We start from the raw sequence: 144,179 nt of genomic DNA, 5'->3' as shown, positions 1-144,179 counted from the left end.
AAGAGTGGTTACTTCTGGGGAGGAGACCTGTGTCCTGAGGGATAGAGGTGGGAGTGAGATTTTTCTCCGTTCATTGTATTTCTACTTTTTAATCATGTGTATGATTACCTAATTGCCTACTTTATTGAGTGCTCACTAAGTGCTTATCTCACTCTATGAGGTGGGAAATATTATTATTCTCATTTTACAAGGAAGAAACTGAGGTGTAAGAGATAAAATGACTTGCCCAGTGTCACACAGCTATAGCAGCTGAGCCAGGATTCAAAACCAAATCTAACTCCAAAACCTAGGGGGCACAACTCATCCTGATTTGCTTAGAATTTTCCCAGTTTGAGGAGTGATTATCCCCCATCCTGGAAAACTCTTAAAAACTATCCTGGTTTTAAAACTAAAAGCCCAAATTTTGGGGAAACCGGGAGAGGTGGTCCCCCTACCAGAATCCCAGATCTTGGCTACTTCGCTCTGCTATCTCCCTGATGAACTAACATGTTCTATCAGATCCAGCATTTATAGGGCCTGTAAACGTGTAACTTGCAGCTGCAACTGTGGAGGCTTTTTGAGGCCCCTCCCCAGGTCACACCCTCCATCTCTGAGACACGTCCTCCCTGCTGCGGTGGGGCCCGGGAGCCAGTTATGCACCAGGGGATCGCATTTTTCCCTTGACAGGTGGTTGAACGGGGAGAGGATATTTGGTCCAGCTCAAGAACTCACTGGCCACAGTCGAATTCTCTCTCCCAGAAATACCACTTACCAGACTCCTACTCGAGGGTGCAAGAGGCCACAGAAACCCCAGGCGTGAGCTGCAGAAGCAGGCTTACCAAGGAGAAGAATGAATCAAGTGTCAGAAAGCAGCAGATTCAGGAGGCCAAGGAGGCTGGCTCTGGGGCCAGGCCACATGGCTTTTAGCATTTACTTCTAGTCCCCTGTGGGCCTGGTTTCATTGCTGCCGCGGGATGCTACCAGATTGCTCCTTCCTACCAAATCCTCCTTTGGTCTAGAGCTGTTTTTTTGTTTGTTTGCTCTTGGTCACCCGGCATGTGGGATCTTAGTTCCCCGACCAGGGTTGGAACCGCACCCCACCGCATTGGAAGCGCAGAGTCTTAACCACTGGACCGCAGGGAAGTCCCGGTCCAGAACTATTTTGAGTGGGTTTATATTGCTTGAAAACAAACATTCTCTAAATAAGTAAAACAATGGTAACTTAAAAAGCAAGTTAGAGGCACTTCCCTGGCGGTCCACTGGTTAAGACTCTGGCTTCCAGTGCGCGGTTGGGGTGGGGGGGGGAGTGCAGGTCCCATCCCTGGTTGGGGAACTACATGCCACATGCCATGTGGCACAGCCAGAAACTGAAGAAAAAAAAAAAAAAGGGAAGTTAGAAATACAGATACAATCTTTGCAATCTAAGGCAGAGGGCACTAATACTGCCCAACCTCAGGGGCCACAGGAATAATACTCAGCCCTTTAATTCATAGGGCTTTTTTCCCTTTTAAAGTAGATAATATATAACTATACTTTCATGGCCAAGGTCTCAAACAATACAGAAAAGATGAAAACCCACCCCCTGCCTTCAACAACGCTATTCTTTTCCTCTACCCCGAGGTAACCACTGTGAATGGTCTGGTGGATGTGTATCTTTTCAGACATTTTTTCTGTTTATATCTGTACTTTTCTCATACATACTACCCCACACTGGGGAATACAATCTGGCAGCTTGTAGGCCAAATGTAGCCTATAATGGGTTTTGTTTGACTCACATAGAATTTTTTTAAATTTGAAATAAGTTGTCAACATTTTAAATTGGGATATTTCATGAAAATCCTTTCTTTTTTTTTTTTTAAGATTTATTTCTATTTATTTGTTTAGGCTGGGCCAAGTCTTACTTGTGGCATGCAGCCTTCTTAGTTGCAGCATGTGAACTCTTGGTTGTGGCATGTATGCGGGATCTAGTTCCATGACCAGGGATTGAACCCAAGCCCCCTGCATTGGGAGCAAGGAGTCCTACTCACTGGACCACCAGGGAAGTCCCATGAACATCTTGAAAACCTGGAAGATAAGGCATCACACTTCTTCTACCGGGAAAAAATTGACTATCAGTGAGCAGTGGGCTGCCTCCTGCAGGTGGGATGAGCTCTCCTCTTCCCCAGTCTCCACTCTTCCCAGATGTCTTCCCCGCGCCCACCTCACCATTTTACATTACCTGCATGGCTCTTTTAAGCATTTGCTTTTTTCACCTTTATACATGTTGTTCTGAAACTCTTTTTTCACTTAAAAACATACCATGGGCATCCTGCTAAGCAAATACAAACTGATCTATCTTATTCTTTTTTCAAAAAAAAATTTTTTTGGCTGAGCCAGTGCAGCATGCAGGATCTTAGTTCCCCCACCAAGGATGGAACCTGCACCCCCTTCAGTGGAAGGACTGCCAGGGAAGTCCCTATCTTATACTTTTTAATAGGTACAGTTCATCCTCATTATCTACAGATTCCATATTTGTAAATTTGCCAACTCTTGAAAATTTATTTGTGACTCCAAAATCAATACTCATAGCACTTATGGGGTCATTTGCAGACACGTGCAGAGCTGCAAAAAATTTGAGTTGTTTGATGAGCGTATTCCCAGCTAAGGTTGAACAAGGCCATGCTCTGCCTTCCAGCTTCAGCTCCAGCTCTCGTACTGCAAATGAGTGTCCTTTGTGTGGTCTATTTAATGCCAGGTTTGTGTGTGTGTGTGTGTGTGTGTGTGTGTGTGTGTGTGTGTGTGTGTGTGCTTTTTGTTGTTGATTTCACTTTTTAAATGGCCCCCAAGCATAGTGCTATAGTGCTATGTAGTGTTCCTAGGATCAAGAAGGCTGGGATGTGCCTTATGGAGAAAACATGTGGGTTAGATAAGCTCCCTTCAGGCATGAGTCATAGTGTCCTTGGCTGTGAGGTCTGTGTTAATGAATCAACAATACCTTACACCTAGAAAAAGGAAGCGGAATTTGGCCAATCTGTACATGAGTCTGCTCCAAAAAGTGCTAAAGTATCATTTATACTGTGTGATGAAGCTATGGAAAAGATAGACAAGTAGTTAAATTTATAGATTCATGAGATGACAAGCAATAAAATAGCATAATTGACAGCATTGTTGTGAGGCTTGAAAGACAAAGCAATTTATAGTCACGTTGAATCAGGAAAATGTTAAATCCTTTCAGCAAATGATGGCTGGTTGAAACATTTCAAAGGCAATAGGGCATGTTGCCTATTGCCTAAATGTTAAATTCACAGGCAAGGCTAGTTCTGCAGATCAGGAGGCTACGGAAGAATTTTTTAAAAACCTGCTAAATGTTATACAGCAAAAAGGTTATGTGGAAGAGCAGGTTTACAATGCTGATGAAAATGGCTTGTTTTACAAGGACGTTGGCAAATGAGCCCGTATAACTCAAATAGCCTCAAAAGCTCTGCCTCTAAATCATTGAAAGACTATGCAACCAATTATTTGTAAGAAATATATATTTAATAAGGTGTCTTTAAATAGAAACACACATAAAACAAGGTTATATGTTGATTAGTTGATGAAAATGTTGTGACTAGAGGCTCCAAGGAACCTAACCCTGTATTTCCGGTAGGAGAGATGGTTCTATATTTGCTAATTCAGTGTTTGCAGTGGCTTTTTAGAACATAATGACTGTTGTTAAGAAACAAAATTTGACTGAGTAAATCTTTTTTTTTTTTTAATTTATTTATTTTTGGCTGCATTAGGTCTTCCTTGCTGCGCACAGGCTTTCTCCAGTTGCGGCGAGCGGGGCTACTCTTCGTTGCGGTGCGCAGGCTTCTCACTGCGGTGGCTTCTCTTGTTGCGGAGCACGGGCTCTAGGCACGCAGGCTTCGACTCCGTAGTTGTGACTCGCGGGCTCTAGATTGCAGGCTCAGTAGTTGTGGCGCATGGGCTTCCTTGCTCTGCGGCGTGTGGGAACTTTCCGGACCAGGGCTTGAACCCTTGTCCCCTGCATTGGCAGGCAGATTCTTAACCACTGCGCCACCAGGGAAGCCCTGATTGAGTAAATTTAAAAATCAAATTGGCTTTATTCAATGATGGATGAATCAAGCAGCATCCCATCTAGCAAACAGAAAGGAGCTCCAAAGAGCTGCTGAAAAAGAAAGGTTGTTATAGACAAAAGGGGGTAGTGACAAGGAAAAAAGTGGATGACCTTATCTTTCTCGGGGATGGAAGGGGTCTACCAGGAGATTACCACACTACTGTTGACCAGGAAATTCCAAGAATTAATTAAATTCTTAAGACTGACCAGTTAAGATGACATTTCCGTGGGAGACTGAAATTGCAGTTAGGTTTGGTACTAAGTTTTGGCTTGGTGACTTGGGCTTAGCACAAGTAACTCCATTTTGGGTCTCTTTTTTAATACTGTAAATAGTGAGAATCGACTGTACTTAGAATCAAACAATATGCCTCTATCATAATCAAAGTAATCACTCCACTATTGAACAATATTTAGGTGGATTCCAGTTTTTTTTATATTACATCCAGTTTGTACATGTCTTTATATGCATGAATATTTTCCTATGATACCGAGAAGTCCAAAGCTGATTGAAGGGTTCTGCCCATTTAAAATATTGATAGATACTGCTAAATCATGTTCCAAAGGCTCGCTCAATTTATACTTCTACCAACTGTCTATGAAAGTGCTTGTTGGGAGTTCCTTGGTGGCCCAGTGGTTAGGGCTTGGTGCTTTCATTGCTGTGTCCCGGGGTTCAATCCCTGGTTGGGAACTAAGATCCCGCAAGCCGTGTGGTGTGGCCAAAAAAAAAGTGCTTGTTTTTCTGAATCTTCATCAGACTGGGTATTACCAACATTTTTTTTTTGTCCAATATTATTGTCACATAATGATATTTCGTTTTAATGTGTATATTTGGATTATTGGTGAATTTGCATATCTTTTCATATGCTTAGTGACAAATTCATAAGGTTTTACTTGAAAAATGTAATAGCTGGATTCTCATATAATATCCTGACATTACAGACATTATAATAAACCTACATATTTATTGAACCATACACCTCACCTTACCCAGGGCTGACATGATCTTGCATTGGTCTTAAGGAAGCTCCAAGTTTGGCACAAGCAGTGGCTTACTGATGTCATCAAAGACCTAGGTTCTTTCTATTTTTCTGCTCTGTCATCTCAGGCTGGCTTCCCCTTTTGCCACAACATGGCTGCAACAGTTTCATACATCACATCAGCTATAGAAAAGTCCATAGATAGAACGGGACCATCTCTCCAGAGTATGGAAACCGTTCCCAGGAGCCCCCATGCCGATTACATTTCTCATCTCACAGGTCAGAATTGCGTCACTGTTCACCCCTTAAACCAGTCGCTAGAAAGGAAAATAGGACCACCACGATTAGCTTAGAGTCTTCAAATAGGCCAGGCCCTTGCACTTACAGTCTTCTGCCTGGAATGCTCTTCCTTCAGATATCAGCAAGGCATGGTCCCTTTCCTCCTTCCAGTCTTTTCCCACTTCTCACCTTATCAGCAAGGCCTTTCTTGACCATCTTGTTCACAATTACACCTCCAGCACCCTCCATTTCTCTCCTCTGTTTTAGTTTATTCTAACATACCACGTGCTTTACTTATTTTTTAAAATTTATTGTCCATCTCTTTCAACCAGAATGTAAGCTCGATGAGGGTAGGGGTTTTGCTATTTTATTCATTGCTGAATCATTGGCACATCCTGGCACATATAAATAATACTCAATAAATATTTGTTTTGCAAATAGGTTCATCTGTACCATTTTTCTATATGCGTTAATATGAAATATTGTTTTTCTCTTTCTGACTTACTTCACTCTGTATGACAGTCTCTAGATCCAACCACGTCTCTACAAATGACCCAACTTTGTTCCTTTTTATGGCTGAGTAATATTTCATTGTATATATGTACCACATCTTCTTTATCCATTCACCTGTCAATGGGCATTTAGGTTGCTTTCGTGACCTGGTTATTGTAAGTAGTGCTGCTATGACTATTAGGGTGCGTGTGTCTTTTTTTTTTTTTTTTTTGCTGCATGTGTCTTTTTGAATTATGGTTTTCTCAGGGTATATACCCAGTAGTGGGATTGCTGGGTCCACAGACACAGAAAACAAATGTATGGACACCAAGGGGGGAAAGAGGGAGTGGGATGAATTGGGAGACTGGGATTGATATATATACACTAATATGTATAAAATAGATAACTAATGAGAACCTACTGTATAGCACAGGGAACTCTACTCAATGCTCTGTGGTGACCTAAATGGGAAGGAAATCCAAAAAAGAGGGGATATATGTATACATAGAGCTGATTCACTTCACTGTACAGCAGAAACTAACACAACATTGTAAAGCAACTATACCCAATTTAAAAAAAAAAGGAAAAGAAAAGAAGCCTAGAAAAAGATAACTAAAAAATATTTGTTGAATGGGAGTAATCCATCTGAATGAATTCCTCCTGAATCCATCTCTCAATGAATGCTAAACTCAGGTGAGGGAAAGAGGGGAGTCGTTTACTGACCTCCCCCAAACTCCAGCAATAGTTACATATCAGCAGGATGGCTACACGGCCTCTCCATTGTCACCCACCAATCTTTGCGCCCCCCCCCAGCACTGCCATCTAGATTTGGGGTTGCAGCTGCTCCATGGATGGTGGCACAAGTCGGCTGAAGCACAGCTCCTGATGCGGGTTGTGCTGCCCCAACATTCCCCTCAAACTGATCTCAGGCGGCCTCGTCCTGCAGCGGCTTGAAGCAGAATTTTGGTTCCCAGCCAGAGATTGAAGTCAGGCCACGGCAGTGAGAGCGCTAAATCCTAGCCGCTAGACCACCAGGGCCCAGTGGCCAGTGACAAAGCCCTGGCCCATCAGCTGTGTAGAAATGAATTTCCACGTAGAGACAGAAAGTAGTGAAACAAGTAAAGTGTTTATTAGAAGGAAAAAGAGTATATGTGGATAGACACATGGGTGGGCTCTGAGAGAGAGGCGTGCCCTCATGGTAGTTTGAATCACTTATAGGGGGCATTTCTTCCAGGTTTCCTTTGGCCAATCATCTTGCTTTGCCTGATTCTGAGTCCATATTTGATTTATGTCAGGGTCCTCCCATGTGTGCATGCATCTCTTAGCCAAGATGGATTCTAGCGAAGAGGCCTAGGGTAGGTTGACATCACTTACTATGGGGTGCTGCCACCTCCCTTTTGACCTCCAAGGAACCTTTCTGTGCATGTGTAGTCGGGAATGTCTCCCTGACCTCAAGAATGAAAAATATGTGCTCTTTTATCTCTTATCTGGGCAGGGGTCATCTCCTCTCTCGCTCCTCTTTTTTTTGAGTATCTGTCCACAGGGGAGAAACTCCAGCTGCTCAGCATGGGGCCCATCTATCTCCTGCCTCAAAATGACCACACCATGCCTGGGCGCCACACCTTAGCTGAGAACCTCTGCTCCTGGCCTCTCTGCGGCCTTCGCTGATGGCTTTGGGACCTGGCTAGCCGGCTCCTCTCATCCCAGTGTCTTGTTCTCATCCTCAGTGACCTCAGATGCATGTTGATGACATTTCCACCACCTGTGCTCATGGTCCCTTGGCCTCCACTGCTCCAGTGACTTCCACCTCCTTCTACTCAACCTCCAAAGGCCTGGCCGCATCGCACCCTGCTTCCAGTTCAGGACCTCACCTCCGTTCTCCTTATTCCATCTCTCCCCCACCCTTATGATAACTGGGACGTCTTTTGCTTCCTTGCTTATTGTTCCCTTGCTGCCTCTTACTCAGTCTAGACTCTGGTCGGCTTTTTAATCATGTTCTTGCTAGTGCCCTGGAATTCCTGTTTTTCAACTTTCTAATTCACCCACATGCAGGGGGTTTCCTGCCTTTACTTGTGCAGCTCTCAGTCTGGCAGAAGTGGCCTCCACACTGCCTAGCCAGAGGGGCTTGTCTTCCCACCCCGGTTCCATCTGTCACTCTTTTTCCTCCTGTTGTGCTGGGTTCTACCATCTGACTTGCCTGGGGAGTGGGACAGAGATGGGGAAGACAAGGGAGGGACAAACATCTGGGCCTAGTGCCCTGGGCTGTCCGCCTGGGGGGTGTGGGGGGAGAATCTCCTTCCTCCTTGAGGCCCATCTGATTCCGTTACATAAAAACTTTCACATCATTAGGGAAATTGCTTAATTTCACAAATGTTTTGAGTCAACTGGGAGCTCATTACTAGATATGAATGAAAATAGTGCTTGCCTTCCAGGAACTCCCCAATGGCTCACTAGAGTTTTAAGCCCTTGAGAAGAGGCTGGGGTGAGAAACAAAAAACAAACAAACAAACAAAAAAGACTACAGTGTATGGACTTCACCTTGTTTTATTGGAAATTTGGAAATGTACATGAATACATTTCTTTATGTTTTCTAAGCACAAGAAGGAATTCTAGCTTTTGGTGATGATTCATAGTTATGAACTGTTAAGTCTTGTCCTAGCCTTTTTATTTTATTTTATTTTATTTATTTATTTTTTGGCTGCGCAGCACGTGGGATCCTAGTTCCCTGACCAGGGGTGGAACCCACACCCCCTCCAGTGGAAGTGTGAAGTCTTAACCACTGGACCACCGAAGAAGTACCTGTCCTAGCCTTTTTAAGACTCAGTTTGACCTTGAAAATAAACTGTCTCCAGAATGAATCCAGGCCATAACCTATTAACCCATGCCTTGAATATGGGTGATGTTTAAAGATAATTTTTTAAAGAGGATGGGCTTCCCTGGTGGTGCAGTGGTTGAGAGTCCACCTGCCGATGCAGGGGACACGGGATCGTGCCCCGGTCCGGGAAGATCCCACATGCCATGGAGCGGCTGGGCCCGTGAGCCATGGCCGCTGAGCCTGCGCGTCCGGAGACTGTGCTCCGCAACGGGAGAGGCCACAACAGTGAGAGGCCCGCGTACCCCAAAAAAAAAAAAAAAAAAAAAAAAAAAAAATCAAAGACATGTACATCAAGGCATATATACTTGTTGAAACTCTTTGTCAAGCAGCATCTTTATTTTTTTTTATTAGATATCGGATCTGTGCCTTTCATTGTATATAAATTTTATCTCAGTTGAAAATATTTTTTTAATCTTAAAAAATTACAAATTGAGAAAACTTGTGGACATTAAAAATATTGTTAATAAAATTAAAAATTAAGCAATACACTGAGACTGGTGGGGCCTGAAAGGGCTGGAACTAAGAATGAAGGCTTGGGAGCTGGTAAAAAACTCCTGAGGGAGTGGAATCCCCTAACAGGCCTGTCTGAAGGACTGGCCTGCAGGGTCACCTTGGTGGGAACCTGCACGGGCATCGGAGAGCGACACCTTGTGGTGGTGAGGAGCAATTGCAGAAACAGCCACCATCCAGAGCTTGGGACGTCTGGGCTTTTATCCCACTGGTGTTAGCTTCCACAGGACTCCTTTGTCAGTTACATAAACCCCAAGGCCCTGGGCAGTCCAAGAGAACGGGAAGCTCCAAGAAAGAGGTAATGGGCTAATTCAGTAGTTAAAGGCTAGAGCTAGTTTTAGTTTCATTTACTTTGGAAAATGTTTAAAGACATCCTGATTGGCCACATTCATATGTATAGAAAAAAGAATGAAAGGAAATCCACTACAACGGTAACAGGTTATATTTGGGTTGAGATTATATATCATTTTTATTACCTTTTTAAAGGTTTCTGTATCTTCCAAAATTTCAACAATAATTATATATCACTTTGCTTTTTTGTTTTGACAGAAATATTTATTTTTCTCATAGAGGGTGAACAATGGTATGCTACTATAATTTTTAAATTTTTTTAAAAAGTATTTATTTATTTATTTGGCTGCACTGGGCCTTAGTTGCGGCATGCTAGGGATCTTTTAGTTGTGGCATGTGGGATCTAATTCCCCGACCAGGGATCAAACCCAGGCCCCCTGCATTCGGATTGCGGGGCCTTAACCACTGGACCACCAAGGAAGTCCCTAAATTTTAATTTTTTTTTGAAGACTTAATTTTCTAGAACAGTTTTAAGTTCACAGCAAAATTAAAAGGTAAGTGCAAAGATTTCCTGTATATGCCCTGCCCTCACACATGCATAGCCTCCCCCGTTATCAACATCCCCCAACAAAGTGGTACATTTGCTACACTTGATGAACCTACACTGACATACCATAATCACCCAAAGTCCATAATTTACCTTAAGTTTCACTCATGATGTTGTACATCCTATGAGTTTGGATGTGTCCATCATTATAGTATCACACAGAGTATTTTATTTATTTCTTTTTTTTTCTTTTCTTTTTTGTTTTCAACACAAACTTTCTTTATTTAGGAAATAGATGGAATTGTTAAATTGCTGCTAGGATAGAATAAGATGCTTTTGGCCTCAAGTCGCAGAAAATATAACTAGCAGTGACTTTACAAAATAGATGTTTATCTTATATAACAGAATTCTAGAGGTAGTAAGTTTCCAGATGAGTCCAGCGACTCTGTGATGTCAAGTTCTTTCTCTCCTAATCCACCATCTGTGTTGACTTCTCACCTTCAAGCTTTTCTCCTTCACATGCCAAATGGCTACTGTAGCCTTGGGCATCCTATGACCTCACAGGACCACTTTCAAAGCAGGAAGCCGTGAGGACAAGCAACAAGAGAGCTTTCCTTCTTTGTCTCTCTCTTTACCGTTTGTCAGGCAGCATCTTTATTCTTTTTATTAGTTATCTATTTTATACATATAAGTGTATATATGTCTATCCCAATCTCCCAATTCATCCCACCACCACTTCCCCACTCCTCGATTTCCCCCGCTTGGTGTCCATACGTTTGTTCTCTACATCTCACACAGAGTATTTTTACAGCCCTAAAAATCTTCTGTGCCCCATCTATTCATTCCTCCCTGCCCTAACTCCTGTCAACCACTGATCTGTTTATTGTCTCCATAGTTTTGCCTTTCCCAGAGTGCCATATAGTTGGAATAATACAGCATGGAGCCTTTTCACTTAGTAATATGCATTTAAGGTTCCTCCACTGTCAACACTGCTGTGTATTATCACACATTTTCATGACTTGATAGCTCATTTCTTTTTAGCACTGAATGATATCCCATTGTCTGGATGTGCCACAGTTTATCCATTCACCTACTGAAAGACATTTCGGTTGCTTCCAAGTTTGGGCAATTATGAATAAAGTTACTTAAACATCTGTGTGCAGGTTTTTATGTGGACCTAAATTTTCAACTCCTTCGGGTAAATACCAAGGAGTGTGATCGCTGGATCATATGGTAAGACTATGTTTAGTTTTATAAGAAACCACCCAACTATCTTCCAAAGTAGCTGTACTATTTTGTATTCCCACCAGCAATGAATGAGAGTTCCTGTTGCTCCACATCCTCATCATTACTTTTATTTTAATACAAAAAGTTTTAAGAAGAAATAACACAAAATTCCTCAACATTTTTAGTGAAAAAAAAAATAAATGCACACACATGGTAAAATGTCAAACATTAGGAAACTATAAAATTAAAAGTAATAAAGTCTCCCTCCTGTTTTCTAGTAAATCTTGATAGAGCTACTCACCATTCACACTTCCTTGTATATGCAACAAGAAAAATTTCTGCATGTATAGTAAATGTTTCTTTCCTTTACATTTTTTTTCACAAAATGTATCATATTATGTGCACAGCATTTTGCACCTTGCTTTTTTCACCCACCTGGAGATCTTTCTATGTTAGCATATAGAGATAAATCTCATTTTTTAAAAGGCAATAGAATTCCAAGGAAAGATATTCCAAACATTATTTATCTAGGCCTCTGTCTAAAAACATTAAAATTATTTCAAACTTTGTTATATTCAGTAATAAACATTCTTGTATATACCTTGACATATTTTTATTATTATATCAATGGGATATATTCCTAGCAATAGAATTGTTGGTTCTCCTTCCAAAATGACTGTACCAATTTATACTACCACCAACAGTAGGAGAGTGAATTATTTTCCTCGCTGTCAACACTACTGTGTATTATCACACTTAAAATTTTTGCCAATACCATAGGAGAAAAATGGCATCTATATTTGTTTTGATTTGCATTTAAAAAATTATTAGTGGGGTTGAGCGTGCTCTCTCCCTCTCTCTCTCTCTCCCTCTTTCTCTGTGACCTGCTTATTCTTATCCTTATCCTTTACCCATTTTCCTATTGAGTTCTTGGTCTTTTTCATACTCATTTGTATAAACTCATAGTAAATTAGAAATTAACCCTTGGTTTGTCACATGCGTTACAAATATTTCCCCCACTTTTTCATTTCTTTCTGACTTCATTTACGGCCTACTATGCCTTGCAGATGTTTTTATTTATTTTTTAATAAATTTATTTATTTATTTTATTTTTGACTGCACTGGGTCTTCGTTGCTGCGCGCGGGGGCTACTCTTCATTGCGGTGCATAGGCTTCTCATTGCCGTGGCTTCTCTTGTTGTGGAGCACAGGCTCTAGGCACGTGGGCTTCAGTAGTTGTGGCACGTGGGCTCAGTAGTTGTGGCTTGTGGGTTCTAGAGCACAGGCTCAGTAGTTGTGGTGCACAGGCTTAGTTGCTCCACAGCATGTGGGATCTTCCCGGACCAGGGCTCGAACCCATATCCCCTGCATTGGCAGGAGGATTCTTAACCACTGTGCCACCAGGGAAGTCCTTCGCAGGTGTTTTTAATTTTGTGTTTTCAAATTTATTTTTCTTCCTGATTCTGAGTGCATTAGTTTTATAATTTACAAAAATTCAAGTTGGTTTTGTGTGTGTGTGTGTGGTGTGTGTGTGTGTGTAAAGCATATCAAACACACAGTAGTAAAAGTCCATTAGGGGAAAGTCTATGGCACCAAACCATTCTCTGGGGATTTCTCTACCTCCCAGGCCATGTGGCTCAGTAGGTATCATAGTCGGTGGCTAAATAATTTTGTAAAGAAGTATCTAGGAGCAGCAATCTGATTTGACAAGCCAGTTAGACTCTGAATCTTCTTTTAGGTTCCAAGTGCATTGGAAGCTTTTACTAAAGGTCTCCAAAAAAAATTTTTTTTTCTCTTTCCAATGGTCAAGTAAGTATTTTAGTGATAATTTTCTTCCTATGAACTAGCCTAGGGATACACTAGTGTGTGTAGTGTGTGATGTGTGTATAGTATGTGGCGTGGTATGTGTGGGCACGAACACGCAGGTATTTAATTTTTTTCCTTTTTTCTTCCTGTTTTTTGTAATTAGTCTTTACTTGTAATAGCTTGGGGGACACTGAAGATTACGGAGCTAGATTTCCTCTAAAACACCTCTCAAGCCACCCCTGATGCCACCCGGGCCTCTGTGTCCTGGCAAGCACCACCCCACACTGAGGCCACCTCCCGAGTCATTATGTCCAGCCCAGAGCACACTTGTGTCTCCCCAGAAATATCCTTGAATAGAGCAGTTCAGAATAGGGCATGGGAACGGGCCGGAGGTTGTAAATCCATTTTCCTTCTTGGCACCAGCGGGCTAGAGGAGCCCAGGCCAGCACAAGACAGCTGAGAAAGAGAAAAGTCGGCATCCGCCGAGGGGCAACACAAGGTCCAGAGGGCCTCCCTCTGCCACACTAAATACAAACCATTCATAAAAAACAGGAAAAGATACTGGTCTTGGGGGTAAAAAAATTCCATTCTAAAAAAGAAAAAATCCTGCTCTAGCTCTTCTTTTTACACAGGTATGTGTCATGTGATACTTAATTTCACAATTGTTCAGTAACACTTCCTTGGACCGAATTTCACCTTTCTCTCTTTAAAATAAACATTTCCCTGATCCCCTTCTCTAGTTTCTCTTCCTGTCTGGGCATTCCTACGATGGAGCCCCTCTTTAGTCCTTTCTTTTTCTTTAGGCTGGTCTTACAGCATCCTACAACATTGTTCCTTTAAATGATCTTTTCCCAATCACACTCAGTGGCCGGGCTCTGTGGCCACTAAGTAACAATGAGACAACTAGCAAAAATGAGACACACCTTTCGCACAACCAGAGCAGTCTCCCTTCTTACTCTGTCACAGAGGACAGATTAAGCAATGATGGGGGTCTTGGGTAGGGGGAGTTACTTCCTGCATCCTCAAGGCCCAAAGGCCCCTCTGCCTCATCTGCTCAGGTGTCATTGGCCCTGCTTTTTTTATTATTATTATAAATTTATTTATTTATTTATCTTTGGTTGCATTGGGTCTTCGTTACTGTGTGGGCTTTCTCTAGTTGCGGTGGGTTTTCTCTAGTTGCAGTAGGCGTGGGCTACTCTGTTGTGGTGCACGGGCTTCTCACTGCAGTGGCTTCTCTTTGTTGCGGAGCACGGGCTCTAGGCACGCGGGCTTCAGTAGTTGTGGCTCCCGGGCTCTAGAGCGTAGGCTGAGCCATTGTGGCGCATGGGCTTAGTTGCTCGGCGGCATGTGGGATCTTCCCGGACCAGGGATCGAACCCGTGTCCCTTGCAATGGCAGGCTGATTCTTAACCGCTGCGCCACCAGGGAAGTCCCCACTGGCCCTGATTTTAACTAGGTGTTACAGAAAGCAGGATCTGCCCATCCCCATCTTTTTCACCTCCATCAACTTGAGATGAGCTGGGAGCTCCCAAAAGGCCTTAGGCCGAGCATTCCTTGGGGTGAGTTTCCTTCTCGCTCAACATCTAAAGACAAGTAGTGACACATGTAGTTTCTGCCTGTACAGTTTTTCCTAGAGGCCTTCAATCTCCAGATTGGAGAACTCACCTTTGTGTGGGAGTAACAGTAAGGAAATCTAGGAGCCAGACCCAATCCTCTCTCCCCTGGTGGGTCCAGGGAGTGAGCATGTGACTTAGACTCAACCAACCAAATACTCTTTCCCTGGTCTGGAACCTTGAGAAGAAGGCAGGCAAACAGAGATGGCTGTAGCATCACTAGGGCTCATGGGGTGGGCAGACTGGGCTGTTTGTGCTAAGAGGTTGTTGCTGTGGTTTTGGGGGCCTTACTCTCCTTTTCTTGGCCCCTAACTATTTTCAAGCCTGATACTTTACGTCCCATTTACTCTGTAAGTTCCCTGATATTCTTTCAATAAGTCCCTTTTAAGTTAGCCAGAGCTGTCCTTTGAAGCTTTTAGTCAAGAGTGCTCACTAGTAGAACGGAGCCTCTGTCATCCTTGTGGTTTGGTGGATGGAGAAAGGAATCACTTGGAGGACCAACCCTACTCACTGAACTGGGCTGTTTCCGGGCTTGCTTGCTGCCCCAGGCTGGTCTTAGGGCACTGGCTTGGGTACCAGAACCATTATGCCAGGAATTTGGTCTTAAATGTGACTTGCTCTCTATCTAAATGTAGGGAAGTTCACACTGGCCAGGACCAACTTCTCAGAGAATCAGGCACAGGACAGAGATGGCTGGGTCCAGGATTCTCCTGTGACAAGATGGTGCCAGTTTCTTGTGGTCATGAGTTGGCTTGGGATAGAAGCAGAGAAAAATGAACCCTTAGGCTGCTGGGAAGTTTCAGCTGTATCCCACCCTCTAACCCCCCACCCCAAGCAAACAAATATTTTCCCTTTTGTGTAAATTTCCATTCCTCATGAGGATGAAAAAGTGGAGAAACAAACTTTGTTAATATAAGATCATGTCCAAGAATTATCATCCTCAATCATTTTGGAGATCTTGCTTTCTAGGAATGCTGACCACTGGAGAGGTGGTGGCTGGAAATTCTGCATCCGGGCACTCAGTGCAGACTTCTTAGGCCAGCCTGGAGGTCGGGCTGTCTGCATGTGGTCACTTTGGGCTAATAAATTAAGATGCTACCCTACCAGGGATGTAGCATTCAACAGCTGAACCTCACTTTGCATTTTTATGCTTAAAGAGGTTAATTACTGAAAAATGGGTAAAATTCAAATAATCTTTAGAGTGGTGGACAGAACTTTCTAAGAGTGACACAAAACTCAGAAGCTATAAAGAGACAAGACTGACAAATCTGATGCCATAAACATGTCAAATTTCTATATTAAAAAAAACAGCAAAAAGCGAACAGCAAAGAGAGAAAACTAGCAGCAACTTCTATGACAAACAAAGGAATCATTTTCTTAATATACTAAGAGCTTTTACGAGTAAATGCAATTTAAAAAAAGGGAAGGAGATAGGAACAGTCAGTTCATAGAAAATGAGATTAAAATCACCAATAATCATGAAACATGTCTCAAACATTCATGAAATGAAATTTTCATGAAAATGAAATTTAAATGAAAATTAAAACAAATGTAGTCATTTAATTGTGCATGCCCCCAGTAATTGCTCTGTACAAAAATACACCACTGTTCTATCACAGGCCGTTAAAAGTATCTTTCTCTCTTTTCTTATATTTCTCCCTTGGCTTTCCAGGCAGTTACTCACCTGCTGTCATGGGACAGCCATTTCTTTAAAAGCGCCAACCGTGGGAACCCCACAGTAGAAGCCAATTTCCCACTCTCACCTCCCTGTGCTGACACTGACAATAAGTAACACTGGGTAAGTATTGATACTAAAATGGAGACTTCGAGCATGTGTGCTAGGGGCGGTGTCCCTGCGAGGGAGGTGATGATGGGGCGGGTTCCATGCAAGAGGAGATACACGAAAGAATGGGAGTTCTGCTGCAGAAGAGGCGGGACAGGGCTTTCCTCCAGACCCTGAAACACCACGTGTGAAAACAAAGGGGTGTGCAAAAGCCAGGTGCAAGTGTGGATCTGCAAGCTGTGGGAGGGGCGCCGAGCTCGGCGGGAAGGGACTTCTCCCGAGCGGATTCCTTTCCTGCTCAAGGACTACTTTCGGCCGTCGAGGGGCCTGACAAAATTACTTGCCTCACAGTTCACGGCTGAAAGGGAGCGTCCATTCAACTTTCCCTTTTCATAGAGAACTATATGGAGGACTTAAAGAAGTGAAATGACCCATCCCAGGTCACAGCTCTGGCCCACACTGGGGTCCTGACTGCCAGTCGGCAGATTTTCCTTCCTCTGGCCCTACCGCACTGCACAGGGTATCAATCCCAAACTCTGCTCCGTGTCCCGCGGTCGGAGTCTGCTCGATGGACTACACCTCCCACAATGCCTTTGGCCCAGGCTCCCTCCCTCCGCCCGGCTGGGTCCGTATCCGCCAATAGCAAAGCAGAGTTTCCAGGTGCAGTTCTCGGTGGCCAATGAGCGCGGCGGAGGGCGGGCCTCTCCCGTCCATTGTTCTCGGTGCCCCTCGGGCTTGAGCCACCTTGACTCCGGAGGTGCCGGGCAGTGCCCGGGGGCGCTTTTGCGCGCGGAACGACAGCGGGATTGGCATCTGGTCTCTGGAGAGGTGAGCCCGGAGAGCCAGAGCTGGAGCCGCGCGGGCCGGGAGAGCAGCCCGAGGCAAGGAGATAACGGGCCTGGAGCCAGTGCGGGCAGCCCTGTTGGGGGAGGGGCGTCGGGGGCTCTGTCCCCGTCCCGCGGGCCCCCGCTACCCCGGTTTAGGCGCCCGGTTGGCTCAGCGACCGGACATGGACTTTTCTCCCTAGCGGTGAGCTCCGTGTACATCCAACCAGGGGCGCAGAGTTTAGACTGGAAGGCACAGTGGACGACATCCCGAGCAGCTCATTTTACAGATGGGGAAACTGAGCTTCAGAGGGGGCGTGGCTTGCCCCAGGTGAGACAGCAAGTTAACTGATTAGGAACGGTTTTCCCGGGCTCCCAGTTAAGAGTTGTGTTATACCTGTGTTTCTTTGAGCCATTTGGTGAATACATATTGAGAGCTTCGGTGTTTCCACTAGCTTTTCTTTTTTGTTCTTTTTTTAAAAAGTTTTTCCTTCCCTATTTTTTTTTGTGTGTGGGGGGGTTATCTGAGTCTACGATGTAGTGACGATTTTTAAAAATAACTTTTCATTGCCTTTTAGTCTTTATTTTAAATAATTTGTCATTTCATTGCTCAACATTTTGTAGAATTTCTGTCCAGGTTTTTTCTTTTCCTTGTGTATGTGTTCATTTTTAAAAGGAATTGGGGTCATACTGTGTCTATGGTTTTTTTGCCTTGCTGGTTTTGTTTTTATCCATTAATTTTCATATTATGAGGATTATTTTAAATAATTAATGATTAATAATTATTCTCAGCATAATTTTAAAATTTTAAAAAATACATAGAGCAGAGTGCACAAATCTTAAATTTCATATGTATGCTCTTATGCAACCATTGTTAAATCAAGATATAGAACATTTCCAGCTCCACTGAGCCCCTTCTCAGTAACGGTCCCTCAAAAGGTAGCCATTATTACATTAGCACAGTTTATTTAATTTTATTTATTTGTTTATTTATTTTCGGCTGCGTTGGGTCTTTGTTGCTGTGCGCGGGCTTTCTCCAGTTGCTGCGAGCGGGGGCTACTTTTCGTTGCAGTGAGCGGGCTTCTCTTTGCGGTGGCATCTCTTGTTGGGGAGCATGGGCTCTAGGCGCGCGGGCTTAAGTAGTTGTGGCACACGGGCTCAGTAGTTGTGGCTCTCAGGCTCTAGACCGCAGGCTCAGTAGCTGTGGCGCACGGGCTTAGTTGCTCCGTGGCATGTGGGCTCTTCCCGGACCACGGCTCGAACCCGTGTCTCCTGCATTGGCAGGAGGATTCTCAACCAGGGAAGTCCCACATTAGCATAGTTTTTAATATATTTTACTGTATGAATGTGCCATAATTAACCATTCTCCTGCTGCTGGAATTTTAAGGTGTCAAGTTTTCTTTTTGCAATTAGAAACAATGTTATAGTTGTGTGTCCTTGCAAATAAATTTCTCTTTACAAAGATGGTTATTTTAAAAAATAAATTCCTGAGGGGCCAAGGCTGGATCTAAGAGTACAAACATTTTAAAACTTCATATTTTAGAATATGGTAATAATGCAGTTGAGGTATTTCCTTCCTTCCAGTGAGCGTCAAAGTGTCTTGACATCTGATCCTTTGCAAATCCTTGAGAGGTCCCCTTCAGATAAGAAGGATAGGTGTTATTATCTCTACTTATTAGGTGGTCAGTGAGGTTGTGTGATTGAGTTGTATGTTAGGTCAAGGTCACTCTGCAGCAAGTCTGAACTGACTTAGGGCAGGATAACTCAGTCCTGGGTTCTTGCGAGGACTTTGAATTTCTGTTACTCATGCTTTGGTCTTTTGGAAAGAAAAATACTCTATTTTTCGTGCTTGTGATTCTTCTTAACTTCTCTTGCCATAGAGATGTTTTCAGGAATAAGCCATTTTTCCTTTAAGAGGGACAGGAAACTTCTGTTGATTTGCGGATGTAAGAATCATTTGGTGGCCTGACCTGGGCTGCTGTGAGTTAGATTGTTTTAGGACAGTTTACTTATTGATTCTAGTTCTCTTTCTCATTCTTAGCCAGACTCCTTGTTGAAATTTGAGGAGGGTGCTGTCTTCTCAGAGAGCCTGGCTGGAGAAGACTGAAGGTCAAGGTTAGAAGCCTGAGTGATACCCCCAGAACGTGGATCATGGCCTCGGAGGTGCCGAGAGTAACCACTCCCCTGAGCCCCTTAGTCCGTGTCCCTCAAGAGGAAGATGACCAGGAGGAGGAGGTCGCCACCATGATCCTGGAAGACGACTCCTGGGTGCAGGAAGCTGTGCTGCAGGAGGATGGCCCTGAGTCGGAGCCCTTTCCCCAGAGCGCCGGCAAGGGCAGCCCCCATGAGGAGGTGGCCGGAGGGCCACAGGGTGCCCTTGGCCGTCTTCGAGAGCTCTGCCGGCGCTGGCTGAGGCCAGAGGTGCACACCAAGGAGCAAATGCTGACCGTGCTGCCAAGGGAAATTCAGGCCTGGCTGCAAGAGCATCGGCCCGAGAGCAGCGAGGAGGCGGTGGCCCTGGTGGAAGATTTGACCCAGACCCTTCGGGACAGTGGTGAGATGCAGAACCTCGTAGGGAGAGGGTGGGAGCAGCCCTCTGAGATGGAAGAGTGTGGTGTTTGCAGAGGAGGAGAAGGTGGTATCCAGGACTGAGTTCGGGTCAGCCCCATCCCTCTACTCTGTCTGCAGGTGATCAGCACATTGTCACCCCAAAATGCCCTGGTTGTGTGCAGTGACAGTTCCAGAATTTCGGTATAAGAGGGGCTTAGAGGACTATTCTCAGAGCCAGATTTACGTAGTTAGCACAGTTTTTTTGTGTGTAGTTGGAGCGGTTGGGAAGCTGATGGAGGTTATGGGGTGAGGGGCTGAAGACCCCCATAAACCACCCCTTGGCACTTTCACCCAGTTGTGCAATAAACTTCCAAATATTTAAGTTCCAGCAATTAGAAAAACCAAATCCTGTTTTAAAAAAGTGATTATTTTTGTGAAATCAAGGTGAATGACCAGCTAATAACTAGGGACTTATCTGTGGTATAAAGTCATCCCAGGCTCTTAAAAGAGTAATTCCAAACCTGAGCTTTTTGCAACAGTTAATATATTTGTCTCTTGTGTTATTAATACGTTGTGGGACCCATGCACGCCGTTCAACCACTCTGCCTCCATTCTGGTCTTCAGTTGTAAACTGGGCTGCCTTGCTTACCAGATATTTACTTCAGATCTACCTGTGCCCCTAGGACTGTTTCAGGACCCCCAGGAACCAATGGCTGCCTCTGTGGGAATGTTCAGGGAACGGAGTGGGGAGAGGAGAGGAGAGGTCAGAGAAGGCTTCACAGAGGATGTGGCACTTGAGCAGGAGTTGAGCTGGAGGGGGGTTTGGAAAGGCGCAGGGCAGGGGGAGGGTGTGGCATCCCAGTGGAGCTGAGGCTCAGAAGGGTGGACCGGTGTGGGATCGGTGGGATGACCATATAAGGAAGGCTGGCTGATTGGAGTGGAAAGTGTGTTTTTAGGAAGGGGTAGGAAATAGGGTCTGGGGGAAGGGTGGGTGAGGCTTAGACCAAATGTCTTTGGCCTCAGCAAATTCTAAACTAGGGCCCCAGGGGCATGGGAGGAAGCTGAACTTAGCAACAGGATGCAGGTTTGATTACAGGAGCGAGAGGCCAGAGTGAGGAGAGCAGCCAGGAAGCCGTCTGGATGCTGGATGGGCAGTGATAGGGGTGGGTCCAAGGTGGGGACTGCAGGGGAAGAGGAGGAGACTGGACGCATGTGAGAAAGAACTAATAGTAACCCTAGCCAGCACTGATGGATCCTTTTTGTGGGCCAGCCAGCGTGCCTAGCATCTGATATGCAAAACTCACGTAAACTCTCAGAGAGCCTGGCTGGAGAAGACTGAAGGTCAAGGTTAGAAGCCTGAGTGCTTCCCCCAAGAACGTGGATGATGGCCTCGGAGGTGCTGAGAGGAACCACTCCCCTGAGCCCCTTAGTCCAGGTCCCTCAAGAGGAAGATGACCAGGAGGAGGAGGTCGCCGCCATGATCCTGGAAGACGACTCCTGGGTGCAGGAAGCTGTGCTGCAGCTTGGAGACAAGCGGAATTATCATCACTGGGGAAGATAAGTGACTCCCTCAAGGTCGCGCAGCTAGTACGAGGCTGAACCAGGATGCCAGCTCAGGGGTCTGAGGACGTGGCTAATGTTCTTAAGCATTTCGTCACATCTGATGCAAAGTCATAGTTGCCGGTGGGATGTTGGAAAGAGGGGCTGCAGATGAGGAGTAAGACAAAGGTGACTAACTCAGAGGCATCTAGTCTAGAGGATTCAGAAGGCTGGAAAGGGAAGGTGGTTTGGGGACAGAGTTGTAACAATGCCCAGGGACTTGGGAGATGTGAGTATAAAGCTGTCCTTTGGAGAAAAGGGTGGTCATGGAGAGCCACCTGTGAGCCCAGGCCTTCACTGAGCACCTCACATGTCCATCTTGCTGATAATCCCGTGAGGTGGGTGGAACTGTCATTTTACAGATGAGGAAATGGAAGTTCAGCAAGGTCAAGCTCTTCCTTGAGGTCACACAGCTGGTTAGTGATGGAGCCAGCATTCAAACTCCAGTCTGTTTGCTTCCACGTGTGTTTGGTAGATCCCAGGTTTTATTTGAAGCAAAATACCTGATTTTCTTTGGACCTGAAAAATAGCTTTTAATTTTACTCTTCCTACGTAAAAAAGCAAAAGCCTCTCATCCTGTTTAAAAACCTGTTTACTATGTAACGAATTTGTGATGAACCTCAGGCTCTTCAGTGAGATGCTAAAGAGAGGCCAGAGGGGTGGAAGGCTGAGGAGACACCTCTGGGGTTACTGTTCAGTTGGGGAAGTCACAAAGCAGGGCGTCAAGTCTCATCAGGTGTCTCTGAGGCAATGACAGGCTCCCACTGTGACAGCCCTCCCCACCTGGCTTGCTGGAGGGGCTTTGTGCCTTTCATCTTTCACGGAACATCCCGGATGGGGAATGTCCCAGACTGAGTGGGCTTGTCAGTGCTCTCATTTCTGCCATTGAGATCGTCTTTGTTGGTTTTCATTTGTCTAACACATGCTCCTGACCTGCCTTATGATTACTCAGAGGAACCTCTTCAGTGATCTCCATCCCTTCTCAAACATTTACTCAACATAAGACCACTTGATCTCTAGTCTGTTTGTCTAGCTCGGGACCTTTGGTCACATTTACCCAGCACATTTTCAAGGCCTGGTTAGACAGTGGTTGTTTAATATTTGACTAGCAGGCACCTCTAGGTGTTCACAGTTAAAATATCTTAAAATTCCAGTTGAGATTGGACCTATATTAATAGTTTAAGTGGTAAAGCTCATCTCTCTTTGTGTTTCCCAAGGGCATTTTGATCCCCATACCCAGCCCTATTTCAGGCTCTTGGTATTTCACCTGAACTCTCGCAGCAGCCTCCAAAGGGGACCTGCCTTCAGCCTCTTTCCCCTGCATTGCTCCACTCCTACCTGAGTGATCGGGCACTCTCCTGCTTAAAAATCTTCTTGAGTTCCCCAGTGTCTCCAAATCAACCATGACCTCTTTGTCCTGCTCGCAGCCCGTGGCCCTGTGTGACCTGGCCCAGGTGCCCATGGCTGGTCCTCCTCTGATCCCCTTGCCACAGCTCTTGCTTCATTCAGACCAGATCTTGCTGTTTCTTGAACATAATCTGTATTTGCTGGCATTCACCTGTGCTCCTGAGTTTTGACTTGGAGTGGCCTTGTCCATCCCTGTGTGATAAAATCCTGGTCTTCCTTTGAGTGCACACCTTTGGAGACCTGCTCCATAAAGCTGTCCTTCCGGCCCCTGTTTCCTGTCCCCAGTTCCACCCGCCTGAGAGCATCTCTGATCACCTCTGCTAGAAGTCATCTCCCCCAGAACATTTGGATTCTCCTCCTCTTTTGGCTTTGTATCGTATTCTGTCTTGTTTTCTATTTGTATGAATACTCATCTTATTTCTTCTAGGAACCTATAAAATCCCCAAAGTCAAGGAACCTATCTTTTTCTTAACCTTTTTCTTTTTTTTTTTTTTAAGCTCTCACAGTACCCAGCACAGTGCCCTATACATAGTGGGGACCCAGTAAGTATTGTCGGGATGAGGAAATGAATCCTTCGAGCCTCCCTGCAGGTGTGGAGAAGCTCACCTGCTGGGTCCATGAAGGAGGCAGATAGCTGCTTCCTTCCAGGCTTATCTGCCTCTCCTTGAGAAAGCCAAGCTAAGGTTTGTTTTAAAACAAAATGGGGTCGGGACTTCCCTGGCGGTCCAGTGGTTGGGACTTCGCCTTCCAATGCAGGGGGTGCAGGTTCAGTCCCTGGTTGGGGAGCTAAGATCCCACATGCCTCGTGGCCAAAAAACCAAAACATAAAACAGGAGCGATACTGTAACAAATTCAAAGACTTTAAAAATGGTCCATATCAAAAATATCTTAAAAAAAAAAAAAAAGGTCAAGCCCAAAGTTGGCAGAATGTAGCCAGGTATATTTCCAAATCTAGAAAGGGAGACTAGGTAGGACTGCAGCTTAGACCTGGGAGAATTCTTAGGCTGGTAGGCAAGTCAAGCAGCTTAGTCCAGCAAGAGAGCACCTACTCTTAGGTTTTCATTCTTGGAAGCTCTGTATTAATCCTTTGTTTATATTCAGCAAACTCAGTGAATATTATCATATTTATGCTGTTAACCAAGATGTTTATAAACATAGAGAACATGTTTCTGAGTATGGAGGTGGGTACTATTGCCGTTTCTCAGATTCCACAGGCTCCAGGATATCTCCCTTCATGGCCTGAGAATAAACCAGTAGGTGGCCTTTTTCACCTGTTGTTATCCAGCCAAACTGGTAGGAGTAGTCCATGGGACTGGCAGCATTTACTTGAAGGGACAAGCTTTGGATTTGGAAACCTAAGGTATGGTGAATCCACACCCCAGGGAGGACAGTTGCCTGGAGGTCTCTTGCACCAGGGAGCTGGTCTTGGATGTGGCCACCAGCGCACAAATGCCAAAGAAAATGAAACTGTTGTGGGCTGGACGTGGAAGCCGCAGTAGGGCATCACTGGTCCTGTGGAGACCATCCATCCAGTGATGTGCTCTTTCTTTTTATTTTTTAAAAAATAAATTTATTTATTTGTTTTTGGCTGTGTTGGTTCTTCGTTGCTGTGTATGGAGTTTCCCTAGTTGCGGCGAGCAGGGGCTACTCTTCGTTGCGGTGCATGAGCTCTAGGCGCGCAGGCTTCAGTAGGTGTGGCTTGCCGGCTCTAGAGCGCAGGCTCAGTAGTTGTGGCACACGGGCTTAGTTGCTCCGTGGCATGTGGGATCTTCCCGGACCAGGGCTCGAACCCATGTCCCCTGCGTTGGCAGGCAGATTCTTAACCACTGCACCACCAGGGAAGTCCTGTGCTCTTTCTTTTTAGATGAGATTGGCCCACATGGTTCACGCCTGGCAGCTGTGTTTTTAGCCTGTTTCACAGGCCTGTTGAAAGACCATTTATGAAAAGCACTAGTTACCTGTGTTTCTGGTTACAAATTACTGATGTAAAACCCAATACACTTCCTTTTTTTTCTGGTGACTTGGAGAATGAGAACCCCAATTTTCCAGGGCAATCTTGAGTATTTGTCCTTGTAAAGCATCAAAATGTCTCAAATTCCAATAGCTGGCAGCCAAACCATACCTCTCAGAATGTCTCACATCGGTCTGTAAGAGGCCTGGGCCCTGGGGCCAGAAGTCGTTTCTCAAATTGTATGGCCTCATTTTCGGTTCAGAAAGTATAGTCACTAGAGTTGAGACAGCTTGTCCTTGAACTGTTCTCTAATTGCTCTACCCACCCTCATCTCACTTTCTGTATGAAGTAAGCGGAAAAATACCTTTAGAGCCCGGAGACCAGTGGACTCATGCCGCAGCAGCCTCCCCAAGATAACCCCAGACCAGTGTGGTTGCAGCATCAGGCTGAAAGGGGAAATGCTCCTCTCCTAACAGATTCTTTTTTTTTTTTTTTTTTTTTGGCTGAATAGCACGGCTTGCAGGATCTTAGTTACCCGACCAGGGATCGAACCCAAGCCCCCTGCAGTGGAAGCTCGGAGTCTTAACCACTGGACCGCCAGGGAAGTCCCTAACAGATTCATTTTATCTCATAGAAGCCCCACCACCCGAAAAAGAAACTGCTGCCATCAGAGGGGAGCAAAGGGGAAATTATGGGGCTCAAAATTGATAGATTCGTGACATATAAATCCTCTGACCATTAGTGTGGGGTCCCTGTGCCATCAGCATCATCTGGAAGTGTGTTAAAAATGAAATCCCCGGGCCTCCCTTCAGACCTACTGAACCGGAAACTCTGGGGGCGGTGTCCAGCACGTGGGTTTAACAAGCCCTCCAGGTGATCCTGATTCAGCCACCAGTTTGAGAACCACTGTGCTAGGCCTATGGTTCTCAGACTTCTCATTGGGGTCCTGGAACCCACTCCAGGGATTCTGATTTTCTGATTTAGTTGGCATGGGGGTGTGGCCCAGGCAAGGGAGTTTTGAAAGCTTCCCAGGTGGTTCTAAGATGCAGTGAAGTTTAAAAACCACTGCTCTAGAGCCTTGTTACTCAGAATGTGGTCCATGCACCAAAAACATAGGTGTCACCTGGGAGCTTGCTAGAAGGGCATACCTCAGTCTCAGCCCAGCCCCACTGAAGCAGAATCTGCATTCACCAAGATCTCCAGGTGATTTCACATGCACTGTGAAGTTCGAGAAGCACTCCTCTAGACTAGTCAGGAATGGAGATTATCAACTTCAAACCTACTCTTGTCCAACAGGTGAGCTGAGAGTCACAGCTGACCTCTCCAGCCATCCTCAGCATCACATCTGGCTTTTGGTGGGCACAGGCAGCAGCTTACCTATCTTGAGCTTGCTGGCCCAGCAAAAATGCTCCCTTGGTGACAGCAAATGAACAAATACTTTCATGTTTGTTAATAAGGGGAGTGAAGAGCGGTGCAGGGTTGTAAAGGTATATGTCTTTTTAAAGCCACAATTCTCAGTTTCAAGACAAAAACACTTTCAGTTCACTTAAATATTTGAAGTGTATACCATACAGAACTCTCAGAGAGATGTAACATTAACATATAACCGTAACTGTTTGGCAATCATTCATTTAAACCAATAACATCTCCTTGCTGTTTTGACCAGCGCTTTGTCTTTCAGGCAGTCAGAGTTCAGGGGGAACAACGGTCTCAGTCACTCAGGCGCTATCAGGTTCCCGCCAGTCTTGCCAGGGCAGTGCCCCGATAGGGAGAGCCCCACTTGGGCATCAGCTGTATCAGAATTACAGACCCACTTCTGCATTTTAGACCAGTGGCTCTGACCATGGTGTTGAGACACAGCGGTATGTCACAATCAGGGGGGAAGGACCTTACAAGAATTCTGAGCTTAACACACATTAAAGCACCGAAGTTTGTGACCAGTTATGTCATTGTTACAGATAAATTACAGCAAATTCAGGCTTATCCCCATATTGACAGCAATTTTCCTTACACTTATTCTGGTACGCTTTGTAGCATGGGAGAGAAAGCAGAGGCCTCTGACCAGGCAGGAGGACACACGTGGCCCAGTTCAAGGACAAGCATTCCATGGGAATGTGCTGTGCATGTGAGTCTAGAGCCCATGTCAAGGGCAGGAAAATACAAGATCCATTGATTTAGACCGAGCTGCAATTGTCTAGTAACCAATAAGGGCCCTATGGCAATTCAGGAATCATTCAGTGGATGGACCGTTCAGTGGATGGTGTTTGGACAGTGTTCTGACCCTTTGAAAAAACTAAAACTGGATCTCTACTTCACAAGTTACACAGAAATCAATTCCAGATGAGTTATAGATCTATACTGTAAAAGATCTGGAATCAGCTATAGGAGAGGATTTTTGTAATCTTGCAGTGGGGTGGGACTTCTTAATCTTAAACAAGACAGAAATCGTCAAAGCTAAATTGAACTCATGGAAGCAGAAAAAGTCTTTTATGTTAAAAAGATACTGTGGACACTTCCCTGGCAGCGCAGTGGTTAAGAATCCACCTGCCAATGCAGGGGACACGGGTTCAAGCCCTGGTCCGGGAAGATCCCACATGCTGCGGAGCAACTAAGCCCGTGTGCCACAACTACTGAGCCTGCGCTCTAGAGCCCGTGAGCCACAACTACTGAGACCGCATGCTACAACTACTGAAGCCCGCATGCCTAGAGCCAGTGCTCCACAACAAGAGAAACCACCACAATGAGAAGCTTGAACACCGCAACGAAGAGTAGCCCCTGCTCACTGCAACTAGAGAAAGCATGTGTGCAGCAACGAAGACCCAACACAGCCAAAAATAAATAAGATACTATGAACAAAGTTCAACGAAAATGCACAGACTGGGAGGAAATATCTGTAACAAAGTCTGCAGTGTAGCAGATAAGAGTCAAAATCTTGCTCTGTAAGAGCATCTACAATTCATAAGAAATTGTCAACCCAGTAGAATAGAAGGTAAAAGATATGGTCCGGCAATTTAGAAATGAATAAAAACAAATTATATCCATATGAAAAGATGTTCAACCTTACAAATTACCAGGGAAATACCCATTAAAGCAAGATACTCTTCTTTTGCCTGTTAGGCCATCAGAAATTGAACAGTGTTTCTAAGAATTCTCTGCCTTTTTGAGCATTAACTTCATCTTTTAAAATTAATTCCAGAATTTTTCTAGTAAGGTATCAACTATTTTAAATTTGCTAAGAGTACATAAAATGATATATAAGGGCCATAAATTCTTTTTTCTTGTTATGGTGGTAAAATATATAACATAAGATTACCATTTTAACCATTTCTAGGTGTATAGTTCAGTGGCATTAAGTACATTCACATTGTTGTGCAGCCGTCACCACCATCCATCTCCAGAAATTTTTCCTCTTCCCAAACTGAGACTCTATACCCATTAACAGTAACTCCGGGCTTTCCTGGTGGCACAGTGGTTAAGAATCTGCCTGCCAATGCAGGGGACACGGGTTCAATTCCTGGTCCAGGAAGATCCCACATGCCGCAGCGCAGCTAAGCCCGTATGCCACAACTGTTGAGGCCCGCGTGCCTAGAGCCCATGCTCCGCGACAGAAGAAGCCACCGCAATGAGAAGCCCACGCACCGCAACAAAGAGCCCCTGCTCACTGCAACTAGAGAAAGCCCACGCGCAGCAACGAAGACCCAACGCAGCCAAAAATAACTAAATAAAATCTATTTAAAAAAAAAAAACACTAACTCCCCTTCTCTCCCCACAACCCCTGGCAACCACCATTCTGATTTCTGTCTCTATGAATTTGCTCTAGTAGTTTCGGGGGAGATCAAAACATTTAGCAAATAAGACCCCTTCTTTCCTGTTTCCTTAATGCCTGACTCATCTCTGAGTTTTCTCTACTGGAGATCTGGCCGTCCAACCGCTTGCTCACAAGCCTGCTTCCTCAGAAGCCTGCCTCCCTGTATCCAGTCTCATCCACAAAATATGCTCATTTTGAAATAGCAAACACTCTTTCTACTGGTGAAGTTCCTTTTTGAAGAAAATTCCCAGCTCCTACCATCTCATCCCATCTCTACCCATTAATATGTTGATGATATTCCCCTTTTATCTGACCACATCAGCTTCTGAGTTTTCACTTTCTTAATTGACCACCCACAAAAAAAGAGAATTGCCCACAGTTGAATGTACTCTATACTCTTGATTTCACCAGTGTCACCTTTTCTTGAGGAGGAGCTTGGGAGGAACCAGGATCCCTCATCCTTCCCAGCTCAGTGATTTTTTTTTCCCATTTGGAGGCCCTGTTAAGTCAGATCGCCTGAAGGGTGCTCTTTTCTGTCCTTTAGAAAGGCTCCTGTGCCTCTGTGTTATCAGAGACCAACCTTAAAAGAACTCTCAACCTTCCTTTGGCCTTCCCTGGAGTATAACAGTCTTGAATCTTTGTCTGCGTAAAGGAGGATAGGACTGGTCCTTAAGCAGCAGACAGTGAGGGGCTTATTGGGTCAGGATTCTGCTCAGATGGGCCTCTGCAGTGAGGTGGCAGAGGAAGGTAATCACACAAATTAAGCATCATGTCTAAAGGCTCCCACATTATAAAGGAGTTCTCTCATATTCTTGTCTAATAGTTCAGTACTAATTTTTTTCCCTTTAAATCTTTGATCTATTTGAGATCTGTCCTAGTATGGGTCCAACTGAAATTTTTCCATTTGACTTAACTGATTGTTCCCAGCATCATGAATGCTGGTGTCTTTTGGATGTGGTGTCTTTTCTCCATGGATTGGAGAGGCTACCCTTATATTCAACATATGTTAAATTCCCATGGTCATAGAGATGACTTTTTTCTGTTCCACTGGTCTGTCTATTCACGAGCCACCTGAATTAAGTTCTGAATTCACATGTATTAAATTCTGAACTCACATGTCTACTGAGTCTATTTCTGGAGGTTTGGTTTTGTTTCATTGGTCTGATTGTCTATTAATGTTTTAATTACAGTAAGTCCCCTACATACAAACAAGTTCTGTTCCGAGAGCATGTGCGTAAGTCCAGTTTGTTCATTAAGTCCAACAAAGTTAGCCTAGGTACCCAACTAACACAATCGGCTATGTGGTATTGTACTGTAACAGGTTTATAATACTTTTCACACAAATAATACATAACAAACAAACACAAAAAATAAAACATTTTTAGTTTGAAAGTACAGTACCTTGAAAAGTACAGTAGTAGAGTACAACAGCTGGCATCCAGGGGCACGTTCATGTCTTTGAAAGTTCGTAACTTGAAGGTTCGTATGTAGGGGACTTACTGTATTGAGATTTTATGTTTTAACATTTGACAGAGATAGTTGCTCCCTGCCTTACTCCCCTCATTTCAGTCAGTAATCTTATCTACAATAATGTTTATTTTTGTACTGTTAAAGACTCTTATACTTCAGTTACATGATTTGCCAGTTTTAAATGATAACCTTTGGACGCCCAGGTATACAGATGAGGCAGTTAATGAATATATGCTATATCCCAGTTTCTTCCCCACAACCCCAATTTTGGTTAGCATGTCATTTCTACATGTCTGTGTAACATTGACATTCTCTTTTTTCCCTCTAATTGCCACAGTAGTTTTAGACGTTGTTCTAAAGTTAAATGTATCTGTTCAGCCCCAGTCCTTTTGCTCTAGCATTGCCTTTGTCTCGTGGTTGACCGAAATTCATCTCCCAATAGTTTCCTCAAGAAGGGTCATAGGAGCAGTATTCTGTGAACTTGTGTATATTCAAAGCTGTTGGCCTGTAAACTTTATGCTTGAAGGACAGTTTTGTTGAACGAAAAATCCTTCACATCCGTTTTCTTTGCTTGCATGTCTTGTAGCTCTTGCTGTATGATCTGCAGGGATTGAATGTTTCTGGAGAGAAATTTGAGACTGGTTGATTTTCTTCCCCCATATAAGTGATTCGATCTTTTTACCTTGTTGTCCCCTGTCTCATTAGTAACCACCCTGGGTTAGTTTTCCTTGGCACACAGTGTTCCTCTGTCTTTTTTTTTTTTAAATGTATTTAATTTTTTGACCACGGGGTACATGGGATCTTAGTTCCCCGACCAGAGATCGAACCTGTGCCCCCTGCATTGGAAGTGCAGAGCTTTAACCACTGGACTGCCAGGGAAGTCCCATCAAGGGTTCTTCTATCTTTATAGATTATACTTGAAGGATTTGTTCTATTCCTTTGGCTTAGTTTCCTTTTTTGAGAACTCTAGTTATATATTTATTGATTCTCCTTTTATCTCACTTTGGTTTCTGTCATTCTCTTTAATCTTTTTTTTGAACTTTATTTTTTTTTTATACAGCAGGTTCTTATTAGTTATCTATTTTATACATATCAGTGTATACATGTCAATCCCAATCACCCAATTCATCCCACCACCACCACCCCGCTTTCCCCCTTGGTCTTTAATCTTTCTAACTTCTTTCTTTGTTTCCATCTCACTTCAAATCTCCCTTTCCCTTCCTGTGCTTTCCAAGGTGCCTATTTTCCGTTGAGTTCCTCCCCGTTTTGTCTTCATTTCTCTGGATTTTTTTCCCTTCTTCCCAGATCACATTTCCTCTCTTCCTGTTGTCTCTTCTCAACTTCTACTTTGTGGTCTTCCTTCACAGAGGCGGTTGCTTCACTTAACATTTTTTAGGGATGAAAAATGGTCATTTTTCTCAATAACAATAATTCCTGTGATTCACTTGGGAGAGTCAAGGCTCTCTCCGCTGCTTTACAGAAACAGAAAGCTTCCTGCACACACAGCTCATCTGTGTGATTCTGTATAATTGTAGCCTCACCTCCCTTGCTTCTCCGAACCAAAGAAGCCAGCCCTGCTCACCCCAGTTCCCAAATGTACCGATGTACTTGAGGGTGAGTCCCTGACCCTCAGGAAGTGATTTCCTGCCTGAGCTTTTTGAGACACTGCCCCCAAGAGCGCCCGCCTCCTGCTTTCCATGCTTGTTCTCTTCACGTTTTCCCTCCTTGGCTTCTGCCCGGTCTCTGCTGTTTTTGGAAGCCCTTACATGTATTTTGTTGTCTGCAAATTGATCTCCCTCCTGATCTCACTGAAAATGAAGTCTGAGTTTTTGTTTTTCCTGTTGCTTCTGAGCTCAGCCTGGAACATACCAGTTCTGATTTTAGGGCAATGAAAAACCTTATTAACTACTGTCCCTATTTGGAAGAGAACAACTACAAAGGTCATCACAAAAGGGTTTTGGGTCATGTTAGCTTGAAGAAAATGAATCAGGGCCTCAGCCTGGAGGTTCTTATAGAAGAGATAATAGCAGAGCTCTGTGATAGAAACTTGCAAAAGAGCAGTCTTGCAGGATGTTGAGGAAGCACAGAATTTCTGGCCCTAGCCAGGCAGGAGCTTGCATGGTGCCCCTCATTCCTGTATCCATCCCCTGGAGATCTGGGGGAGGGGGGCCCAAGGGCAATTATAGGAGTCCACAGATTACCAGCAGCATGTATCTCAGTGTGAGCATGAAATGTAATTATATGCTTAATTGCAAGTTTAAGTAGATCTTATTTTGACTAAAGACATGAGTGGAACCTAGGTTCAACCTGAGAGATGTAGGCCACATTGTATCATGTTCATATACGGAAATTTACATTAACTTATAGAGACTAATAATCACTGAATTGAGCATCTAACCTTAAACAGTTTATCAGCATTAACAATGGAAATGTCACTGGGACTTTGTGTAATTATTTTGCTAATTGTCTTCCTTGCTATGAATGCAACTACTTTCTTATGAGGTCTGATGTGTGATGTTAGGTCTTAGTAATAATCAGGCTATCACCTTTATCAGTAAAAGCATTGACTGACTTCTGTATACTCTATAGAATTTTTAAAAAGGGTTGAAGATACCTTACAGAAATAGAGCACAAAGAAATTATAGTAAAGAAGAAAATATTGGGAAGGAAAAAATGAAAGAACACAAGTTGCATGCTGTAAAAACATCCAGTATTCCTGCTCTGGGCTTTTGGCTCCAAGCTTCCAAGCAGGCAAGGCAGAGAGGGAGCCACAGTCAGGGGCGTGAGGCAGACACAGATCACTCAGAAGAGAAGCTCCTTTTGATACTTCCATCAGAGAGAAATTTCCTCCTCTGGCCGATCGAGAGGATATTGTGTGGTATAAACAATGTCGTCAACAACTTCCTGGCAGCATTAATGTTCCTGACAGCTGCTGACTTAAAAAAATGCACAATGTGAGAGTTGAGGGTTAAGTTTTATTTGGGAGAAAATGAGAACTATAACTCGGGAGACAGCATCTCAGGTAGCTCTGAGAAACTGCTCCAAAGACGTAATGGGGGAGGTCAGTATATATGTGATTTTGGTGAAGGGGGAGTATACACAATCAAGCACATATTTTTTTGCAGAAGGTTTCTGCTAGTCTCGTGAAGGTTACTGCTAATCCCGAGGAGCAGACGTCACCATGAAGGAATTGAGTGCTTTTCTAGATACGAGGAGATGCAAGAATTGGGCTCATAAAATGGTCTCCTGAAAATATTAACTATCTGAAGACCTGTTCTGCCAGTTTTTCCCAGAGCATGGAGGGCCTCATTTCTGCTCTCCACCCTGAACTCCTTTCAGGGGGAGTTGAAAGTCAGCAGCTGCAGCAGCATGTGATTTAGTCCTTGTAGAGGTAGATGGCAAGTGCCAGTTTGTAGCTGACACAGCCATTAATTTCTTTCTTTTTTTTTTTTTAATATTGATTAACAATGTAATGTTAGTTGATAGAAGTTCATTTCTTTTTAATTTTTTACTTTTTGGCTGTGCTGTGCAGCATGCGGGATCTTAGTTCCCTGACCAGGGATCGAACCCATGCCCCCTGCAGTGGCAGCACGGACTCTTAAGCACTGAACCACCAGGGAAGTCTGTGATTAATTTCTAATGACCCTTCTTAGAGTGTTCATCAGTGTCAGCCAGAGTCATTAAACCAACACACAGTTCAGTGAACACAGTTCTGCCAGTGTCAGAGCAGTGTGATCCAGGCCCACAGCTCTGCTGGCTTAATCCTGGGATAGACTTTAGAGTCTCTCATTTGAGGAAGGGAATGCATGTTCTTCCAGCAGTCCTCCCTCATGATTTGTTTCACCCAAACGTTTGATAAGTATTGGGCAGTAGTTTGGCAAGTTTCTGGAAGGTAGATATTTTGTATTACCGATAGGAGATCTATCTGTAGACTCTCACTGCAGGTAAATTTGAGGGCTCTTTTTTTTTTTTTTTTTTTTTTGGCTGCGTAGCATGTGGGATCTTAGTTCCCTGACCAGGGATCAAACCCGTGCCCCTATAGTGGAAGTGCAGAGTCCTAACCACTGGACCGCCAGGGAAGTCCCCAAATTTGAGGGCTCTTTTAACTGCCCACTTACTTGTTTCCAGTCATGTGTATAGACACATAGAGTCCTTGTTGCTGGTGCCCTGTCATCTTGTCTGTATCTTACTTAAATGCCAACTAATAAGACTATAAGCATCAGACATTTTAATGCACAGAATTATTATATAAGCTCCATTTGAAAGGAGACTGAGCTTTAGGGGAATATCTGTGGTACCAATAAGAAACTCATTCATTCATTCATCAAATTTAATAGAGCACCTACTAAGCATTGAGCACCATGGTGAGTATTGGGGACTGTGTACCCTGTTGCTTTCCTTTGATCAGGAATTTGAAAATTCCCACCTGATCTCATTTCCCAGTGGAGAAACAGGTAGAGACCTGAAACCCACATCTTTAAGACTTAGAAATTCTGGGTGATCACCATAAAGATATGAGACCTGGCAACTGGATAACCAGTTAGAAGGAAATAAACCTGTCTTTTTTTTTCAAGTTTTGAGGGTTCTCTAGCTTTTTTATTTTCACTCGAAGTTTAATTCATTTTAAATTTCCCCTTTGGTTTTCTTTTCTCATCATTACAGGAAATTGAGTACAAATTGTACAATTTTCTTCATTGTTTCAGATTTTGAGATCCAGAGTGAAAATGGGGAGAACTCTAACCAAGACATATTTGAGGATGTTGAATCACATGAAATGTTCTCCGAAATGCCTGAAGGGGAAGGCATTCCACAATCTGACTGGGAAAGTGACTTGGAGAGAGACTGCAGCTCCCGGGGGCCCCGGGGAAACACCCCGGGGAAGGACCATGGGGAGGTGCCACCCCAGAGCAGAGAAGTTGGACAGCTCATAGGCCTTCAGGGCACCTACCTGGGTGAGAAGCCCTATGAGTGTCCCCAGTGTGGGAAAACCTTCAGCCGGAAATCCCACCTCATCACGCACGAGCGGACCCACACAGGAGAGAAATACTACAAATGCGATGAGTGCGGAAAAAGCTTTAGTGATGGTTCCAACTTCAGTAGACACCAAACTACTCACACCGGGGAGAAACCTTATAAGTGCAGGGACTGTGGGAAAAGCTTCAGCCGGAGTGCAAACCTCATAACCCACCAGAGGATCCACACGGGAGAGAAACCCTTCCAGTGTGCTGAGTGCGGCAAGAGTTTCAGCAGGAGCCCCAACCTCATCGCCCATCAGCGGACTCACACGGGGGAGAAACCGTACTCGTGCCCCGAGTGTGGCAAGAGCTTTGGAAACCGGTCCAGCCTGAACACGCATCAGGGGATCCACACGGGAGAGAAGCCCTACGAATGTAAAGAATGCGGCGAAAGCTTTAGTTACAACTCCAACCTCATCAGGCACCAGAGGATCCACACAGGAGAGAAGCCGTACAAGTGCCCCGACTGCGGGCAGAGGTTCAGCCAGAGCTCGGCCCTCATCACCCACCGGAGAACTCACACGGGAGAAAAACCTTATCAGTGCAGCGAGTGCGGGAAGAGCTTCAGCCGCAGCTCCAACCTGGCCACGCACCGGAGGACCCACCTGGTGGAGAAGCCCTACAAGTGCGGGGAGTGCGGGAAGACCTTCAGCCAGAGCTCCAGCCTGATTGCACACCAGGGGATGCACACGGGCGAGAAGCCCTACGAGTGCCTGACATGTGGGGAGAGCTTCAGCTGGAGCTCCAACCTCATCAAGCACCAGAGAATCCACACGGGTGAGAAGCCCTACAAATGCAATGAGTGTGGGAAAGGCTTCAGCCAGCGCTCCCAGCTGGTGGTGCACCAGAGGACCCACACGGGTGAGAAGCCCTACAAATGCCTCATGTGCGGCAAGAGCTTCAGCCGGGGCTCCATCCTGGTCATGCATCAGAGAGCCCATCTGGGAGATAAGCCATACAGGTGTCCCGAGTGCGGGAAAGGCTTTAGCTGGAATTCAGTCCTCATCATACACCAGCGAATACACACCGGGGAGAAGCCCTACAAATGCCCCGAGTGCGGCAAAGGCTTCAGCAACAGCTCCAATTTTATCACACATCAGAGAACTCACATGAAGGAGAAACTTTACTGAAGGGGCAGAGAGGGAAGGTGAGGGACTGGCCCAGGAGGGCACTTGCCACGCTGCCCCCAGACAGGGATGTGTCTGTAGAAGAGCCATTCTTCCTAAAGGCTTGTTGGGGATCTTTGCCAGAATCTTACCCCTGCTCACCCTCATTTCTAGGATCCCATCATCTTAGTGGTCAGAGTCAAACCCCGAGAACAGAGCGTAGGAATGGAAGGTCGGAAAGCTGGGGCTTTTTCTGTCCCGTTTCTCGACTTGATTGGCTCCTTCTCTCTCCATCCTCTGTGCCCCAGTTTCCTCTTCGGTAGAACAGGGGGGATATTTCTCTGTGTGGAACGGAAGACAGCATGGCCCACATTTTAGAGAAATACCAGAAACCTGTTGGTGTTGTCTGGTCGTTCTGCTGCCAGTTGTTGGGCTAAGGTGCCTTCACCCGAGCTGCTAGCATCCCAGGGCCCCTGCCGTGGCAGAACTGGCCCTTCCTGCCTTTGTGTCCTGGGGTTTGATTTCGGGTCAAGGTGGAGGGGCTTCTCCCATTCTGAGTCATCCGCATGAAGCTAAAGCCCTTTTCTCGTTCTAGAAAGTGTCAGGAACACCGGAACACGAGGGAGTCTGGCCCAGAACCAGTGTCCCAGTACCTTCCCATTGATAGGAGTTGCCCGGGGCCTGCCAGGGAAGGCATAAATGGAGGAGATGTATGTGTTTGCTCTTGTCTCTGCTTACTGTCCCGGGGTAAGTCGGCTGTGGGTCGGTGGGGACACATTTATTCTTGCAGGGTTTTAGTTTTTGAGTGTGAGGTGAAGTCAGAGCCGCCAGCTGCCTCCCCCTGGTGGATGGTATTTCTGTCTTCTTCAGGGTGAAACAGTCCTGCACTTTGCAGGGTTGCCTTGTGTCTCTACCCCCCAGATACATGGCCCTGTAATCATCACTCTGTGCACTTGTCGTTTTTATCTTATATATGCAGATCTAGAATTCTGTCTGGTAGCTTTTGTATACAAAGAACGTTATTTTTAAGGAAGTGTTGATTTTGAGGACACATCACCTGTACCCTGGAGAGATTTGGGCTTGAATCAAGAGTTGTCCTACAGATGTCGCCCTTGATCTTGGGATGCTACCAGGGCTTTGTTCTTGGGTCCTTGAGCTATGAAACAGTAAAGACAGGATGATAGCAGGTGAAGGGCTTTGTTAGGAGGGAAGAGGAGGGTAAATAGGCTTTTCTCTCCTACACGTAGGGCCTGCCTTCAGAACGCACCTTGGTTCTTACAGGGTGGATGCTCCAAATTGCCTAATAAAGTACAGTCCCACTCTTTTCCTGAGTCTGTCTTTTCACATGTGTTAAAAACCCGAACTTGACAAACCCATACCTCACTTCCCCACCCAACTCACCTCCTGCCCCAGGCTGGAAGTGGTCCAAGACCTTTAGGGGGAAAGAAATCACTTGCTTCAAAGAGCACACCTTTGGGTGAACCTAGTCCTGTGTGCTTGACCAGTGCACCCACCTCTCCACTGCTCTTTGCTATCTCTGCATCCAGTCTGTCAGCCAACACTTGGAGAGGCAGCTTTGGCTGAGGTGCCAGATGATTCCCAATGGTCTCCTTGGGAGGCCGTCTCCATCCAGAATCAACTAAGTTAGACACAAGGAAGCTCTGGGCAGTAGCAGTTGTTACACCAAACCACGTGGGCTGTGAAATCCCCGTCACCGATTCCATTCCTTCACTTACAGGGCAAACGTTTACTGAGGGCGTGTGTACCATCACCATGCTAGGTGCTGGAGAAAGGTTGTGAACAAGAAGTTCCGTTACCCGTCGTCATGCCGCTTTACTAGGAGAAAGATTTCCATCTGTCTGGGAAGATACAAGAGCTGCCCTGCGTGTAAGGGAGAGTGGACAGGCGGGTGTCCTAGGTGGCATTCAGTTCTGGAATTTGGGTTGTAGGAATGGTGTTTTTTCTCTTTCCCTTAAGCTCAACTTGAGAAAAGAATTGGTATTAAGGTTTTTAAACCTTTCTAACTAAGTTTCTTTTTTTATTCCTCCCTACCTGGTATAAACACAAAATGTCCTGGAAAGAAAGGAAGCCAGATTAGCTGAAATTGCAGAATTAGACTGGAACCAGGTTGGGGAAATGATAAATGGTGGTTCTAGAAAGGTTGAGAGCCCATTGCTTCCTGTCCTGCTTGCACCTAGAGGGGGTCTGCAGAGGCAGGGAGGGGTCTTCATGCCGGATGTGTTGGATGGAAGGACACGGCCTTCTTCCCCTGAAAACAGTCAAGAAGCCCCAGCCCCCTCGGCAGATCTGCCTCTGCTACATCTTTGTTCACAACTCAATTACACCTGTGTCTCTGTAACAAAGACTATTTCCCCTTCAAGGTACATATATTTAGGGACCGAGTTTTTGTTACCAGTTTGTTTCTAAGTTCATGGGAACAGCCTTGGGACCATTGAAAACCTACAGTAAATGGGTTTTTTTTAAAGGCATCTTCTTTACCCTCAGTGTGGCCCCCAGGCCCACCTCAGCAAGTCTTTCACGTGACTTTGGTCACTTCCCTCTCCCCGGCCCCGCAGTGGCCGCCCTGTACCCATTGCCCCTCAGACCCACGCCAGCCCCCAGGCTCTGCTCACCTCTGAGAACCTTGAGCCTGCCAAGCGTGGCCTCCCTCAGTGTCCCAACCAGCAAACTTCTGTGTATCAAACCCTGTCACTTCCTTGCCTCCGGGCTCAGCCGAGATGTGTGCTTTTGGTTTAATAGTCATCTATCTCCACCTGTCACTTGCCTCCACCTCCCTCCAGGACCCAGGACCTTGCTCATCTGCTATTTCCTCTCTCGATTTCCAGTCTCTCCCTCTCTACTGGCTTCTTCCTGCAACTTACTCACCTCCTGCCCTTGTTCCTAGAGCCTCAAACTTGCATGTTCAGAACTCAAGTCCCCCACCTGCCTCCCTTGATCAGGGTGCTGGTTCCACAGGTGTGTTTCCTCGTTGTGAGTAGCACTGCCATCCACTCGGTGTTACCCAACCCAAAAACCTAGGAGTCGTCCAAGACTCTTCTTCCCTCGAATCCCTTAGAGCCGTTTGGAAACCAAGCCCTTCTCAACTTTTCCCAGACCCGACCCCCCTGGCGTAGTTCAAACCCCTGCCCGACACTGCAAAAGCCCCCTTCCTGGTGCCCCCCAAGCTCCCTCTGGCCCTGCTTCCCGCTGCTCCATCCTCTGTTGTAGCCAGAGTGAGCGTCCTTCCACAGCAAAGAACTGAACCTGTCACTACCTAGCTTAAACCCTCCGGGGCTCCCCCATTCCCCTAAGGAGGGCAGATGAGGTCTTCCTGATGGGGGCCTTCCTGATGGCCTTCCTGATGGGGGCCTCTGTGGAACTTTACGTTCATACCTGGCCTTGCCCTCGTCACCACACCTCTATGCCCTTGACCATCCTCGCCCCCTGGCAGCTCCCCTCAATGAGCCCTGCTGGGCCTCGTCTCTCTGCTCCCTCTGCTCCCTCTTGTGGATTGCTGGGCTGCCCTGTCTGCCCAGGGCACACCTGCACATCTTTGAAGACTCAGCCTGGGTACCACCCCCTTCGTGAGGTCTTCCCTGCACTTGCCTGGCGGACGTGATCCCGCCCACCACACCCCTGAGCTCTCCAATTTCGGTGCCTGTGACTCTCATTGCATTGACCTGTTTCGTGATTCTGCCCTGTCCCTCTTCGAGTTTTTATGCTCACACCCCTACTGAGGTTCCAAACTCTCTCTCCAGCACTCAGAGCAGGGCCTGGCATGTGATAGGAAGTCAATAAATATATGCCAGTTGGGTTCTCTCCATACAGTTGTATGTAAATGCAAGAGGCGGATGGAGCCCAAAATTCTGACCTGGAAAATGGGTTAGGTTTCCTACACTTCCCTTTGGTAAGATGATTAAGTTATTTTTAACTTCAGTGACCTTTCACCTCAGTTACAATTTATTGGTATCAGTGAATGGAGACACAGCGAAAGACATTTATAAAAACCAACCCACCAACCAGAATCCTAACGAAAAAGCTTTTGTTTTCAAAATGTCACAGATCATCAAAAGTCAGTGAAAAACATGCATCCCCTTTCTTATAGCTAACTCCGTAGTACACCATCTATTTCTCTTCTCTCTGGGCAAGCAGTGAAGCTTGGAGACTTTATCTTACTCTCACCCTTTTAATCCCAGGGTATTCGTATAACTATATCCTGAGACAGTTCTTGTTTTAACTTTTTGTTGAAACATAACACACAGTGACTTCCCTGGCGGTTCAGTGGATAAGACTCCATACTTCCAATGCGTGGGGCACGGGTTCAGTCCCTGGTCAGGGAACTAAGATCCCACAAGCTGCCCGGCACAGCCAGAAAAAAAAACGAAATATAACACATAGATAAGTGTACAGCTCATATAATTTTTACAAACTGTATACACCTGTGTAAACAGCACCCTGGTCAAGAAACAACTTAGCAACACCCCGAAGTCCCCCCATCAGGTCCCCTCTGGGTCAGTAATTTGTCTCCTCCTGACCCTGTTCTGGAGTTTGCAGTGGGGCAGGTGGAGTGTTGGGAGCTGAACCGACCTGGCTCTAGACACACTTGTGCCACTTGTGTCACTTTTAATAGAGGTTTTCCATTTTGAGGCAGGTCATCATGAGACTTCCTCTTGTTTTTCATGGAATTTTATTTCCTTTTGGGTTGCATTTCTGGTTTACAATAAGCCATAGTAGCTTAGTGTAACACAATTTATGGTTCAGTATGGACCTTGCCCTGCACCTGTGGCTTAACACGCTACTCCTGAAGTCAATTAACCCCGCTGCATTATTACAGCCACGAGAAACACCTAAGGAACCAAAGGAGAGAATAACAAAACACTAAAATAAAAACAGCATGTTGGCTACTCCCCTAGTATCAAGATGATCCACAACTGTAACTGGTCCTTCCTCGCACGTGACTGGTGGTCGCCCTCCCCAACCCTTTATCCCTGATGGGAGTCCTGTCTCATAACCAGGGAGCTGTGCAGGGGCCCGGTGTGCTGGGCTTGCCCGTCCCACAGTCTTTCACAGACAGACCTGGAGTTTTTCAAAGGCAGGGCCATTTTAACCTCCCTGCTGCCTGGCCCTGTTAAGCTATTTCAAATCTCTGGACAGAATATTAGAGTCTTTCCTTTCTCTCACCCTCTTGACTTGATAAAATAGCCCGTGGCCACAGAGGAGGTGAAGGTGGAATCGCACGGATGATGCTCAGGTCGTGAGACAGAAGGTTGCAGAGCCCGGTGGAGAGTAGGGGCTGTGGTTAATTCCCTTTGGTGCTCCACCCAGCCACTGGTGCAACTGAGCTCTTGCCTCTGGCATCAGCAGAGGCTGTGGCTCCTGGGCCTACCTGACCCTCACTCCCTCTCCCCTGCTCACTCTTCCCAGTGTCCCAACTCTGTGAATTTTCCATCCATTCAAAGGCGCACCGCAGCTGTAGAAGAATGGCTTCTGGGAGGAGGAAGGTCTGGCTCCGAGGAAACACTTTGCCCAGGCCCGTCACAGCTCACAGGCCTTGGCAGGCACAGTGTGTCTGCCGTCTGTTTACACTGTCGGTGTCGGGGCAGGAGGCCTGCCAGGATGCCTCAGGCTGGCACATCTTGGCAGATTTACCACTCACGAGTTCCAGTCCCCAAGTTTCATGGTGCAGGCACCCAGAGATGACCGGACACTGGGTGGGAGGCTCCTGGTAACTAAATTTCCAAGAGACCAATATTCCAGAAGCCCAATTATTATTCATGTACTTGGGGATCTCCAATCCCAAGCCACTTTCAGAGCACCCCTTGTTCCTGGTCTCCAGGGACGGAAAACTGAAATGGTGGCTTTGGGATCAGACAGTGGCTGGTGATGGGCACGGATTGAAAGAAAGGGGTCACGTGACGCACCCCCCTCAGGTGATGAATGCTGCACTTCAAAATCCCCTTCTCTTCCCTGCCCCCCCAGCGCTGTCGGCTCCGTCCCCAAGATTGCCTCGTTAACTTTTTTTTTTTTAATTTTATTTTTATTTTTGGCCGTGTTGGGTCTTTGTTGCTGTGCGCGGCTTTCTCCAGTTGCAGCGAGTGTGCGCTGCTCTTCGTTACGGTGCGCGGGCTTCTCATTGCGGTGGCTTCTCTTGTTGTGGAGCACGGGCTCTAGGCACGCGGGCTTCAGTAGTTGTGGCTCGCGGGCTCACTAATTGTGGCTCGTGGGCTCTAGAGCACAGGCTCAGTAGCTGTGGTGCACCGGCTCAGTTGCTCCACGGCATGTGGGATCGTCCCAGGCCAGGGCTCGAACCTCTGTCCCCTGCACTGGCAGGCGGATTCTTAACCACTGCGCCACCAGGGAAGCCCTCGTTAACACTTTCTTCCAGGTTTCCCTGATGAACACTCCCCCTTCCAAAGACAGGTTAGTGTCACTGGTTAAGTTGGAGTTAAGTGGACGATACGATCCAGTGGGCTTAGGAGACAGTGGTCTCCACTCAGTACACGTGGCTGTAATTAGTTGAATTCTTAGAGCATACGCTTATTTCTTTCATCTCAAAATCCTTGTCTCCTTACACACTGCTTGTAAATCCCTCTGTGCCATGTTTTTCTAAACATATCAGTGGTCTAGAAACCACCCTCTTGCTGAAGTTTCAGCACTATTGTCACTTGCCTCTCTCAGCTGTCCCATGTGATGCCGCCTTTCTGAGTCACTAGCTCCTGCCTGTCTCCCTCCTGTTCCTGTCCTGAGATCTGTGGTGCAGCGGATGGGGTATTGGGAGCCAAAGAGACCTGACAGGCCTGGTTCTAGACACACCTGTGCCCCTAACTAGCAGCATGACTAGGGCAAATCACTTCTGGAGATCTCGTTTTGCCTCACCTGCTCAGCTGATGCCCGTACTTGCCCATCCCATTCCAGAAGGCTGCTCGAAATCACTCAGTGTGGCGGTGAACGTTGAAATCCTACTGTCTGTGGTAATATTGATAACTCAGATCGAATGGAACCTGCTTTCACCAAAGAATGGACCTTTCTAGGTTTCTGAGACCAACTGTCCTCTGAGGAACCAGAAAGCTTTAGCTGGGAAAACATCTCATCTGTGTAGACTCTTCGGGGGCCTCTAGTCCCAGTCCTTGGGGAGTGTGGCTTGCAGCTCGAAGGCACATATGCAAGTCTTCTCCTTTGGAGGACTGGATGTGGTTTTGACAGTGAAGGTGATAGGAGCTAGGTTTGGGACGACCCTTTCCAGGTTTGATTTTGCTTCCAGTGAAAGTTCCATTGGCTCAGGAGATCCCTGAGTTAAGGGAGTGGCGCATGGAATACTTGGATTAGTCATTTTCCATTTTCTTTTTGTAACAGTGGAACCACTTTTTCAAGTGAAACCTTGAAATAATAGAAAACATGTAAAAGCAGAGATGCTCTGGTGACTGGATGGTGAGAACCCAAAGCGCTCTCCCGGGCTGGGTCTTTGCCCCACCTCACTGGTCCCTGAGGCAGCTCTCTGGAACTTCTGGGCTGGGCTGGTTTGAAAGCTAGCTGTGTGTGCATGCTGAAAGCGCTGGCCCGAGTTTTCCACATTAGCCCTCTTGGAACTAAAATCAAGAGGCTAGAAGGAATCTCCATGGCCCAGACTTGTAACTGGATTTAGGACTCTACGGAGAGCCCCTCTTGTTGTTCTGTCCTTCCCTTGCCCCACCGCACGCTGCCCCTCCTGGGGGGGAATTGTAGCTTCACCCACCTTCTGTTGAATTTTAGACCTTTTATCTGTTAAATAGGGAGTGAGACCTAACTAGGCAAAATTTGTTGTCAGAAGCAAACCAGATAAAATATGCAAAAGTGAAGTATAGTTTCCTGCCCCCTTTCCCTGAGGGTGCACCTTCTTTCCTCCTGGGCTGTCCCAGCTGCTCTCCAGTATTTCCTTCCAGTCATTTACTTTGAAAGCACCTCCATTTAGCACTTACCACACTGCATTGGAGTTGTTCACCATTTCATTTTAGAAAATGCATCCTCTGCCAGACTGCACTCCTTAAGAGGAGTGCAGAGCAGGGGCTGCACTAAGAGGAGGAAATTTTTCACTTGTCCCAAAGTATATGCTCTACAATTGATTGTTAAATGAATAAGCGTCAATGATATTCATCTTGAATCACCCAGGACCGTGCACACAGGAAATAAGGAAGTGTGTGTGTGTGTGTGTGTGTGTGTGTGTGTGTGTGTGTGTGTGTGTGTTAGGCAAGGGGGAGGATAGTGGTGAAGCATTACCACAGTGGGCAACTATGCCAGAAAAGTACTTTAAGAGGCAAAACATCTGAATTGGAGTCTCAGCGCCACTCTAAAAGAGACCTGGGGTCCAAGCTGCCTGGGTTTATTCACCTGTATAATAGGATTAAATACGGATTAACAGGGATAAACACCCGCTTTCAGCTGTAAGGGAAAACGCTTTGGAAAGGGTCTCTCTTTCAGTGGTCCCCGGGCGGAGTAAGGCGAGAAGCCGCCACCTCCCCAAATTATCACGGGGGTAGGAGAAGCGAGGCAAGACTACCCGCTCCACGTGCGACGATTACAGTTGCGGCTCCGCACTCCCAAATCCGGCGTGTAGGAAAGTCCCACCCGTCGTCAATGATTCGTCTGAAACAAATGGGCGCCCAAGCCATCCGCATAGATTACTGGTTAATCATGCTGTCAGTCTGCAGGGCCTGGTGGAGGCCTATGGGAAATGTAGTCCGGCCAAGCCCCAGTCTTTCTGGGGCTCGCATTTCCGCTTCCGGTGTTTATGGCTTTCCGAAGGTCCGGACTTGGGCTCTGGTCTCGTAGTGGGAGTGTCGTGTGGGGACTTTGCGTGCCCACAGAGAAGGTATCGCGGAGTCGGGGCCGTCCAGTGGTCGCAGGGCCTCGGCGGACAGGAGCGGCCCTCACCTCGGGCGTGGGCCCGCGCGGGCTGGGCGTGACCGGGCGGAGACCCCGGGTCCCGCGTCCCTGCGAGCAGACCCCGGGGCAGGATGCGCCCCTCATGCTGGCGGCGTCCTCCTTCTCCCTGTCCACCTGGCCCGGTGGGGATGACCCTGGCCTCGTAGCCAACGAAGCGACCCTGTCCCCAGGGCCCGCGTTTACCCCATAAAGCTTCTAAAGAAGGTCGCCCGCGGAGCAGAGTAGCCTTCCAGTGTAAGTCACGCTCTGCGGGCCAGTCACCCGGTCCACCGTCACCGGGCTGAGCCACTGCCCATTTCCTGCCAGCTTTGTGACCTTGGGCAAGGTCCTGGGGGTCTCTGAGCCGTGACTGCCTCAGCTTTGAGGGAGTTGAAGCCTGACTATCTCTTAACTTTCGTTCCAACTGTAACATCCTGTGAGTCTGTGATCTTATTATTCTTGCTGTTACATCTTGTAACCTTAACCAGGGTAAATCTCCCTGTTTGGGAGAGTTATGATGCCAAGACTGAGGAATCCAGAGAGGGCCCGCCCAAATCTGAGAACCCACCCAGAGGCGAGGAGAGTTGAGGGTTGGAGCGGTTGAATCTCTGAAGCTTAGAGCGGGCTCCACTCAGCCTCTGCTCTCCAAGGTGCTGCTACCTTGTGTGCCGTCTGCCTCTTGTACTGCGTGTACTTGGCAACACTCTGAAGACCAGTGGCTTGGGAGAATGAGCAGCTTATTGTCCCCATTATCTCCATCAGCTCATCCTCATTCTTCAGTATGGATCATTGGCATTTTCTTGGCGTTAAGTAAATCGCTCTGCAAACACAGCTTCACGCTCCTCTGCTTTCCAACCAGACCACCAGCCCTTGACCCCTACTGTCAGACTTCTGGAGCTGCCTCCCCAGTGACAGAGGGCCAGACTCCATGGGCATCAGGACATGGGGAGGGAGGAACAGGAAGATTTTTCTTCACCTCAATCCCACTGGGCTAACCCTTGTGATTTTCATTAGAATTCACTCTGTAATGTATGTCTCTGGCTCTAGAATTCAAGTTCTACTTAGACTCCTATCTAAAGGTGGCTTCCCAGTGAAGTAAAGGAAGAGGTTTGAACTTCAGATCACAGCTGCAGGGTTCTTCTCTGATCTGAACAATGGCTGTAGCTGTGGATGAACAAATCCAGACTCCTCAAGTACAAGAAGAGCTCCAAATAGTGAAGCTGGAAGAAGATTCCCACTGGGAGCAGGAAATTTTCTTTGAAGGGAGTATCCCTGAACCAGAGACCTGCCAGCACTTTTGGTACTTCCACTATCAAGAAGCATCAGGACCCCGGGAGGCACTCCATCCAACTCCAGAAGCTCTGTCATCAGTGGCTGAGACAGGAGAAGTGTACGAAAGAGCAGATCCTGGAGTTGCTAGTCCTGGAACAGTTCCTGGCTGTCCTTCCCCAGGAGATCCAGATCTGGGTTAGACAGAAATATCCAGAGAGTGGAGAGGAGGCAGTGGCTCTGGTGGAAGACTTGCAAAAAGAACCTGGAAGATTGGGGCTGCAGGTGAGATATGGAAACTTAGTTCTGAGTAGTTAAAATAGAGGAATGTGAGAGACAGAGCCACCTTGGATTGCCAGCAGTATGGGTGACGTGTACACTTTGCTGTTGGTGTCGGCATGGAATTTGCTTATTCCCTGGGCCTGGTAGCCGCAACTTTCCTTCCATTTTCAGACTGACTTTTCAGAGGACGCACAACATTGGTTGCTCTGAGTGTTGGTCCCCACCAGTAAATAAGAGAATTGTTTAAAATAGTTTGAGCACCACTCTGATCCAGGAGGAGCAGATACAACCTATTTTCTCTTTGGAGAACAGCTCTCATTCAGCAGCAGCCAGCCTGAAGCAAGGGGTTTCACTGGTCTTTATTGACATTTTTGAACCTTTAGGTCCTATTGCAAAATAGCTGCCTTGTTGCTTGCTCTCTCTGTATTGTTAGTTTTGCCTAGAGGTTGACAGGAGCAGCCCTGGGAGAGCTGGGTGGGCAGATTGCAGTGGGCCTGGGTTCCAGATCTTATCTCCATGGCATCTCCCACACATCCACATTCCTTACTGCCCCTGCAGTGATTTGCATAAGACTGAGTTCCCCTTTTGCTTCTTTATGTCTGGGGATGATTAAGTTTTAGTGCCCACAGAATTCTGACCATTTCCAGTCCTTGAACAGGGACAGGAGGTGCTGTCAGAGGAGAAGGAACCCTCAGGATCGGTACTAGGTCCCCTAAACATCCATCTGAAGCAAGCACAGACAGAATCCATGTATCTGTTCCAGGCAGTGGTGAAGAACTCACAGCCAGAACCAGAAGACCAAATGAACCACAGCCCCAAAGTAAAATTTGGATCCTTCCACGAGAGCGGTAAGCAGCAGCGGTGTAGGGAGGGAGAAGGGACCCTTCTGTGGGGAGGGCGCGAAACCCGCTCTGAGTGCAGGAAGTGGGGTAGGGGGTATGGCTCCTTTCCCTGGGAGGATGTGGCATATAAACTGAGGCTGACCACATGAATCTGTGGAATCCTCAACAGGCACCTCCAAAGGGAAGAAGAACCTTGGTCGGCATGTTTTGTAAAACTGCACAGCAGAGCTGGTGGCACCTCTCCTTATGTGAGTGAGACCTTACTGGTCCCAGGAGGTAAGGTGTGGGTACCAATTTTAGGCCTGGGTGGTAGGAAAGGCACAAGGTAGGGCTAAACTAGAGTGCAGCAATTCCCAAAACAGGTACGTGTCCCCAGACCAATTCAGATGATTCACCTGTGTTATCAAAACTGAAGAATAAAAGCATAAAACGCTGACAGTCAGTAACGTGGATGGATATGGAAGGGAAATCTGGAACTCTCCTTTGAGAAATGTGTTGTTTTGCTTTTTCACCAGTCCTTCTTTGATGGGACAAAGCAGACACTAAGAGGAGGAGGAAGACTCTTCTGTTTCCAAACCCGATGGGCTGGTCCCTGGGGGCGGCCAAGAAGCGTTCCCTCTAATGGCTCCTTTCTCTCCCCCCAGGCCTGCCTGATCCTCAGGCTCTGACTCTTTCTCCGGAGCACAGCTGTGACCAAGGGGGGCCATAAGCAGCTTCCAGGTGGGCCAGACATTCCTCTTACTCAGGTCACCTTCTACTACTGAGTGGGGCCCTTTGCACCAGTTCTCTTGCCTATCGGAAATTGCAAAGGAATTTTACCCAGCGGGCAGGCCCAGTAACTTTATAGATGAGGCTCCAAATTTCATCAGCTTGAAAAATGTTGCCCAAATCTCCTTCCTTGTGTAAGGCAGCGCCACAGCTGAGGTAGTGAGGGGTTGTATTAAGTCATTCTTTCCTTGACTCTAAGATTGCTTGTTTGTCTTAAAAGTAATGGCTACTTCCTTCTTTCGGTATCTGGATCTCGTCCTCATAGCATGCAGGATTGTGTAGTGGGAGAAAAACAAAAGCTTCAGATTCAGACAGTCTTGAGTTCAAATCCCAGCTCTGCCGCATACTAACAGGAATTTTGAGCAAATGTGAAGTTTCCAGTGCAGTGCCTGGTGTTCAGTAAATGGTAGCTTAGTTCTTCCTTTGCTTTCTCTCCTCCCTGTCCCACTCATTGCATTTATTTATTTATTTTAATTAATTAATTAATTTTTGGCATGTGGGATCTTCCCAGACCAGGGCTTGAACCCATGTCCCCTGCATTGGCAGGTGGATTCTTAACCACTGCACCACAGGGAAGCCCGCCCTTGGCCTTTTTTTTTTTTTTTTTTGCGGTACGGGGGCCTCTCACTGTTGTGGCCTCTCCCGTTGCAGAGCACAGGCTCCGGACGCGCAGGCTCAGCGGCCATGGCTCATGGGCCCAGCCGCTCTGCGGCATGTGGGATCTTCCCGGACCGGGGCACGAACCCGTGTCCCCTGCATCGGCAGGCAGACTCTCAACCACTGTGCCACCAGGGAAGGCCCCCCTCCCTTGGACTTAAAAAAAAAAAAATCTCCTCTCCCTGGCGTATAAAGTGGTTGGGATTATTAGATTCACCCAACCATTATGTCTTCTTCTTGTCTCCCTGCAAACAGCCTTTCCAACCCACAGACCCTGTGTGAGTTCCCATGTGGAGCAGGAGGAAAAGCCACAGAGCCCAGGTCTTCAGCGCTCCAGAGGGAAGGAGAGTGTGAGACTCTCTGGTGGGTTGGGGCAGAGTCAGGCCTGGCCAGGTGCCCATCTTGAGAAAAGCCAAGTTGGGGGATGAGCTGGAGTGGCAGGGCCTGGAGGATGAGAAGGTGGCAGGGATGCATTGGGGCTACGAGGAAACCAAGATTTTCCTGGGAATTCGCAGTGAGTCCTGGATTCATGAGAAGCTCTGTACGTGCCATCGGAACCGCCAGGTGTACCGCATTGTAGCTGAGCGGCTGCGGGAACGGGGCTTCCTGCGGACCCCGGAGCAGTGTCGCTACCGGTTCAAAAACCTCCAGACTAACTACCGCAAAGCCAGGAGCACCCACACTCCAGGCACCTGCCCCTTATACGATGAGATGGATGCCCTGATGAGTCCCTGGACCCTGGCCAACACCTTTGATGCCTTTGAGGTGGCAGGAGGCGTTCTGCGGACTAGAGGGGACTCCAGTGAGAACCAGAAGGCAGTGATGGGATGGTAATGAGGTGACAGAGGAGCCCCAAGAGGAGCCCGGGAGCCTCGGCCCCCAGGCTTTGAGGGGGTATTCCAATGGGAAGCTCTCTTCCCCGAAGTGCACTTCAGAACAGTGGGAGAGAGGAAGCCCCGCGGGAAGATTAGGGACCGTGAATCAGGAGACATGCTTATGTCTGTCACTCTGCTATCACTAGTCTGTATCTGAATGGGCTTGTCAGGAGGAAAATTGTTGATTTCTATAGAGGAATACTGTTTACAGCCTATCTTTAAATACTGATAGAAACCAATAGTCCAAGGTGACTCAGGAAGATGATTTTGAGGATTTTGCTCTGCTCGCCAGCAAAGGGATCTCCCTGCCTGCTTTTAGTAACGATATTAGAGAAACAGGAGAGTTACTTAAAGTTTCAGTTGTTTGTTTCCACCTAAAGTGCCCCATAGATGTGAACTCTGCATATATTATGTATAACACTCTGCCACTTTAAAGACTTGTCTGTTGCCGGGTACATTGGTTAAACACCCTGAGCCCCCATTTTCTTATCTGCAAAATGGACACAGTGATGGTAACTACCTCCCTGGGTTGTTACATTGTTTGCATTCAGCAAATGTTAGTTCTCATTGTCATCGTTATAATTATTGTTAAAATACATAAGCACATTGCCCTGTATGCTGAACTTAAGGGGGAAAATTTCCTAAGTCATTAACTTTTTCTTCTGAAAACTAGACCTTTCTGAGGCGTGCTTCCATTCTCATCCCACCTACCACTTCCACATATGAGAACAGAAGGCAATTACGTAAGAACCCCATGTCCCTTCTTGCTTTTCCTTGGGCAGGACCTCCAGTTCCCCCATCAGATGGGGTCTCAAGTCTGGAGGGAAGTGAAGAACTTTGGAAGGACAGTCTCCAGGATTTCAAGGAAATTCGGAAAACTTCCTGTGCAGGTGGGAAATGAGTGAAAGCTAGTATCTTACCAACAAAGAAGTCAGACCTGGAATTCTGAACATGGGTGAGCCAGCACTGGGCAAGGGCGGGAGAGGAACCCAGGCACTTGATCTTCCCGGGCTATTGTTCTGTGGTGCTGAAACCACAGGAGTTGTGAGAAGAACAGAAAAGAAAGCCTGGTCTCTTTAGTTACCTTGGAATATGTAGCTATAAACAAAGTATTAGTGTTTATGATTTCTCTCTGAATTATAATTTTAATTAACTATCACTTAACCAGGTTAGTAGAAAAAGGGAACATGGATGACCCCAAATTAAAACTACAGTCAACCTTAGATTATTGGAGGGGTGAATTTCTCATGATTAAGATGAGCTCCCTTCCGTGGTGGGGCTCAGTCATTTTGTTGGAATTTCAGGTGATCTGGTAAATAGAACTGTTCTCCTACTCAGGTTCTAGACCGACTGAGAGACATGAGTAAGACATTGAGATCAGAATGGCAGCTTTCTAAATGGTGGAGCTCTTGAGGGTGTGGCTTAGCTGTGGGGTCACACAGAGCCCCAGAACTGAGGCACAGGCAGCACTGGACAACCACCACCTCGCCCTGCAGGGATAGAGCCTTCACTGCTGATCTGAGCCACGTACACCAGCTGCTTGTTAACCAGGGAAGTCATTCCTCCCACCTGTAAGGAAGGGGATGGAGAATGGCCAGGAGAATTATTCTAAGGCACGTCTCTCTACCCAGAAGGCAGTATCAGGAAGAGAAAGGTGGCTTTTTAGTACCGATTGCCAGTTCGTAGGTGATGGGAGGAGAGGGGGAGCTGAGCTTGGCAACAGAGCCTCTGAGGAGCGGGGAGCAGCTCTGACTGAAGAGGAAGAAGTGCGCCTGGACCTGCCTCCAGCCTTTCTCCACATGACCTTCCTGCTTAGAAGCTGGGGGAGTGAGTGAGGCCTGGATGTCTGCTGGTCTTGACAATGGTTCCAGCTTATTTGTTGCTGGTTAATGGAAAATTGATTAAGGTCTGTCACCACCAATAACTTGTTTTTAAGTGACCAGTAAGGACCTCTTTCACATTGTTTCCATTCTTCTGAATCAGAAAATAGGTAACCTTTGCAGTTTCATTTCATTCTTTCAGATCTTGAAACAAGGACAGAGAATGAGGAGGATTCAAGCCAGGACATTTCAGAGGCAGTAAAACTACCTGGGGTGTTATTAGGAAGATCCAGCGTGGATGGTTCCCAATACCTCAACTGGAGGAAAGACTGGGAAAGTGAATATGGGGCAGAGAAGCAGTGGGAAATATCCTTAGAAGATGGACAAGAGTTGCTCTCTCCTCCAGAAAGAGACTTAGGTAAATTCATAGGTCCTCAGGGAACCTATGTTGGAGAAAAACCCAATATATGCTGTGAATGTGGAAAACATTTCAGCCTGAGCTCACACTTAGCTGTCCACAGATTAGCCCACACTGGAGAAAAGAAACCCTATAAATGTGGCCAGTGTGGGAAAAGCTTTGGCCAAAGCTCATATCTGGTTTGCCACCAGAGAATCCACACGGTGGGGAAGCCCTACAAATGCCCCAAATGTGGGAGAGGCTTCAGTGATCATTCTGACCTCATCACACACCAGAGAATCCACACAGGAGAAAAGCCCTATAAATGTGGGGAGTGCCGCACAGGCTTCACGCAGAACACAGGCCTTATTATGCACCAGAGAATCCACACAGGAGAGAAACCCCGTAAGTGTAGTGAGTGTGGAAAGAGTTTCACCAACAGCTCGCGCTTGAGGACACACTGCTGAACGCACACTGGTGAAAAGCCCTACCAGTGCCCCGAGTGTGGGAAAACGGTCAGTAAGAGTTCCACTCTGACCAGCCATCAGAGGAGAGAAACCCTTTGAGTGTCTGGAATGTGGGAAACGTTTCAGTGACTGCTCAAATGTCATTACCCACCGGCGAATCCACACTGGAGAGAGACCCTATAAATGTGGGGAACGTGGGGAGAGCTTCAATCAGAGCTCAGGTCTTATTACTCACCAGAGAATCCACACGGGAGAAAAACCCTATGGATGTGCTGAGTGTGGGAGCCAATTCAACAATAGCTCACGTATTAGTGCACGTCAGAGAGCCCACGCCGGGGAGAGACTCTAGGTGTAGGGGACCTATCTTGAAAACACTGCAGAATCTACCCCCAAAACGGGTTTGTATGGCCCTTGATTCTATACCACGACACCCACAGGAGAAGGAGAGAGAGCTCAAAACCCAGTCCAACAGACCGTATTTTGTTTCTCTCACTCAGTACCCGCTGGGCTTATGAAATACCACTCAAGGCTTTCCTGTCCATGCTGTTAAAATGGAAGCTGATTTCCAGAGGTTTCAGAGACTAGTTCTGAATCTGACTGTATCACCATCTCACTGTGTCTTCACTGTGATTCTGTGCCTTAATTTTCACAGCATGGTAATGTGAGGGTGAGATCCAAATCCTCCTTCCAGGCCGGAGGCGGCTCTGCCCTCGCGTGGTGATGGCATTAAAGATGTAGAACCAGCAGTGGCTGAGCAGTTTCCTCCCAGCACTGGGCAGCTAAACAAGGATTTGTTTATGAACTAAATACATTTCTAAAGGTCTTCCCCTGTTCTCCCTCTGGGAGGACTGGAGCCTCGGAACTGTCTGTGTTTCCCTACATTCCCTGTCTTAGATTTACATGGAGTTACTTGAGAGGAAAGCATTCTATTGGGTTATTTGGAGGAGGGAAGAGGAGGAAAGATCAATGCTAAAGGCTGACTTTCTAAACCATACCATACCCTACTCTTCCTCCAACATATTAGGTTGAACCAAGGGAGATTGCCATTTTTGGTCTATAAAACTAGCGATTTCATGATTCAACCGAAGTAGAATTTTTGCATGGTTGAATTACTCCAAACTGCCAGCAGGGCTGCTGCAGAGCTTTAAAGCTCATACCGTATCCTACAAATGTGAGACCGGGCCTAGAAGATCGTGAACCAGGGTGATAAAGTGGGTGAAGTCTTTTCTGTTTGTAAATATGTCCAGAGCAATAACTAGGAACCATGGCGTTGATTAAGAAGACTCCTGGTTGGAGGAGTTACTGCTCTATCACCTGCCTCTGACGAGCTCACTAGTTCCCGTCTGTGCTCAGGTGCCCAGGTCCGACGGGGGAGGCCAAGTGCAGGTCAACAGGTTCTGGTGATTTGGGCATCTCTCTGGGAGCAGAGTCCCTGGAGGGCCTCTGACATACACAGCAAATGGTGCTTGGAAATAAATGGAACACAGTTTCTCCCTCTTAAAATAATTTCCTTGTGTGTTTGATTTTAAAGGATTTTCCCACAACTTTCCTGAAACCCATCAATTATAAAACAGCACAATCTACACATAGTACAATTTTATCTAAGTAGATTTATAAAGTATGATTATGAAGTAATTAGTCTTTCTTTAAAAAAAACATAAAAGAACTTATCTAAATAAGTATCTGTCAAAAGTAGTCATTTTGATGCACTGTGGACTTTATATGTTGTTGCCATTGTTGAAGACATCCTTTGGGTTTTCCTTTAAGAACTGTCTTCAAGCCACCTTAGAAAGCTTCGTGTCCGTGTATCTCCGGCACACAGAGATACACGTGGGGAAGGCTGGATAAACACTGACAGAAAAGACAGTTTGCTTATTGTCTAGCCTGATCACCTCCCTTATCCACGAGAGGTGACTCTGCCCAGTATCTCCTTTCCAAAAAGGGACTGACATCCCTTCAAAGCATGTCAATCTGCTGCCATCGAGGAGACTTTTCAAAGAGCCTTTTTTGGAAGATGATTTTTCCAGGTATCCCTGGGAGTTCCCTGGTGGGCCAGTGGTTAGGACTCCACGCTTCCACTGCAGGGGGCACGGGTTCAGTCCCTGGTCAGGGAACTAAGATCCTGCAAGCTGTGCAGCATGGCCAAACAAACAACAACAAAGGTATCCCAGAAATCTGAGCTTAGAGTTTTTTGTATAGCCAGGAAATAAATCTGATATGGAATATTTTCAATAATTTCACTCTTTTCAATGAGAAAGTCTTCACTTAGGTGGAAGTTCATCATACTAAAACCTAGTGTAGCTCTGCATTATAAAAATACTTTGGAAGTAACCAGATTTCCTTTTAGAAAATTTGCCATCATACTTTGGAATGATCCAGAAGATTCAAATATAATATCCATACAATTTCATCTCACATGTGTTTTCCCCTTAGCAAAATAAGGGAACGTTGAGCTGGAGATTGTAGATATTTCATATGTATTTTATCATCCTTAGAGCAATGTGACATGTTAGTTGCTTTAAGTAACGTTTGCTGTTAGTACTCCTACATGGAGTACTTACAACAGTGAGTTAAGCATGGGTTAGTAGCCGCATGGAGATGTTTCCCAGTGAACCAAATGTAATATGATGATTTTTACAGTGTCCTAATTTTTTATTTGAAACTGTAGCCATGCATTCTCTTGCTCAAAAGTGTTTTGATTTACCTTTTCGCCTGCCACTGTGCTCAGCATGAGCTAAGCTCTGCAGGCTCTTATTTTTAACTCAATTCAAACTCATAATTATGCCTTTAAAGTATCTGAACCAGACAAGCAGGGTGGCTTTTGGAAGCTACTTGAAAATCCCTCAAGAAAAAAAACAAAAGTTATAAATGGGGATGCATAAAATTCACTTATTATAAAAGTTGCAATTAGGTGACACAAATTATGCATTGCCAAATTTTTATCGAAGAAACTCATAGCAAAAATACCTGTCCTTATTCTCATTTACAGATAGCAGGAAACACCGGAGTTGGGTCTCAGGGCACTGATCCTGCTTAGACAAAGCTGATGCAAAATATTAACCCATCAAATAAATGAATTCTAAGTGAATCCTGTTGAGTGGAACGGTCAAAGGGAGAGACATTTTAATCAAATGTATTCTGAGACTCGAAGCCCCAGGGCAGAGACTTGTGTGAGACTGATGTCTCCAAAGAGTATAATAAGCCACGTGGGACTTGCAGACACGACTGTCTGGTGAGCGTGACCCAGGCCTCCCAGCTGACTCGGCCCAGGGCAGGGGGCTCCCACTCGCCTGCTTGGATAACTTTGCACCACCCTCAGAGATCATGACCTTCTCCCTTCACTTCTCTTCAACACAGCTATAATTAGTCCTCCAGTCAAGAACGCAGAGTGAATATTCTAGTAGGAGCCAAGTTTTCTGACATTTCTTGTGTGTCAGGCCTCTAACCACGTTATTGCAGGGGCTCATTTACCCATTTCAGCCACTTCATGAGGTGCTACTATGATTAGGCCCATTTTACAGAGGGGGAAACTGAACACAGAGCTGGGACTTGGGCCCTGAGCTGTCTGACTCCCAACCGTGCAAACTGTTGGTAGCTACAGCGTATGTGGGGTCGGGCAGTGAAGTCAGTACATAAGGGAATTATTGTGTATGGTCGAAGTTAGTCTGTGGACTCCCTTCCATAGCCCATTAGGGAAGGGCAGCCTCTCTCAGGCCTGTGAGGTGCTTGAATGCTGAAAGCCCATAGGACAAGGGCGCAGCCAGAGGAGGGCTGGAGTGGGGCTGGGCCTTCTGAAGCACGGAGCCCTGGCATCCACTTTTTAAAAACTGTGGTAAAATAAACATAATCTAAAATTTACCCTTTTAACCATTTTTAAGTGTGCAATTCAGGGGCATTAAGTACAGTTGCACTTTTGTGCAACTATCACTATTATCCAACTCCAGAACTTTTTAATCATCCCAAACTGAAACTCTGTACCCATTAAACAGGAACTCCCCATGCCCGCCTCCCCCAGCCCCTGGCAACCACCATTCTGTTTTCTATCTCTATGAACTGGCCTATTTTAGGTTCCCCATGTAAGTGGGATCATATATTTGTCCTTTTGGGTCTGGCTTAGTTCACGGCATCCATTTCGCCCAAGTCTAAGGGTGGCACTGGGCAGAGAAGATCTAAACCACTCATTGGCTGGCTACACTGAAATGAATCCAGAAAAGCAGATGAGCCATACAGGCAGGCTGCCGCAGGTGTGAGCGCTGTATCACGTGCCCTCGCTCTTCCTGCCTGGAGGAGGTCTCCACCCCCTCTTCCAGGCCATGGCCGCGGCCAGCCGCCCTCTTACGCCGAATCCTTGAGGGACTCCCAGCTCAGCGCCTGGGCACAGCACGCAGGGCCAATGCTGACCAGCTACGGCCCATTTTCTCAGCTGCAGTTCCAACTTCCTGGGGCTATGCCTTTTTCCACTTGTCCTTTCCTTTGCTGTTTCCTCTGCCTGGAACACCCTACCCTCTCCTTGGCCTGAAGGAAAGATGCAACCCAAATATCACCTTTCCTGATCACACCTGGTCTCTAGCCAAGCGGAGGCGGATACTCAGCCCTCTGTGCTCCTACAACACACGACCCCTTCCCTCTATGGGTGTTCCCCCCAAATCCCCCACCAGTGGGGCTATATTTCTATATCTCTGTATCTCCTATCCCAGCATCCAGCATGGTACTCGGCGCACAGCAATACTCAGTAAATGCTAGTTGAGAGAATCAGAACCTATAGCATCACCTCCTTCTCCCACGGCTGTGGGAACACCTGCTTCCCTCCCTAACCTCCAGTGACTCGACTCGTTCACAATAACCAATCATGGAGATCATGTGTGGGAGGGGCGATTCATGTTCCCTTCATTCATTCAACCTGTGCTGTGCTCTGTCTCAGCCTGCCAGTTTCTTTCTCACCTCTGCTTTTCTCCACAGGTGTCTCAGTCTCTGAGGCATGGCCTCTTCCACAGACCCTTGTTCCTGCTCCCCAGAAACCCAGCCCCACCCACGCGGAGCCGACCCTGGCCCTGACTCCATTCTCCCTGGTGGACTGGAGTTCTGTGTTATGTTGTTCAAATTCTCTGAGAGAAGTTCAGATTGGCTCATCCTAGTGAAAGGATTTGGGTCCCTGGGTCACACGTCCCTCCCTGGGCCAAGCCGCTGTGGCCGGGCGGGGGTGGCTGACTCACACTTTCAGAGGACCTGGAAGAGTGGGAGGCAGTTCCAGAGAAGGGCCTGGGCTGAGGCCCTAAAGACACAGCCTTTAAAAGTATCCCTTGCTCCCCTGGACACGCCTCAACATGCCTCCTCCTCTGGCCTGGTGACACCCTTCTCACCTTGACACATTCTGTTCTGGAACACATCCTTCTGAGCACACATATGCAAGAGCTGCCCCAAATAGAATTACTCACCTTCTTTACGTTGCTATTTGCAGGGTTTCTTGCTTGCTCCTCTTTCATCCTCTCTAAATAGCTGCTTGGTCTTTCTTGTATCCTTGAGCTTTTGTGAGGCCAAAACAGTTCCTAAACTTTCTCTGCCGTCCATGCTGCTGAGTCTTCTGTCCCGCTGCCAGAGTGGATCCTGTGCTGATGTCAACGTGAATCGCTTATTTTCTTTCGGTCCCTTAAGGGGTTCTCTGGGGCATCTTCCTAGAATTGCTGAGAGAACCCCAGGAGTTCCTCCCTGTGGAATATGTCCGTTCTCAAAGAAGCATTTTGGCAGTTGGAGGTGGGGATTTGTGCTTGTCATAAAAATTGGGGGCACACCCGGTGTGCGGTGACGGGGGCCACGTAGATGCAATGCGATTGTTGAGGCAGTCCTGCACTAGAGTCCTGCCAGGCATTCTTGGAGGGCGGTGATCCTCAGCCTGGTCCACAGACTTGCAGCGTGCGCATCACCCGGGAGCTTATCTGAAGTGCAAATTCTCCAGCCCCACCCTCAAACTTGAGGTGGCTTTTTAATGTGGTGACTTGGCTGGGCGGAACCACATGCTCCAGAATTCACTCCCCTGTGTGTTTCCGGGTAGAGTGGACCACGAGAGACGTTTCTGAGTGAGACGTGGTGGGTGGAAGGGAAGCCGCAGCCGTTCTGGTTTTACGCTCGGGCGTTGGGGCAGGTGCGGCTGTGACTCACCGGTCAGTGTGGATTATCTACCTGCAGCTGCTCCACCTTCCCGTGACCTTCCTTAAGCTTCTCCCACCCCTAGGCCGGGGGCGTGTTTAGCTCAGTGATGAATCGTGCAGGTGACCTGCATCAAGACTGGAGACAGCAAGAGTTGACAGGTTCCAGCTGGTCCTTACCATCCCCTTCCTGCCTGCCCTGTGGGCCCCAAGCTCCAGCAGCAGATGGACAGGAAGACAGCAGCCTTACAGAGACTGTGGGCCCAGCTCCCACAGGTACTCTGTGTGTGTGTGTGTGTGTGTGTGTGTGTGTGTGTGTGTGTGTGTGTGGAGCCCAGCAGTTTGTGTTTTAACCAGTCCCCTAGGTGATTCTTATGCATATTACAGTTTGAGAACCACTGATGTAGGGGAAAACCTTTTTACAATTATGTGTGCCTAGAACCTAACTTTTTTTCTCTCTCTTTTTAAAAATTTTATTTTATTTTTATACAGCAGGTTCTTATTAGTCATCAATTTTATACACATCAGTGTATACATGTCAATCCCAATTGCCCAATTCGTCACACCACCCCCACCCCCTGCCGCTTTCTCCGCTTGGTGTCCATACGTTTGTTCTCTACATCTATGTCTCAATTTCCGCCCTGCAAACCAGTTCATCTGTACCATTTTTCTGAACCTAACTTTTTACAAATACACAAGGAAAGTTTTGCACAGCTTTAATACACCTGAATTTCCCAAAAACTCAACTACTGCGTAAAACTGGAGAAAACAGTACTTTCTTTTGTTTAGAACTTTCCAAAGAGTTGTTCACCAATTCAGAAAAATCATGTTCTTGACACTTGGGTGTTAGTCACAAATGCAGCGCACCAGTCTGGCTGTATAATCATGGCTGTCCTGCTCTTGATGATTTTACTACATACATGCAAGCATCTGATTACCTCATTATGTGAAAGAATGAGCATTTACACTGAAACACAGAATCTTTTGTATTTTATTCCCTTATAGTGATTTTGATATTAGGTTTGTAAACAATCAATATTCCCTGTAAACTTTTATTTCAGGATAGTAAAGGGGTGTTTAAAATACTGGTTATATACCATACGACCCAGCAATCCCACTACTGGGCATATACCCTGAGAAAACCATAATTCAAAAAGAGTCATGTACCACAATGTTCACTGCAGCTCTATTTACAATAGCCAGGACATGGAAGCAATCTAAGTGTCCATCGACAGGATGAATGGATAAAGAAGATGTGGCACATATATACAATGGAATATAACTCAGTCATAAAAAGAAACGAAATTGAGTTATTTGTAGTGAGGTGGATGGACCTAGAATCTGTCATACAGATTGAAGTAAGTCAGAAAGAGAAAAACAAATACCATATGCTAACACATATTTACGGAATCTAAAAAAAAAAGGGGTCATGAAGAACCTAGGGGCAGGACAGGATTAAAGACGCAGACGTACTAGAGAACGGACTTGAGGACACGGGGAGGGGGAAGGGTAATCTGGGACGAAGTGAGAGAGTGAGAGAGTGGCATGGACATATATACACTACCAAATGTAAAACCGATAGCTAGTGGGAAGCAGCCACATAGCAGAGCTCGGTGCTTTGTGACCACCTAGGGTGGGATAGGGAGGGTCGGAGGGAGGGAGATGCAAGAGGGAAGAGATATGGGGATATATATATATATATATGTATAGCTGATTCATTTTGTGAATAAAACAGAAACACACCATTGTAAAGCAATTATACTCCAATAAAGATGTTTAAAAAAAAGTGTTTTCACCAAAATCTTAATATAGTTTGTCTACGGGGAATAAACAATAAAAATGTTCCTGGTTTGTAATAATAAAAAAAAATCCAGAAGGAAGCCATTTATTTCCAATACATTAAAAGCTATTTGTGTATCCTTTCTTTTTAGTCTTTTTGTAGCTTGTGTCTGTTTCTAATAACCTATGCCTGTTAGGCTATTCTATTTAAAATTATACTATCTTTTGGAATTCCATTAAAATGAGTACATTTCTCCCCATTGAAAAAAAAAATATTGGTTATAAAAGGACCGTTGTGGAGTATAGTGTTGAGGCCACTGTCTAGTGTGAAAACCTGAGCTTAAGAGAGTGTGGTGTTGTGTTTGAGCACAGTTTCTTGGCCAAGTTTTGTTATTAGGATTACAGTACCTTCATAAAATGAGTTTTTAGATTTTTTTATGTGAAATAGTCTCTATAGCATGGGAATTTTCTGTTCTTTAAAAGTTTGAAAAAAAATTATTTACAAAATTGTCCCCCCTCCCCATATTCTTTTTGGTGTTATTCCTTGAGTAGTTTTTTCTTTCTTATTGGATAATTCAGATTCTCTACTAAAAAAAGAAATTTATAAAAATCAATGTATATTTTCAAGAAAATTAACTGTTTGAGATTTTCAAATTAATATTGTGCACACTATATTCTCTTATAATTCTTGTTCTCTAGATCTGTTGTGATATCCTTGTTCTATTTTCTTTATTCATTTTATTCCTTTTTCTTGCTTGAGGAGGTTTGGCTGTGGTGCCAGTCATTTGCCTGTTTGTCCTCAGATCCATCCTGGCCCCGTACCCTGCTTGCTGCATTTCCCAGGCTCCCTTGCTGACAAGCTCCTGCCAGGTTTGGTCCATGTTGGAGGGTGGAAGGAGAGAAGCCTGGGGACTTCGTTCTCTGTACTTCCTGTAGTCTAGCTGTTTGCAGTCTCAGATCCTGCCACTGCCCCAGCCACAGCCCGGCAAGATCACTGTGCTCAGTTCCCACTGGGAGGCCCCATTCCTGGGCTCTGGGCAACACACCCACCACCTCCTTTAGGGCCTCACCTTCCCTTGCATCCTCTTTCAGATTCCACATAATGAAATTCCCTCCACTGAATTATCTGGTGTGGATTCAGTCTTCCTGGCTGGACCATGACTGACTGATGTATCAGTATTTTTCAGAAAAGTAGCTTTTCTTCTTTTAAAGTTTTTTTTTTTTTTTTTTTTTTTAATTTGGCTGCGTTGGGTCTTCGTTGCTGCCCATGGGCTTTCTCTAGTTGTGGTGAGCGGGGGCTACTCTTCGTTGCTGCTTGTGGGCTTCTCATTGCGGTGGCTTCTCTTGTTGCAGAGCACCGGCTCTAGAACGTGGGCTTCAGTAGTTGTGGCTCATGGGCTTAGTTGCTTCAATGTGGGATCTTCCCGGACTAGGGCATTCCCTGCATCAGCAGGCGGATTCTTAACCACTGCGCCACCAGCGAAGTCCCTAGAAAAGCAGCTTTTCAATTCATGTATCAATTCTACTATTTTCTAAATTATTCATCTCTTTTACTTGGTGAAATAATATAGTTTAGCCAGTGCTATGCTGGTAATCCAACTCTCTTGAAAAAAAAAAAATCCCTGATTTGTCATATAGGTTTCCTCTTCTATCTGAAAGCAGAGCGTTCCTGTTAAGCTTAAGCCGAAATGGCGCACAGCAAAGAAGAAATTACCTTTTTCTGGAAATGAATCTATAGAATCAGTTCTCATGGGGCAATGGAGGGGAAGAAAAGGATTAGAAAGAAGACTCCAGACGATGGTAAGAAGGATCACATCTTGAGTCTGAAATTGTTTAATTACATCTCTCCAAAATGTAATGCTCGGGCTTCCCTGGTGGCGCAGTGGTTGAGAGTCCGCCTGCCGATGCAGGAAACACGGGTTCGTGCCCCAGTCCGGGAAGATCCCACATGCCGCGGAGCGGCTGGGCCCGTGAGCCATGGCTGCTGAGCCTGTGCGTCCGGAGCCTGTGCTCCGCAATGGGAGAGGCCACAACAGTGAGAGGCCCGCATACAGAAAAAAAAAAAAAAAAAAAAATGTAATGCTCATTCATTACATTTGTTAAATTAATTAAAAAAATCATTTCATTGGAAAAATTATTAGGTTTTTCTTACTTCAAAATAATTCCTAAATGCTATGGGTCAAATTATACCCCCTCCCACCCCCATAACCCCCAATGTAACTGTATTTGGAGATAGAGCTTTTAAGAGGTAATTAAGGTTAAGTGATGTCATAAGGGTGAGGCTCTAATCTGAAAGGACTGGTGTCATAAGAAGAGACCAGGGCTTTCTCTGCAGGAGCACAGAGAAGAGGTCATGTGAGCACACAGCAAGATGGTGGCCACCTACAAGCTAAGAGAAGAGGCCTCAGGATGAAACCCACCTAGCCCGCACCTTGATATTGGACTTCCCAGCCTCCAGAACTGTGAGAAGGAAATCTCTGTTGTTTTAGACCCCAGTCTGTGGCATTTTGTTATAGGAGCCCAGCTGAGAGCCAAAAACCAGAGCCCACAATAGTCAGTTTGTTTGGGGTGATGAAAAGTTTTGGAAACAAATAGTGGTGCTGGTCATGCAACATTGTGAATGTAATTAATGCCACTGAGTTGTACACTTAAAAATGGGGAAAATGGCAAATTGTTAGATATATTTTACCATAATCTTTAAAAACTAATAAAGTAGTATACCAAAACCCATTAAATTGTACATTTTAAATGGTTGAATTGTATGGTATGTGAATTATGTCTCAATAAAGCTACTTTAAAAAAAAATCAGAGCCCAAACTGACTAGTAATCACATAATTTCAACAGGAAAATTGCTGGAATTGCTGGAAAATTGCTGAAATTGAGGAATCACATGCAGGTACACTTTCATATTTGCTACGGGCCACCAAAAAGAAATATCCTTTGGGCCTACTCCCCTGGGGGGCAGGGGTTGGAAAGCATTACCCTGGTGAAGGCCGTTTTCCAGTGAGAACCGCCCAAGAGGAGGGTGGCCAGTCTCTGCCTGAATGCCAGCTGCAGGTGGTACTGATGAGAATGCCTAGCTCCCCACCCTGGCTGTTACCACCTTTAAAAACAGCTGCCCCCAAAGAACTAAGATGCTCCTCTGTACCTTCTGAATTGTGTACCATGTAACCTCTAACAGCTGTTCAAGGCAAAAATGTTTTAAAATTTGGCAATTTAGTAGATAAAAATGGCATAACCTTATTTTAATTGCTATTTCCTTAATTGCTACTGGGGTTGACTTTTTTCATGATTATCTGTCACTATACATTTTCACTTCTGTAGAAAAGTTCACAGAACCTGTTTACATTCGTTGGCTCTTCAGATTCCATGATGTTGTGAATGCAGACAGGGGTAAAACGCTGCCATTTTACACTTGGGGGAAATGGGGCTCCCAGATCTAAGAGTAGCTACGAAATCTTTATTGTGCCATGAATCCTACCAGTTATTATTATTATTTTTTATTATTTATTTGGTTGTGCTGGGTCTTAGTTGCAGCAGGTGGGCTCCTTAGTTGTGGCTCGCAGGAGCCTTAGTTGCAGCACATGGGCTCCTTAGTTGCGGCAGGCAGGCTCCTTAGTTGTGGCATGCGAACTCTTAGTTGCAGCATGCATGTGGAATCTAGTTCCCTGACCAGGGATTGAACCCGGGCCCCCTGCATTGGGAGCGTGGAGTCTTAACCACTGTGCCACCAGGGAAGTCCCCTTACCAGTTAGTTTTAAATATGTTACTTCTAACTTTCCCAACAGTCCTACCAGGTAGTTATTACCAGTCTCATTCTACAAATAAAGAAACTGGGACTGAGGGGCTGGTTAACTTGCCCACAGCCACTCAGCTGGTAACAGGGCTCTGTGGTCACTTGAATCTTGAATCAATATCCTTGCTACACAGCAGCTTCCTAGGGCCTGGGCGGAAAGATGCTGGAGTCAGCGGGCAGCATGGAGGTCCACCCAGTCCCATACGTGCAGAGAGGCATCACTTGCTGCGGACAACAAAGTCCTCGGTTTGCAGGGGTGCCAGGTGTGGGTGGTGACCAGTGGAGCAGTGTCCATCCCATTGCCGTCTAGGAAGATGTGACCTTTGTGAGTGAAGAGAGGTTCTACTTGGCGCCCCATTCCACCCCAAGACGTGACGTCATAGACCTGGACCGTCCCATCAAAACCTGAGGAAGAACAAGAAAAGCGAGCATTGACGCTGAATCTCTGAATGCTCTACGGAACCAAAACAGGCTAGAGGATGATGAATCAAATAGCCACAAGATACTTAAAGGCCAACTGAGGGAATTCCTTGGCGGTCCAGTGGTTTGGACTCTGCGCTTTCACTGCTGAGGGCACGGGTTCTATCCCCGGTCGGGGAACTAAGATCCCACAAGCTGCGCAGTGCAGCCAAAAAAATAAATAAATAAAATTAAAGGCCAACTGAAGGGCACGTAACATCTGCCGTCAATGTCAGCAGCTGATGACTCCAAGGAGCTATAACAATAAGCATCTGTTGTCCATCTATCACGTGCCAGGCCCAAGGCTAATCTTGCACTCTCTCTTTTAACCCTCACAACTGTATGAAGTAGGTACTATTATTTTCCCCAAGAAACGGAGGCTTTAGAGACTTTTCAAACCTCTTCCACTTGCCCCCAATTCTAATCCCTCCACATGTGAGTCCCTCTCAGCAGAGGGCCTTGTCTCCTACTTGATGGGGGAAAGAGAAGCCTTTAGAGAGAACTACCCAAGCCTGGTTCTGCTCTTCTGCTCTTTCTGGATCCTGCCGTGACCAATGACCCTCTCCTGCTCTCTCAGCTATTCTTTCAACCTCTCCCCCCGACAGAAGATCCTTCCATCGGCTTTCAGATACCTCATTACACACCCTCATTCAACTAGATACTGCCGGGCCAGACCCAGGAGCCTGCTGACCTAGCTAGCTTGCTGTAGTTCTAAAAGCGAGTAGACTGAGCGGCACCGCTGAGACCCTATCGCCTCTCCCTGGTGCAGCCCGTGGCTGTCCTAGTGTCTTACCATCCGCAGCCTCTCCACCAACCTCAGAACTGAATTCCTGCTGCGACAGGAAAGGCCTGCTACCAGCGTGGGGAAGTCTGGTAGCCAGGATGTGGAAGGGCCACCACTAAAGAACCTGGAGAGCTAATATGGAGCTTTTCTGTGAGCAACCTTAACTTCTGGGGCCAGATTTACTACAGGACTACGGGCTCCTTCCTGAGCACCCAAGAGTCCCCGGAAGAGAGAGATCAAGTGACAGACACAAAATCCTCTCAGCGTACCTGAAATGGCCAAGCAGTTGTCCAGGCCTGGAGCCCAAGTCACTCGCAGCAGCTCTGGGTCAGGGCTAGGCATGGACACTGGGCACTGGACCAAGCTCACCGGCTGGCAGAGATCCCGGGGGTCAAGAAGACAGAGCTGCCCGTCCGAGCCAAGGCTGGCAATGCTGGGCCCAGGGCCCCGGCCCCCAGCTTCTGCACACCACCTCCCTCCAGCGGACCCAGAGCCGGGCCTGAGGTTCTCTGACGGGGTCCACTTCTGGCGGGTGTCGACAAGCCCCAGGCGGCCCGAGGTGCAGCAGAAGGCAAAGGTGTCTGCGTCCAGGACCTGCAGGCTACTCAGCAGCTCGTCGTCACTGACACCTGGACGGTGGGGCGAGAGGAGAAAAGTGGCTGCAGTCAAATGGGTCCAGTGGTTTGGCGCCGTTGGCTGGTCCAAGCCCCTTCCTCTGGGCAGCTCCCCACCAGCCCCCCGCCGAGTGAACCACATCCTGCCGCCTTCTCATCTCACACGGTCCGCCTGGCTGGTTGGGTGCCGGTCCCGGGACTGCCTTCCCCAGCCCCAGAACAGGGGCCCCCGAGGCCTGGCCCTGCCTCTCACTCATCTCGTTTCCCCAGCAGCTGGCACACAGGGTTGGATTCGGTTTCCAGCGTGGCTGGGTGGGGCTGGTAGGAGCCGGCAAGGGGCTGCGGTACCTGAGCTGTAGGTGGTCTTCTGTGATTCCAGATCCACCACCTTCAGACTGCTGAGCCTGGCCCCGTGGAGGACTCCGGGCGCTGCCGACGAGAAGATGGCCATCCTGGGCCAGAGACGCCCCTCCTTCTCGTGCACATCAATGGTGCTGACAGCCTTAATGACATCTGGGGGAAGATGGAAGTGGCTGAAGTCCAGAATGTTAATGCAGGTTTGAAACATTCCATGGTGAAGGCCTGCCAGAAGGTCAGGGGAGACAGGGCCTCACGGCTGGTGAGAGAGGATGTGGAGACATCATCACTGTGCGTTGTGTTTACTTTTTGGTAACTGTCAGAAGCACTGTAGTTTCTCTGTAATTTGCCTTATGAACTGTTTTGCAAATGGGAGATAATGAATCATAGCAGCCATCTCAAAACCTCCCCAGCAGTTCTGGCTTTTTATAGTTTTGCAGAGAACAAATAAAGGAAGAGAAAAGGAGAGCACACGCCGATGATGTTATTTACCCCTTAACTGGAAATAACAGGAACGGAGTTCATGAAGTAATATTATTTCTTCAAAAACATGTCCCATGACCTCAAGCAATTGGCCGAATCCTAACAGGTCAAGGTTATAACACAGATGTCTTTGTCTTCAAACATAAACAGGGCAAGAAAGTCCACATCTTTTTTACACTGAACGTTAAAAAGACATACTTGCCCTCAGGTTAAATCAAATTTTAGCTTTGTTCACCTCAGTCTGCTTCGACAGCAGACAGGTTCCCATCTCTGCATTCTCCATTTATAACATAGTTCAGAACAAGTAGTTTGCTGTACAAACTACTTAAAGGGAGATGCATATTTTCCATTTTATATTTTCTTGCTCCAAGAGGGAGCTCACTGTTTGGTTTCACATTCTCTGAAGAAAATGGAGATCTATGTATTTTTAAATTCTAGAGGATAGGTAAGAGGATGAGGAAGGGATGGATGAGAGAAGGAACACTAACGCGGCTTATCAAGCGAGCACGTGGCAGTCAGTTCCCTGGAGACAGTTCACATACAAGGAGTCACAGAAGGTGTGGCCAGGCTGGGCTAGCATGCAGAGGCCCCTTGGGTCCTCAAACCACAGACTCTCAGTGCACTTTGTCTAGACTTGCTGAACATAACTGCTCTACCCTAGGAGCTGCGGAGGTCGGAGCAGACACAACAGCTGAGCCTCAGGACCGTGTGTCTCCGGGGAGTGCCAGTGAGGCTGCGATTCAAACCAGCCCAGCACAGCTTGCCTCACTCCCCCGGGCCCCACTTAAGCGGCTCCCTTTTCCCTTTCCAAAGACTTAGGAGCCTGGAACAGATTCCCCAGGACCTGCTGCTCTGAGCCAGGGCTGGTTCTCAGGTGTGATTTGTCCCCTGACGGCGGGGAAGGAGGAGGTCAAGGGACAGCCTGCAAAGATCTATTTCAAAGATGCCGTAGAAAACAAAGGCTTCAGAGCTCCTGACTGGAGAGTTGTGCTCCGTAGTTACAACAGGAAAGCAATGCAGGTTCCTCCTCATCCCCTCTCTTGTCAGTGTTAAAATGCCCCCTTTAGGAAATCCACACCAACTAGCCAAATGAAAAGAAAAACTACTACAAAATCAAAGCAAAAGATGCAGTGAGGCACCTCCAAGAACTGGGCAATAAAAGAAAGAAGGCTGTCTGAAGATTAAACCAACAGAACAGGTCGGAGCTGCAGTGGGCACACTCCTTAAGGAGTCAGAATGGCTCCACACCTGCAGTACTGAGCTAACGTATTACCACGTCTAAAGGAAAAGTGGTGCCCATGAGAGGGGGCTGTTCTGCCACAACGGCAAAGAAAATGCTGGGGCCCGTCCACGGCAGAGAGAGCCACTCCAGACTGAAGTTAACTTCAAAGTAGAGGCTGCGGGAGACATTCAGCTGAGGCTGTTAGGTATGTCTCCACCTAAAGACCTTCTCAGTGGACTCCTCAGCCCCAGAGCTGAGAGGAGAGGCCACAGGCCCTCCCTCCAGGGGCCTGGAGAGCCAAGCCTTCACAAGTTCTATACCCTCTGCCTAAGAGAGCTTATGAAAACACCATTTGGAAGCCTCGGAGCTGATTCCTCTTGTTATGGTTATGTTTACCATGCAGGCTTTGACTAGGTTAGGTCTTCTATAGGAAAAGAATAAGGATCTGGAATATTCCACTTTTAGGGACACTTATTTTTTCATTATAAACTAATAAATCTGCGTTCTGGTTTATACAGCAGTCCTGTGAGTCTGGTGAGCGTGTCTGCCCCTAATAACAGATTAGATTTGTTCTGGGTGTGCTGACAGAATCAGGTTTCTGAGATACCAAAGCTGTGGGTCAAACCTGGACCTTGGAAAATTCACCAAGATAATGCTACATTTTTAGGCGTCTAGGAAAACAGCTGGCCAGCCTTCCCCAGATTCTGGAATATTCTGCACTAATATCCAGGGGAAGGTAACTATCTGATTTCCTACTCTCGTATGAGTGTCAGAGCAAGTCTCCTTGGGCCTACCTCTCCTGGACCTGGGGCTACAGGTTCTATACGGCATCTGGTACCCCAGGCACCGTCAGGACAAAAGAGCTCCAAGGCGCCCCCCTCATCTTTAAACCATTGCTGCCCCACGCAGCCTATTTTTAGGGAAAGATAAAAAACAACTATAAGTTACTGACATAAGGATAGACATAGAGATCACTGGAACCGAACGGAGAGTCCAGAAATAAATCCTTATATTCACAATCAACTGATTTTCACCAAAGGCACCAAGGCAGGTCAGTGGAGAAAGGCCAGGCTTTTTGACAAATGGTGCTGGGACAACCAGACATTCATACGCAAAAAGATGAACTTAGACCCCTCCCTCATACCTACCATACACAAAAGTTAACTCTAAAGAGATCACAGACTTAAATGTTGGAGCTAAAACAATAAAACTTTTGGGAAAAACACTGGGGAAAATCTATGGATTAAGTAAAGATTTCTTAGATATAACACTGTTTTATTATTAAAACGGACCTCATCAAAATTTAAAACTTTTATGCTTCAAAGGACACTATTAAGAAAATGAAAAGACAGGGAGAAAATATTAGCAAAACATATATCTGACAAATAACATGTATCTAGAATGTACAAAGAACTCTCACAAGTCAATAAAGACAAAACAGCCAATCAAAAACTGGGCAAAATATTTCATAAAATATAAGCACCAAGAAAGCAAGGAACATCTATGTGAGTGCTTGCTGTTATATCCCCAGAACCTTGCCCAATGCTTGACACACCGGAAGCACACAATGAATAACAACTAAATGATGAAATGTTAGCTACTGCTACAAATAACAGTAATAATAATAATAATAATAATTATAATTATAATATATTATATATTATATATATAATATATATTATATATTATACATTATATATTATACAATATATATTATAATTATATATATTATAATTATAATTATTATAATAATAATTATTATTACTGTTATATTATATTACTGTTATAATTATTATTATTATTATGTGGCCTTTCATAAGTAGATCTTACTTCCAGGAACCAGATCTAAGCAAAATGGTGGCACAGACTATGTTGCCAGTCAGTAAATACCCTATGACCTTTTTTTCAGAGCCCCTACATACTATACTGAGATCAATTATTATTATCTAACTATAGTTACCACCAGGCAGAGTTATAAGCAGACTTTGAAGTCAGACTACATTTAAGTCTTGGTTCTGCAACCATCTTTGTGACTCTGAACAAGTTAGCCTCTCTGGGAAAGAGTTTGTTCTCAGACTTATGAGAATTTAATGAGATCACACATGGAAGGTGATTAGTACAGTGACTGGAATATAATATACACTCATTAATATTACTGTTACATCTTATAGATTGTTAATTAATCCGAACAAGTATCTATTAAAATGTACAGTGAAACTGGCATATCAAAGGCCCTGTGACAGCATGTTATCTCAGCCTGCTAAGGGGGAAAAAAATAACAACAAAACACCCTTAGGAAGATTTGAATAGGCATTTTACCAAAGATACATGAATGGCTAATAAGCATATAAAAAGATGCTCAACATTATTAGTCATTAAGGAATTGCAAATGAAAGCCACATGATATACAATTTCACATCCATTAGGACTGCTTTAATAAAAAAGACAGATAGGGCCTCCCTGGTGGCGCAGTGGTTGGGAGTCTGCCTGCCCATGCAGGGGACACGGGTTCGTGCCCCGGTCCGGGAAGATCCCACGTGCCGCGGAGAGGCTGGGCCCGTGAGCCATGGCTGCTGGGCCTGCGCGTCTGGAGCCTGTGCTCCGCAACGGGAGAGGCCACAACAGTGAGAGGCCCGCATACCACAAAAAAAAAAAAAAAAAAAAAGACAGATAATAACAAATGTTGGTGAGGACACGGAGAAGCAGGAACCCTCATACACTGCTGGTGGGAATGTAAATGATGAAGCCATTCTGGAAAAGAGTTTGGGAGTTTCTTAAAAAATCAAACAAACAAAAAAAAAATTTTAAAAAAATCAAACATAAGTTTACCACATGATCCAGCAATTTTATTCCTAATGTCTATCCAAGACATATGAAGACATAGGTCCACAGAGACTTGTACATGAATGTTCTTAGCAGCATCATTCCTAATAACCAAAAATCAGATCCATCAACTGGTGAACAGATAGACAAATGTGATACATCCATAAATGGAATACTGTTCAGCCACAGAAAGGAACAAACTGCTGATACACGTTATGACATTGTATGACAGGGTGGACCTCAAAAGTACTATGCTCAGTGAACGAAGCCAGATACAAGAGACCACATGTTGTATGATTCCATTGATATGAAATATCCAGAAAAGGCAAATCTATCATAGAGACAGAAAGCAGATTAGTGGTCGCCTGGGGCAGGGTGTGCGCATGGGGGGTAATCGTAATTGGCATGATGGATCTTACTGGGGTCATGAAAATATCCTAAAAGTGATTATAGTTGCACAACTTGTTAAATTTACTAAAAAGAAAAAAATCACTGAACTGTATACTTAAAATGGGTGACTTTCAATAAAATTATGAAAAAATAAACAATCATAACTACAAATAAGTATATACACACACCTGGAAGCTACAGCATAAGACAAGTGACAAGGAAGAAACAACAAAGGAAAGTCCACAGGGTCAGTGACCTCAAAAACCAAATGAGGACCAGAACCACATTCCTGCAGCAGTGAAGCTTGGGGAGAAGCCAACAGCTGCTACCGGTTTCTGGGAAGCATCCAAGTGAGGCAGAGGACCACACAAGCCAAGGGGCAGTTCCAAGAGCGGCTGCCTTTGCCTCTGAGGCCTGCTTCCATGCTGGTCAGCAATGCTCTAACCCAAGGAGGGATGGCAGGGGCTGGATCAGGGCTGCAGGCTTCGGTGCCTGCCTGACAGGGGAACCGCAAACCTCCTGCTGGAGGGGATACTATGAGGGAACTCCCCCGACTCCCAGAGGAACAGGACTAACGCTTCCTGCGCCTTTCCCAACTTTCCTGTTCCTGTTGGGCAGCAGAGCTATGTCTCTGAGTGAGAGACTGGTCAGCCCAGCCTTGTGCTCACTCACTGTTTTCCCTCCCTGAGAGCAGCATGCCTGCAGTTGAGAGGTGACCTCCCTGCTGCCTTTGCTCTGCCCCTGCCTGGGGTGGGAGGGGCCCGAACTTCACCAGGTGCTCTGCCTCTGGCTGGGCTGGTAAACTCAATTCCTGAAGCAAGCTATAGGAAGCTCCACCTGGGGCTTGTGTGCACTGCTGTGGCTGCTAATTCACCTTTGCTGCATTAAAGTAGATACTGCATTTAAAAAAAATTTTTTTGGCCACACCATGTGGCATGTGGGATCTTAGCTCCCCGACCAGGGACTGAACCCGTGCCCCCTGCAGTGGAAGCACAGAGTCTTAACCACTGGACAGCCAGGGAAGTCCCAGTAGATACTGCATTTTAATTCCCACTGGCTCTGAGTCTGTTTCTTAACTGGCTCAGATTAGGGATTGGGGGTGTGAGAATAACAGGCTTTCCTACAAACCCAACCCCGCCGAGTCAAAGTCACTTACCGCTGTCCTCTGCAACCTGCCACACCTGCAGGTAACAACCGGGAAGGCCACTGGTCACCAGCAACCTATTCAGGATGGATAAGAAATCTCAGCCCAGACAGTGGGGAGCTCACCCATACGGCCCTCAGCCTCTCCCTCTCCAGCCCACTCAGCTTGGGATTCCTACACTCCCTGTATCAGGAGAGCTTACGCAGGGAGGGGGCATCAAGATCAGTCACCCTCATTTAACAGAGGAGGAGCAGGCTTGTTCCCCTTTAGGGACAGGTCCACAGCTCACAGAGTCGTGGGACTGAGCCCTGGCTTCCACGTGGCATGAAGTGTGCTAGAGGACCCAGCAGGGAGCCTGAACACAGAAGCCTCACCCAGAGGCTCTGGCCTCTGCCAACTGAGCTATTAGCCCCAACTACCCACCACCAGCTCTCTGAGAAGCTAAGAGCATCCCTTCTACTTTATATCTATTCCCTAGAGCAACGCCAGCAATCTGTGGGTTACCATAGTCAAGAGGTCTGTGAGGGACCGTAAAGCCACCGAGCACTGGTTTCTTTGTATTCCAGATCTGTGTGTGCACATGCCCTCCCATGTGCCCCTGTGCTGAGGTGGGATGGGGAGGGGTGGTGATAAAGATACAGGATACCCCTAAAGTTCCAGCCACTCCATCCTGAATGGAAGGTCTGGGTAACAGAGCTGACCATACCTGGTGTCTGGCACATACTTCAGATCAAAGACAGACCTGTCTGAAAATCCTCCATGGCGTACCTTGAAATCTCTTTCAGGGAATAAGCCCTAAAATACAAAGGGGTGGCCAGTCAGATAGGGGACCGCTCTCCAAAGGAACGTTTCAGACAAGTTCTAAGTAAGGAGCCATATCCCAGCCTGGCAGGAAGCCATGGAAGCCGCTCAGGTGGCAATGATGCTTCTCTGGGCAGGGCCTCAGGGTGCTGTTATTTGCAAATATTGGTCTCAGCTGCTCACACAGATAGCTTCCTTTCTTTCCTGCACATCCAAAACCTTTCTTCTAACCTTTCACCACAGCACAAGTGTTACATTCCAAGCCTTCTTAGAGGAGTCACAGAGGCTTAACAGAGAAAGGTGGAATGTATCAGCCAACTAACACAGCCCCATTCCTCCCCACACCTCGCACTGGAAGTTAGGTGGGTTCTTCCAGCAATAAAAATACAACTGCCAGGACGTCCTTGGTGGTTCAGTGGTTAAGAATCCACCTGCTAGTGGTTAAGAATCCGCCTGCCAATGTAGGGGACATGGGTTCGAGCCCTGGTCCGGGAAGATTGCACATGCTGCGGAGCAACTAAGCCTGTGCACCACAACTACTGAGCCTGTGCTCTAGAGCCTGCGAGCCACAACTACTGAGCCTGCGTGCCACAACTACTGAAGCCCGCATTCTAGAGCCCGTGCTCCGCAACAAGAGAAGCCACCGCAATGAGAAGCCCACAAGCAGCAACGAAGAGTAGCCCCCGCTCACCACAACTAGAGAAAGCCTGTGCAGCACCACAGACCCAATGCGGCCAAATAAATAAATAAAATAAATAAAATAATTAATTAAAAAAATACAACTGCCAATTATCCAGTGCTCACTGTGTCAGCCACCCTGTTTATATGACCTGGGCAGTATAATTATCCCTGTTCTAAAATGACAAAGCCAAGGCATAGGGAGCTTAAGCAACTTTTCTAAGGTCACAGGGGTTATGTTATACATCTGAACCCAAGTCTGTCTAACCGAAGGCCATGCTCTTAGCCACTAGACTCTACTATCTCCACGTGAGGAACCAGAGGCAGGGGAAGAGGAGGTGGCCACAAGAGAACAGAGGGAAAGCCAGGGGTGAGGCAGGAGGTAAATCAGGTCTCTCATCAAGGCTCAATTTTGGTGAGCTCCTGACTCAGCTTGAGGGGTAGGGATGAGGAAGATCAAGAACATTAGGAAGGAAATTTACCCAAGGGCAATAAAGGCAGGACTGATCTAGCCAATGAGCCTGAGTGATTTTATAGTAACATTAGGCAGCTATCAACTCTTCGTGACACATTCTTATCTCTTGGCTTCTGGATCACTGGCCTTTTCTGAGACTCCTCCTACTTCAAAGACTATTCATTCTCAGTACTCCTTGTGGCTTCATCATCTTCCTCCACCCATCCATTTCTTTTTTTTTTTGTTTTTTTTGTTTTTTTTTTTTTGCAGTACGCAGGCCTCTCCCTGTTGTGGCCTCTCCCTGTTGTGGCCTCTCCCTGTTGTGGCCTCTCCCGTTGCGGAACACAGGCTCCGGACACGCAGGCTCAGCGGCCATGGCTCACAGGCCCAGCCGCTCCGCGGCATGTGGGATCTTCCCGGATCGGGGCACGAACCCGTGTCCCCTGCATTGGCAGGCGGACTCTCAACCACTGCACCACCAGGGAAGCCCCTTTCTACCCATTTCTTAAGTGTTCTCCCTGATGTTCTGTCTTTAGCCATCTTCTCCTCTTATTCTTTATATACTACACATTCATCCTAGGTGATCTTAACCATTCTAAGGTTTCAACCACCCTTCATACTCTAATTGCTCCCTAAACTTTTTTTTTTTCCGGCCGTGTGGCACGGCTTATGGGATCTTGGTTCCCCGACCAGGGATCGAACCCGGGCCCCCTGCAGTGGAAGTGTGACGTCTTAACCACTGGACCACCAGGGAATTCCCCCTAAATCTATTCTTGATAAAGTATAATTGACTTCTTGCTCTAGGAGCCCTCTGTAAATCACAGGATTTTCTGTACAACCTACCTCTGTGCACATTTGCCTCCCTTTATTAGACTATAAGGGCAGGCCCAGGGCTTACAGTTTTTCTCTTTCTAGTATCCAGGACAATATTTAGTAGACAATAGGAGCTCCATAAAGATTTAATAAATGAGTAGAAGTAGACACATATACTCAGCATAAATATTTCAAGTTACCTGGTTTTCTCTTACAGAAAGTCTGAGAGGTAATATCAGATGAAGAATCTCATTTTTTTTCAGGCTTTCATAGCCAGCAACCAAGATTCCTGGAAAAAGAAGCAGAATAAGCTGTGACAAAGTGCTAGAAAGATTCTGGACCACAGCTGGGTCCAGACACTCTGCCAAATCTCCCAAAGCAAAGACAAACTCTTCTGCCATTGGTATGCAGCCTTGTACTGAGGGATGGAAGAGATCTAGATCTTTCTTCATAAGAGAAATATAATGCTGACGGGGCATGAAATTGCTACAAGTGACCAAGAGGCCCTCAAGCTCCCAGAAGAGGGGTTGGGTCCCTCTGGGCTGAGCTCCTGAGTTCCAGCTTGAGGAGTGGTTCTTCAGGGCCAGGCAGGGCACATCACCTTTGTCACCAATCCATTCAAGGACTCGAGTGGCTCCCGAGAGGTCGAATGCATGGAAATCCTGGTACCTGCATGATAGGGACACAACATCACACGATGCATTGCACTTTACAGCTGTTAAAGAACCTGAGATGTTAGCATGGTTCGGCAGTTGGGGGCCCAGGCTCTGGAATCAGGCAGAACTGGGATCAAGCCTTGTTACACATTTCATCCCCTGTGTGACTGGGGGCAGGCCAGTCACAGTTTCCCTGAGTCTCGTCCTCATCTGTAAAATGGAACTCCTAGAGTACTCAGACTTCCCAAGGTTGACGTGAGGAATCGAGATAATCTTTGTTTAAGGTTTAACCCAGAGCCTGGCGCAAAATAAATAGTCACTTATGTTATTATTATCCTCCACAAGCACTGCCCCTACTAGTACTTCACACAATTTGCGCACACAGGAAGGTGCCATTTCCCAGCTGCGGGAGTCGAGGCCCAGGCGGAGTCCTCCGTACAGGTCCCGCCCCACATGCCGCGAGTTTCCTGCGTGCTCCATGCCGCGCCCGTCCGCCCCCAAGCCAGCTCCAGACCCGGATTCCACGTCCCAAGCCCACACGATTTACAAGCGCAAGGATTCCACCAGCCAGTCCTCCGCGGGCTCCATGGCAACTGTCGCTTCCGGTACTCCACTTCCGCCTCTGAACCTTCCTGGGCAAGAGCGGCCCTCTCGCGAGGAGTGGGGCGCGGCCTGGTCTGACGCGGGGGCGGGGCCTTAGAGGTCCCTTAGCGCCGCCGCGGACCTGCGGTACCCTTAGCTAGCTATGTCCGGGATTCTCCGGATAAACTCTCCTGGAAACAAGACGAAAATTCAGGGATTCCCAGGATGTCAGTTCCGGGCGGGGCCTGAGGGACCAAATACACCCTGGTTTTATGACCGGGTATTTGCAGATCAGAAGAAAACGCCAGATAAAATACAGGACGCCCGGTTAAATTCCAATTTTAGGTAAACAACGAATAATTTTTTTCGTTTAAGTATGTCCATGCAATATTTAGGATATCTTATACGATAAGATAGGGGCATCCTGCCATTCCTAAGTGCTAGGCATCCACAGAGGTAGGCAGGGGCAGGCCCCCAGTGCCTTTCTCCCTGAAGGGCCTGGGAGGGGTCAGGGTAGTGGTTTTCTCAGAATAACAGCCTCAACCTCACAGAGTGGTCATGACAGTCAAAGGAGATCATAGAAGTAAAGTCCAAGTACCATGCCTGGCCCTGGGCCGGACAGTGTTTTTACTCCCCCACCTCCAGCTCTGCCCAAGACCTCACTTCTGAAGTCCCACCCACTAGGGCTAAGTACTGCTTCCTCTGAGATTCTCTAGTTGGTCTTCATGTTTCAGGCCTTCGAGACCAGTGGCCCTGGAGGGGACATTGTCTGCCTTCAGACTCAGCCAGCCCGAGCACCTGGCCCTTACATCTGAGGTCTCCAGAGGCTGGTGGTTCTTTTTTTTTTTTTGGCCACACTGCGCGGCATGTGGGATCTTAGTTCCCCATGGGGCTGGGGATGAACCTTTTGTAGGGAATGCCCCTCCCTTCTTTCAAGATGTACATATTATATGCTAGGCATGGTGGGGGACACAAAGTTAAGTCAGCCACTGGTGCTGCCAGGAAGCTCACAGACTGGCAACAGCTCCTGTTTACTAAGTGCTTTCTATGCATTAGGCATCATGCTCAGCATGTGACACAAATGGTCTCATTTAAGAGGAGAGGGGCACTACTGTTCCCATTTTATGGATGAAGAAGATGAGGCTTGGAGAGGTTAAATGACATTTCTAAGGTCACACAGCTACTAAGTAGCTAGCTTATGAACCCAGCATGCTGTCACCAGAGCCCCCATTCTACCACATTACACTGCCTTCTTCACATAGCAACGAAGTACCAGGGAAGGTGGTGTGGGATGGGGACAGCGCCAGGGACAGAGAATGGAGGAGTTGCCCCTCTGCCAGGCTGGAGATGAAAGCTGGCTTGGCTTCAACTCTGGGGCCTTGAACCCCATAGGTCAGTGGTTTACAACCCAGGGTGATTTTGGCTCCCTCCCCTGTCCCCTCCCCAGAGGACCTCTGGCAATGTCTGGAGGCATTTTTGGTTGTCCTAACAGTATCTATCCATACTCTAGTGGATAGAGACGAGGGACACAGCTAAGCGTCCTACAATGCACAGGACAACTCCCACAACAGAGAATTGTCCAGCCCAGAATATCAAGTGCTGGCGTTGAGAAACCCTGCCACTGGTCACTGAGGCAGACGAGAGACTGGGAAGAGCACTGGTCAAGGTGAACAAGGTCTAGACTCTGTGTTAGCTGCTGACTAACTCTTTTCATCCCTTCTCTGAGCCTCAGGGTCCCAACAGGCACATACAGGGCACAGCAAAGGTGGACAGCTGGGGTGGGGCAAGTCTGTGTAGACTGGGGTGGAGGTAGGGGAAGGTCCTGCTGGATAATCCCAGGCTGTGACTTTAGACTGGGCAATGGGTGAGGGGAACGTCTTCCCTTACTTTTTGTTCCATGGGGTTTGCTGGGAAGGTCAGCTTTCTTTCTTCAGAATCCTCTCCGTTTGAGCTCTAGATCACAGGGAGAGCCTAGAATCGCTGACTTTCTTGGGTGGGCCTATCACACCCTGGCTGGGCACTCACACCGTAAGCCCAATGCTGGATCCAGGGGCAGCCCTGGCTGAGCCTCTCCCGGGCCTGGCTCACCTGGGTGTGAGGGGCTGGGCCGCTGAGGCTCATGCCCAGAGCTTTCTTTTGCAGGAGGATCCTGAGCAGATCATGACTCAGCTGCAGTCTCTGGTCCCTCAGGGAGATGTGGGGAGCTGTCCCCAATAGGGATGGGCTGGGGGCTCCAGACTCTTCTTGCCCATGAAGTGACCTAGAAAGGAGGTGCCGAGGCACAAGGAAGTCAGGGAGCAAGGATCCTATCCCAGTGGGAAAGCTCCCCATCTCTCTCACTTTTCAGTTCTCATGGCAGGAAGATACACAACCTTCCTCCTCCTCGTCACCAGGAGCTACAAAGACCGCGGGTGGTAGCAAAGCCTGTACCTCAGCTTTTCCTGAGCAGGTAGATGGGGTGGAGGGGACGGCACAGCTGGAAGGAGGGTGGGATGCCCCAGGGCCAGGAAGAAACTCTGCCAGTTGTGCTGTCTGCTTAGAAGAGGGCCGGGAACGGCAGAGAAGGAAGTGGAGAACAAGAGATGTCTGGAAGGTGGAGGTGCAGAGAGAAGACACACCAGAGGTTAGAAGATTCAGTAAAGTCTTGTCTAAGAGAAGGGGCACGGCGGGCTGGCAGGTAGATTTAGGATCCAGCCCCAGCTCTGCTTTAAACTGGCTGGGTGAGTGATTTAACCGTCATTGGGTCTGGGTCTCAAGTGCCCCATCTGTTAGATGAGTTCCAGGGTCCCCTCTAGCCTGGACACTAGTGTCCATGGCTGAGGAGAGGCCAGAGACGGAAAATGGGGTCAGAGCAGGGTGAGGGGCGCTTGCCCGTACCGCGAAGACTTACCGGTGGCCCAGAGATTGCCCCGCGGGTGCACTCGGATCTTGCTGGCCCGTCTGCGGGGCTCCGGGAGATCCCAGCTAAACGGGGCGGCGCCGGCAGCGAGCAGAGCGAAGAGCAGAAGGCCTCCGAGCAGCCGAGCGCCCCGCGCCCCGCGCCCGCAGGGTCATGGCTGTGTGCCGGCCGCGCCTCAGTTCAGGTGCACTTAGCCACGGCTCAGGCCCCTGACGCGCGCCTTCCCTCCTTTTAAACCCGCGCCCCTGGGGGCGGAGCCTGCCCCGAAGAGCCCGCCCCGGCGCGCTCGCTGCCGCTCCTGCCCCGCCCTCCTCCGACCCTCCTGTCCTCGCCAGCCCTTGGGTGGGGGTCTCGGTCAGGGGCCCCCTCCACAGCCCACACGGCCGCACTCCTAACCCCACGTGGGCACCGTTTCCTCAGGGCGTTCGGGCCCAAGCCCAACACCTTCAAGCTGGGGACCTGGGCAAAGCCGGCTCCCCTGGCCCTCCCTCACCGCTCCCAAGGGCTTTCGGCCAACGAGCGGTTCCTTCACCTCTGTGCCTCTTTCTAAGGGTAGAAAAGGGGGCGAGGATGCCTCCTGTGTAACACAGGCGTTACAGTGCCCAGCATAGTGCCAGGCACCAGAGGAGCTCCATAAAATGCCAGTTGGCCCTTCCCTCCTGGGGAATCTGACCGGGTTCACCCAGCTCTCTGCCTTCTCACAGCCGGCACTCACCAGGTGCTGTGGAAATCACAGCAGGTGCTCAGGGTAGGAGTGCAGAACGATGGATGGCCGAGCCCTCCCCTCCCCCACCCTCCCCCCACAAATGGGCGCCCAGATTGGGAGAGACTGGCTTATCAGTTGGCCAGGAGGCAGATCTTTGGGTCAGGGGAGTGAAAAGAGCACTGGACCAAGAGTCCGTATACAAGCTGTGTGACCTCACTGACCCTCACCTTCTTCAATTGTAAAATGGCAATAACCACACTGCCCTATTTTTAATAGTTTTACATTTTTTAGCCCAATTATTTTGTGGCAGGAAGCAACAGTCCTATAGGACTCCCTCTCAAAGTCAGCACTCTCCTCCTCCAAAGGAGCTGTCCAGACTTGTCTTGGAAGTTTTGGGTCAGTGGCAGCACTTAATGAATAGAAGACACTGTGCTCCAAAATAATACATTTATTTTTGCTTAAATGTTTACTAAACACCAATGTTCAGAGCACTATGCCAGGCACAGGAGGGCAGGGACACAAAAGATAGTGCCCTGCTCCCACAGGAGTTTACCATCTCATTAGAGAGACAGAGTACAAAAGGAGTGAATGATGGAGGAGCAGGGTACTGACCAACCCCTGAGCCCTGGATTCTTCTCAGAAACACTGCACAGTGTGGCTGTGACCGAACCTACTCCCCAGTCTGGCTCAAAAACGGTACTTGCTATTATTATTCTTGCCATATCTAGCTCAGCAAGGCCTGCTAGCTCTGTGGATCACCATCTTAAAAGGGGAAGCGTGTATGAGAAGCTGGTTGTCATGCTGAGCTCCCAGAAAGCACGACACACAGGACAAGGACATTCCATTTCCGGCTTTTTTCCCAATCTCCTTCTCATCTCCCACCCTGGCATTTACACCTCTCTGTACTCTTGTCACTGCTTAGCCATGGTGTACAGATATAGCTCTTATCACCTTCCCATAATAATCATTCCCTTTTCAACCCCCTCCCTCTCCTCTGCATCAATCACAGCACCCATCCTATCCTCTCTGGTCCTCGGTCATAGAAATTAGGAGGTGGTACTGAGTGCCGCCTCACTTAAATGCTTGAAGAAATCTTATTTGGTAGGTTTATCTCTCATTTTATAGCTGGAAGCTGGCTCAGAGGTTGAGTCACTTGCCCAGACGTCACACTGGAATCAGACTTTGGGTCTGTTCAGATCACTCTGTCAGGCCCCCAGAGTCATCAGGGACAGATACTGCTTTCCCTAAACCACACCCACTCCTGTTTTACTTTCCCATTTAAATATCAAGTTGGTTTAGATTTCTCAAGGGGGAGAGGGAGCAGGCACTGAGTTTCATCTCTCTTCTGCAGGTGACCCTGGGACCTTGGTTCTGCTCTGACAGGTTCATTTATACTTAAGCAAGCCTCCCCTGACATAGCCTGCACTCGCAGCTCCAACCACAGCTGTGAAAATGACCCCAGATGCCCCTAGGATCATTTTATCTGTCAGCTTAGCACAGGAAAAAAGGGGCCTCCGAGGACCCTGGGGAAAGAATCAGGGCAGCAGCTCCACAGCCAACTATCAAACACTGTCCCAGGAATGTGAAGCATCAGGCACTGCAGAGAGGCGGGCTTGCCCAAGACAGCACTTCCAAGTCGGATCCCTCATGGAGTGCTAGGCTGAGTTTAGAATGAGGATCTCAACTGCAGACTGCCTGTTCCCCAAGTCCTCTCTCCCACCAGGAAGAATGACAGTGAATCACATGCACGTGCATGGAGAAGCTCTTCAGAACTCACTCTTTTTAATAAATTTATTTATTTATTGGCTGAGTTAGGTCTTCATTGCTGTGCATGGGCTTTCTCTAGTTGCGGTGAGCGGGGGCTACTCTTCGTTGCGGTGCGCGGGCTTCTCATTGCCGTGGCTTCTCTTTGTTGCGAAGCACAGGCTCTAGGCACGCAGGCTCAGTAGTTATAGCTCGCGGGCTTAGTTGCTCTGCGGTATGTGGGATCTTCCTGGACCAGGGCTCGAACCCGTGTCCCCTGCATTGGCAGGCAGATTCTCAACCACTGCACCACCAGGGAAGTCCCCAGAGCTCACTCTTGACCCTCTGAGGTTTCTACAACATTCAAGGACATTCACAGACGATGTAGAGAAGATTCAAAGGACAACCCAAAAGAGGATTAAGGGGTGAAAGATACACGGCAAATCTTCTTATAACCAACACCAACAAAACATTTAAACTGCACCATGTTTTTAATTAAAAATTGCTCGAAATAAAGGACATATATATTATTGTTTGCTATATTTCATTAAATTGGAATCAATTACAAATAATGTCTTTTCACAGCTGAATCTTTTTTGTTATTGTTTTCCAAAAGCACTTACATGCATGCTCCTTTGATCACCAACACTATTTTGATGTAGTAAAGACTAGTATTATGCCCATTTAATAGATGAGTTAACTCAAGTAAAAGCAAGTTAGCTGCAGACAAACTAAACAAATGGAGAAAACCAGAGTGTAGACATCAAACACATGAAAGGTACAGAGGACAAAAGAGAAAACAAAAAGCAGAAATTTAAATTAGACATAAATGAGCCTAGAGAAAAAGGATGACAAACCTATTAGAGCTGCTCAGGATAGGATGGTGTAAAATCACTCTTCTGGCAAACCTCTGAGCACAGATCCCATCTGTATGGGTTGCAGAGAGAAAGAGAAATATCATGGGGTATCTCAGGTCCTGCTCTTTAGTTTCAGAAAGGGGAAGGGGCTGTAGAATCAGGAGAAGAGTGTAATCTTTAAGAGAGGAAGAAAAGAATCAGGGATATTTGATGCAATTTCGCAAAGTCAGAGGGAACACATAGGAACTAGCTAGAATATCAGAACATTAACCATTGATAAGGAACTATTTCAGAAACTTAAATTGCCAAAATACAAAAAAAAACTTTTAAGGCAATATTCAAAAGAAAAGAGAAGATACATCTAATGAGAAAGTGATGACGATGCCAACAGTGGCTAAGCTAAGCAGCTGCTGCTCAGCTAAATGGCATAGACGCTCAGGGAAGTTATGAAAACCTAACGAAGTGAGAAGCCCTAGGCCCAGCATTCATAAGATTATTTGGGTTTAACAAGCAGGTACTTCAGGGAGGCATTTCAGTAACTGAAAGAAATGATCTTTAAACTCCGAAGAGGTTTAAATGCTTGGAAATCTGCCTGAGAATCTCCCTATTTCTAGGAGATTTACTAATCTGAGCAAATCGATGAAAGAACAACCTAGGGCTTCTAAAGAAGAATACCCAAGGGCCTTGCAATTGTGGGCTTTATTCCAAATAAAAGAGTCTCATTAGATTTTACAAAGGTAGAAGAACTGGGTATGACACCCAGCATTGTGAGGTGATAAAAGCAAGACTTCTGGCTCTGCCATCCATGGACCAGAAGATCCTGGGCAAATCTCTTAACTTCTAGTTTCTCTCTTTTGTAAAATGGAGTTATTCTGAGGACTAAAGGGGAAAAAATTAAAATCTGTTATAAATTCAAAAGCATTTAGCAGAGCACTGGAAACTTCTAAGTACTCAGTATTATTAGCTGGATCCTAGGAAAAGCAAAGCCTGCTTTAAATCTGAAGCCCATTACAGGGAAAAAAGATTCCCTGGATAGCAGCTAAGACCATGGTGTTGACACAACAGTCAACAAAATGCCTTGGCAAAATGCCTATTACATTGTGACTCATTTGATAAACTAAAATGCTGGCGTATCCACCTCAACTATTGACCAATTCCAAGAAACGTGTTCTATACAGCATTCTCTCTCTTTTCTTGCTTAAATAAGTTGTCAGGCTGACAACTCTGATCAAAGATTCATGCTAGCTGATTTACTTCCTTGCCTGATCTAAGTCCTGAGTACAAATTATTTTAACTAGACTCCTTGAATTAAAGCTGGGATCCAGCTTAGCAATCTAAATAAACTGGCCACTTAAAGTAAGGGTTCTACAGAAATGATTCTTGATGGACAGTAGGTGGTATTCCAGAAACTCCTAAGATTAGTAGAACAAGGATCTACAATTTGAAAGTCATATTGAATATAACTGTATACGAGAGATGAGTAACTAACGTTTTTATAATGCAAACTTAAGAAAAAGCAAGATAAAATATTCTTGGCTGCTAAGGATAAGAGGTTGGATATAACAGACCTGAGAGGAGGTTTACCAGAATGGAGAAGAGGTATGAAATTGTGTTTCTTATAAAAGACCATGAGTTTTTAAAGATTAAGGAACACTGTTCTACAGGAAAACTAACTGAAGGTTCCTGGCTGATTAGATGGGTAGCTCATCTTTTGTGAGGTGGCTTTCTGCAGAAGTAGCCAAACTACACCTATACTAAAGGAACATTCTCTGAAACAGCTCTATGAAAATCATTAGGCTAATGAATATAGAGATTATTGCATAACATTACAGTGTCCTTGCAGTGAGGTCCCAGAAGAGAAATTTCTTGATCTTCGGGTATCATTACAAGTTTTAAAAAATTTCCATTTTATATCCATTCCATGAAGCATAGACATTAGCCCCTAGGAGCTGAGAGCTGATGCTGTGGATCTCCTCCAGCAGACAACAGAATCTTTTGATGTGTCTTGCAGGTACTAATCTAACCTTTGATTTTAACCTTTTCTCCTCCCATGCTTATTTCAACACCAGATTCTTCAGTTGTTTTATGTTTTATCACATAGTACTGGATGTATCTTTATGAGCCACTCCAAATCTTTTTTGGAACAAAGCAGCGTATAAATAAATCTAAAATGTATAAAAGCACTGTGATAGGGACTAAGGGATATACAAGGATGAATTAGAGGCTGGCCCTGTCTTAATGCCTTCAAGGAGCTAGTTGCGGAGCAGGACACAAATAAGACAAACCACTCTGAGGGCGATGAACAAAGTACTGAGTAGGCAGCACCGAGAAGGAGGCACTATATACTTGAGATCTTGTTTGAGAATTAAAAAAACCCTCTTTGAGCTCCCTGTGAATCTCTAACGTTGCACTTATGATCCTATGTGGAAAGATTTGTATACACGTTGCCCCTATTAAGGCACTGAGTTCCTGGCAGAGGAGGGACCCTGCCTTACTCATCTTTGTATCCCCAGGGCCTGACCCAAAATCTGGCAGAGCAGATGCTCAATAAATGTCTCCTGAATGAGAAAGCCTTTAGGTAGTAGAGAAGTGAGCAGGCACTCCAGGCAGGGAGACCTAGCGTAAGCAAAGACTGGATGTCTGTATAGTGAGACCAATATCAAGGGTATGAGAACCTGGGGTCTGCTGGGAGCTGAGGTTGGAAAATTCCTGAGGGCCTAGAATGCTACATAACTTGGAAGGCAATGTCCTCACTACTTTTTGATAAACCCTGCATATTCTAGTTCCTAACACCTCTTGGTTACACAGAATTCTTTCTACATCCAGACTCACCATAATTACCTGTGAAGAGTCATATTTGTTTATTTCTGAAACTTCTCTGGTATTACTTACGGTTATAGTAAGGGGAGAATAGTGACAAAGATATACCTGGACAGAAAACAGCTTGAGTAGGCCATCCCGACTAAGGAGCATCTTGAGGAAGGAGGACAATCCAGTTAGTCAGCTAGAATTTCTGAAGCACAACAGAGTGATAAATGTCATAACAAAGGTACCCTCAGAACCTGGGGTAGCTCCCACACCTGAGGAGTTATTAGGACTTGGTAACACCCTTATGCAAATGACTAAGAAATGCACTCAGGGATAACAGCCTTTATTCCAAGCCTAGGCTCTTTGAGAAGCCTGTCACTTCCTAAGAAAAGTGACAAATGCCAATATTTTTCCCACTGAGAAAGAGAACACGAGAAGAGACCAAGGACACACACACAAAAGAAGAAAACAGGGTTAACATCAAAAATTCTAGAAAGGCAACATGCTGTTTTAGATGGAACCATAGGGAGATAAAAGTTTTTAGATTTAAATGTGGCCAAGACCAAGATAAGGTACTTACTAAATAACAGGCAAATAAAAATCACGTTAATGATTCATACGCTCTGCTCCAGAATAACAGCACAACAATAATGCTACCCTTAGTTACTGCCTCTGGTTCCAATGCATGATTATACTGAACATTTAGTATATGCTGCTAGATGCTACTGGGAAAACAGAGTACGGTGTCTATAAAATGGGGCTCCTGCACTGGAGGAACTTACAGTCTGATGAGGAAACTTGAGTCCAGATCCACAAACTTAACACAAATAGCATAAGTCTGCAAATGCTGAGTGACAGAGAAAGAACAATTACTTTGTGAAGAAAGTGAGACTCAGACAAGCATAAATGAGAGTGTAAGATAACATAAGGGAAAACAGTGGTATAGCAAAGGCTGCTTCACGTTAGCCGAATTCAAAGTTTGAACTTCAAACGTAGGTAATATGTAGAGTAAATACAAAATTTATGGTCCAAAAAGAGATACTTTTTAAAGGTGAAAGGAGTAGTAAAATGAACTAACAGGTGGAAATGATCTAAAATAGGTACAGACTGCCATGTTACAGGAAAACTGGGACATAAAGACACACAAGCAACAGGGAGCCCCTGAGTATGTTTCTGGATTCGGGGGATGGCAATGAGAATGGAATGACAGGGGTAGATGTTGGCTTTTAAGTGACTAAATATGGTAAGAAAATGAAAAAAATCTAGGTGAATACTCCTTCAAAGGAAAGTGGAAATTTGGAGGGGAAGCTTGCAGGAACTGCTAAGAGCTTAAGTTTAAAGACAGGACAATCAACTGGAAGTGTCCAGTGGGAACAGAGAGAATATAACTGAGGACAGGCACTTGGAGATAAGCTGTAGAGACTAATGAGAGTGGATGACTAATAGCCAACAGAGAATCCCATTATTATGTTCTCATTTGAAGTTTTATCAATTCTCTTCCTCTTCCATTCCCTTCACTCACAATGGTTAAACCCTCCTAACTTCCCACTTGCCCTGTGAAATCTCAAAGAGCTTATAATTCCATTAAAACACCAAATTAAACATCTCTGGCATTTCTTACATTTCCAAAGAGCTCTGAAATACATTATATTTACTGGGACTTCCCTGGCGGGCCAGTGGTTAAGACTCTGCACTTCCACTGCAGGGGCACAGGTTCAATCCCTGGTTGGGAACTAAGATCCCACAAGCCGCTTGGCATGGCCGAAAAAAAAAAACAACCCACAAAAACCACATTATAGGGCTTCCCTGGTGGCGCAGTGGTTGAGAGTCTGCCTGCCGATGCAGGGGACATGGGTTCGTGCCCCGGTCTGGGAAGATCCCACATGCCGCGGAGCGGCTAGGCCCATTAGCCATGGCCACTGAGCCTGCGTGTCCGGAGCCTGTGCTCCGCAACGGGAGAGGCCACAACAGTGAGAGGCCCGCGTACCGCAAAAAAAAAAACAACAAAAAAACCCCACAACACATTATATTTACTAATAAAATCTCCCAGTTTTAAGTCTTATGTTTTATCACTAGACAATATAAAAACTGGGAACACAGTACCTGTCTCCACAAATAATCTTTTTATTTTTGGCTAGTAGAGTGATTGAAATATTTTTAAATGATCTGGTTACTTTTCAGAGAATTTAGCTGTTGCTTCAAACTAGAGCATCCAGCAAAGGAGGAAAAACAGTAATTTTACAAAACTGGGTGTGAAAATATGCAAGTGAGGAAAATATTAACATTTCTCTCCCAACAAGTGTAACAGGAGGAGAAATCTGGACAGCGGAAGATAGAAGCACAAGGATGTTTACCCTCTGGCAAGCTAGGATCACAAAGAACTTTGGGATCCCAACCTTTGCCAAGAGAACACACACTGCTTCTCTCCCAGAGAAGTCTCTGAAAGGCTGGTACAAAACCAGCCAGGGCACCATTTAGGCTGAACAATTAACCCCGTCATCTGCAGGTTACTAGGAGGGAAAAATGGAGGAAGCAGCAATTTTCGGCCACACACGGAGGTGGGAGAGGGGCGGGGCGGGGGGGCGCATTTCAGCACTCTCCTTTCCTTGGCTCATGAGAAAACATAAGCACGATACAGACTTCAAAGACAGGTTCAAGAAGCACCTGTCAGCAATAATTTGCCAAGTTTCATACTCTGTTGATATCATTAAGAGCCCATATCCAAAGTCTGAAGGCTAAAGCCTGGATAATGAATTTAGGATGGCCCATCTCTACAGGGGAGGGTTTCAAAAGATTAACTGTCCCTATTCTCATTCCATTAGCATTAAAGTACGGGCTGATTTCCACCTCAGTTGAATAATAGAAACCATTTATTTAGCCCAACATTTTGCTTACTTTGAGATTTCACACTAATACAAAAAGAGAGCAGAGAGGATTAAGAGTATTTTGTGCTTTAAACACACTGAGTTACCCCATGCTCCCTATTTCCCTGTCTCAATATTAAAAGAAAAAACACAGGTGGGCTTTGCCTTTACTACTTTAAACCTTCCCTTCTTAAAGTCTGCATTAGAGAAAAGCAAAGTCAGTCACCTACAAGAACAGGTTCAGGCAAATTAGAGTCTAAAGAAAACAAGTAGCACACTTGCCCTCCAGCACCTTCCTCATGCCTCCCCAGATGCTAATACTCACTACCATCTTGTAGAAAGAGTTGAGAACGTCTCAAGTGTAGAAAAGGTTATGAGTCTACAGCAAAGTGAGATTTTCTGAACCTCTCGGCAACCAGCTGGGTTTATACATATCTGAGACCCCCTAATGAAGAATCAATTTTATGACTAAGATTTCTTACGAATATCAACGGCTACTTTTGCTTCACAAAAACAAAAACAAAACAAACAAAAACCAGTTGTCAGTATTAGGACAACCTTCTTGGCTGAAGAATTGTTCACATCAAAGCCTGTATCTCCCCAAGGGCGCTAAGAACCAGCACAGGAAAGCAAATATCAAAAGCTTTCCCAACAAACACAAGTCAGGGATAAGGGGTTTCGATATGCAAAGTCTTTTATTTAAAATTTTGAAAAGTTAAGACGACGACCACCTCAGTATATGCCATTCCCATTATAAGGAGGAATGACAGTTTCAAACTCGTGCAGAGCTGCATTTTCATTTACAGAACTCTGTAGGCACTTTAGAAGTGAAGCTTGGCTTCAAAATACAAACACTGGGGGCTTTGGCTCAATCTTTTAATATAAAAAATTCACTGATGTACAAAAATGTGAAAGTATGACAATGACAACTTATGAAATTCTGTGATTAAAAGTCCCCTCGAGTGCACGCTGTGGTGCACATGCACCCGCCCACACGTACTCTGGTGTGGAAACATAAACTAATGCAAACCAGTGCTACCAAGAAGCGCCAACATGTGTTCTCCATTCCACCAACCACAGATTGATATCTACTCCAAACATTCAGGAACAAAAAGTACAGCATCTTCCAGGAACAGCAAGGCAGACTTCTTACTCACGATGGACCAGCACAAATAAACCCAGCAAAAACAGTACTGCATACTAGAAAACAAACACAGAACCACAAGTCAGAGAAGCTTTTAAAAGCTCACAAATCCTCAGAGTTAATTAACAGACTGGTCTTTGTGACTATGATAAATCACGAAACTATCCAACTGGTCTTCCATCTTTTAACTGTAATCCATTTAACGGTTTCCAAAATTAATGAAACATATAGTACAGGATCTTACCTTAAATTTAGGATAGTCATTCATGAGGATCGTCACAATCCCAATGTAAGGAACAAATCTAAACAAACAAACAAAAAACTGATCATCACAGAACTTTCTAAGTAGCTGTTATCATTTACTGAACATTCTCAATATCTTCCATAGAATACTAATTTTCAGCTCACAAAATCCATTTGTATATACTGTCCTATTAGACACTTTCAACAGCCCATGTGATAGGGAAGTTAGGGGTATAGCCATTTTATAGATGAGGAAACAGTTGCTCATGCGCAAGATACATGGTGGAACCAGTACCAGATCTGAGGTCTCTGACCTCTAGTTGGTGACTCTAATGCCACCTGCTGATTCAGTGTTAGCGGTTGGGTTTGTTGTTATAACCTGTGGAGAGTTGTCAATCTAGTTGGGGAGACAAGGCAAACACAGCCAGAACATTACAAGGTACTTCATGTTAAGTGTCCAAAAAGTGAGTGTACAGCTCTATTATAGTACTTATGATTTCACCACCCTCTCATTTTTTAACCACGTGTAATCTGGCTTTGGCTCTCTTAATCCTGAAACTTCTTCTAGAACAGTTTAAATCATTGTATGCAGAAGACCAGTCTCAGCTCCTACCTTCCTTTTCATCTCTGCAGCACTTGACTTTGATGACCAGAAACCTGCCCTTGAAATCTTTCTCCTTGGTTTCTGTAACATACCAGTCTCTTTCTCTACCTACCTGTTGGCTGCTACACCTTTGCTTTTTCACTAGCTCTTGCTTTCCTCTTGTCCCTAAAGTTTGTCCCCTCAAACTAGGTAAAACCACTTGTTAAATAATCTCATATCACCTCATATATTTCCTTTGAAGTCTTCATCATGAGTTTAATTACAGAATTAGTTGCCTAACTAGCTGGATAGTGTCTGTCTCCCCTAGTAGACTCTAAGCTCTATAAAGGCAGAAACAGTGCCAATCTCTTCTCCACTGTATCTTCAAGGCCAAACTTGACACTTGGCACATAGCAGGCATCCAGTAAATACTGCCTGATTGAATGCTGGAATATCCAGGCCTCTTCTTTTCTCTTTCCCTTGGGGAATCTCACTTCCTCCCAGGACTTCAATTCTCCCCGCAAAACAAAAGACTCTTCAACATCATAAGAATTCAGGGTAGAGAGAGATGTGGGAGGAAATAGCAGTTAGAAATATACAACTTTCTTCTTTCTCTTCCTCTTCTACTGTTGGATTCCAGAGTGGACTGATACCATCCTCGAGCCTGTCCTAGAGAAGGGAGGTTGACCTTTGCATACTTTAAAATATCCCAGATACTTTTATTCAGGGCACCCACGACCTTAGCACACACCGAAGGTACACAAACAGAAATTACCTCCTATATAACACCTCTAACCATCAGAGGATTTGGCAATCTTGAAAAACAGAAGCTTTGTCTTTGGTGCATTTTACTTCCTTTTAAGAGCTCTCTTACTTCCCGTCTCCTGTCCTCACCCCATCCTGCCCCTCTCCCTCTGGCAGCACTACCCAGACTCATCTCTCTCTCCCCATCCCCAAACTCCCATTCGCATAAGTTGATGTTTCTTAAAACCTACACCTCCATTGTGAGAATCACTTGGACAGCTCATTAAAAATGCAGATTGCGGGGCTTCCCTGGTGGCGCAGTGGTTGAGAGTCCGCCTGCCGATGCAGAGGACATGGGTTCGTGCCCCAGTCCGGGAAGATCCCACATGCCACGGAGTGGCTAGGCCTGTGAGCCATGGCCGCTGAGCCTGCATGTCCGGAGCCTGTGCTCCGCAACGGGAGAGGCCACAACAGTGAGAGGCCCATGTACCGCAAAAAAAAAAAAAAAAAAAAATGCAGATTACGGACTTGCCCGGTGGCATAGTGGTTAAGAATCCGCCTGCCAATGCAGGGTACACGGGCTTGAGCCCTGGTCCAGGAAGATCCCACATGCCGCAGAGCAACTAAGCCTGTGCACTACAACTACTGAACCTGCGCTCTAGTGCCCGCGAGACACAACTACTGAAGCCCACACTCCTAGAGCCCGTGCTCCTCAACAAGAGAAGCCACCACAAAGAGAAGCCCGTGCACTGCAACGAAGAGTAGCCCCCACTTGCTGCAACTAGAGAAAGCCTGCATGCAGCAACGAAGACCTAACGCAGCCAAAAATAAATAAATATATTTTTTTAAAAGTGCAGATTGCTCTATCTTCCCAGATTTATTGAGTCAGAGCACCTCTGGAAGGTCGGGCCCAAATGACGCTTCTGCACATTAAAGTACAAGAAGCACAGTTCTAGCAAGCAAGATATATGGAACAGGCATGTGGTGACAAATCATATTCCCTTTTAGGGTCCATGCTTTATTTTCAACCTGTGGGACCTCTAAGAGCTGAAAAGTAACAGTCACTACAGAATGGCCTAGCTAAGCTCTAGGAGGGTAGATAAAGGTTTTCTATATTTTTAATACACATATTTTTTCTTTTTAATGCAACAACTCTATTTCTTTTGTCTCACTTATAACATCTTCATAAAAGCAACAGTTTCCAGTCCTTCAGAAGGAAAATCGTCTAAATTTAAGAACATAAAGGCAAATGCCTTACAGTAAAATGCAGATTAAAAGCTATAAAAGCATCTGTGACTTCTATTAAAACAACATCAGGGGCTTCCCTGGTGGCACAGTGGTTAAGAATCCGCCTGCCAATGCAGGGGGACACGGGTTTGAGCCCTGGTCTGGGAAGATCCCACATGCCGTGGAGCAACTAAGCCCGTTCACCACAACTACTGAGCCTGTGCTCTAGAGCCCACAAGCCACAACTACTGAGCCTGTGTGCCACAACTACTGAAGCCCGCGCACCTGGAGCCCGCGCTCCGCAACAAGACAAGCCACTGCAATGAGAAGACTGCGCACCGCAACGAAGAGTAGCCCCCGCTCACCGCAACTAGAGAAGGCCCATGCATAGCAATGAAGACCCAACACAGCCAAAAATAAGAAAATAAAACTCTAAAAAAAAAATTCTGTTTTAAATAAATAAAACAACATCAGACTGCTAATTCTGGCCTGATGATCAATCAGCAGCCATGCTCATGGGTAGAGACTTTCACTGTTACCTCCATACAATGATATCTATGCTCAAAGAAGCACAATGATCACATAGTCTGCTTATGGGTTATCCATGGAAACATATTCCCCCCCTACGGTGGTTTTTCCTTGCCCACCGTAAGTGTGAAATAGAAGCAACTTGATCTTTAGGAGTAATAGAAGCAAAACATAAGGTTGCCAGAATATGACAGGCAGTCCAAAGTCAAACAAAAGATTTAATTACCTATACTACTGTTTTCCTCCATGGACACAGACAGTCAAGAGTCGCTAATCAAGTGCATGATGCTGCTATCATCAGTCATCTTAAATTCAAATCAGTTGCACTTTTTTCCTACTGAGTTCAGATAAACTCTGCTAAAGCAGAGTTGATAATAAGCAGAGGTTTAAAATAAGTAAAACAAATGCCATCCACAAAGCCAACCTCAACACCAGCCTGTGGCAAGTTAACATCTAGAAGGTACAGTAGGGGTAAATACGTGTCCCTGGGAGTTCTTGGAATCAAAGGTGCTGCCAAGAAAGGAGCCTCAGAAGGAAGAACTATCTGCTGATGCTCTGGGTGAAAATAATCTGTCAGATGTCAAAAGGGATCTACATCTGGGAAGTTTGGACCCCAGTAGCTGCCTTAAAAAGGAGCATTGTTTCTATCCCGGAACAGTCTGTTTCAAGCTAAGTAAAAAGTACATTGTAAAAGACTCCTCCAGGATTTCCCCGGTGGTCCAGTGGCTAAGACTCTATGCTCCCAATGCAGAGGGCCTGGGTTCAATCCCTGGTCAGGGAACTGGATGCCACATGTATGCCGCAACTAAGAATTCAAATGCCACAACTGAAGATCCCGCACGTGGCAACAAAGGTCCTGTGCGCCACAACTAAGACCAGATGCAGACCAAAAAAAAATTAAATAAATAAATAAAAGCCTCCTCCATAAAACTGATTTCAGTCAACAGAGAGCTCAATTACTCTGCTCCTTCCTTTATTTTTATTCTTCTTTTCGCTGTCAATATTTCTCTATTCCCTGATCTTCTGCCAGGTTTTCGTCCTCTTTTCCTGTTGCTTTCTACTCGTCTTTGACTAACAGGTTCTCTTGTGTTTTTCAACTACCTGAATTTAGAAAGAATCACCCCTATTCTTACTTGGTTCAGTATTAGTTTCACTTTCTAAAAGTGTTTTATTACATGCTATAACATGAATGAACCTTGAAAACATTACGCTAGGTGAAAGAAGCCGGACATATTGTAAGACCACATATTGTAAGATTCTGTTTATATAAAATGTCCAGAACAGGCAATCCATAGAGACAGGAAGTAGATTAGTGGTTGCCAGGGGCTGCAGGGAGAAGGGGATGCGGAGTGACTGCAAATCAGTACCAAGTTCTCTTTTTGGGGTGAGGAAATGTTCTGGAATTAAACAGTGGTGACGGTTTTACAACTTTGTGAATATAATAAAACTCGCTGTACTGTACACTTTAAAAGGGTAAATTTTATATCCTAATATATGTGAATTATATTTCAATAAAAAATTGTTTAAATTTGTTTTTATTTAGGGCTTTAGGCTTCAGTGTAAAATTTTTTAGTGTGCAGCTGTTTGAAAAAAAAAAAAATTCCAAGGTTTGGGTACAGTCTGACTCTGAAATATAGTTTAGCATTTTATAAACACAATTTTCACAAAAGGAGATGATGTGCCTCATTATGTGTCAAGGTAAGTGGTGACATAATCAACGGAAAGTGAATTTGTAACAGTTAAGAGTCTGTGCTCCTGCTGTTCATGTCCCAGATGTTTATACTTCATGCAAAGTTATTTAATTAAGAGAGTACCAGACTATAACATTTTTAAAATTAATAGCCAGAAAAAGGCCTATAACTTTCAATGCTGGGATTTTAGAAATAACACTGTACATAGTTTGGGACTTTTAAAAAATTCTTTAGAAAAGACAAGTTACTTGAGTAAAAGAAAGCCTGGTTCCTCCACCCTTCCATAGGATGATGCATTTTTTACCCAAACAGGGGGCCAGAATGAGCAGACAGAGCTGCACTAAACACCTAAGAATCAAGATCCAGATAAAGGGACCCTCTGGGAGGAGTACAAATAAAACTGTACAACAAAATTTGTCCAAAGCCTTAAAATATGCTTATGTTTCACCAGGTCATTCCAAGTATAAGAATTTACTGTGAAGAAATGACTGGGCAGAGGCACTGAGATATATGTAACAGGGATGCTCATCATAACACTGCTCACAATCAAAGGCATCTGACAATAGGAGATTTTGGCTAAATAAAAATATGGTCTTTGCACACAGTAGAGTAGCATACAGATTTGAAAATGATGATATGGAAATAAATCTTTTGATTTATAGATACTAATAACATTGGAGGATAAAAAAGAGGTTATAAGCAGTGTGACCATTCTCTCCCCGTACACAAAATGTGTTTATGTATACACACTTATACATTAAGATCTGCATCTTTACACATATCGGCTAAAAGAACACAAACCAAAAAATTAAATATTTATGGAGGAACTGAAAGGAAAGAAGTGACTCTGCTTTTTGATGACTGTTATTTCCTTATGTTTCTACAAGAATCTGTACATTTGCAATTAAAGGAAAAGCAAAAAGACTCTAAGAGGCTGATATTAGCAGCACCTTGGGAACTGAGGGAAATGGGGACTATCACTTCTCAGAAGCACTGATAATCTAATTTGAATTATAAAAGTATGTTTAGCTCCATCATAGGAAATCAAGTTCCCTTGAACTGGAGGTGTGCACAAAAAACCAGGTCTGCTGAAGACAAAACACATTGGTGCTTTTTCTGATCCGATCTCTCTGGCCCCAAACTGAACATCTCTTCTGCTGTAACCAAGGCAGCTTTTACTTAATAACTTGAATTTATTTCTTTATGGGAACACAGCTCCTCAGCTCCACTGTTCACTAGTGGAATCACTGAATCCACAGTGTCTGTTCTAGGTTAGAAGGAGCAGGTGTTCTGACAGTGGATAAGAGTGCCATGTAGCATCTAAAGAGTGAGAACAAGCAGCTACCCATCTCAGAAGTGTTATACCAGTAATTTTGCTATGACGGTAAAAAGGCTGGGCTCTGGAGTCAGCCAGCCACTTACTATCATCAGTGTGACTTAGATAAACAACCTAACATGTCTGTGTTTCCTCATCTGTAGAATGGAAATATTAGGGTTGTTCTCAGGTTAAAATGAGGTAATACTTGTAAAGAAAGCACTTAGAATGAGTCTCTGGCACAGAGTAAGCCCTAATAAATGTGAGTTATTGTTAATAGTATTAATAACATGAAGGTAGTAATAATCCCATACTTCCTCATACCAGTAACTTACAATTCCTGTCCTTCACTGATCTGTTCTCCTGATAAAATCTGAAATAAACAGGCTTAATATAACTTTTAAATTTCATTTGACCTCAATAATTTCAAAACTAGAAATAAAACAATATGGAATAAATCAACATGATGAAATTAATCTAGATGAACACTTTAAGTTGTTGACTCAGTAAACACTTAAGAAATGTAAGTTTCAAGAAGCAGGATTAATACCGCTCTGGATCCCCAGAGCCTAGCACAGTATTAGACGTCAGAGTACATGGAAGGTGCCCAGTAACATTTCTGAAATGAATTAAACAGACAAATGAATTTTTTAAATTGTCACTCTAATTCATCCTCATCACTAATATTCTGTTCTTTTATAGCACCCCATATCCTCCCTTCTGGAGCAGTAAACCTGAAGTTTCAGATGCAATTTAAGAAGCGTACTTTTTCAAAGGACACAAGGTGATTTGGCCGAACCAGGACCAAGCCATTATATTCAATTGTGTATGATCAGACACTATGATCGAGAGAGCCAATGTTTCAGTAAATCTCCCCTCTATACTTACCCCCTCGCTCTCCCCACGACATCTTTTTTCTCTAGCCAATGTTGTCCTTGTTTATAGAGGCCTCGGTCATCAACCGCATTATTATCTCCTTTGGTCAAAAACTTGATATGTCCATTTTGCCTTAAAAGAGTAAGGGAAACCCAAGTCACCAAATACCTTCATGCCATTTGAAAGTACAAAATTTGTTCATGTTAACTGAAAATTCCTGTGGAACTGTGGCATTTTATCATCATTCCCAATATAAAAATAATTATTTATTTAGCTAAAAGGATGTTCATAGCTATATTATTTACAATAAGAAAAAACTGGAAGCAAACAAAGTCTAACAGGAGTTGAAATCTATGGAAGCATTAAGGCCGGTGATACAGAAGAAAATTTAATGACATCAGAAGATCATACAAATTTTATTAAGTGAAAAAATATTACAAAATAGCATGTACAGTATAATATCATTTTCATATTAAAATAAACACAAACCACCAAATTTTGGAAATACAAAGCGCAAAGGAACACATTAAACTACTTCATTTGGATATAATCTTCCAAACGAAGACTGTGGGAAACTACAGAATGACCCAGTTTCTTCAACCAATAAATTGCAAGGGACAAAGAAAGTTAGAGAAGGAATTTACAGATTTAAATAAAAGACATTATAAAGCCATATCAACCAACTGCAACTGAGGACCTTCTTTGAATCTGGATTCAAACAAATTGTTAAAAAAAGTTAAGACACAATTGGAAATTTGAACAAAGATTGGAAACTTAATGATACAAAGGAATGATTGTTCATGTTTTTAGGTGTAAGAATGTTAATTACAGTTATACTCTTTAAAAGCTCACTGGTTATGTTTTATAGCTATTTATTGAAATATTTACATATATACCACATGATATCTAGGATTTAATTCAAAATAATACAGGCAGGAGAAGGGGAAGAGGTGGCAATGTAGGCAGAATTGGCTATAGATTAATAATTATTGGAACTAGGTGACTGGTACATGGAAGTTCATTATACTGTTTTGTCTACTTTTGTGCATGTTAGAAATTCTCCATATGAAAAAAAAAAGTAAAAAAGAAAAATATTAAACAAGGTCTAAAATGATAGACCAAGGTGTAAACAGCAGCTATCTATGGCTTTTTTTTAGCTGGCTTTTAGCTTCTCATTTTTTTTCTCCAACAAACATGCACTACTTTTACAAGCCAGGGTCTATAGAACATCATCCTACTCGATCAGATAATTATTAATTTAATTCTACTAAAGAACCATGAGGCTTCTAGTAATCTTAAAATTTAACTGAAAGCAAAGTGCATTTTACAGTTGATAAAGACTATCTTAAAAAATTAACTCAAGGGCTTCCCTGGTGGCGCAGTGGTTGAGAGTCCGCCTGCCGATGCAGGGGACACGGGTTCGTGCCCTGGTCCGGGAAGATCCCACATGCCATGGAGCAGCTGGGCCCGTGAGCCATGGCCGCTGAGCCTGCGCGTCCGGAGCCTGTGCTCCGCAATGGGAGATGCCACAACAGTGAGAGGCCCGTGTACCACCAAAAAAAAAAAAAAAAAAAATTAACTCAAGTGAGTTTGGGTTAACAGCTACACTAGAAAGAAGAAAAATAGCTTTAACTCCTACTGACTAATATCCACCTAGATTCTAAGCCAGAAAATGGCTCACTAGACACTAAATCATCTGCAGATAAAACTAAATTGGGAGGTGCTGCAACAACAAAAACAGTTAAGTGCAAACAGTCTCATTAAAAATGAGATTCCAATTAGAAAAAATGCTAATATATACAGAGAAAAATAATCTGTAGCTGACAACTCAGTAAGTGAAAGAATGTCTGAAAAATCCTGGAGGGTAAAAGAGGACAGGTGCCAAGGGGGGGCTAGCTGCAGAGTGAAAGTCAGCAGCAGCAGGAAGAAGAGTCCATTCAACCAGGAAATAACACCAAGAAAAGAGACAGAAAAGTAAAGTATGAGGAAAGAAAAGCTGGGAAATGGGAAACTCCCCAGGAAAGGAAAGGGATGCTACGAGAGATCTGAGCTATTCCCAAAGACTAATTTGTCAACAAAACAAACAAACAAACACAATTTCCCACCCTCTGGGATGTAATCAGGACCCACTATAGCTGTTTGAAAAAGCACAGGTTTCCTTCATCTACTTAATAGTGCAAGAGGGCTTCCCTGGTAGCGCAGTAGTTGAGAATCTGCCTGCCAATGCAGGGAACACGGGTTCCAGCCCTAGTCTGGGAAGATCCCACATGTCGCGGAGCAACTAGGCCCAAGAGCCACAACTACCGAGCCTGCGCGTCTGGAGCCTGTGCTCCGCAACAAGAGAAGCCGCGATGGTGAGAGGCCTGTGCACCACAATGAAGAGTGGCCCCCGCTTGCCCCAACTAGAGAAAGCCCTCGCACAGAAATGAAGACCCAACACAGCCAAAAGTAATTAATCAATCAATTAATTAATTAATTTAAAAAAAATTTTTAAAAATAGTGCAAGAAATATTCTCTGGTGGCAACCAGCTCCTATTAAGCCTACTATGAAGACCTATTCTAGCACTTCACAACCCACGAGCACCGAATCCTGACTGACAACACATTTATACGGGACTTTTCCCTCGCTAGCATAGGGACCAAATATTTAGTATTATCTATCTCCAAGGAGCTCAAAGCACTTAAAATTCAACCATTACAATACTGTGATGTTAGGAGGGAGGAAATAACTTAGATAAGATAAAGTAAGACCCCAAGAGCCAAATGGGTGCAAAATAATGTATCTATCTGCACAGAAAAAGCAAAGCAAAGGACTAAGTCACCCCAATGGAGAATTCTCCTTCTAAATACTTGATCACATGCCAGTATTCAATATCATCAAATTATAATACTACCTATAGGCTGAACTTATTAAATACATATTAGAGTAGGCTATACAATAAGATAAAGTAAGAGTTTATATGTGGGAAAAATGTAAGTATTATGAATTGCTGACTAACAGGCTAATACGAGGAGCTATCCATGAAAATTAAGTCAACTGATAAACATTTAATAGCTATCTCACCTTTTAAATTAAAAAACAAACTTCACTATCTCTGCTTTCCTAACTCGTCCATTTTGGAAGAAAATGGAAAGCAAAAAATAGGCAAGGGGAGAGAAGGATTCAAAGAAGATGTTTTTTGCTGTTTGCCACAGTACATATAACCTTTCTGCATGCATATCTCATAGCCCTCCTTTTTTTACTTAATTAAAAATACAGTATTAACTATAATCAGTGCAGGAGGTGGTTAAGTCTTTTTTTTTTTTTTTTTAAATAACAATGCCAGGGGGTAGGGATAAATTGGGAATTTGGGATTAACAGATATACACTACTACGTATAAAATAGATAAACAACAAGGACCTACAGTATAGCACAGGGAACTATATTTAATATCTTGTAACACGTTTAGTTTAAAAAAACAAATAAAATAATTTTTAAAAAGATAAAATGATTAAGGGATAACACAATCTCCAAACAAAAACAAAAACTCCAATGCCAACCACTTTCTCACAATTTCCTATTGTCCCCAAATATCGGAAATTACTTAATGTTTCTGTTAAGGGAATTTTTCCTGAGCTCAGTAGTGCACTAGAGAGAAGCCCTTGATAACGTGCACTTTTCCATTGCCTAGTCAGATAGCTCAGGACACAAAATTAGTCTCACGTGGATAACAGGCAGGACTAGATGAACTACACTGGGCACAAAGAACAGATTCAAATTCATGGACCTAGTACCATCGTATTAAGTAGTACTTGGCAAGGTCATCTTTTAGTTCAGGAATTCTTTGCATATGTGGTAATACCAGGTATATTCTACCATATGCTCATGAGATAATCATGTTACAAAATAGTACTGAGGACACAGCTGACTCCAAGTTTCTGGGAAACAACTGAGGCAAACATCTCATTGTTTAGGTTATGTGCTGCTTGGAGGGCAGATATTCTACAGCTGGAGAAGATGGGAAAAAGTCAAGTATGGATTTTTCCAGATAGTTGCAGAAATAAGTTCTGATGTCATATCAGAGCTTTTCCCAGGTAGCTGAAGTCGTGCCCACAAACCTTGCCTGCCACGGTCACGGTGATGGAGAGCCAGTCAACGCAATGCCGTGCAGCTGACAGGGTCCTGGTGCTCCGGCCTGGTGTCACGCCTGAGCCTCTGAGGTGGGAGAACCAAGTTCAGGACATTGGACCACCGGAGACCTCCCAGCCCCATGTAATATCAATCAGCAAGAGCTCTCCCAGAGACCTTCATCTCAATGCTAAAACCCAGCTCCACCCAACGGCCAGCAAACTCCAGTGCTGGACGCCCCATGCCAAACAACTAGCAGGACAGGAACACAGCCCCACCAATTAGCAGAGAGGCTGCCTAAAATCATACTAAGTTCACAGACACCCCAAAACACACCACTGGATGTGGCCCTGTCCACCAGAAAGACAAGATCCAGCCCCACCCACCAAAACACAGGCACCAGTCCCCTCCACCAGGAAGCCTACACAAGCCACTGAACCAACCTTACCCACTGGAGGCAGACACCAAAAACAACGGGAACTATGAACCTACAGCCTGCGAAAAGGAGACCCCAAACACAGTAAGTTAAACAAAATGAGAAGACAGAGAAATATGCAGCAGACGAAGGAGCAAGGTAAAAACCCACCAGAACAAACAAATGAAGAGGAAATAGGCAGTCTACCTGATAAAAAATTCAGAGAAATGATAGTAAAGATGATCCAAAATCTTGGAAATAGAATGGAGAAAATATAAGAAACATTTAACAAGGATCTAGAAGAACTAAAGAGCAAACAAACAATGATGAACAACACAATAAATGAAATAAAAAAATTCTCTAGAAGGAATCAATAGCAGAATAACTGAGGCAGAAGAACAGACAAGTGACCTGGAAGATAAAATAGTGGAAATAACTACCACAGAGCAGAATAAAGAAAAAAGAATGAAAAGAACTGAGGACAGTCTCAGAGACCTCTGGGACAACATTAGTTGCACCAACATTGGAATTATAGGGGGTCCCAGAAGAAGAGGAGGAAAAAAAGGGTCTGAGAAAATATTTGAAGAGATTATAGTTGAAAACTTCCCTAACATGGGAGAGGAAACAGTAAATCAAGTCCAGGAAGTGCAGAGTCCCATAAATAAAACTCTTAGAGGAAAACATAGGCAGAACACGCTATGACATAAATCACAGCAAGATCTTTTTTGACTCACCTCCTAAAGTAAGGGAAATAAAAACAAAAATAAATAAATGGGACCTAATGAAACTTAAAAGCTTTTGCACAGCAAAGGAAACCATAAACAAGACGAAAAGACAACCCTAAGAATGGGAGAAAATATTTGCAAACGAAGCAAATGACAAAGAAGTAATCTCCAAAATATACAAGCAGCTCATGCAGCTCAATACCAAAAAAACAAACAGCCCAATCCAAAAATGGGCAGAAGACCTAAAGAGACATTTCTCCAAAGAAGATATACAGACTGCCGACAAACACATGAAAGGATGTTCAATATCACTAATCATTAGAGAAATGCAAATCAAAACTACAATGAGGTATCACCTCACACCGGGTCAGAATGGCCATCATCAAAAAATCTACAAACAATAAATGCTGGAGAGGGTGTGGAGAAAAGGGAACCCTCTTGCACTGTTGGTGGGAATGTATATTGATGCAGCCACTATGGAGAATAGTACGGAGGTTCCTTAAAAAACTAAAAATAGAACTACCATATGACCCAGCAATCCCACTACTGGGCATATACCCTGAGAAAACCGTAATTCAAAAAGAAGCATGGACCACATGTTCATTGCAGCATTATTTACAATAGCCAGGACATGGAAGCAACCTAAGTGTCCATCGACAGATTAATGGATAAAGAAGATGTGGCACATATATACAACAGAATATTACTCAGCCATAAAAAGAAACGAAATTGAGTTATTTGTAGTGAGGTAGATGGACCTAGGGTCTGTCATACAGAGTGAAGTAAGTCAGAAAGAAAAACAAATACTGTACGCTAACACATATATATGGAACCAAAAAATAAAAAATAAAATGGTTCTGATGAAGCTAGGGGCAAGACAGGAATAAAGATGCAGACATAGAGAATGGACTTGAGGACACGGGGACGGGGAAGGGTAAGCTGGGATGAAGTGAGAGAGTAGCACTGACATATATACACTACCAAATGTAAAACAGCTAGGGGGAAGCAGCTGCATAGCACAGGGAGATCAGCTCAGTGCTTTGTGACCACCTATAGGGATGGGATAGGGAGGGTGGGAGGGAGGTGCAACAGGGAGGGGATATGGGGATATATGTATACATATAGGTGATTCACTTTGTTATACAGCAAAAACTAACACAACATTGTAAAGCAATTATACTCCAATAAAGATGTTAAAAAAAAAAAAAGGTAGTTATTGAGCAGATCCCAGTGTTGCACGGGGAGGAAAACGTATGTTTATAAGACAAAAAGAAAATGACCCCCAACTTAACATTTTGTCTCTGGATGCTAGGATTACAGGCAATTTTGTATTTTCCAATTTCACACAGCATCATGTGTTAAGAATAATAATGTAATAAGAATGTTCATAAGATGGAGATTCAATACATGAAAAAAAAGTTTTATGTTATATTTACAAATTTACATAAGAAGTAGATGGAACTTTTAATCTGAGGGCCCAGGGTTCAAGTTCCTGTCCAGGTTCCAAAAAAAAAAAAATTAAATAAATAAGTAAAATTTATTAGAAAAAAGAGTAGGGCTTCCCTGGTGGCACAGTGGTTGAGAATTTGCCTGCCAATGCAGGGGACACAGGTTTGAGCCCTGGTCTGGGAAGATCCCACATGCCACAGAGCAACTAGGCCCATGAGCCACAACTACTGAGCCTGTGCGTCTGGAGCTTGTGCTCCACAACAAGAGAGGCCACGACAGTGAGAGGCCCACGCACCGCGATGAAGAGTGGCCCCCGCTCACTGCAACTAGAGAAAGCCTTCACACAGAAATGAAGATCCAACACAGCCAAAAATAAATAAATAAACAAATTTATATTAAAAAAAAGTAGATGGAGAAGGAGGAATGAGACAAGAGAGAGGTTAGCTGAACAATTCCTACCTCTATTTTTTTTTTTTCCTACCTCTATTCTTAAAGCTCAGGATTTCATTTCTTAAAACAAGGTTCAGATGACAGAAACGTGTTAACAGTGCAAAAACCAGCTTGAAAACGTTCAGGACACATTTACTACAAAAACTTAATCCAGGGCTTCCCTGGTGGCGCAGTGGTTGACAGTCTGCCTGCCGATGCAGGGGACACGGGTTCGTGCCCTGGTCCGGGGAGATCCCACATGCCGCGGAGCGGCTGGGCCCGTGAGCCATGGCCGCTGAGTCTGTGCATCTGGAGCCTGTGCTCCACAATGGGAGAGGCCACAACAGTGAGACGCCCGCATACCGCAAAAAAAAAAAAAAACTTAATCCATTTTGGTTGTCATTTGGTCCCATAGTTAAGAACAATGTTAATACTATTAAATCAAATGATTATTACAACCAGGTATTTTAGTCTTTCCCCCACCCCAAAAAAGGAAATTTGAAACTTCAGAAGATTAATAGGATCTGTTATTTAAACAGGCCTGCTAATTGAAGGCATCTCAAATGTTTAAAGTAAATGACCAATAACGTCAGATTACAAACACCATACAGTTTAAAATGTTCACAATTCTGTTAAATTTAAGGAATCTGTAATTGATATATCTGTCAGTGAACCTGTCCTGAAATAAGATAACTGTTTTAAAATAAAAAACTTGGGACTTCCCTGGTGGCACAGTGGTTAAGAATCCACCTGCCAATGCAGGGGACACGGGTTTGAGCCCTGGTCTGGGAAGATCCCACATGCCACGGAGCAACTAAGCCCGTTCACCACAACTACTGAGCCTGCGCTCTAGAGCCCACAAGCCACAACTACTGAGCTCATCTGCCACAACTACTGAAGCCCGTGCGCCTAGAGCTGGTGCTCCACAACAAGAGAAGCCACCGCAACGAGAAGCACGTGCACCACAACGAAGAGTAGCTCCCGCTCGCTGCAACTAGAGAAAGCCCATGCGCAGCAACGAAGACCCAACGCAGCCAAAAATAAATATAAATAAATAAAAACCTATTCTAAAATAAATAAATAAATAACTCAATGTCAAAAGATCACACATAAAAATGGACAACTTCTGCTCTACCCAAAGCAGGGCGTGATTTTTTTCTGATAAATTCAGGGGAAAGTTGGTTTTGATTTGTTCACAACAGGTAGTGCTGAGAACAAACAACACAAATATACTTTGAGAATGTGGAAAACACTACCTGTACTGAATAAACCTTCACAATAAATAAAAGTAAAATTAAAGAAAACTAAGTTATTCCTTCCTAGTCACTAATAGAATGCAATATAAAAATTATAATCTTCCAATATACTGAAGTATGGAAAAAAAAGAGCAGTAAGGTCTTTATTTATTTTATTGATTGATTGATTGATTTTTTTTGCAGTACGCAGGCCTCTCACTGCTGTGGCCTCTCCCATTGCGGAGCACAGGCTCCAGACATGCAGGCTCAGTGGCCATGGCTCACGGGCCCAGCCGCTCCACAGCACGTGGGATCTTCCCGGACCAGGGCACGAACCCACGTCCCCTGCATCGGCAGGCGGACTCTCAACCACTGCACCACCAGGGAAGCCCAAGATCTTTATTTTATCAGTGAAGAAAGAACTCTTCTAAGCTAGAATGTTTACAGGGATTTTTCAAAAAAACAGTTGTCAATTCCCTCTTCTGGAAGTGGAGAATGTAAACCACTTGAGAGGGTGGTAAACATGAGGTAGTATCTGTTTAGGGCTTCCTCATACTCAAGAACCTACATCACTCCCACTGTTTTACTTCCCTCTGTATGTCCTCCAGGACACTCCCTTTTCCTTCATTTCTTTCTTTCCTTCCTTCTGAAAGTTTTCCTTAACTAGAAATATTACAGACTTGGAATGGAGGGGGTGAGGAATATGTAGCTGCACAGGGAAGCATAGGCTTAGAGCCCAGAGATCTTTTTTTTTTTTCCTGCATACTTTATTATTATTTTTTATTGAGGTATAGTTGATTTACAATATTATATTAGTTTTCAGGTATACAACAGAGGGATCCAAAATTTTTACAGATTATACTCCATTTGAAGTTATCTTAAAATATTGAACCCAGAGATCTTATAGTTCATCTTCCTGAACCTCTTTCTACTACAGACAGGGAAACTGAGACCCAGAGAGGTGACATTTTTTGCTCATCGTTATGTCCCTCCTCCACACCAGGGGATTCTCAAGGTTTTACATATATCCTTTTCAATTCTAAAACGCAAGAGTCTATATTTACAAGAATAACTTAGATTTCAGAAATTTTCTTTGGAATTTGAAAAAGTTGACAAACTTATTCTTATTTAAAATATCTGTGAGATTGCCTTAAAGATTTGTTTTTGAAAGGCTAGGGCTACCTCGTCCATTATATCAGAAGATTCTATTTGGGATCAACCTTTGTGTCATGTTTTTTCTGGAGCTATATACAAACAGGGTTACTGATCTGGTTGGGAAGTGGAAGGGAACCAAGAAAACCCTCCAGAAAAGCCTTCAGGGAAAAATGAATTACTAAATAAGTATTTAGTCTTCCAAATGTTCACCAAACCTTCAGACATTCATAAAAATGGACTGGAAGAAGGACCTAGGAGTTCCCCACCCTTTCTTAATCTTTAGGCTATCAAAATTAAATGCTGCAAACACTAAAACATAAAAATGTTTTAAAATAGAGAAGATATAGTTTGCACATACTTTTCATGAATCTTCAAGACTCGGTGAACTATAGGAATCTCTCTTCCTTCTATCCTAAAAACAACAATTTCTCCCACTCGTATGGGATCTTCAACTCGATTTGTTAGAAAGAGAAGATCTCCTCTATGAAATGCAGGTTCCATGCTGCCACTGGGAGGGAAAGAAGAATATAATAGCAAAAGAAAGCCTGAGATTAAATTTACTTTCAAAGTTAGATATGCAACAAACAATTAGAAGTATCACCTTTGGAATATACTTAATATCTTAACAAATATATCAACATAAAATGTGTATTGTCCTCCAAATATGGTTTCCTCAGACTAGTTATACTACAGGTTTCCTTTAGTTAATAGCCTTCATAACTAGTTCCATTTCAACCATTACTATTCAAAGGAGCTTAAATTTTGAAAAGGGCAATGTTACTAATTCTTTAACCTTTTAAAACTTCAAGTGACAAACAATATATAAAAGAGTGAACTTTATAATCACTGTCCTTATTCTCACTTCATCTGAAAACGCTAAAGATATTCAGATGAGAACTGGATCATCTTTTCCTGACATTTATAAAGATACAGACCAAGATGACTTTATGGTTTCAACCCAACAAGAAGGAAAACAGCTCATCAAGTCAAAGAACAGTCAGCGACAGAGATAATGCTTGCACTATCAATTTATTTATTTAAAAAAGAGAAACAAGAAACAAAACCAAGGACAAGACCAGAGATTTTTGCCTAAGAATTTCAGAAACAAGCAAAGAATTCAATTCCATGGTAATTACGGATGACAAACTTCTAGAGTGTCTTCTTACCTTTCACCTGTTCTACCTTATACCAAGTTCTTCAAAGGTCCTAAGATATTTGCACTAATTAATGAAACTTTTCTTTCTATAAAGAAGTAGCCCATCAGTATTGTTTTCAGAAACTCAAGCTCCAGTTTTCATCAACAATAAATTTAGTAAGAAAAAACAGAAGACAAGGAAAAAAATTCAATACGGCAAAAATGACAAAGTCCAAACACTTCTGTTTGAAGACTCTGGTCCCTCTACATACATAAGGGAATATGGCAGTGGTTCCCAAACTTTGGTGCACACAAGAATCACCTGAGAAACTTAAAAGTCCCCACGCTCAGGTCATATCTCAAACCACTTAAATCAGAATGTCTGTGGATGAGAGAAGCTGGCATCAGTATTCTGTAAAGATCCCAAGTGATTCTAATATGAGCAAAATTCGGGAACCACTAGAAATGTGAATTTTCAGTACACGTTTATTCTTAAAAGTTTTGTTTAGGTTCCTCTTGGGGCAATGAGTTCCCTTTCTCAGAAGGTGTTCAGACAAAAGATAGAACATGTGTTCGGTGAAAATATTACAGAAGGTATTCTAGACATGAAATTTTCAAGTTTTTATTTTGGCTCTTTTTTAAAATCAGTGACATCCTTTGTTCAAATAAAACCTTGCTTGAAAATGATACAAATGAAATAGATAAAAGCTGAGTTGTTCTGGGTGAATGACTCATCTTTATCGAGCACTTATTATATGCAGAGTGCCAATTTTAAGAGTTCTTTTTTTTTAAAACTATCTTCAGAACAACTCTATGATGTAGGTACTATTATTATCCCAACTTTATAGATAAGGAGACTGAGGCTTAGAATGGCCTAGAGTTGTAAATTAAAAAAATGATAAAGGTGAGATTTGAACCAAGGAGGTTCACTCTCACTGTGCTAAACTGCTTCTGAGATACTCTAGAATTTTAGCAGAGAGTATCATTATCATATTTGCATTTAAGAAACATCACTTCAGAAACTACAGAGTACATAAAAGACATTCAAATATTTATTGAATTGATGAGTAAACTGAAAAAGATGAGAAGGTAAATTGGGAGACCAGTTGTCCAGGCTATTACTTACAAGTGAATACTTGGTAATTATTAAAAGTGTTATTAAAAACATGGACACTGGAGAATGATAAGGGGAAAAGATTGAGAAAAGGATACACATACAGAATTACCTCAATTATGTAAGAAATAATATACATGAAAAAACAGACTAAAATGTTAATAGTGATTATATCCCAGAACTATGGGTGACTTAGTTTCATCTAGATTTTTTCTGTGATTTCAACATTTCATATAATGAAAGTATATTAACTTTTTTCTGATTATAAAAGCATTTTTTTAAAGGTTGTTACAACAGCCCAGGCAGGAAATGAGGGCTTGAAATAGAATAACAGCAGGGAGGACAGCTAAAAAAGGGTAGAATAGAGAGAGGGATAATAACAAATTCGATGGCCAACTGGCTATGACAGAAGAGGGGATCAAGAATGACTCCTAGGTTTTTAACACTGGCAACTGAGCAGATGGCTGTGATAGTCACAGAAATAGGAGGAAGAAGAACAGGTTTTTGGGAAAAGGAGATGAATTTTACTTTTATTAGGTGGAGTTTCAAATGCCTGGTCAACATCCAGATAGAGATGTTAGTGTAGGATGAAAACAAGAGTGTAGATTCAGGGAATAAAGTTGGATTAGAAAAAAAAAAAAGATTTAAAAATTCAGATACAGGATTTCCCTGGTGGCACAGTGGTTGAGAGTCCGCCTGCCGATGCAGGGGACACGGGTTCGTGCCCTGGTCTGGGAAGATCCCACATGCCGCGGAGCGGCTAGGCCCGTGAGCCATGGCCGCTGAGCCTGCGCCTCCGGAGCCTGTGCTCCGCAACAGGAGAGGCCACAACAGTGAGATGCCCACGTACCGCAAAAAAAAAAATAATAATAATAATTCAGATACAGATGGCAATTAAAAACAGATAAAAGCATGTGGTAAGAGGATCATTAAAGAAATAACCAGGGGAAACTTTTAAAAAATTAAATAAATTATTGATAAACATCTTACTGTTATCTGATTAAACTATACTTTCAAATTTAATACATCAATCATGATCAATTTTATAAGAAGTTATATATAAATAATTTATATATAAATTAAACTGGGGAATTCCCTGGCGGTCCACCAATTAGGACTCCGCACTTCAACTGCAGAGGGCCCGGGTTCGATCCCTGGTGGGGGAACTAAAATCCCGCAAGCAGCGCGGCTTGGCCATAAATAAATAAAAATAAAAATAAATTAAACTGACTTCAGCTTCACAAAGGGGGGAAAAAAATCAGTTTTCAATGTTCCCTGAAACTTCAGTTAATAAAATAAATAATAAGAAAGTATTTTTGTCTTTATCCCCAGTGGTTTCACGAAAGTCCTAAAAGTGGATTCTCAGTTGGCCTGAGTCCTCTGAGGCACATTTGGTTCCAGGTAAAAATTATATTCCTTGAAGTTTTATGAAATCACATAAATAACACCCAATCACATAAATTACCTTTCTCTAATGACTACTCCCTCCAGTCTTGACCAGATTCTCTTCTAATATGACCTGTCTCTTTTCATTTTTTTTCTTTATTCCAAACCAGCAATCAGAAAAGTTTAGTATACAAATAACCTAGCTACCAAATAACTTATCCAAACACTCCTTTTAAGCCCCAACTGATATTTTCAGGACCACCAAAATGTTCCACAGGTGCTTAGTCTAATCTCCTCTTCACTCCGTCATTCCCAGTTTAAAGGTCATTAGATTGTACTTAAACATCTCCACTGAACAGAACTCACTCTGAAATAATTCCAGAAGAATCTTCAAAAGAAGCCTCCCTGGGCCTTCTCTCTACAGCTTTTCCCCACAGTGCCAATTAGTGTGGCTTCTCCTTCTGTTAGTGTTTGAACACTTCACAAATTGAAGCTCTCCACTGAGTTCAAGACTGGGAACTTAGGGCCACATAATTTTAAAACTGGAAAAGTCTTCTGACATCATCTAGGTCTAGTCTTCATTTTACAGATGAGGAAACTATGGTTCAGTCTATAAATGACTTGCCCAAGGCTGTAGTTAGACAATGAAAAAGCTAGAGACCCAAGTCTCTATACCCCTAGAATAGTACATTAAATGTTTTCCCAGGTAATAAACTCCATACATTTCATTGTATCTCTAAAATCACAGTTGCATTTGATTACTAATAAATTCAGACCGAGGGTATGGGTATGAGTAAGGGAGGAGTAAGATACTGGGCACCCAGTGCTTCCAACCACTTGTTGCTGGAAGCATATCCTAGTATGACAATGAAAGAGTCAAGTTCATCTTGTTAAGAATAATGTACTATTATCTAGACTTTAGGTAATGTTAATGATTCAATTTATTTTATAGTTATACTCCATTATCTCCAGAAAAGACTTGAGATAGCTTACATAATTAAGCCCCAAATAAGACAGAACTACAATGATTCAATTAAATCACCAAGTGGTAATTCTCCAAAAATGAATTGCTAAATTAGGTTTTTAAATCCCTAAGAGTATGAGTACAAGGATAGGGAAGGAAGACAGTGGAGAAAAAAAAGTCAGTACTATTTGTCACTTTAAGAGATGGCATTAATATACTCAGAATTCCTGAAGTCTATTTAGAAGTGATATTTAAAGGTCAGCAGGAAACATGGAAATAATTAGTGATGCTTCTATACTGACACTGAAAACATGCTGTAGAAAAATTCTTAATTTGTAAAGATGATATATAATCTTGTAAATCTTGTAAATTAAATTTCCTGATATTCCAAAGTAAAGAATGTAAGAAGACAGAAGGATTTCAGGAAAATAAAGTATACCGAAATACTTTCTTAACAGATGTGCCAAAAATAAAGCTCACATAAACATTTCATAGAAAAGTCATGAGCCCTTTGGGATCTGAATGGAAAGTGCCTAACAAGGTTTAGAATTTCTCACAAGTGAGAAAGACTAACAAATTTTCTTCCAGGCCGTCTTCTGGGAAAGAGTAGTGTCTAAAGGAATGATACATCAGTTATTAAACATTTCAATTTTTCTCCCAAGTAATGCCATGCAATTCCATGCCTTGAAAAGAAAAACTGTTACCTGAGCACCACTACAATTGGACTTTCACTTCCAGTTATGACCATTAACCCCTTCCAGATCATTAGTGCCGAGGAGACAATCATTCCAAAATTTAGGACTTGATAATAGAGCTGTAAGAACAAGAGAAGATATCAGATCCATAATTATCCTCGCCTAGGAAAGCACTGAGTAGTATCAATTTTAAAGTTTTAAGTAGTACTATTAGGGCACCTGAAGTTCTAAGAAACTCTTTAAAATACTGTAATGATTACACCATCAGCATCCCAGAACATCCCCACCCACTCACCCAAAGAACCCTGCTGTTTTGTTTGTTAAAATACATTACATTTATATAACGTTTTTTCAGAACTTTTCACATAAATTATTTTACTTGGGCTTCACGACCGTTCAGCTTAAATTCAATCACATACATGACACATACCAGCCAACAGCAACATACCTCTGCTTCTAAACTCTAATACTTACTTTTCTACAATACTTATCCCTTGATAATTATGGGCTATTCAATGACATTTAACTTGACCCCTCATTTTACAGCTGAGGAAACTTAGTCTCAGAAAGGAAATGACTTATCAAAGTCATACAGCTTGTCAGTCACATAGTTAGGACTTGAAGGCCAGCCTTATGCCCTACAAAATTTACACTGCTCAACAAATTGTAAAATTCTATGACTTAAATAAGCAAAGGTATTTCAAGTGAGGGAAGCATATGAGCTAACTGTGTTGGACTAATGCTGGATAATGAATAAAAGTAGAGAGGATGACTGGACACCATGGCAGATAGTTCAGGAGAGGAAAAGATGGTGCTGGAGAGCAGTGACAGAAATCTGAAAAAGCATATTAAGCTCAGATTATGAAGACCCCTGAATGTACGAACGAAAATGTGAACTTATAAAGACAGTCATAAAATACTTTAAAGTGAAAAAGCAGAAGTTTCAAAAATATGTCCAATGTTAAGTTCACTTTCGTTATTTTAAAAAATATATGTGCTGGGACTTCCCTGGCAGTCCAGTGATTAAGACTTCATGCTTCCACTGCAGGAGGCGCAGGTCACGGGTTCGATCCCTGGTAGGGGACTAAGATCCTGCATGCCGCGTGGTGCAGCAAAAAAAAGAAATTATTTACATACATATATATATGTATATATATATATATACATATATATATGCACACACACATATATATATGAGTATATGGGCATTCTACAAGACAACTGTTACAGTCTTCAAAAATTCAATGTCACGAAAATAAAGGTGGGGTACTGGACTAAAGAGACGTAATAACCAAATGTAACGCATAAACTCTGGTTAGATCTTGGTTCAAAAGAACAAAATGCATATAAGAAAAAACCCTAACTATAAAAGACATTTTGGGGTCAATTGGGGAAACTCAAATTATTACTTAAATGATACTAGGAAATTAGTGTTAATTTTCTTACATATGATAATGGTATTGTGGTATGTAGGACACTGTCACTCGTAAGAGATGCATGCTTAGCAGTAATTAGCTAGTAGTAGTAGTTAAGGGTGAACTGTCATATCTGCAATTTGTTTCAAAGGATTCAGAAAAAATTATATATATATACATATATATATACACACACACATACACATAAGTACATACAAAGCAAATATGGAAAAATGTTAAAAACTGTTAAACCTGTGATAGCTTACAGGTGTTTGCTGTACTATTCTTTCAAACTTTCTTTTTTTTTTAGCTTTATTGAGGTATAACTGACAAAATTGTTAAGATAGTCAATATTCATAGTACAATGTGATGATTTGATATACCTTGTGAAAGAATTCCCCCAAGTTAATTAACACATTCATCACCTCACGTATTTACCTTTTTTTTTTCCTTGGGGGTGCGGGTGATACCTTTCAATTTTTCTTATTTTTTAAAGTATAGACAAAACTGGAAGAAAATAAACTGGTTACACCTGGGGTTACAATACCAGGCAATTTTGTTTCATTTGTTTATCCACATTTTCTTTTCTCCTTTTAAAATTAATTTTTATTTTTATCAAAAGATTACATAGAGTCAAGAGATACATATTTTTTAAAAAAAACCCTGCATATCCTGGCCATGGCAAGCCACCCCCAGCAATCCTTTTCACCTCTTTTAGCTATTTTACCCTCATGCTTCTAAAAATTAATTGCTTCTCTTTTCATAAATTTGGAACATCATCTATAAACTATTTATTATGATGAGGATTTTAGCTCTCATACCACTTCCTACTTTTTCCCCTGCAATTAACCTGTTTTTCCTGCATACTCTAAAAAAAGTTTCAGGTTGCATATTATTATAAACATATAGTTAATCTCTGGATGCACACACAAGAAACTGGGAACAATGGCTGCCTTTGGAAAGAGGAACTGGAACTCAAGGTGGAAGGAAAATTCTTTCCAATATACATGTGCACGTTTTTTAAGTTCTTACTAAATGCAAGTATCACCTATTCAAAAATAAGTTGTTTAGGTTTTTTTTTCTTAAGTCCATGCTAATGGCCAGAACATACTTCCAACGAAGTATGACATATTCTATCAACATAACATCATGCACAAAGGAAGAAAGAAAATATGGACGTTTTCTTGCGGACACTTACAAATACCTGCTGTTCTTTGAGTAATACAGTAATATGACTATACAGGTGTGATTTGAAACCTAGTTTGACACTCCCATTTATGGTGAGAAAACTAAGGCACAGAGAAGCTAAGCGATGCACTCATGGCTGCACAGCTCTTGGCAGGCAGAGTAGCAGCTAAAACTTAGGTCTCCTAAATTCCATCTCAAGACGGTAGCTTTTTTGTTTTTTTAATAGATCTTTATTGGAGTATAATTGCTTCACAATACTGTTAGTTTCCGTTGCACAACAAAGCAAATCAGCCATATGCATACACATGTCTCCACATCCCCTCCCTCTTGAGCCTCCCTCCCATCCTCCCTATCCCACCCCTCTAGGTCACCACAAAGCAGCAAGCCGATTTCCCTCTGCTATGCTGCTGCTTCCCACCAGAAAACTACTTTACATTCTGTAGTGTATATATGTCGATGCTACTCTCACTTCGTGTCAGCTTTGCCCTCTCACCCCATGTCCTCCAGTCCATTTTCTATGTCTACCTCTTTATTCCTGCCCTGCAACTAGGTTCATCACTACCTTTTTTTTTTTGATTCCATATATATTTGTTAGCATATGGTATCTCTTTTCTCTTTCTGACTTACTTCACTCTGTATGACAGACTCTAGGTCCATCCACCTAACTACAAATGACTCAGTAACTTTTTATGGCTGAGTAATATTCCACTGCATATATGTACAACATCTTTATCCATTCATCTGTCAATGGACATTTATGTTGCTTCCATGTCCTGGCTATTGTTAACACTGCTGCAATGAACACTGTGGTACATATCTTCTTCTGAATTATGGTTTTCTCAGGGTATATGCCCAGTAGTGGGATTGCAGGGTCATATGGTAGTTCTACTTTTAGTTTTTTAAGGAAACTCCATACTGTTTTTCATAGTGGTTGTATCAATTTACATCCCCACCAACAGTGCAAGAGGGTTCCCTTTTCACCACACCCTTTCCATCATTTATTGTTTCTAGATTTTTTGATAATGGCCATTCTGGCCGGTGTGAGGTGATACCTCATTGTAGTTTTGATTTGCATTTCTCTAATAATTAGTGATGTTGAGCATCTTTCATATGCCTCTTGGTCATCTGTATGTCTTCCTTGGTGAACTGTCTATTGAGGTCTTCCGCCCATTCTTTAACTGGATTGTTTTTTTTGATATTGTGTTCCATGAGCTGTTTGTGTATTTTTGAGATTAATCCTTTGTCTGTTGTTTCATTTGCAAGTATTTTCTCCCATTCTGAGGGTTCTCTTTTTTGTCTTGTGTATGGTTTCCTTTGCTGTGCAAAAGCTTATAAGTTTAATTAAGTCCCATTTGTTTATTTGTTTTTATTTCCGTTACTCTAGGAGGTGGGTCAAAAAAGATCTTGCTGTGGTTTATGTCAGAGTGTTTTTCCTATGTTTTCCTCTAAGAGTTTTATAGTGCCTGGTCTTACATTTAAGTCCTTAATCCATTTGGAGTTTATTTTTGTGTATGGTGTTAGGGAGTGTTCTCATTTCATTCTTTTACATGCAGCTGTCCAGATTTCCCAGCACCACTTATCGAAGAGGCTATCTTTTCTCCACTGTATGTTTTTGCCTCTTTTGTCGTAAATTAGGTGCCCATATGTGCACAGGTTTATCTGGGCATTCTATCTTGTACCACTGATCTATATTTGTTTTTGTGCCAGTACCATACTGCCTTGATTACTGTAGCTTTGTGGTATAGTTTGAAGTCGGGCAGCCTGATTCCTCCCCCTGCAATTTCCTTTCTCAAGAATGCTTTGGCTATTCAGGGTCTTTTGTATTTCCATACAAATTGTAAAATTTTTTGTTAATTCTGTGAAGAATGCCATTGGTAGTTTGATAGGGATTGCACTGAATCTGTAGATTGCCTTGGATAGTATAGTCATTTTCACAATATTGATTCTTCCAATCCAAGAACATGGTCTATTTCTCCATCTGTTTATGTCATCTTTGATTTCTTTCATCAGTGTCTTATAGTTTTCTGAGTACAAGTCTTTCGCCTCCTTAGGCAGGTTTATTCCCTAGGTATTTTATTCTTTTTCTTGCAATGGTAAATGGGAGTGTGTCCTTAATTTCTCTGATTTTTCATTGTTGGTATATAAGAATGCCAGAGATTTCTGTGCATTAATTTTGTATCCTGCGACCTTACCAAATTCACTGATTAGCTTTAGGAGTTTTCTGGTGGCATCTTTAGGATTTTCTATGTATAGTATCATGTCATCAGCAAACAGAGGCAGTTTTACTTATTTTCCAGTTTGTATTCCTTTTCTTTCTTTTTCTTCTCTGATTGCCGTGGCTAAGACTTACAAAACTATGTTGAATAAGAGTGGTGAGAGTGGACATCCTTGAATTGTTCCAGATCTTAGTGGAAATGCTTTCAGTTTTTCACCATTGAGTATGATGCTTGCTGTGGGTTTGTCATATACGGCTTTTATTATGTTGAGGTAGGTTCCCTCTTTGCCCACTTTCTGGAGAGTTTTTATCATAAATGGGTGTTGAATTTTGTCAAAAGCTTTTTCTGCATCTATTGAGATGATCATATGGTTTTTATCCTTCAGTTCGTTAACGTGGTGTATCACATTGATTGATTTGCATATATTGAAGAATCCTTGCATCCCTGGGATAAATCCCACTTGATCATGGTGTATGACCCTTTTAATGTGCTGTTAGGTTCTGTTTGCTAGTATTTTGTTCAGGATTTTTGCATCTATGTTCACCAGGGATATTGGTCTATAATTTTCTTTTTTTGTGATATCTTTTTCTGGTTTTGGTATCAGGGTGATGGTGGCTTCGTAGAATGAATTTGGGAGTGTCTCTCCCTCTGCAATTTTTTGGAAGAGTTTGAGAAGTATCAGTGTTAGGTCTTTTCTAAATATTTGATAGAATTTGCCTGTGAAGCCATCTGATCCTGGCCTTTTGTCTGTTGGAAGATTTTTAATTATGGTTTCAATTTCATTACTTGTGATAGGTCTGTTTATATTTTCTAATTCTTCCTGGTTCAGTCTTGGAAAGTTGTACCTTTCCAAAAATTTGTCCGTTTCTTCGTGGTTGTCCATTTTATTGGCATATAGTTGTTTGTAGTAGCCTCTTATAAGCCTTTGTATTTCTGTAATGTCAGCTGTGATTTCTCCTTTTTCACTTCTAATTTTATTGATTTGTGTCCTCTCCATTTTTTTCTAGACGAGTCTAAGGGTTTATCAATTTTGTTTATCTCCTCAAAGAACCAGCTTTTAGTTTTATTGGTTTTTGCTATTGTTTTCTTCATTTCTATTTCATTTATTTCTGCTCTGATCTTTATGATTTCTTTCCTTCTACTGACTTTGGGTTTTCTCTGTTCTTCTTTCCCTAGTTATTTTAAGTGTAGGGTTTACTTGAGATTTTTCTTATTTCTTGAGGTGAGGTTGTATTGCTATAAACTTCCCTCTTAGAACTCCTTTTGCTGTGTCCCACAGGTTTTGGGTCATTGTGTTTTCGTTGTCATTTGTTTCTATGTATTTTTTAATTTCTTTGATTTCTTCAGCGATCTCTTGGCTATTTAGTAGCACACTGTTTAGCCTCTATGTAATTGTGTTTTTTACAGTTTTTTTCCTGTAATTGATTTCCAATCTCATAGTGTTGTGGTCAGAAAAGATGCTTGATATTATTTCAATTTTCTTAAATTTACTGAGGCTTGATTTGTGACCCAAGATGTGATCTTTCCTGGAGAATGTTCCATGTGCACTTGAAAAGAAAGTGTATTCTGCCACTTTTGGGTGGAATGTCCTATAAATATCAATTAGATCTGGTCTATTGTGTCATTTAAAGCTTGTGTTTCCTTATTAATTTTCTGTTTGGATGATCTGTCCATTGGTGTAACTGGGGTGCTAAAGTCCACTACTATTATTGTGTTACTGTCGATTTCTCCTTTCATGGTTGTTAGCATTTGCCTTATGTATTGAGGTGCTCCTATGTTGGGTGCATAAACATTTATGATTGTTATATCTTCTTCTTAGATTGATCCTTTGATTATTACGTAGTATCCCTCCTTATCTCTTGTAACTGTCTTTAATTTAAAGTCTATTTTATCTGATATGAGTATTGCTACTCCAGCTTTCTTTTGATTTCCATTTGCATGGAATATCTTTTTCCATCCCTTCACTTTCAGTCTGTATGTGTCCCCAGGTCTGAAGTGGGTATCTTGTAGACGGTATTTATGTGGGTCTTGTTTTCGTATCCATTCAGCTAGTCTGTGTCTTTTGGTTGGGGCATTTAATCCATTTGCATTCAAAGTTATTGTCGATATGAATGTTCCTATTACCATTTTCTTAATTGTTTTGGGTTTGTTTTTGTGGGTCTTTTTCTTCTCTTGTGTTTTCCACTTAGAGAAGTTTCTTCAGCATTTGTTGCAAAGCTGGTTTGGTGGTGCTGAATTCTCTTAGCTTCTGCTTGTCTGAAAAGCTTTTGATTTCTCCACAGAATCTGAATGAGATCCTTGCCGGGTAGAGTAATCTTGGTTGTAGCTTCTTCCCTTTCATCACTTTAAATATGTCATGCCACTCCCTTCTGGCTTGTAGAGTTTCTGCTGAGAAATCAGCTGTTAACCTTATGGGAGATCCCTTGTATGTTATTTGTCATTTTTGCCTTGCTGCTTTCAATAATTTTTCTTTGTCTTTAATTTTTGCCAGTTTGATTATTATGTGTCTGGGCGTGTTTCTCCTTGGGTTTATCCTGTATGGGACTCTCTGCGTTTCCTGGACTTGGGTGGCTATTTCCTTTCCTATGTTAGGGAAGTTTTCTACTATAATCTCTTCAAATATTTTCACAGGTCCTTTCTCTCTCTCTTCTCCTTCTGGGACCCCTATAACGCGAATGTTGTTGCATTTAATGTTGTCCCAGAAGTCTCTTAGGCTGTCTTCATTTCTTTTCATTCTTTTTTCTTCATTCTGTTCCACACCAGTGAATTCCACCATTCTGTCCTCCAGGTCACTTATCCGTTCTTCTGCCTCAGTTATTCTGCTATTGATTCCTTCTAATGTATTTTTCATTTGTTATTGTATTTTCATCTGTTTATTTGTTCTTTAACGCTTCTAGGTCTTTGTTAAACATTTCTTGCATCTTCTCCATCTTTGCCTCCATTCTTTTTCCAAGGTCCTGGATTATCTTCAGTATCGTTATTATGAATTCTTTTTCTGGAAGGTTGCCTATCTCCACTTCATTTAGTTGTTTATTTGGGATTTTATCTTGTTCCTTCATCTGATACATAGCCCTCTACCTTTTCATCTTGTCTATCTTTTTGTGAATGTGGTTTTTGTTCCACAGGCTGCAGGAATGTAGTTTTTGCTTCTGCTGTCTGCCCTCTCCTGCCACTCCCTTCTGGCCTGCAGAGTTTCTGCTGAAAAATCAGCTGTTAACCTTATGGGGTTTCCCTTATACATTATTTGTTGCTTTTCCCTTGCTGCTTTTAATATTTTTTCTTTGAATTTAATTTTTGTTAGTTTGATTAATATGTGTCTTGATGTGTTTTTCCTAGGGTTTATACTCTATGGGACTCTCTGTGCTTCTTGGACTTGGGTGACTATTTCCCTTCCCATGTTAGGGAAGTTTTCAAAGATAATCTCTTCAAATACTTTCTCAGACCCTTTCTTTTTTCTCTTCTTCTTCTGGGACCCCTATAATTCGAATGTTGGTGCGTTTAGTGTTGTCCCAGAGGTCTCTGAGATTGTCTTCAATTATTTTCATTCTTTTTTTTTATTCTGCTCCTCTGCAGTTATTTCCACCACTTTGTCTTCCAGCTCACTTATTCATTCTTCTGCCTCAGTTATTCTGTTATTGATTCCTTCTAGTGTATTCTTCATTTCAGTTATTGTGCTGTTCATCTCTGTTTGTTTGTCCTTTAGTTTGTCTAGCTCTTTGTTAAACATTTCTTGTATTTTCTCAGTCCATGCCTCCATTCTATTTCCAAGATTCTGGATCATCTTTACTATCATTACTCTGAATTTTTTTTCAGGTGGACTGCCTATTTCATCTTCATTTATTTGGTCTTGTAGGTTTTCACCTTGCTCTTTCATCTGTGACATTTTTTTTTTTTTTTTTTTTTAGTGGGATTGTGTTCCTGTCTTACTGGTTGTTTGGCCTGAGGCTTCCAACACTCGGGTTTGTAGGCTATTGGGTAGAGCTGAGTCTTGGTGCTGAGATGAGGAACTCCATGAGACCTCACTCTGATAAATATTCCCTGGAGTCTGAGGTTCTCTTGTTAGTCCAGTGGTTCAGACTCAAGAGTCCCACTGCAGGAGCTTCAGCCAGACCCTGGGCTCGTGAACCAAGATCCCCCGAGCCGCCTGAGGCGTAGAAAGAAAAACCAAAAAACATACAAAAAAACAAAAAACAATAACAAAGTAAAAAATAAAATTAGACTAGGAAACTAATAGATAAGTTAGGAAGAATATAAAAATAAAAGTATAGATGAATCAACAACCAGAAGGTACATCAATACCACAATAGTAAAAAAGAGAAGGGGAAAAAGAAAAAGGCAGGGGGAGGCCTTGGTTGTGGAGGGCAGGGCCTAAGCAGGGGCGAGGTTTGGGCGGTAGGTGGGGCCAATGCTCAGGACCCACAGGACTGGAAAAGGCCCTGGGGGCTGTGGGGGGTGGGGCTCAGGCTCAAGGGACAGAAGGGGCCCAGGCGTGCCCCCACCTCTAGTCTCAGAGGGCGGGGGCCTCACCTGGGAGCCCAGCAGGCTTCCTGGTCTTGAGTGGGTAGGGCAATCGCCCTCTGCTCCTCTCTTGCTCCTCCTGGAGGGCCCCTCCCACTTGCCTCTCCTGATCTCCCAGGTCTCCTTCCTATGCCCTCAAGGACCCACATGGCCTGGAGGGGGCTTTGGAGAGCAGGGGACCCGCCTGGGAGCTTAGCAGGCTCCCTGTGCCTGAGTGGGTGGGGCAACCGCCCTCCACTCCTTGCCTGCTCTTTCCGGGGGCCCCTTCCGCCTGCCACTCCTGATCTCTCCAGCCTCAGGGGTGCTGATCCTGTCTGGCCTCCACTTCTCCTCCCCCCTCAGTCCCCCTACACCCTACCGGTTCGCTTTGGGGTTCCTTCCGTCTCCTTGGGCATCAGAGCCCCCCACCAGCAGCTGGCAGGCACCCTAGTTGTAGGGAGATGCTAACTCCACGTCTTCCCACACCGCCATCTTGACTCCACCTCAAGACAGTAGCTTTTTAAAAGACAAAAAATGGTCTTTTTATTCCAAAGACAGATTTGAGGAAGTAGAGTGGGAGAGGCTAAAAGCAGGAAAACTAGCTTCTAAGAAGTGATTATGGTCAACCTGTGGATCAGCAGTCAGGAATTCAGCTAAAGGCTCTATTTTCCAAACTTCCCATGCTAAGAAAGCCACCTATACTACTGGTTAGGACAATAGATTATGGGCCCCGATCCAGAATCACTGAAGGAAGGGCTGTGGGATTCCATAAAAACTATAAACTATAGTTTCATGATTCCTTATTTAACACCCTTGGGGGTCAGAAATGCTTCGTAATTCAGAATTGTCCAGATTTTGAAAAGGTAACATACCATATAGCACATAACACCCCAAGCAGGCAATATCCCATAATCAACCATATTAATATTTCTCCAGCAAAACATAAAAAATTCACACTGAAATAAATAAAACTAAAAATAGCTACATGTCAGCCAGTTCAAATCTGTTTTGTTGAGGAAAATCTTTCCATTTTCAGAAGGGCACAGATGTAGCATTGTCAGAACAGGTGTGCAATTTCTAATAAAATAACTGTTCTTTTTTTTTTTTCGCCATGCTATGCAGTGTATGGGATCTTAGTTCCCCAACCAGGGATGGGACCCGTGCCCCCTGCATTAGGAGTGCAGAGTCTTAACGACTGGGCTGCCAGGGAAGTCCGTAAAATAACTGTCCTTTAAAAGAAAAACGAAAGACTTAAAAAATCGTGATTTTCTCTGTCCCTGCCAGGAGGTCACTATAATTACCCTTCTCTTTTTCTTCAGACATGTAATACTACTTTTTGCTATAGAATCATTGTTGTGAAATGCATCTAATCATCAAGATTATCCTCATCATTCTTATTAGAGAAAGAGGTTAAAAGTCCCTCAATACATGTAACTGGCAAATGTTCCTTAAAAGGTGCCTGTTTGAATACTGCTAAGTCAGTATGTGAGCCAAAACCTAGACAGAAGCACACTATTTGCTAAAACAAATACTCTACCTGAGCAAGTTTGAAAATGTCCTATTTTTCTCTTTCTTTTCTCCCCTTTTTCGTGACAAAAATCTTTACTGAAAAGACAAACATATTGCCTCCCTAGCCCCTGCTTTCTTTACCACTATATCTGAATGCTAATGAATATACAGAATCAACGTACAGAAAGAAGTGCTTTTTTGGGTATTGGCAGAAATAAGGTGGCAGCTACCTAACCTTCTCATACCATTTGGCCACATCAAGCTAACTATTAATAAGACATTGTGACATAAGTAGAATAATAACCACAGAATTGAATAGCCCCATTATTTTTCTAAGAAGTGACTGGAACATTATATCCCTCAGTGTTCAAGGTGTAACTAGAAAAGAATGTTATTAAAACCAGTCAAAGCTCTATGTAATATCTTTCGGTAGCTATGGTATAGGGAGATTTGTGTGTGCTATTTTTCTTTTGCACTTTTGGGAAGTAGTGTGTGGAGACTTTCCCCAAAAGTTCCGTGACTAGAATAATCCACATGACAACTTAAAATAAACAGTAAGTAATAAATAACAAGAATTTAAGAAAAACCTACAACAGAAAATTCAGCAAAATAAAGCTGATAGTAAGTTTAAATATTATAATTTAACAAGCCACAATCTGGAAATTATATACTGTGCATTTATCCTTTAGTTATCAAATATACCATTATATTTCCTGTTCTTGTAAGAGGTACTTGAAGTTCAACATATAGGATATTTACATAGAAGTCAGACTTCTAGCCATCTCAAGCAAAGACAGAAGTGACCATGGAAGCAAAAATGTGTCTTAGAGCTACAAAATAGCCATTGGCCTAAGTCTTAAATTCCACTTACCATGCGACCTCAAACTAAGAGACTCATTAATTCATAACCACAATTCCACTGGTTTCTAACTCATAGAAGCAGCAGCAGAAGCTAGGGCATTAGAGGCAGATACACGGACAGCAGGTACAAGTGAAACTGATGGTGTTGGAAAAACTGAAGTATATTCAGAATAGACACTGTTATTATGGTCCAATAAAGTCACTGATAGTCCCAGTGAGGATCTTAAAAGATTAACAACGATAACAAAAGTTCCTGAATAGTCTAAACAGGCATAATACCAATAAGATAATTTTCATTTTAAAAAATCCATTAAATCTTTTAAAAATCTGACAAATGAAAACACAACACATGTACAGCAGTTTCATTCGTAACAGCCTCAAATTGGGAGAAAAAAAAAGACAAAAACCCAAATGTCCATCAACAGGTGAATAAATAAATTACAACATTTCCAAGTAATGGAAAACTACTCAGGAATAGAAAACATGAACTACTGAAACACACAACATAGATGAATCTTGAATATATGCTATTCAGGCCAAACTGGAGGAATAGGGACCAAATTTACCTCTGAAATAACTAAAACACTGGACAAAGTATATGAAACAAAGGTTTTCAGACACTGGACATGTGACTGTGGCCAGGTAGCATAGGACTATGAAAGGAGAAACAAGGTGAGCCCTACAATTGCCCCAATTTACAGAATGGATAGTTTCCAGGCCACAGGGCAAAACAGAAATGTAGCCAGAGCCTAGAAATCTCCTCGACTTGAGGATAAAGAACTGGGAGTTTGGGGAAGTGAAGGCAACTTAAGATTGTAGGGCAGTACAGAAATGAGAACTACACAAAGATCTACAGATGGTCTCTCCTCAAGTCTTCAGCTGAGTGATGATCAGCAATGATCAGCACATGCATTTCAGGGAAGTACCAAGGACGGAAAAAGAACCAACTAAAAGGAGCAGATAGGACAATTCTAAAAGTTCATATGCGGCAGGGATAATTTGCTTCCACCAGCCAGAGTGGAAATGTTCGTAACACATGGGCTTTGGATAGCATACTCAAAAGTTATTGCTCAGTTGTAGTGCAAAATTAACCTTAGACTGAAGGCTGCTCTGGACTTGCCTAACAAAGCCTTTTAAAAAAGCCTTGAGGGCTTCCCTGGTGGCGCAGTGGTTGGGAGTCCGCCTTCCGATGCAGGGGACATGGGTTTGTGCCCCGGTCCGGGAGGATCCCACATGCTGTGGAGCGGCTGGGCCCATAAGCCATGGCTGCTGAGCCTGTGCGTCCGGAGCCTGTGCTCTGCAACGGGAGAGGCCACGGCAGTGAGAGGCCCGCGTACCGCCAAAAAAAAAAAAAAAGCCTTGAAACAGGAATTCCCTGGCAGTCCAGTGGTTAGGACTCAGTGCTTTCACTGCCGTGGCCCAGGTTTAATCCCTGGTCAGGAAACTAAGATCCCACAAATTGTGTGGTGTGGCAAAAGAAATAAAAATAAAAGGTAGGGGGAAAGACTAAGCACATTAAATAGAGACTTAGATGATAGAAAATATATCCAAGACCCAGCCCAAACCTCTGGAGATGAAAAAGAATATGTCTGAAATGAAAACCACACAGCATACCACCCTGAAAGCACCCAATCTTGTCTGAAAACCACACAGAATGGAATAACAGCAGATTAGACATCACAGAAGAAAAGTTTAGTGAAACTGAAGTCATAGCAATAAAAAACTATTTCAGGATGCAACTAGAGATTATCATACTAAATGAAGTCAGAAAGAGAAAGACAAATACCATATGATATCACTTATATGTGCAATCTAAAATATGGCACAATGAACCTATGTACAAAACAGAAACAGACTCACAGACATAGAGAACAGACTTGTGGTTGCCAAGGCGGGGAGGGGGAGGGAGAGGGATGGATAGGGAGTTTAGGGTTGGTAGATGCAAACTATTACATTAAGAATGGATAAACAACAAGTTTATGTATAGCATAATGTATACTACAGGGAACTATATTCAATATCCTGCGATAAACCATAATGGAAAAGAATAGGAGAAACAGAAAAATCCATAGTTATAGTCAGAAATGTCAACACCCCCTTTCAATAACTGATACAGCAGGAAGACAAAAAAATCAATAAGCATAGAGAAGATTTGAACAACACTACCAACCAATTTGACCTAACTGATATTTACAGAACATTCTGCCCGACAACAGCAGATACACATTCCTTTTAAGTACACAGAGAACATTCACCAAGATAGACCATATTCAAGACCACAAAACAAATCTCAATAAATAGAAAGGGATTTGAATTATGCAAAGAGTATTCTCCAATCACAATGGAATGAAAATAGAAATCAGTAACAGAAAGATACCTGAAAAATTCCCCCAAATGTTTAGAAATCAAATAACACTTCTAAATCACCCATGGTAAAAGAAGAAATCAAGAGAATAAAAATACAACATTTCAAAATTTGTAGGATGCACCTAAAGTAGTATGTAAAGGGAATTTTATAGTAGTAAAGGCCTATGTTAAGAAAACAGAAATGTCTCAAATTATATGTTGTGTTTTTGTTTATACTCAGTTCAAAATATTTTGCAATTTCCCTTGTGATTCTCCTTTGACCCATGGGTTATTTAGAAATGCACTGTTTAATTTCCAAATATTTGTGGATTTCCCAAATTAAGCTTCCACCTTAAAACACTAGGAAAGCCAAATGAAATCCAAAGGAACTCACAAAAAAGAAATACTAAAAATATGAGTAGAAATAAGTGAAACTGAAGACAGGAAAACAGTAAAGAAAAGCAAACCAAAAGTTGGTTCTTTGAGGAGATCCATTAGCCAGACTAATGAGGAAAAAAAGAAAGATATGAATTACTGATATCAGGAAGGAATGAGAGAGGTGACATCACTAGACTAATACTTATTAATTTGTATTAATATACAAATATCAAGAGGATAAGTATTGTGAATACCTTTATACCAATATATTAATTCTTGAAATACACGCTACCAAAGCTCACTGAAGAAGAAATAGATAGACCTGAACAGACCTATTAAAGAAACTGAATTTATGATTTAAAAACTTTCCCACAAAGAAAAACTCCAGGCTCAGACAGTATTCACTAATGAATTCTACCGAGCATTTAAAGGAAAAAATCATAATTCTATGCCAACTCTTCCAGAAAACTGAAGAAGAGGGAATACTTCCCAACTCACTTTATGAAGGTCAACATTACTGATACCCAAATCAGATAAAGATGTTACAAGAAAACCACAGAATGGTATCACGGATATAGACATAAAAAGTATCTGTAACATTTTAGTAAATGTTTAGACCAAACAATATATACCTTATGACCAAGTAGGATCTATCTCAGGATAGAAAGTTAGAGACTTCAACATCCTCTTCTTAATAGTTGATAGAATAAGACAGAAAATCAGCAAGGATATAGAAAACTTGAATACCTCAACCAACTAAACATCTATAGAACAGTCCACCCCACACAGGAGAATACACATTCTTTTCAAACAAACATGAAACATTCTCCAGAGACCAGGCTCTAGGCAAATTTTAAAAGGGGACTCAATTTTAAAACACTGTAATCATACAAACTATTCTCTTCAACTACAATATAATTAAATTAGAAATCAGCGCTGGAGAGAAATTTGAAAAACCCACAAATACATACTTAGAAACATTTTTTCCCAAATAACCCATGGTTCAAAGAGGAACCACAGGGAAATTACAAAATATTTTAAACTGAGTGTAAACAAACACAACATGTCAAAATTTCTGTAATGTAGCTAAAGTACTGCTTGGAGACAAATCTATAGCTTTAAATACATATATTTGAAAAGAAAGACCTTAATCCAATAATCCAAGATTCAACTTTAAGAAACTAGAAAATATAGCAAACTAAACACAAAGTAACCAAGGAAGGAAATAAAGTTGAGAGCAGAAATCAGTGAAATAGAAAACAAATAATGAGAAAAAAATTAATAAAAGCCGAATTCACAGAGACAGAAAGTACAATGGTAGTTTCTATGGGCTGGGGGAAGGGGAGAATGGGGAGTTTTTAAATGAGTACAGAGTTCTAATTTTGCAAGATAAAAAGAGTCCTAGAGACGGGTTGTTCAACAATGTGAATGTACTTAACATTACTGAACTCTAAACTTAAAAAATGGTTAAGATACAACAAGGACCTACTGTATAGCACTGGGAACTATATTCAATATCTCATAATAACCTATAATGGAAAAGAATCTGAAAAAGGATACATATATATTTGTGTATAACTGAATCACTTTGCTGTACACCTGCAACTAACACAATATTGTGATCAACGACATTTCCATTAAAAATAAATAAATAATAAAGTTTAAAAAATGGTTAGGATAGAAAATTTTGTTATGTATATATTACCACAATTTAAAAAAATCATGTGAAATGAAAGCAATCAGGGACTTCCCTGGTGGCACAGTGGTTAAGAATCCTCCTGCCAATGCAGGGGACACGGGTTCGATCACCAGTCCGGGAAGATCCCACATGCTGCGAAGCAATGAATCCCATGCCCCACGGCTACTGAACCTACACCCTAGAGCCTGCAAGCCACAACTACTGAGCCCACGCACCACAACTACTGAAGCCTGTGCACTCTAGGGCCTGAGTGCCATAACTACTGAGGCCATGTGCTGCAAATACTGAAGCCTGTGCACCTAGAGCCTGTGCTCTGCAACAGAAGCCACTGCAATGAGAAGCCCCGCACACCTAAAGGAAGAGTAGTCCCTGCTCACCGCAACTAGAGAAAGCCCGCATGCAGCAATGAAGACCCAACACAGCCAAAAATAAAAAAGCAAGCAACCAGCTACAAATGACTACATTTTATAGGATTCCATTTATATAAAATGATTTAATAAAAGCTAATTGTTGATAAAAATAAAATAAAAAATAAAATGTCTAGTAAAGGCAAATCATAGAGATACAAAGCAGATTAGTGGTTGTCTGGGGCTGTGAGTGGAAACAGGCATTGACTGTAAAAATGCACGAAGGATCTTTCAGGGATGATGGAAATGTTCTAAAACTGGATTGTGGTGATAGGTGCACAACCCTATAAATTTGCTAAAAACCATGAATTATACACTTAAAATGGGTGAATTTTATACTTTATATGCCAATAAAGCTGTTTTTTTTTAAAGCACATAGTCACAAAAGTAATAGAAGAAAATAAAGTAGGAAAGGCCTTGAAGTAAAGGAGGTTTTTTAAACTGACCTGAAATCCAGAAGCCATGAAGAAAAGATGGGTAAATTTGGCTACCCAAAACAAAATAAAAGAGCAAATAACCAAAAAAATCTGACAACTATGCATGGCAAATTATACTATAAGCTAAATCAAAAGACAAACTGGGAGAAAATATTTACAATATATACGACAAAAGACTAATCTTCCTATAAACAGCTCCTAGAAATCAATAACAACAATCCAAAAGGAAAATAGGCAAAGGATTATGAACTGCTAGTTCACAGAAAATGAAATAAAAACAACTCCAAAATCATATGAAAATATGTTCAACCAAACTGATAATGAGGGAAATACAAAGTAAGACTGTCCTGAGATACCACTTTTCATTTATTAGAATGGCAAAAATCTAAGTCTGAAAACACACAATGCTGGCAGACTATAGGAAAACGTCACTCTCACTTTTTTGTGGGGGTGGGGGAGAACAATGTAAATATATTACCTATTTAAACTATTCATTAAAAACCAGGAAGAGGGGGACCTCCCTGGTGGCGCAGTGGTTAAGAATCCGCCTGCCAATGCAGGGGACATGGGTTCAAGCCCTGGTCCAGGAAGATCCCACAAGCCGTGGAGCAACTAGGCCCATGCATCACAACTACTGAGCCTACGTGCCACAACTACCGAAGCCCACGCACCTAGAGCCCGTGCTGAAGCCACCGCAATGAGAAGCTTGCACACTGCAACAAAGAGTAGCCCCGGCTCGCCACAACTAGAGAAAGCCTGCATGCAGCAATGAAGACCCAACACAGCCATTAATCAATCAATCAATTAATTAATTAATTTTAAAAAAACAGAAGAGGGAGTCCATGAACTTATTTTAACTACCTTGTCTTTCTGAGTCACTTGACACTTGATTAACTTTCTTCTAACTCCCTCATCCCTTGGTTTCTATGTCACCGACCTCAGACCCTGACCTCTTCTCTGGCATCCCATTAAATACAAGTGTTCTAGCAGTCCAACCTTTGCCCTTTTCTCTTTCCATTCTGCATGCAATCTTGTCTATTCATGGTTTCAATTACAACATATATGCTGATGACACCCAAATCTCTTCTCCATACCAGACCAATTATATCCAATTGGTATGTATATCCAATTACTTACTAAAAATCACCTAGATGTTAAACAGACACCTTAAATTCAACACATCCAGAGCTGAACTCAATCCTTTTCCTCAAATCTCTTCCTCCTCCCACATTCTCTTGGTGATTAGTATCACCATCCACCCAAGTCCTCTAAATTTTATCTCCCCAACATTTCTCACATCCATCCCATTGGCTTTATTTCTATGACTATTGCCTTCACGTCTCATCTCCTCTTACACAGACTACTGAAACAATCTGAGAGTCCTACCTCTAGACTTGTATCCTTCTAATTCATCCACCTATATATAATTATTGTTCGCAAAGTGAAAATAAAATTATTGAGGTGTCTGCTCAGAAACTTCTCTCAGGGCTTCCCTGGTGGCGCAGTGGTTGAGAGTCCGCCTGCCAATGCAGGGGACATGGGTTCGTGCCCCGGTCTGGGAAGATCCCACATGCCGTGGAGCGGCTAGGCCCCTGAGCCATGGCCGCTGAGCCTGCGCTCTGCAGCGCGAGAGGCCACAACAGTGAGAGGCCCGCGTACCGCAAAAAAAAAAAAAACAAAACAAACGTCTCTCACTACCTATAGGATAAATTCTGAACCTCCGAGTATACAGGGCCTTCCATGATCTGGCTCTTGCTATCTTCTCCACTCCTATTTCTTGCTACAAGTGATATTCTAGGCTCAAACCATAATTTAGCTTGTAATGCAGAATATCATAGTCCTTAACAATGCTACTACATGTAGCAATAACTGCATAACCAATCAAAACTAAAAGTTACATATTCTTAATAAGTCTAGATGATTAAAATAAAAAGTTAGGTTCCCTGTCTTAGTAAGACAATCATCAGCTTCTAGCAGTTCCAACTTAAGAGACTCATTCCGCGTTTTTGACAGTTTCCTATCCCTGAGGACTCCTATAGCAAGAGAAATAAGACCACCAGAAGCAGTATGCTTTTGGTGGCAGAGCCTACTTGAGGGCTCAATTAGCCCTAGAGCTTTCTATCATAAAGGTCCATGGGGACCTTGATTGGTCCAACATTCACAGAGTAAACATGTTCACTATATTGATGATATCACAGTGACTAGACTGGGTGGTTGAAGCTCATGACCTAGACACCTTGGTAAACACATATGTGGCCAGAGCGTGAGAAATAAATCCCACAGAAATTCCTATCCCCATGAAAATTCTTGGGGTTCAGTGGTCCCAGTCATGTTAAGATATCCCTTCCAAGATGAAGAACAAGTTGCTGCATCTGGTTCCTGTTACTACCAAGAAACTTAAAGCCTAGTGGACCTCTTTGGATTTTGGAGGCAACATATACCTCATTTGGGTGTGCTACTCCAATGTATTGACCTAGTAAACCAATTTTGATCCAGTTTTGAGGAGGGCTGTGCAACAGGTCCAAGCTCCCATCAAGCTGTTCTATCACTTGGACCATAACACCCAGCAGATCTCATGGTAACTGAAATACCTGTAACAGATGGAGAGCCTCTGGCAGTCCTCTATGGGTGAACAACAGCACAGGTCTTTGAATTTGGGGGCAAAGCTATGCTATCCTTTGGAGAACTATTCTCCTCCTCTGTAACAGCTTCTAGCTAGCTGCTGAATTCTAGAAGAGACTAAACACTAGACCATGGATCACCAAGTTACCATATAACCTGAACTCCTCAGCATGAACTGGATGCTGCCAGATCCACCAAGCCATAAAGTTGGGCATTCACAGCAGTACTCCATCATCCACTGTTAGTAGTATATACAAGATTGGGCTCAAGCAGGTCCTGAAGACACAAGTAAGTTGTATGAGACACAAGTGACTCAGATACTCATGGCTCCTACTCATGCTACATTGCTTCTTCTCTCTCAGCTTACACCTCTCGCCTCATGGGGAGTTCCCTATGACCAGATGACTAAAGAAGACTTTAGGCCTGGTGTTTAGATGATGGTTCTACATGAACCATCTAGCACCAACTGAAAGTAGACAGCTGTGCCATGACATCCCCATTCAGGGTTCACCATAAAGGATTATGATGAAGGGAAATCCTCCCAGGGGCAGAACTTCAAGTGATACAATAATTGTTTGCTTTTCCTGGAAGGAGAGATGGCCACAGGTGTGGATTTACACTGATTCAAGAGTGACCAGCAATTTGGCTGGATGGCCAGGGACTTGGAAGATATATCACTGGAAAGTTAGAGACAAGAGGTTTGCGGAAAAGGTATGTGGATGGAGCTTTCCAAGTAGGTACATAGAATGTGAAGATATTTGTGTCCCACCAAAGAATTACCCCAGCAGAAGAATATCTTAATAATCAGGTGGATAAAATTACCTGTTTTGTGGATGTCAGCGGCCTCTTTCCCTAGTCATCCATGTCTTACCCAATGGACTCATGATCAAAGTGGCTGTAGCAGCCAAGATGAAGGTTAGCAATGTGGACTTTCACTCACCAAGACCAGTTTGGTTCTAGCCAATGATGAGTGCCTAGACTGCCAACTGCAAAGACCAACAATGCCACCATTCCTGATACTGGATCACTTCCAGCATGGAAGGGGCAGCAATTTCTTCTATCTAGAATAGACTCTGTATATGGATCTGTCTTCCTTGTCCTCAGTATTTCTGTCAAAACCACCATTCATGAACTTACAGAATGCCTTATTCCGCATCATGGTATTCCATACAACACTGATTCTGACCAGGGAACTTATAGGTAATTAAAGCACAACAGTGGGCACATGGTCATGAATTTCACTGGTCTTACTGTGTCCTCCATCATCTTAAGTGGCTGGCCTGAAAGAACAGTGGAACAGTAGGCATTATCAATTTATTGTCTCTCAGCACCAAATCCATCCTTCTTTGTGTTACCAGGCTGAGCCTATAAACAAGGGCACCTTTTCCAGTTGGCTCAATGATGTTAGGTTTTATTAATAAAGGGACTGCAGGGCCACAGCAAGGTGATAGAGAGTGGGAGGGGCTTCTCTTCCCATGGAGTGTTTTCATTTCACCCAGTAGCTAGTGGATCTGTGTACTGGAGGTCTCTTATTACTCACTTCAGAGACCATCACAGACTGACTCCTGCCCACACACACTCTGGCAAATTTCTCAGCCTCCCAGCGGGCCACTTCTAAGGTCCAGCTCCAGCTCACTGCTCTGGCAAATGTCATTGCAAGTCCCTGTGACAGCCACACCCTCTCCAAAGAGGTCTACATCTCCGGTTAAGAAGGGGTGAAGGGGGTTGGAGGGAGGTATTTTGCTAGTTCTTTCTTTGTTCACTCCCTTATCCTAGGAGGTAATAACTGTTTTCTGCATACGCTATTTCTGAACACCTTAAGAGTCCTCTTTTACACATTTTAGTGGTTGAGCATCTTTGCCAGTTAACAATTCTTTGTATTTAATTTTTCCCTGTTCAATTACTGGTGTTGTTTCTATCTTCTGAGTGATACAAATGGCCTTTTGAAGACAGCTACAGTACCAGCCAGACAGCAGCAACACTTTGTTGGGCTGGGATAATGTCTAATGTCCTCCAGTATGTGGTATATGCTCTTAATCAGCAACCAATATCTTCTGTAAGTAGGATTCACTAGTCCAGAATTAAAGGGTGGGAATGGAAGTGACTCCTCCCACTACTAATAATCTGCTAGTGAAATTTCTGCTTCCCAGCCTCATAGTTTTGGCTGCTGGTTTAGAAGTTTTCATTCCTGGGAATTCCCTGGTGGTCCAGTGGTTAGGACTTGGCGCTTTCACTGCCATGGCCCGGATTCAATCCCTGTTCGGGGAATTAAGATCCCACAAGCTGCCCAGCGCAGCCAAAAAACAGAAGTTTTCACTCCTAAAGGAGATTTTCTTCCACCAGGAGACACAGTGGTTCCATTAAACTGGAAGTTGAGTCTGCCCCCTTGCCACTTTGGGATACTCATGCCAGTGAACCAAAATGCAGGGAATGGGGTGGTTATTTACTGGCAAAGGGGATTGACCCTGACCATCAGAGAAAAACAGAGGTTTGTTACTACATAATGAGGGAAGTGAATATATAGGAATATAAAGAATCCTCTGAGGCCTTTCTTAGTACTTCCATGTCTTACAATAAAAGTTAGTGAAAACTATAACAATCCAGTTCAGGCAGGACTCCTCATGACATTACCCTTTAATAATCACGGTTTGGGTAAGGCAAGAAACTATGACCAACTTAGGATCCTGCTGAGAGCAAAAGGAATGTGGAATGGTTAAGAAGAAAGATGACAGCTACAACCATGTAGCCAATTACAGAAACAAAGGAAAGCTGCATATAAGACAGAAGTATAATCTTGCTTTTATGTTTATTTGAAAAGTGAAATATGATTAAAAGAGGTGTGTATAAATGCTGAGTTGACAAAGGGCAGACTATAATAGTTTTGAAAACTACAGTAGTTTTGCCAAATTGGCTTAGCTAGAACTAGGCTTCCCCAAACCCCCCTCCATGTATGGTTCTGAATTAGATTTAGCAAAGAGAAAGCTGCCCAAGACCTAGAAGGTGAAAGAGTAGCAGCAGCTGCTATTATGCTGAAGGTCACTGTGGTTAGACATGGTGAGAGACAGACATTAAAGGCCTGGCAGAATCCAGTTTGTCCTCGCATTCCCCTGCTCCACATCCAGAAACGAGCTGTAGACGCAACAGCCTTCCACAGACTTCATCTACTCTCCTTTGGTGTGATTCCACTCCATCAGCCAGATGTGGAATCTAGCCCCAGATTCCATGGCAAGCTTCCGTCTACCCACAACAGTGCTACAGAAGAACTGGTGACATTCTGTTTCTGCATCTCTGTTTTAGACTCCTGACTCATCCAGCTTCTCCTACAATTGTATAAAATCTTATTCCTATAATAAATCCCTTAATTCTAAAATATTCATAGTGGTTCTGCTTCCCAGACTAAACCCTGACCGATAAGCCAAATTTTTCAGACAAAGCATTCTATCCCCATGAACATATTCTGTGTTTGGATACTCTACCTCACCTCCCTCCTTGAAGTCAGAAAAGACAACTCTTTTTTTTTTTCTTTTTGTCTACACTGCATGGCATGCAGGGTCTTAGTTCCCCAACCAGGGTTCCAACCTGTGCCCCCAGCAGTGGAAGCACAAAGTCTTAAACCACTGGACTGCCAGGGAAGCCTCAAAAGACAACTCTTTTGAAGAAGAGTTATGGTCATAATTTCTGCTTAAGTGGAATTTGTCTTTATTGTTGGAGGCTTGTGCCATCTGGCATGAGAATAAATAATCATGCTTGTCTGTATGTCCATGGAGAGAATACTATGGGGGAAAAAAAACCTAAAAAATATGAAGTATCTAAGAACCATAACAAGTAAATGCCTTATCCTTACTATGGCACTGTATTCTAGATTTGCTCAAAGTTATACAGGATGAAGAATGATTTTTGGATGCTCAAGAAGAATATATTCGAGGACAGTAAGCGCAGTTTTTAACATAATTTTACTTGTGATTTCCTTGTGTATATAACAGAGACTGATGTTTCTACATTGAAACTTGGCAATTTATTACTGAATTGTTATACCCTGCCAGTGATAAAGAGTTTCCTGATCCTAAACAAGACGAGATTAGTTTTCAATAATCAAAAAAAGTAATGGATCTGTCCTCTGTACTGTATATACCTCCTATTCGCAGCACACTTACTCATATTAGGTCCAAGCCTAGGAAGAATCTAGGCTTCTATGTGCTTCACCAGAGGGCCAATTCACTAAAAAAAAAGTTACCAAAGATATCCGGAATTCAATCAGGTATCACTACAATAGCCATTAAGAGTTAAGTGAACAGGACTTCCCTGGTGGCTCAGTGGTTAAGAATCCGCCTGCCAATGCAGAGGACACAGGTTCGAGCCCTGGTCTGGGAAGATCCCACATGCTGCAGAGCAACTGAGCCCGTGCGCCACAACTACTGAGTCTGCGCTCTAGAGCCACTGAGCCACAACTACTGAAGCCCGCATACCTAGAGCTTATGCTCTGCAACAAGAGAAGCCACTGCAGTGAGAAGCCTGCGCACAACAAAGAGAAGCCCCGGCTCGCCACAACTAGAGAAAGCCCGCGTGCAGCAACGAAGACCCAATGCAGCCATAAAAAAATAAATAAATAAATTTATTTTTTAAAAAAAAGAGTTAAGTGAGGGGCTTCCCTTGTGGCCCATGGGTAAGACTCCGCACACCCAATGCAGGGGGCCAGGGTTCAATGCCTGGTTGGGGAAGTAGATCCCACATGCATGCCACAGCTAAGAGTCCGCATGCCACAACAAAGACCCTGTGTGCCAAAATGAAGACCCAGCACAGCCAAAATAAAAAATAATAATAAGTAAAAAAAAAAAAAAGAAGAGTTAAGGGATCCTAAGAGACTGAAAAACATAAAAAGAGGGACTTCCCTGGCGGTCCAGTGGTTAAGACTCAGCGCTTCTACTGCAGGGGGCAGGGGTTTGATCTCTGGTCAGGGAACTAAGATCCCACATGCTGTGAGGCACAGCCAAAATATTAAAAAATAAATAAATAAATAAAAAGAAAGGATCGTGCCAAGTCCTAGGGTCTTCAGATTTACGTAGGAAAACATACAGATAATTAAAATCCAAAGAAATGCAAAATTCAATCAAGTAATGCAAAAGGCCTAAGGAGGAGCTAATAAAGCAAATTCTGTCAAAGTCAGATTAGTCCCATCAGGGCTCAAACATGGATCTAGTCACATGCTGGCCAATATCCTCTGATCATTAAGAATTCTCAGCAAGCAGAGAATTACACATGAAAATAATATAAAAATTACTTGGCATGACATACTTATTTAGTGAATAAGCATCTTTTCACTCCAGGAAAATTCATAATTAAGAACAGAAATGCTTAAAGGAGATTATGTATAGTATTAATACTTTTATGTTAAGGGTACTGTGCATATTTGGTATCTTAAGTTTTTGTAAGTTTTGTAAGTTTTTCTTAAGTTTTGTAAAATTTAAGAGAATTTGGAATATAAAAGTAATAGGTCAGGTTTGTAATTCCAATTTAAAATGTACAATCAATTGTAGATTTATTATTTTAATCAGAAAGCTTACTATTTATACCTTATATTCAAATGTTGAAACATTTAGGAGAACCTAAGCTCCAGATTTATAAAAATTATATAAGTATGCAGTGGTGTTTGTTGAATAATCGATGTTCTTAAAAAGGAACTTCTTTAAATTTATAAGTTAAATTTAACGTTTTTAAGATGTCTGTTTATAAATTAGCCCAAATATTCAAAGGCCCTTAAAAGTGATTGTTAAAATTTGCTAGACCTAGGAATTCCCTGGCGGTCCAATCTGGCGGTCCAGTGGTTAGGACTTGGCGCTTTCACTGCCGAGAGCCCGGGTCCAATTCCTGGTTAGGGAACTAAGATCCCACCAACTGCTAGATTTTAAATAGGATAAGATTTGAAAACTGATTCTGAAAGGTTTAAGAACTTTGTTTTAAAATTTTAGGTTTTACAAATCGAATATTATGTTTTTAAATATAAGAATTCTAAACAGGCTTTTCTGCACACAAAGGTTACCTCAATGGGCATCAAGAAACTAACCTACAACCAGAGGTGTGCTGGAGCCAACCTGCTAAATTTTCAGGAATCTTGCAAGCTGGTTGTTAAACACAGTGTTATTAAAAATTAGTACAATTAAATTACTTAAAAAACAAAGTCAATAAATACTCTAAATCAGTTTCTAACTATTTTACTACATTTTACTATTATCTGTGTTCTTGAGATTATTTTTTAAATTTTACCTGTAAGGTGGAAATTACAGTTGCATGCTACCACATTTCTTCCTAATTCCACATTCAGTGATGTCATGTTAGCAGCTTGAAATCAACCATGTTGGAAGTATTTACCACAGAAACAGGCAAACTACAAAATCAGGGTTTCATGGATTAAGAAAAGCCTCAGGAACACTGTGCTCTGACACTACAGTAAAAGAGCCACACTGCAAAGGGGAGAAGACAAATAGAATAGTACATAACAGCTAAAAGGCCTTTAGAGATCACCTAATAGTCTAGGGCGGTCCACAAAGACTCAAATAGTAAAAGGGGAGTTCTGAAGACAGTTAAGTACACAAAGTTTGAATAGAACAATGTTCATATACACAGTGAAATGAAACAGGCAGGAAGAGTAAACTGGGACAAGACTGAAACAGTGAGAAACGGCAGACTGTAAAATGACTGGGACTTACTTCAAATGCCATTCTAAGGGGGTTGGACTTAACCTACAAGGCAATGGGATCTACTGAAGGTTGGAGGGCAGGAGAGAAGACATTAATCTGGCAACAGTGTATTGGATGCCATGAAAGTAGTGAAACACTTTAATTTTGAAAACTGTGAAGGAGACAAAAATAAAAATTACATACCGTAAACAAAAGTCTTGAGTAAGGTCTTAAAAATCAATTAAAACTTACAGCTCAAAAGAATACATACTCTGTGATTCCATTTCTATCAAATGCAAACCAGGGACTTCCCTAGTGGTCCAGTGGCTAAGACTCCACGCTCCCAATGCAGAGGGCCCGGGTTCGGTTCCTAGTCGGGGAACTAGATCCCACATGCCACAACTAAAGATCCCTCATGCCGCAACTAAAGATCCCACATGCCGCAATGAAGATCCCATGTGCAGCAACTAAGACCCAGTGCAGCTAGCTAAATAAATAAAATATTTTTTTAAAAAAAAGCAAACCCATCTATATTGACAAAAAAGCAAATCAGTGGTTGCCAAGTGCTAAAGAAATGAACTACAAAGGGATCTTGTGGGTGACAGAAATGTTCTGTATCTTGATTGTAATGGGTGTATATAATTGTTTGTTTTTGGCCACGCCACACAGCTTGTGGGATCTCAGTTCCCAGACCAGGGATCAAACCCAGACCCCACCCAGTGGAAGTGCGGAATCCTAACCACTGGACCACCAGGGAATTCCCCTGGATGGAGTTTACTGTACTAAAGTATTCCTCTATGAACCTGACAGGAAAAAAAAATTACAACTCAAATTAATCAGACATTTGATGAAATTTCTAGTTTCCCTCTTTTCATCTAATTAGCTCTTGGTACCTACAGTCAGTATCAATTTTTTCCCCCAGATATTATGTGCAGGTAAAACCTCATTTCTAACTTTCCCTCATCCCATCCCCATGCTATCCAATCCTTCACATCCCCTCTTAACAATCTCTGGGAGGTTGCTCATTTTCTCCACTTGTATAATGGGAATAACATTATCTACCTCACAGGTATATAAAGCATTTCACACATAGCAAGAGCTCAAAATAGTTACTGTTTTGCCTTAGTCATTATCTACATATTTATGCTCCTTGAAGGCAGAATCTGTCTTATCTATCTTCGCATTTCTCTCATTGTACCTAGCACAGGGTACAATAAACAGTAGGCCCAAAAGAAGAGTTTCTTCAAAGCAATGTCTCTGCACCTAGAAATTCAGATATGGCTGAAAAAAAAACACTATACAAGTGAGAATCTGAAACGTTTTGTGCAATTTGGGGAAAAAATGATCAATTATGACTGAAGGAATTAGCAAACATGTCTAAGAAGAGGTCTGAAGGGGAGTAAGGGGAAGTTGTATATCTTCTTCCCTAAATGGTAAATATAAATAATGCATAATAGAAGTCCAAGAGAAAAACCTTTAATAGTGACATCAAGACAATTCTTAACAGCAAAACACTGTAAAAAGGTCCGAGGCAAGCAAAAGTGGGCTCCACAGACACACTTGGTGTAGAAGACAAAAAGGAGCAACTTTTCCCAATGACTAAATAATTACAACAGTATTCCCAGTACCATTTGGAATATGATCTGTAAGTTCAAGACGGAGTAAGATTTAAGGACAAAATCAGGAGATGGAAGTTTCAGGATCCCGGTACCACTAATACTGGGAGGTATACCCGAGGATCCTGAGGTATACCTTAATGCTAAGCGGACTCAAGGACAAGGGGAGTAAACGTTTCAACTCTGAACTCGGAGGTGGTTCAAGGAAGTCAGGACAGCCCGCTGAGACCCAGCTGTACTAGAAGGGTTGTAACGGGCTCAAAGTAGCCAAACGGCTTTTGTGGGGCCTTACAACCGCCTTCCCGAGCATCCCAGAGTAGCGGTGAACTGCTAAACCTAGCTACTGGAATCCATCGGAAGTCGCTGCTACTGGAGAAATCACGAGTTTGCCGCCTTACTAAGCCTAAAACAATAAGCAACCCCAACTCCCACTTACAAAGAGCCCTACGGTTTCCACTTGCTTCCCTGCCACACAGGGGGCAATGGAACGTGAAGATCAGGCTTCCCGCTCCGCCCCTAGAAGGCCCCGTATAAGCCAGCGGCTAAAAATATGGGGCGGATAAAGCTACCTCTGGACACAGACCCCACAAAGAGATGGAATAATCCAGGCGTCAGACCCGCTCCGGCCCTCACACTGGGGCCCAGAGGTCCGCGGGGCACCGCAGTGGCAGCGTCGAAGGGAACAGTGGGAGGTAAACCTCACCTGCCGCTTGTTCATCCGCCGCACATCGTCCAAAAAATCTAGAGACAGCATGGCGGGGCCGGCGAGGGGACACGGGCAGAAGAAACGGCGAGATGTGACCGGCAGGAGGAACGGCTGGCGCACGGTCCAAGATCTCACTGGACAGAACCTCAGGGTGCCCGCACTTCCGCTTCCGGGGCGGGACCGGGGCGGGACCGGCGCGGCTCCGCCCCTTCGCCGGGGCGAGCAGACAAAGGGTCTCGCGACCGTCCTAATCCAGCCTCCTCGCCTGACCTCGCTGTAGGAGGGCTCTCGTACCCCTAACCTCGTCTGCTGAGAAGAGAATGAAGCCCACTTCCCGCTCTCAGCCCCGTGGCCCCACACGGAGGCCGCCACTAGGGGTTAGATAGGAGGCCGCCCTGCAACTTCCAGGAGGCGGGCCCTGGTGCACGCCTGGCCAATAGGGAAACGTGTTTCTGGAGTCTGAGGGCAGAAAAGGCCCCTGAGCGGCCAGCGCGGGGCCCCTGAGCGGCCCCGGTCGTGGGTCTGGGTGTGGCCCTGGATGTTCCGACAGGCCTTGCTTCCTCTGCTGCGGCCGGTCTCCTGCGCTACGGGAAACTGACGGCTGAGGTGTTTAAATAAGTGCTGTTGGGTAAGGGCGGAGGATGTGACTTTCAAAGCACTGCCTGACACTTTCAGGAGTTTAAGAAACTCGTGGCTGGAGAGAAAACAACCCGGTAGGATTAGAAAACTACCAAACCATACAACCGTGTGATGAGACCACCAGTAGTGCGGTTTGTGAGGTAGTCCCTTCCTCCCCGAAATTGACCTTGCTAACAGGATCTGATTGTCTACTAGACGAAAACCTCTTGGTTTTGTTACCTCGGGCACCATAATGTGACCCTGTTATCGCTGACTTCTGTCTCTATACAGCTCTTCCTTGACTTACCTCCCAATAAACCCATGGTAAATTGAAAATACCATAAGTCAAAAATGCATTCAATACGCCTAATCTCCTGAACATCGTAGTTTGGCCTAGCCTACCTTAAGCAAGCAGAGCACACACTAGCCTACGGTTGGGCAAAATCATCTGACGCAAACCGTTTTTTGTTTTTATTTTTTTGCCGCACTGCTGAGCATATGGAACTTCCCGGACCAGGGACCGAACCCGTGCCGCCTGCAGTGGAAGTGTGGAATCTTAACCACTGGACCACCGGGGAAGTCCTACACAAGTGTATTTTATAATAAAGTGTTGAATATCTCATGTAATTTATTGACTACTGTACTGAAAGTGAAAGACAATGGTGGTGTGGCTACAAAAGGTTGTAAGTATACTGGTTGTTTGCCATCTGTGCTCATGTGGCTGACTGGGAGCTGTGGCTTGCTGCTGCTGCCCACCATCAGAAGACAGTATCATACTGGGAAAAGAAGTACAGTTTCTAGTGAATGCTTATCACTTTCACCATGGTTAAAGTAATACAAAAATTGTAACACACCTAACACACACCTAGGACAAGAAAACCAGAACTGGTCTCTGGCTATTATTTCTATCTTTTTCAAAATATTGATTATCTCACACCAGGGGAAGCTGAGTGAGGAAATATCACTGGAACTCTTTGTACTATCCTTGCAATTCTTTTTTTTTTTTTTTTTTTTTTTTTTTTTTTGCGGCACGTGGGCCTCTCACTGTGTGGCCTCTCCTGTTGCAGAGCACAGGCTCCGGACGCGCAGGCTCAGCGGCCATGGCTCACGGGCCCAGCCGCTCCGAGGCATGTGGGATCTTCCCGGACTGAGGCACGAACCCGTGTCCCCTGCATCGGTAGATGGACTGTCAACCACTGCGCCACCAGGGAAGCCCTATCCTTGCATCTTTAAATTGAAAATTATTTCACAATAAAAAGGTAAGTATATTTGAGGATGGTTATAATAAAAAAGACAGTTTTTATTATGAGTTTGGGGGAGGATGGAACACTGGTGGTGGGTATGTAAAATGGTGCAGCCACTTTAGAAAATAGAGCAGTTCCTCAAAAGGTTAAACATATTAACTATATTACTGTAGTTACTATCTTGACCATATTAACCAGCAATTCCACTCCAAGGTATATATCTAAGAGGACGAAAAACATATGTCCACACAAAAACTTGCACATGAATGTTCATGAGAGCATAATTCATAATAACCAAAAAGTGCAAATAACCCAAATATTCATCAACTGATGAAGGGATGAACAAAATATGGTATATCCATACAGTGGAATATTATTTAGCAACAAAAATAAATACTACAACACAGATGAACCTTTAAAACATTAGGTTCTTAAAACATTTCTTCTTCATGAGAGAAGCTAGTCACAAAAGACCATGAATTATATGATGCCATTTATGTAAGATGTCCAGAATAGGCAAATACATAAAGACAGAAAGCAGTGGTTGCCTAGGGCTGGGAGCGTTGGGAGAAATGGGAAGTGATATTAATGGGTATAGGGTTTCTTTTTCTGTGGGGTGTTGAAAATGTTCTAAAATTGATTGTGGTGATAACTGTACAACCCTATGAATATACAAAAAAACACTGAATTGGCACTTTAAATTGGTGAGCTGTATGGGATGTGAATTATATCACAATAAAGCTGTAACAAAAAAAGAAAAAGAAAAAAGAACCATTGATTTCTTGTTTGTTGTTAAATTCCCAGTGGCAAATGTACAACCTGACAAGTATTGGGCACCCAACAAATATTTGCTGAATTTAAAATACATGTGTGTGTTGGGGGGGGGTGAGGTATCCCTAACTGTTGCCCATAGGTAACCCACACTTACTGAGTTGAAATATGAATTCCTGATTTCTCCAAATTAGGAAGGCCTGTGGAGGAAAATACACATAAACTCTGTGAGGGCAGGGACCTTTTCCACCCTTCTACCCCCAGCTTTCTTAACAGTACCTGACTCTTTTCTCCATATGTTTTAAATTATACAAATACATGAGTACATTCTCACCATAAAAGATTAGAACATGACAGGCAACCTAGCCACTCCACTGCTGGGTATATACCCAAAAGAATTGACAGCAGGGTCTTGAAGAGGTTTTTGTACACCCATGTTCATAGTAGCATTATTCACAATACCCAAAATGTGGAAGCAACCCAAGTGTCCCTTAATGGATGAATGAATAAACAAATGTGGTATAAACATCCTATGGAATATTATTCAGCCTTAAAAAGGAATGAAGTCCTGACATATGCTACCACATGGATGAACCTTGACGATGTTATGCTAATTGAAATAAGCCAGATACAAAGGGACAAATATTGTCTGATTCCACTTATATGAGGTACCCAGGGTAGTCAGATTCATGGAGACAGAAAGAAAAACAGTGGTTAAGGGGTTAGGGAGATGAGATGGGGAGTTACTATTTAAGGGATACAGAGTTTCATTTTTTCAAGATAGAAAAGTTCTGGAGATTGGCTGCGCAGCAATGTGAATGCACTTAACACTGCTAAACTCTACACTTAAAAACAGGTAAGACGGGCTTCCCTGGTGGCGCAGTGGTTAAGAATCCACTTGCCAGTGCATGGGACACGGGTTCAAGCCCTGGTCCGGGAAGATCCCACAGGCCACGGAGCAACTAAGCCCGTGTGCCACAACTACTGAGCCTAAGTTCTAGAGCGGGTGAGCCACAACTACTGACCCTGCGTGCCACAACTACTAAAGCCCGCACGCCTAGAGCCCATGCCCTGCAACGAGAAGCCACCACAATGAGAAGCCCATTGCAACGAAGAGTAGCCCCCACTCGCCGCAACTAAAGAAAGCCCATGCAGCAATGAGGACCCAACGCAGCCAATAAATAAATGTTCCTTAAAAAAAAAAAAAAGATATATAGAGTATATATAGAGAGATATATAGAGTATATATATATATATAGAGAGAGAGAGAGATATAGAGATATATAGAGTATAATGTGATGGTTCCCTTTGCTCTCCTAGCCTCTCCCCTCTCTAGACTGATCACCACTACACACTTTTTCCTTCTAGTGCTTTTTTCCTATGTACTTAAAATTTACGCTCACTTTTTAACATAAATGGGATCACACTGTACATTTCCTTTTAGTTTTTGCTCTCCTTTCTCTTTTTCCCTTCAAT

At 43.7% G+C, this 144,179-nt stretch overlaps 5 protein-coding genes across 17 annotated transcripts in view; 1 reads left to right on the top strand and 4 right to left on the bottom strand.

Annotated features, from left to right (window-relative positions):
- ZNF774 (zinc finger protein 774) overlaps window positions 1-5,583 on the bottom strand; it is a gene marked incomplete at its 5' end in the record, with an annotated part of 22,825 nt that extends 17,242 nt beyond the window's left edge. The window contains one exon of the mRNA XM_079913599.1: window positions 5,524-5,583. Coding sequence (XP_079769725.1) covers window positions 5,524-5,583 — 60 coding nt within the window. The remainder of the gene's footprint in view (window positions 1-5,523) is intronic.
- An 11,613-nt stretch (window positions 5,584-17,196) lies between these two features.
- ZSCAN2 (zinc finger and SCAN domain containing 2) lies at window positions 17,197-54,298 on the top strand. Of its 11 annotated transcripts, XR_013827289.1 has the most exons (7): window positions 17,197-17,304; window positions 19,342-19,854; window positions 34,789-36,953; window positions 47,419-47,503; window positions 47,667-47,745; window positions 48,142-48,217; window positions 49,178-54,298. XR_013827289.1 is itself a non-coding variant. In XM_079914533.1 (3 exons), the coding sequence occupies exons 2-3, from the start codon at window positions 19,452-19,454 to the stop codon at window positions 36,228-36,230; spliced, it is 1,845 nt and encodes a 614-aa protein (XP_079770659.1). In that variant the 5' UTR covers window positions 17,197-17,304; window positions 19,342-19,451; the 3' UTR covers window positions 36,231-37,520. The 11 variants fall into 11 exon arrangements, 1 of the variants encoding a protein (XP_079770659.1); XR_013827287.1 differs by having other exon boundaries at window positions 34,789-36,247; window positions 36,802-36,953; window positions 47,667-54,298; XR_013827288.1 differs by lacking the exon at window positions 48,142-48,217 and having other exon boundaries at window positions 51,820-54,298.
- An 8,335-nt stretch (window positions 54,299-62,633) lies between these two features.
- On the bottom strand, window positions 62,634-76,861 carry WDR73 (WD repeat domain 73; the record flags this gene model as incomplete). 2 transcript variants are annotated; one of them, XM_079913512.1, is made up of 8 exons in its annotated part: window positions 62,634-64,605; window positions 65,713-66,072; window positions 66,406-66,570; window positions 72,489-72,553; window positions 73,183-73,271; window positions 75,423-75,511; window positions 75,824-75,891; window positions 76,426-76,466. In XM_079913512.1, the coding sequence occupies 8 exons, from the start codon at window positions 76,464-76,466 to the stop codon at window positions 64,370-64,372; spliced, it is 1,113 nt and encodes a 370-aa protein (XP_079769638.1). In that variant the 3' UTR covers window positions 62,634-64,369. The 2 variants fall into 2 exon arrangements, with proteins under 2 accessions (XP_079769638.1, XP_079769637.1); XM_079913511.1 differs by having other exon boundaries at window positions 75,423-76,861.
- Window positions 76,622-79,507, bottom strand: NMB (neuromedin B; the record flags this gene model as incomplete). Its single annotated transcript, XM_079913598.1, is given in 4 exon segments — window positions 76,622-76,705; window positions 78,549-78,688; window positions 78,691-78,720; window positions 79,351-79,507. Coding segments are annotated over 4 exon segments (411 nt in total), but the record flags the coding sequence as incomplete, so codon positions are not given.
- Window positions 79,508-88,995: 9,488 nt separating this feature from the next.
- SEC11A (SEC11 homolog A, signal peptidase complex subunit) lies at window positions 88,996-140,458 on the bottom strand. Of its 2 annotated transcripts, XM_079914818.1 has the most exons (6): window positions 140,068-140,438; window positions 111,509-111,618; window positions 106,564-106,713; window positions 96,701-96,820; window positions 89,726-89,783; window positions 88,999-89,537 (listed from the first exon to the last, which is right to left on the bottom strand). In XM_079914818.1, exons 1-6 carry the CDS (start codon window positions 140,116-140,118, stop codon window positions 89,487-89,489), a joined length of 540 nt encoding a protein of 179 aa, XP_079770944.1. In that variant the 5' UTR covers window positions 140,119-140,438; the 3' UTR covers window positions 88,999-89,486. The 2 variants fall into 2 exon arrangements, with proteins under 2 accessions (XP_079770945.1, XP_079770944.1); XM_079914819.1 differs by lacking the exon at window positions 106,564-106,713 and having other exon boundaries at window positions 88,996-89,537; window positions 140,068-140,458.
- Between the last annotated feature and the right edge of the window lie 3,721 nt (window positions 140,459-144,179).

This window comes from Stenella coeruleoalba (genome assembly GCF_951394435.1).
Source record: "Stenella coeruleoalba genome assembly, chromosome: 2".
NCBI classification, from domain to species: Eukaryota; Metazoa; Chordata; class Mammalia; order Artiodactyla; family Delphinidae; genus Stenella; species Stenella coeruleoalba.
Note: the sequence above shows the minus strand (reverse complement) of the source record. Positions and strands in the feature narration are given on the sequence as shown.

Coding starts and splice junctions, on each gene's coding strand:
- SEC11A (XM_079914818.1), bottom strand. CDS start 140,118: ATGCTGTCTCTAGATTTTTTGGACGATGTGCGGCGGATGAACAAGCGG. Junction 111,619..140,067: donor GGCGGATGAACAAGCGGCAG/GTGAGGTTTACC, acceptor TTGTTCTTACAG/CTCTATTATCAAGTCCTAAA. Junction 96,821..106,563: donor GTCTTGAAGATTCATGAAAA/GTATGTGCAAAC, acceptor TACTCTTTTAAG/GCAAAATGGACATATCAAGT.
- ZSCAN2 (XM_079914533.1), top strand. CDS start 19,452: ATGGCCTCGGAGGTGCCGAGAGTAACCACTCCCCTGAGCCCCTTAGTC. Junction 19,855..34,788: donor CCAGACCCTTCGGGACAGTG/GTGAGATGCAGA, acceptor TCATTGTTTCAG/ATTTTGAGATCCAGAGTGAA.